The sequence below is a fragment of the Cryptomeria japonica genome, chromosome 9 (assembly GCF_030272615.1).
Source record: "Cryptomeria japonica chromosome 9, Sugi_1.0, whole genome shotgun sequence".
Lineage (NCBI taxonomy): Eukaryota > Viridiplantae > Streptophyta > Pinopsida > Cupressales > Cupressaceae > Cryptomeria > Cryptomeria japonica.
Window position 1 is genome coordinate 331,297,150 of NC_081413.1, and position 144,179 is coordinate 331,441,328.

The 144,179-nt window shown below is 37.5% G+C and overlaps 1 protein-coding gene across 1 annotated transcript; it reads right to left on the reverse strand.

Moving 5' to 3' along the window:
• Nucleotides 1-9,721: 9,721 nt before the first annotated feature.
• On the reverse strand, nucleotides 9,722-63,927 carry LOC131029733 (serine/threonine-protein kinase STN8, chloroplastic). Its single transcript, XM_057960363.2, has 4 exons — nucleotides 63,252-63,927; nucleotides 11,403-11,576; nucleotides 10,806-11,210; nucleotides 9,722-10,703 (listed from the first exon to the last, which is right to left on the reverse strand). The coding sequence occupies exons 1-4, from the start codon at nucleotides 63,741-63,743 to the stop codon at nucleotides 10,356-10,358; spliced, it is 1,419 nt and encodes a 472-aa protein (XP_057816346.1). The 5' UTR covers nucleotides 63,744-63,927; the 3' UTR covers nucleotides 9,722-10,355.
• Between the last annotated feature and the right edge of the window lie 80,252 nt (nucleotides 63,928-144,179).

Sequence of the window (144,179 nt, forward strand, 5' to 3'; positions counted from 1 at the left end):
AGTTACATCATTATAGAGTGCTCTTAGGTAATATAAGGCATGATTGGGATATGGATTCACTAGAGTGGGAATTCTATCCCATGTCTTTTGAAATGTGAATTTAAAATCTCTCATGAATTCATGGGGTGCCCTCCTTATTATCGTCAATTGTTCAACAAGTGATATGTGATCACTTTTGTCTTCAAATTGCTCGCATAACTTCTCCCCAAACTCAGATGAATTGTGAATGGAATTATGTTGCAACCCTTTATACCAATGCAATAATTTTCCTTTCAAGGACGTGGCAAAGAGTCTAACAACAACATCATCCTCAATGACATTATTGAACAAAGTAGATGTTAGCAATATCTTGAATGTGTTCTATGGGAGTGGTGGTTGTCTCATAGGTAAAGTATGGTATAATTTTTAAATGCAGCAACTAGTGTATCATTTATTTGGGCTAAAATAAGAGGGCTACCTCCATTAAAGGGAAAAAAAACGTGATTTCTAGGGACATTCATGTGAAATAATGGTTTATTCAACTAAATAGCGTGAGTCCTAGATTGTGATAGTGTAGAATGGAGAGGTAGAATGAGATCTATGGAATGGAGCAATTACAAATTCAATTACCCTAACTTGTGACAAGAAAATTCTAACTCATATTCCTCTAAAATTTGAAGATGAAAGCTCTGAATATTGAAAATTACCTTTATAAGATGCCCTTGTTTGAATTCTATGCATGAAATCAACAACTACCCTCAAGCAAGACACCAGAGTGTGAGAGACCAGAGTGTGAGTAGAGTTCCTAAGTGTTTGATAGAAAACCTCTTCAAGGATAAAATACTAAGTACAACACCACTTTATTAGCATTATGAGTCGAAAACTTGAGCTAACACCATTTAACTAGCAAATTTGATGAAACAATGTCAATGTAATTCCATTGAGTGTACTAGAAACTATTTTCACATGAAATTCCACCTTGTTGGATTGGATCCAACATTCTAATGGCATAATGGAAAAGATCCTAAAGTGTGGGACCTTACACAAGGGGTTGTAATCTCCAAAGAAGGTTGGCTTCCTTTCTGATCTAGGTGCAAGTGTTAAACCAACCTAACACTTCAAACTTCTACTTTTGAACCTATTCTAATGGCTTTGTGAGAGGAAAAGAGAAAAGGAAAATGCAGAATTGAAAGGAGGTCACACCAAGATGGAAAGATCTATTTTTCCATGCCCCAAAGTAACACAAAGAGCTAATCAAAACACCATGAAAATGTGCAAAGAGAAATTCAATTTCATCCACCCTTGAGAACAAATATGGAGATCGAGGTTTAAGAATGTTGAAAGGGAAGAAGATTTTTCACAAGCAACTCTTAAACATGAATTTCACATTATACAAGAAAGGCAATGAAACATGTACTTAGCATAAAGGTAAGAATACATATACAAAACACACAAGTTGAAGGAAGGCAATAATGATGACTTCAATTCATTCAAAGGCTGAAGACTAAACTTACAATTATAGATATGCAAGGAAACTTTACAACTCTGCAAGAGAAATACATAGCATAGAGAAGAAGGGATAGGGTCAAAAAAATGAGCACAATTGCTTGCCTTCCAAAAGAATCAAAACCTTACAAATGAGACTTAACAACCTATATATAACAATATGGATGCTAAGAGAAGATTGTGTGAAAGGTGAAGAAACCCTAGCTTCCATTCCAAGATCATGTATGCAGAGAAATGTCAATTGGAAGAGACATGAGGGTAGCCGAATTAGATTAAGAATGCATGATAAAAGCCCTCACCATGCCTTGACAATATGAATTTATGAAAAAACATGCATTTGAAAGGAAAGTCACATGAAAATGCACATTTAGGGCATGTAGATCTGACATGGGAGCTATCAAGTAGAAATAAATGAGCATAGTTTTGACCTCCACTTGATAGCCCTTTGCAAAATGCATTGAATGCAACCTTGTATCTCCGTGAATTAAAATGAGCAAGCTAAGATTGTGGAGGATTTAAATCGATGAGTGTTGATCACACTAAAATAAAGCATTGTTGGACATCAAGGATCAAGCATCGGGCTTGAGAAGCTCATTGCTACAAAGTGCTCACAAGGAAAGGGACTCTAAACTTTGAAGATTGAAGGAGTGAAAAAATGGGAAGGAGAGGATTGGTGATCGGGTATCAGGTTTCACCTATAAACCTTCCAAAGTCAGAATGGTTGTAGGGGAAGATCAACCCCTGGCTCTTAAAAGGCTAGGAAAAAGGGTAGAAGAATATTGGACGATGGGCTTCAGAGATGCATGTAAATCTCTTCCAAAGTGGAAGGGTTAACGTGCATCCTTGACCCTCAATGTCCGAAAGGGAAGCTAGGAAAGAAGGTGGGGAATTAAGGTTTAGGGATAGCCTTGACTCTTTCCAAAATGGAAATGGTCGAGGTTACCTATGACCCCTAATGCCTTAAAGGATGGGAAAAGGGAAGCAATGGTGCATCGGACTTCAGGGATCAAGGTTTAAGTTTAAATTTTCTAGGAAAAAGCTAGGAAAAGTTAATCTTAAATCCATATCCTCTATGTCTAATGAAGGATGATAAAAGGAAAAGTGTGTCAAGATTTAAAGGTCGTGGCCTTCAAGTAACATTTTCTTTCTTTAAGTAAAATATTACGAGGAACCCCTGATCCCTAAAGTGCAAAATACTTAGGCAAAAAAGGAAGGAGAGAAAGTAGGGAGTGGGCTTGAGGGCTACGTTGAGAAAAATAAAAGAATGAATGGAGAAGCATGATGTTCGATTCATGACAAAAGAGAGTACTTAGGCAATTTCTTGATTTCTAACTTGGGCATCTAATCAACATGGGCAGAACTAGTGCATGGAGCATATCTTTGATCCATTCTCACTAATGGACCAGGGGTGTCATGAAATGACAATAGATACTATTCAAGAGTTTGATTTTTTGAGGTTCTTTGAATCTTTAGAAGATGAGGACAAGTTTGTTTCAGAGGTTCCTACTTCTCCTTCAACGATAGTTGTTGTAGCTTCACCTTTAGTGATTCCTTATGCAAAGCATTGATTGAGACTTCCATCATTTTTGTTTAGCAGAACCATCATTTTATTTCAAATTTGGAGGACACAATTGAGGGGTTATCTCTACTCTTTTATGACAACCATTGCTCATTTTTTCCAGACCATCATTGTCTTTGGAGATCAACACCAATTTCTTTAGATTCTTCTTTTTACCTTTTTTTAATTAGGCATGTACCTATTTTAATTGTGGCATCATCATCATCTACTATGGACAAGAAGACCCTAAACGGTTTTCAAAGACATCATCATACATCTTCATGCTTCCTCATGTCAATTCCTAATTGAAATGGGAAGCACTCCCACATTTGTACTTGGTTTTATTTCTTTCGAAATGGGAAGCATTCCTGACTTTGTACTTGGTTTTATTTCTTCTGAAAGGGAGAAAATTTATTTGTATACATTGGATCATGTTTTGTGTTCGGACACTTACCATTCTTGCAAGAGATTATTCAATGTGGGGGTGCTACATAGTCTCTCTCTTTCCCTCTTATGTAGTATATCAATTGTATCTTTGTTATCAATGTAATACTTGGGGAACATTTATTATTCCTCCATACATGCCTCATTTCATCATTTGTGCATGCTTGCTTTCTACATTCTCTCTTTTGGAGAAAGATTTCTTTCCAAGTGGGTTTTCTCCATTACTTCGCTTTGAGGGATCTTTTGTACATAGCTCCCTAAAACGGCCTCATAGTTGAGACACATCTTTCTTCATCTTTGCATCCTTGCATCATATGCATTGGTGCCCCTCCCTAAGTTGCATTTAAGTGGGTTGTTAATGTGATAAGGTTATCCACCTAACTATTTCCTTAGTGGGGACCTATTCACATGTTAAGTTAGCTTTGGTCCTAGGTGTCTTTCTAGAAGTATTAGTTGTCAATGGGATAATATCTAATTTACTTCTTATATTCAAGGTCATTTAATATTTTCTTAACTTAGTTGTCTCATGTTATAGGAGTAAGATGCATGTCAACATATTGTTTAATCATATCACTCACTTTCCCTATACAAGTAAGGCCATTGTACACTTTGTAACATATCTCATAGATCTTAATATCAAGAAAGTTCATTTCTTGCATACTCCCTTGTGGAAGGTTCTTTTGTTTTTGTAGGTGATCCTAGAGTCTCAAGCTAATATTTAGCTCCTACAATAACATCAATTGCATGATTGATGTGCTAAGTAGTATCATGTTCCCCTCAATTAATTTTTTCTAAGCTCACATATAATCATGTGAACTAGACATGAAAAGAAATATCGAATAATATTATGAATGATGTTGATAATATCTCAATGATTTGTACTCAATAAATATATTTGTTGTTAATTTGATGAAATTAAGAATCTCTCAAGTTTGTCACATGTAAGTCTATTCATACATATAGTTTGATAATGTTTCTTCATGACAACTAGCAACCCAAATGCTCAAAAGTAAACATCTATTTAAAATTTTAGATGTCTCAAATAACATAAATGCTAAAAAATAAATAGATAGCACATTGTCTACTATGTGAAATTCAAGGTTCTGAAAACAACAAAGAATGTGTGACAATTTATAAGCTTTAATAATACAAAACAACATGAAAGTTGCAAAAAAAATAGATATAAAATTATATATCTACTATGGACAAGAAGACCCTAAATAGATATATATATATATGTATCTACTATGGACAAGAAGACCCTATATATATATATATATATATATATATATATATATATATATATATATATATATATATATATATATATATATATATATATATATATAATTTTATATCTTTTTTTTTTGCAACTTTCATGTTGTTTTGTATTATTAAAGCTTATAAATTGTCACACATTCTTTGTTGTTTTCAGAACCTTGAATTTCACATAGTAGACAATGTATATATATATATATATATATGATCTAATGCATAAATGGCTATGAGTATAAAGATAAAGAATAGGTAATCTACAACCAAAATGATTATATTAAGTAAATATAATCTATACAAAAAGCCACAACTTAGTCTATTGTGCATTTAGATAAAAATATTCCAAGACAAGGTTATAGTTTAACTAGGAATTTGAATCCTATATAAGATATTTAAATTTGTAGAACAAATTCTTGAGAGCAATTTGATGTACATTCAAGAGTTTCAATTTTGAGAACCTTGATTCCTCATGTAGAAAATGATGCTCCACATAGATTTAAAATATTTTAAAGATAGAGAAATAAAATGTAAACACATTTTTGGCACTAGATTTTGCATCCTCTCTTCAATCTTGGTGGACTAGCCTACTCTAGTAAGATTCCCTTCATGGAGATTCTTATGAGAGTTTTGGAGGCATCTTCATTGGTGGCATTATCAAACAAACATCACTTGTGATGCTCAAGGGCATGCTTAGAAACCTCCTTGAAAGGAAGCCTAGAACAATGATATTGGGGTGGATTGTTGTATTACTTTTGAGACTTGCTCCATCTTTGATTTCTCCCTTGGCATTGTAAGTGCTCAATTGTATGGGCCAATAGGGTAATCTAATAATGATAAGGAAGGTTCAACTCACAATCCACATGACATGAAATTCAATTCCTCTTAGCATTTTTTTTAACATAATGACTATTAACTTATCCTTGTTAGCACTATATCCATCTTGTTTAGTCCATAGATTAAGTTCTAATAATTTGTGCACCTTTGGAAACATTTTACCAACCTTCACATATAGGGTCACCTAAGAAATCATTACATCACCCAAAGACTTGGCTTAAGTTATAGAGTCACTTGGATGAATTGCCTTGATAGGGGGTGGCCCTATCATCTTTTGGGGACATGGGATTACTTTAGTTTTGACCTTTTTTCCACCATTTTTTCTTGTGATTAATTCTTCTATACAATGTTGATCGATCCTTTACTCCCCTTGACTCTCACTCATCTCCCTAGTTATCTACCCATCATCTCTCTAGTCTTCTCCCAATCAATTCCCTTGCTTGTGAAGCTTCTTGCATATAAATTTTTACCTTTGGTATTTGGGAATTTTTTCAATTCTACATTATTTGCTTTAGCAACCTTCAAAGCATATTTAAGTTTAGTACAAGATGTAAGTGTCTTTTCCTAGCTTTCTAAAGGGAAGTTTTCCATTTTTGCATTTGTAGCTAGCTCTATGATACAAGCTCTCACTCCATTCCACCTCTTTGGCAATGAGGATTGTGAATCACCTTAGAGGAATACAATATCTCTGCACAACCCTACCAAAAATAATTTCACGCTCATGTAGGATGTTCCTTTCTTTTTCAAAATTTTCTTAGAAACTTCAATGCTTCCTCAACCTTCCAAATAATTTTCAATATTCTTAGATCCAAAGCATTCCTATTCTAACAATCATCAAGTAGTAGCAATCGATTGATGTATTAGAGGATATAAAATTTGGATTCCCTATAGACACAAGCCAACACATGCATCACCAATTTAAGTTTCTTTGGATCTTCATATTTTTATAGGTTCCATTATTTTGAAAAGATTAAGATTAGAATAGTAATTTGCAAATCTCAAATTTCCTAAGGATAGTGATACATTATTTCCATTCATTGGATAGACTATAAATTGCATTGTTTTCTTAGAATAGTGAATTTGTTGTTTCCAGATTAAGTAAAGTAAGACATATTCAACTTTGTTTGTATATTTCGAAAAGCCCTTGATTCCAACAAAAGGTCTTCTAAGCAAGTAAAACCCTATAATATCCCAAATAAAATATTTTTCCAAATTAATTAGAACAAAATGAACCACAACAAATATAAAGAAGAATATGGTGTTCAAACCCTCATGAAATTACTTTCAAACATATCTAGAAATATCCACAAAAATCCAATAAATTCTTCACGGTATTGCACCCTTTTTGACATAGTTTTGCACAAACAAACGTTGGAACTTCTCCAATTGATATAAACTAAGATAAAAACATAAAATATAATGTTATAAAAAAAAAGTAGTAAATAAATATGATACATAAATCTTCAAAAAAAAATCCACATATCAAGCAACTACACAACACTGGCAACAAAGCTTTGCCCCAAACTGAAATATAGCATCTCCAACTCTTGGAGCTAATTTGGAATGAAAAACAAACAAGAAGTTTCTCTACAACAAAAAACAAGCTATGGCACACAACACCAAAATAGCTCAACATCTCACATAAACTTTGCCTATAACTTGTAACAATAAACACAAAAAGAACAGTAGAACTATCTATAATTCCTTGAGCTCCAAATACAATTCTTAAATGAAATTACCTCTAGGAAATTTATGGGTTTTTTCCACAAATTCCAAACTCAAATGGGTTTTTGTTCATTGAAGAAATGAAAATCTTAAAGCTTATACAAAATACTGTGATGTAGAAATAATCAGATGAAAAAATCAAAATATTCACAAACTACATATTCAATCGTAGCCAATTTAGACATTTGAATTCCCAACACCCCTTGGAGGGAAATTTAAAATTAAATTAAATGTTAACTCTTCCACTTCTATAGTTGCCAGCCATAAATAACCAAAAACTCCAAAATGACAACTGATCATAAAATTTACCATACTTTTAGAATGTTTCCAATTTAATTTTTGGAGTTATTTTTTGTCATACTTATTGTAGAATCTTTCCAACTTGATTTTTGGAGTTATTTTGGCATATTCCAAAACCCAGTTTTGGAGTCAATTTAATTTAATTTAATTTTAATTTTAAAACATTTCAATAATACTTTAAAATTATCAAATTTCATTAGATATGTAAATAAATATTAAAATTATTGTACCCTATTAAATGACCTTAATCCAAGAAATACTTGGAATAGATTATTTAATCACCTAAATTAAATTATTTTAAAAGGAGACATGAGAAGTCTTTCCTCCCCCATGCTCCAAAATCTGAGGCCTTTCTCATGTGATATTTTGTTATGCTCCTTTTAAAAACTAATATCAATCATAGCTTCAGATTATCTTGTTATGCTCCTTTTAAAAACTAACATCAATCATAGCTTCAGATTATCTGAAGGAGTAAAAATAATTAAAGAACATGCAAACCAGGTGCATTTTTCAAATATTAAACATGGAAGATATTATGAATTTTACATCTTTGGAGAGTTCTAGTTCATATGAGTTTTAAAGATATTAGAACAACCACCACACCTATTGTTTTGCTCTTCGGAAAAAAATCTTAAGCTATTTATGCAAGGTAAGTGTCCATTGCTCAACTAAAGATAGAAGAAGTTGAGCACTCCACGTTTTGTGCTAGCATATACAACTAATCCTTAATTTTTAGAAAAGAGACCTATCAGAATTATTGCTTTTGATGATGAGTTGATAAAGAAGGGTTTCATGAAGACCATTGTCTATGCAGCACCCAGATTTACCGTTTGATTCTGTTTTTTAAATAATTAAAAATTAAAATACAAAAAGTTTTTTTTTCCAACTAATTATTAAATACAGTCAATGGTAAATTTTGGATGCTGGATAGACATTGCCTTCATGAAGGCCCTTCAAAATATATGCACTAGAGATAAGTCTACAAATAAAGTTGAGTGAACCCATTGACTGGTCCTAGAGGGTATAGTACGACAACTATGGAGGATAGACTTATTCTGACGCAAGATGACCCTAAAGGATGGTAGCAACTACATGAATGAATGAGTGAATGATTTTATTGACATCCACGAGACTGAACAGCCTATGAAACCAAGAAAAACACCAACACCAAACCTCCTGAATATAATTTTCCATGTCTTCCATTCGCCTCCTTTATAAGGTTGTTTCTACGTTGTTGAAGTAAATTGGTCCATACATAGCTATATCCACTCTTATCCACTCTATTACGAGAAGCATGCTTAGATCCTTGAGAGCAGAGAAACTGATTACTGTACATGGTACTTGCCTCATGGATTGCAAATCACTTAAGAGAGGAGAGGCTGGCAATACGATGGGATGTGGAGACTGAGTCAGGGTAGGTTCATAAGGATCACGAGATATAACCACAATTACTTAGCTTCTATTCAATGAACCGCCTCAAACTTGAGAAATGATAGCAAGCTGTATACATCTAATGACCACTGCGATTTTTGAATTTGTTACTCTATACTTTCAGCAAACGCAATTGTCATACCTATCATCAAGTAACTATTTTGGCATGTCTAAATCAATCAAATACAGTTATGTATTTGATTTTTTTTTATTTTAAATTATTGTCGCATGTAACTCAACATTAATGGTTACTTTAACAATCACTAACAATATACGTAGTTAACATTAATAGTTACTTTCACAATCACTAACAATATACCAAACATAATCATATTAATTCAATATTTAATTTCAATGGTTGGTGTTTATTGTTCATTGTTTAGTAAATGCTATGAATATTATTTCAGCTCTTTAGGTTACTTACTGATTGTAAGTGTTTTTTGGATTCAACTGTGTAGAGATTTTTGCATTAACATTTCAGATCATACTCTATGATCCTTCATCATTAAATTCTTGGATTTTTGGTCTGTATGTAAAATTGATTTTCTTGAACTTTAGGCATGTATGTGTTTGTGTATATATGTATAGGTATGCATATCCCAAATTTCAGGAAAAATATTGTTATCCTGCATGCATCCTTGCATCACCCATCACTCCCTTTTCAAAACCTGAAAAAAAATAGCATATACATGCTTAAGCAAACCCAATTATACATGCTCAAGTAATTCAATTGTAAACATTTGGTAATGCTTAGGTTTTCTCGTGTCTTTTCATTGAGAAGAAAATCACATTTCCGTGAAGTACCAATTTTTGCGCCAAAATAGTTGCTGTACTTGATAATCATTTTGTACAATCTTTGTACCTTATATATGCTGTTGCTTTCATTTTGGACTTATCTTCTAATTGAGAACCGCCACTTGGAACAAGATGTTGTAAATTGCAGCAAATATTTCATCTTCTTTCCTGCACCACCCCATAAAGGAAGGTGCTATTTCTTGTTGAATGCATAGAATCTGGATATTTTTTCTTTCAATACTTGATTTATGCTAGTTCTTATGCTCGGGAGAACTCTAGGCCAACATTATCGTTTTGAAACATTTGTAACTGATATAGGCTGTTACAAGAAGAATAGATGGACTGAAGTTGAAGGCACCAACTTAAGGTTAATTTTGGAGTAGTCCTGTGCAAATAGTGTATAAACAATCAATGAGCTGAAACTCATAGGATTTGAATCTGAGTTTCTATACAATGATAGGAATTGGTAGCTTCTTGGAGAATAACTAGAAGAAAAAAGACTGGCATCCTACTGGGGCAAAGTAAATTTGGAAAGCATAGCTGCAGCCTGATCCCCAGCTAATAAAAAATAAGGATGTCTGAGAGCTGCAGCTGCTGATAATCGACCACGTCTCAAGAAGGCTCTCTCAGAAATGAGCTTTGTAGCTAAGTCCCAACCTTTACCACCATCACTGTCAAGTATGGCCAGATCAGGCCTTAACCTAGTGATTTGTCTCCACTTTCTCAAGTCATATTGGGCATCTTTTATTTCTGATTTAAACATCCGTATGCCTGATGGAGTTCTCAGGTTTGAACAGGCCATTTGCAGAAATATCACTCCAGCAGAGTACATGTCAAATAGATCTGGACTGTTAAGCTGCAACCAATGCAAAAAATACAATACTAAGTTTAATCAAATTCAATTCAAATGTGTTTCTGCCTAATCATTAAATTACAAAAGAAATTTGGGAGCCCCTACCTGCCATAAGATTGGTGAGAGAATGGCAGCAATGGGTTCAGGAGGGGGCTTAGGGGTCTCCTCTGGGAGAACGTAAAGCTCAGGGGGGCAATAATCAGGGTCAAGCATTCCACGATCAGGTACATAGTTCTTCCCAACACGGAGATCGGTCGCAGCACCAAAATCTATCAGCTTCACTTTCCCTTTCTTTGTCACAACCAAGTTGGCAGGTTTGATGTCACGATGTACAATGCCTGTGTCATGAATTTTCTTCAATGATGTAATGATCTGTCTCATAATTTGTTTAATGATAAGAGAATTTCTTCCAAGGGAATCTAAGCCTTTCAAGCTTCGCCTGAACATGATCTGCTCTAAATTCACAGGGAAGTTACGATCTTTCATAAAGTCTGCCAGAGTTGAGTCCCCCTACATACATTAAAAGCATCAAGCTTCAATTTAGGTGTTCCTAAGTTCATGGGTTAAGGATGAATTTGGTTTAGAATTACAATTATCAAAGAAAAATCATTTACATCAAACTAGCCTTTCATCCTTAACCACTTTTCTGAGAGCTAGAAATTTGTATTTGTGAACATCAGATATGTCCGGAATTGGGCCAACCTCAAACGTCCACACCAACCACTTGCCACCTTGTGTAAATTGCCCACGAGTTGCATCAGATGTAAAACTTCCAAGAAATTTAGCACAGACATCAGGTGCTGCTCTGGAAAGCCTATAATTAAACCATTCCTCCATGTCTCCACATTCTTCAGCTCCTTCAACGCCAACTTTGACCTACAAATCATAGGCACAGAATAAGGTATCAGGAAGTAATTTTACCAGCTGATATTCCTAAATTGGCTATATTTTCCATTTTTCCCCAAAAAATAACAACTTGAGAACACTGAATATGTCAAAGAAGATACTAGTGGATTCAAAATGTTTCTCACTCCCTCTTCTGCAAACCCTAATGTAGTGAATCTCAATGTCAGTACCCCATGGATCAGTGCAAAAAAGAATGAGTCAGATCTGGGCCTCTCCCTATCTAGGTTTGGGGCACCAGTGGCCCCAGTTACACCTTGTCAGCAGATTGGGGGGAGAATATTCATGAAGATGTCAGGAAAACTGTATGGGGTGGTCATTAGCATTCAAAGGCCAAACAGTTATTGGAAGATGTGATCGGCCCTGAAGGTACTGGGAAAGTGAAGACAGATCTGTTTGATGCAGCATACAGGAATCATCCAGTGTATACGTGAACATCCCATCCTATCACTTGGCAAGGAGGTGCTAAATGGGGAGAAGAAATTCTCAAGCAAAGGTTCAATCTGCAAGTATAGTACTCTACAGCCTAGTCTTGCAGATTTACATTCATGGATTTCTAAATGTTGGAGCTCGAAAATTAAACGTTTGATTGAGATATATCCTATTGCTCAAGGTCATTTTGTACTTCTATGTCACGATAGAAGAATAATTTTTTATTTGAGAAAAAAGGTTCGTGGTATTGGGATAAGAATCTTTTATTGGTCAAGCCATGAATACCTGACAGTAACCTGGTTTTAACCCGATAACAGAGTCATTTTCCATATCTTCCATTGCAGTTCTAGGTGGATGTGTGCTTTCAAGGAATTATGAATTACAGTAGGCAGACTTTTAGCTTTAAATCTGGAAATGGATGGGTTCATTCATTCAACTTCAGTGAGGATGCAAGTGTAGCTAGATACATCAAAGGGTTTACTTGATGAAATTTGATTTTTTTAGTAAAGGATAGAATATAGAAGCAAGTTCTAGATTATGAAAATATTTCTGTTTGTTGCAGAAGATGTTTTAGAGTGGGTCATATTGCATTAGAATGCAAAGCTGGGAAACCCCATTCAGCAAAACAAGAAACATGGTGGAAAGGAGCATGTTTTTCTCATCTATGTAATGTCCCCTTCTCAGCAATAATCAGCTCAGTTGACCGTTAGCCTATTCCGGAGACCCGTAGGCTAGTCGGAAGCAGAAATTAGGGTTTCCTACCTCTAGGAGGATGTTTCAGCATTTTCGAAGGCTTGCATGTTGGAGTTTGTAAGTTTGGGTTCCAGATTCCTTCTGGGTTTTTGGAAAGCTTCGCGATGATGGTACATGCATAGCAAGCAGCGAAGTTTGGCAAACTTACTATTTTTAGTAAGTGGAGGCAAAGGTAGCTTATTTCTTTGGGTTTGTCTGGGTTTTCAGAGAGCTTCGCGATGGTGTAACATGCAAATTATTCTGAAGACTTTTCCTAGACTTGCTATTTTTAGTAAGTTGCAAAGATTGTTCAGAGTGTGGGGAAAATTTCTTTTGACACACTTACTATTTTTAACAGTATGCTATTTTTAGTAAATGCTATTTATAGCAGTGCTATTTTTGGCAGGGATTCTGCAACACAATTCAGTGGCTATTTCTAGCCGTGCTTTTGGCTGGCTTCGGTGTTTGAGTTCAGATATCTATTTTTGCAAGTACAGTTCGGTACCTTGGCTTCAGTTCAAATATGACAATTATAGAGAAGGTATATTTTAATGATTTAGGACGACTTAGAGGAAAATTTTATTTTTATCCTAAGTCTATTTGGCAAATTATTTCACCTTCTTTTTGGACGCCAAAGTGCAAATTCATTAATATTATTTTATAAACTTGAAGTTAGCCCAAAAAGTGTGACTTAAGGGGGTCATGTTTTGGACGCCATATACTAAGGGAGTAAAATGAAATGCAACGCCTAATGAGGATGAAATGAAAGTGCATTTGGTTTGGGCGCCATGTGAGTGGAATTTGAATTTGAATTTGGTCTATAGAGAGGTTATAAATAAAGGCCTTGGGCTCTAATTTGGATCATCCAAGAATATTATAATGACGTGCTGCCAAAATGTTGTTGGAATGCTTCTAGGAATGTTCACCTCCTAGACTGTATGCTTAGCTTCTCGCTTGAAAGATAGCAACTAGTTGAGATTTGGGACTGTTCTTCACTCAGAAGAATGGATGGATTCATTGCAAAGTGTGTGTTCGAGTTTTTTTATTTTGGAGTGTTGTGAGTGTGTTTCAGGTTGCTGGTTTTGGTGTGGCTGTAGCTTGTTTTCATTCATAACTCTCTATCTGGATGTCAGGTCATTTTGGGTAGTGGCTCGTTCTCTTCCTATGTCCTAGGCAATCATTCTTGTAAGTTTGTAGTGCTTAATTTTGTGTATTCATTTTTATAATGCAAATCGTACTTCTGCCCTAGTCATACCATGCTAGGCTTCCTGGGAATGCGTGCAAGAATTCAATTGGGGGTATTTGATGCATTTTGTTGGGTCTAGCTTAATCGCCTGTCTTATATCTTTCATTTGCAACTGTTTTGGGGTCATTCCATTGAGTGTGGGCAAAGTTGTGAGCTTTTTGGTGAGATTTTAGGTTGCTATTGCGTTTTTCCAGCGTGTGGTTTGCATTTCAGAGTTTAAAGTTGTTAGTGTGGAGTGTGTTCTTGGTGTGGATGGTCTGTGTTGGTTTTAGGAGTGTTTATCTTTCATTTGCAGCGATGGACAGGGATCTTCTTAATCTAAAATCTCATGCTCTTATTTGTAAAGTTGATTAGTAGTACTAACAGCTACATCTTTCTGGGTTGTAACATCAAACCCACTGAATAAGTGGAAGAGGTTGGCTTGCCGCCTTTCTTTTATTATTGTAACACTGTCCTCCCGCTGAATAAGCGGTTGAGTAGATTGCAATTTCATTCTAGTCCTCCCATTGGATAAGTTGTTGAGTGATTGTTGCTATTTTCAGCTCCTTGTAATCTTGTAAATGGCTAGTTGCACCGCCAAACTGCTGTGGAAGTTTCTATCACCTGCTGGATAAGCAGAAGGGGCTGGCTTGCCGCACAGCATTGTACTTTGCATTGTAATTTCCAGTTGATCATTGAGCTAACAATCCCCTTATCACCGTATGCTCTCACCTTCCCACATTGGGCTCTTGGTGATCAAAAAGTGGAAGGGTTACTTTCAACAATATTGTTGATTATCATTTTCTAACCCTAACGGGTGCTTGTAGTGCTTGTAACTGGAAAAAATTGGGAAAAAATTACGGGGAATATTTCAATCTATCAGTAAAAAAGTGGCTCCAACCATAGTTGGAACACTCGCAGAGTACTCGGCGAATTTTGAAAACTCGCCAAGTTTTTATGCTCTACGAGTTTTTGTGACTTAAAACAAAAAACTCGGCAAATCTGAGTTAAAAACTCGGCCGCCTGGGCATAAAGAAGAAAAAACGGCAGAATTGAAGTTTATTTGTCATTTTTGGTGTTCTAATTTGTTGAGAGGGGGAAAAAAACTCTTCCAAACACTTGACTACAGATTTCCATCGATTTGAAGCGGATTTGAGGCGGATTTCAAGTGGATTTGAAGTGGTTTTTGAAGAAAAATCAGATTGCCAAGTAGGTTTTTTTTTTTTCTATGCTTTTTTAAAACATTTTATTTATTTTTTGTTGCATCTAGATGAATAGAAAATCATTCATAAGTAGTCAAAAATCTTTTTGAGTCACTGGAACAAGATTTAACACTATTTTTGACAAGTTTTGTTGAATTTTTCACTATTTTTTTGAAGAATCTCTAGTTTTTCAAAAAAAAATCAAACCCTAATTTTTTTATTTTTTTTAAACTTTGAATGATGTCTAAAAATTATTTCAACTAATTTAGATAGTTTGCTAAATTGTTTAACTAAAATATTAACTTTCTTTTTTCACTTTGTATGTGTAGGTTAACTAACCATTAATTATGACAAATTCTAATTGGCCACTAGAACCATGCCCATTTGGATATGTAGGCACCCATCCTAAAGGTGCTAGGGATAGGGCTTGGAGGTATGCCTATGAAGGACCGGATCCTGGGACAGTGATTTGCATAAAATGTGAGAAAATACTTCATGGAGGCATAAACCGCCTCAAATACCACCTTGCAGGCATAGACAAACATGATGCTAGAGAATACATTGGGACCAATGCTGAAATAAAAAGAGAAATGAATGCCCTACTTTCAGCTGGGGAAGAGAAGAAATTGCAAAGGGAGAGGGCAACACTAGCCATGAGATCACCCATAGTTGATTCTCAAGGTGCTTCTATTGACATTGAAGAAGAAGAAGAAGCACTTCAGGGCATAGAGGGCTCTCGTCGTGGCCCACATATCCGCAAACCCAGCACCACCTCGCCCATCGCTTTTGCTTTCTCTAGTAGAGTACCTGGCACTGCTGCATCACCATCAGGGACACAATCCATAGGTAGTTATTTTGTGCCCAGGAACACACCTGGAACACAACCATCATTAGAGGCCACTGGATGGAATAGGGAGGCACATGAGAAAACAAACATTGCATGTGCTGATTTTTGGTACTTCAACAACATCCCATTCAATGTGGCAGACAATCCTTATTGGCTGAATTTGGTGACCGCAATGACAGTTTCAAGAAAGGGGTACAAGGCCCCTTCTCGCAAGATTTGAGTGGGAGGTTAGTAAATAGTCCACTTGATTTCATTTTTAATTGTTTTTTAAATTTCTTGTTTATTAAATAAAAATTGTGTACTAAGACCTAATTTCACTTTGTTCTTGTAGGTTGCTCACAAATGCAGTTGATAGGGCAAAAAAAATGGAGGACCAAAGAAATGAATGGAGAAAATATGGCTGCACCATTCATTCTGATGGGTGGATAGATGGCAAAAATCGCACCATCATTAATTTTTTGGTTGCTTGCAAGGACAATATTGTGTTCTTGAACTCGGTTGATGACTCCAGTAAGGTGAAAAATGCAGAAACATTGGCTGGAATGTTGGAGCACATTGTCATGGAGGTGGGAATAGAGAATGTGGTGCAAATCATCACAGATAATGCAACAGCATATGTGGCAGCAAGTAGAATCTTTTTAAATTATCACCTTTAGCAATATTTTCATTTGTTGTGGCTTTGTTTTTCTTGGTTGTATCTTTCTTAAGAATAACTTCTTCTTTTGCAGGTAGAATCCTCCAAGATAGGCACCCCACTCTTTTTTGGACACATTGTGCAGCACATGTCCTTGACCTTCTTTTGGAGGACATAAGAAAACTTGATTGGGTGACTCTAGTTGTGGAAGATGCAAGGAGGATCACGAAATATATTTACAATCACCCTTGGGTTCTACATTTGATGAGAGAGCACACCCAAGGGAGAGATTTGGTGAGAGCTGGTGTCACAAGGTTTTCAACAATTTTCTTGATGTTGCAAAGCATTCTTGCTGCATTGACTTCTTTGAAACAAATGTTTGTGAGTCAAGCATGGCTAGACTCACCTTATTCAAAAAAGGCTGAAGGAGAGGGTGTCGCATGCATAGTCTTCGACAACCATTTTGCACAAAGGGCTGCAGAGATTGTGAAGGTAACTTCAAAACTTGAATTTTTAATTATTCTTGATTAAAGTCTCTCATTACTAATTTGTAACTTCATTAATTAATCTTTTTGTAATTTGTATTTTTCAATTGTAGGTGTCAAAGCCCTTGGTTAGAGTTCTCCGCTTGGTAGATGGGGATAAAACCCCAATGGGGTATATTTATGAGCCCATGGATAGGGCCAAGGAGTCTATCAAAAATTACTACAAGGGGGATAGACTCAAATTTGATCCCATTTGGGAAATTACTGATAAGAGGTGGAACAATCAGCTCCACCAACCCATTCATGCAGCAGGGTACTTCCTCAACTCTCGTTTTAAGTTTGGGGGTTCTTACTCAGATCCTAATGGAGAGGTCATGGAGGATCTCACTACATGCATTCAGAGGATGGTACCCAAGGTTGAGGTGAGAGACCTCATTGTGGCCGAGCTCCAAAATTATGAGGAAGCAAGGGGTAAGCTATTCTCTTCAGAGCTGGCCATAAGAGGAAGAACCACTCAAACCCCAGGTATAACACTTACCATTTGGATTTTGGGATCTAAAGTGATTGATAAATTGATAAATTATGTTTTCGCTTTTCTCTTTGCTTTCTAGCTTTTCAATTTATTTTTTTTGCAGATACTTGGTGGCAAAGTTGGGGTGGAAATGCCCCAAATCTCAAATAATTTGCCCTCTGAATCTTATGTCAGCCTTGTAGTTCATCCAATTGTGAGCACAATTGGAGCTTGTTTGAAGCCATCCACACAAAGAAGAGCAAGTTAGCGTAGAAACGCCTCAATGACCTTGTCTTTGTGCAATATAATCTTCGATTGCACATAAGGAAGGTAGAGAAAGCAGCAGGTGGTCCAATTGACTTGGATGATATAGATCCTTAGAGTGATTGGACATCACAAGAGCAGCCTCCATTGTTTACAGAGGATGACATCACTGATTTGGAGAGGCAGGCTATGGAGGAGGAGGGGGGTGGATTTGGTTTCATGCTGGATGACATTGAGGAGGATGAGGAGGATGAGCAATCATTGCCAGTGCCAAGAGTAGGTAGAGACATAGCTTCATCCTGGATGGAGGGCGAGCCACAGCCTGAGCCAAACATACCGAGCAAGGAGGCACAGTCACACTCACGAGTCATGCCATGCCCACAGCCACAACAGACTTCTAGGACTAGACCCTCTAGTTCTACGGCTACCTCTCCCCCAATTTATACTAGAGCTGGGAAGAGGAAGATGTAATTGTAATGATGTATTTACTTTTAGTTTTACAAAAACTATTTACTATTTTGCTTCCAGCCATCAGCATTCCTCATGAGGATGCGATTTTGTACCCACTTTGCATTTAAATATATCTAGACTCAGCTTGTTTCTTTTGTGTTCTCATTTATTGACTCATTGGATGCATCTTCTCATTGAATTTTGAAAAAAAAATGCATTTTTTATTAAATTTAAACGTGTTTTTAAGTTGCCGAGTTTTTCTCAAGTTTTTTTTCCAGGCCTTGGCAGGTTTTTGCTAATGGCAAGTAGTTCAACCATGGCTCCAACATCCTCCAAAGATTCGGAGAATTCTTTGACTGAAAATTTTCAAGACCACAATCCAATACATCCCCCAAAAACCAATCAGAAAAAGAGGTAATCTAGTCTACAACTCTCCATTTCTCCTCTTCAATATTTGGATATTGTTCAATCCTCCCTTGATTGGAAACATATAGAAATAGAGGGTAAGGATAAGGGCAAGAAAGGCATGTGCAAGGATAAACAATAAAAGAGTTAAATCTCAGGACTGATAGTACAAAAAAGGAACATCCTATGATAAAGATTCCTACCATGTATAGAACCCTGGATTCCAAATGGCCTTCAAAACTATCATAGGCAGAGGAAAGGGGAATATGTGCTAATACTCCTGATTCAATATTGGATGTGATAAACCAATCTCTTTTAGCTTTGCTTGTCTCATCGGAGTATGAGGAAGAGGAGGAAGCTAAAGGTTGGACAGAAATACAACAAAGCAGAATATAGGTTAAATGGCTCTTAAATCTCTTAGGAAGAAAAGGATTGGCCTGAATATCATTCCAAAGGTGCTTGTATTTACTTGCTATGCCTGATTAAGGTGGAATATGCAGGGATACAGTTAATCTTGCTTGTTTTTTATGTATCTGGTTGGGATGGAACTTCATTTATAAATCCCAATATATTATTGAAAAAAGAACAATTTGAGAACATTCAAAAATTAAAGACCTACCATTATTTTCCTTTGAGATTTCATGAACATTCTACATATAACACATAAAGCCTAAAGGAAACCAAAGAATATTTTTTCATAAATACTATTTTACGAATTAAATATTGAAAAAGATTCACTGGGATTTTCATTCTCATAAGTTACCCCTAGCTTCCTCAGAAATATAAGCTGCCTCCTTTGACTCGCTCATTTTTTAGCAACTTTTACGTTATTGATGCTATCACGAGATTACAAATCAAAAAGTATAACACTATTCCTCACAGCAAAGGAATGAGACCATTACAGCCCCAGTTAGGGACGAACTAATGCAAATATACACATCACAATCATTAATGCCTAAACTGTGACTTGGGAGTAAGTTGTTGACACCTTTAGCACTGCAATTGTAGGTATGGGATGTGTGTACTCAACACGAGGACAAACTTAGGGAATAGATTTCCAATCTTAGTATTAGCTACTATTTTCTTACCAAATCAATTTCAAAGGATTTTGTGATATCCCACATTGTTGACCCTTTTGATTTATTATTGTTTTCATCCATCCCTTGTAATTTGGACATGGATTGGCACTTGTTGATTTAAAATTATATTCATGCAATAGCTATTGCTGCTTTAAAGTTTAAATGAGTGTTTAACTATTACAAATTTAAAATAATTGTATGGCATGATAGGATGTCATTCTATGTGATTGACATTGATTGTTTGAAAAAAATTTAGTGTTAATGGTTATCAAGTGACGTTATTGTATTATTGTTTGATTTAGTTATTTAATATCAGATTGCAAGAATTAAAATGATTATATGGATTATTATTATCCAACAAATACTACTGAGGCATGTCACATTACGATGTTTCAGAAATAGGTAATGGGAAAAGGGGGAACTAGGTTGGGTACACGAATTGTGTAAACATCTATCCCCAGGTTGAGAAACAATACCCTTGTTTAAGTAAATTAAAGAAGATAATAAAAAAAATTCCAACATACAAATTAAATTTAGGTTTTTCAATAAATAAATGAGGGGATCTATTGGGGCCCTCTCCCATAACGTGAAAAGATAAAATCAACCATCATAACTGAAGATATACAAAAATCACCTTCCATTGAGGCCATATACATCTAAATGACAAAAAATTGAAACAAAAACCTGGATAATACTACCCAATGAGACTTCAAAATTGAATATGAGCAGTATCTTAGTTGAATATTCTAAGAAAGACAATGCAACATCAAACCCAGGCAGCAAGCCACCTTCTCCCTTTTCAGAAGGGCCTCCATTTTGCATTGAGAACCATCATCAACTGAATCACAACCTTCAGCAAGCAGTTTTCCTACATCGTTTTTTCTCCCACGACACTTAATGGAGGACCCACTATTGGCCTTAGTCTTCTGAATAATCAATAGGGAGATGGTTAAGACCAAAGTTACAAAACTCACCCAAACTCGTCTAGACTAGGCGAGTCCTGAGGTGAGCCACCCTCTACAAGTTTGGGAGACTCAACAGCCAAGTAATCCTTAGACTCATGGAGTCTAGGTGAGCTCAACCTTGAAATTCGACCGCGGGGGGCACATGAAGTGACAAAAAAACATAAAAACAGCAACTTAAGCTTTTTTCATTTACTTATATTTGCCCAGTACACCCTAAAAACAACAACATTTAATTTTCAAGCCAAAGGAAAAGAAAAAGAAAAAAAAGTGAGTTTTGAGCCAAAATTGGATTGTGTTGTAGGGAAACAAGCAAGGAGATTGGGCAAAAATCGATGGTTGAATCACATTTGGGAAGGATTGTGGCTACTTTTGGTGCATCTAGAGGAGTCTACAAAGGATTGGGAAGAGCTCACTATCAATTTCAAGCAAGATTTAAGAGGTAAATTTGTATTCTGAAAGTTATTTTTGGTTTTTTTAACAAGAATTTCATTTTTTTTTACATTTCTTCTTTTTTTTTTCAATTTTGTTTTAACGGACCAAAGAACAAACCCTAGGTGTTTTTGTAAATAAATATAGTTTTATGGTTGCAAACCTTGGATTTTTTTATATTAGTTTACTTATAAATCATAAATGTTAAATTTTTTTATTTATATGCTATTGCAGCATTCTTGAGATTTATAAATCATCTTTTTCACAATGTTCCAAACTTTGGTTAGAAGGGGCCCTTTTGGAAACATGCTATTATTATCTCTAGGCAAAAGAAAGGAGAAGTAACTTGTTTTCATTGCAAAACAACTTTCCATGGGAAAGGCATTAATAGATTAAAATACCATCTTGCACATATACTAGCTCAAGATGCTAATCCATGCCCACATCTGTCTCTTGAGGTTATCCATAAAGTTAGTTCAATTAGAAACCTTTGAGCAAAACAAAAGAATTAAAAAAGCGGCAAAGAGAGGAGATGGCGCACTAGTGAAGTGGAGAGTCTTCTTCCATTCCTCCATTTTGTCCATCTTTGGGTGTTGGTAGTGCTAGTGTTAGCATTGGGCCTAGAGTTCATACATCTAGGTTAGATTTATATATTTGCCCACGTACTACTCCAGGTTCCCAACTGTCACTTGAGAGCATGGGTTGGAACAATGATAAACATGATGCAACTAAAATGTGCAATTGGAGACTTTTGGTTCTATTCCACCATTCCATTCTATGTAGCCAAGTAATTCTTTTTGTTTGTTTGTTTTAAGATATATAGTTTTCCTTATCTCTTGAATTTTTATATTTAGAGGTATGTCAAATTCAAATTTAAACTCTCCATTTTATGATACATATTTATTTAATTTATTTGTAACATTTGTTAGGTCTCTTTATTGGCAAAACATGGTTGATGCTATAACTGTTTGTAGGTGGGGTTCAAAGCCCCTAATGATGAGGAAATAAAGGGCTCCATTTTGTCACAAAAGGTGGCTAATATGAAACCCACAATAGAGGAGCAATGACTGATATGGAGGAGGAAGGGTTGCACCATCATGACCAATGGTTAGACGAATAGAAGAAATTGAACATTGTTAAATTTTCTTGTTTCTTCTTCAAGTGATTGTACTTTCTAAAATGCATTGATTTAGTGATCAATATTTTTAATTTATGCTTTATTGAATCATTGATTTTGTTTATTTCTCGAGTGGCATAGTATTCGTCAAATCTATTGATGCTTCGAGAAACACCAAAAATGCCAAATTGCTTTGTAAATCTTTGGAGGGAGTGTTAACTAAGGTGGTGCAAGTGGTTACAGATAATGCAACAAATTATGTTGTTGCAAGTACACTATTGATGGATAGGCACCTATCATTGTTTTAGACTCCATGTGTTGCTCATTGTCTTGACATCATATTGGAGGATCTTGGCAAGATTCTATGGATCGAAGCATGTGTGAAGATAGCAAAAAACACTAGTCAATTCATATACAATCACACATGGGTCCTCAACTTAATGAGACAATTCACAGGCAGGAGGACTTGGCTCATCCTGGAATAACCCAATTTGCAACCAATTTCATCACACTACAATCCTTTCTTCAAGCAAAGGGAGCTTTGAGGCGCATGCTAGTTAGTGAGGAGTGGACTTCTTCATTGTATGCTAAGATCAATGTAGAGGTTGATGTGGCAAATTGGATTTTTGATGAGCAATTATTTTGGATACTAACTAGGAGATCGTATAGATAAATCTAATTCTACATTATATTTTTATTCATATTTTTCTTTTAATTGCTTATTTTTGTTCACACTTAAGTTAATGTTTCACAATAATTGCAGTTCATAGAGCCTTTAGTGGTTCTCCTACGAGTCCTTGATGGGAAGAAGCCTACAATGGGCTACATATATGAGGGCATGAATAGGGCCAAGGAGGCCATTAGATTCATTTATACGAGAGTTGAGGATAACTATAACCCTATTTGGAAAATCATTGCTAGACAATGGCACCTCTAGCTTCACAAGCCCCTAGATGCAATTGCTTATTTCCTCAATCAGGCATTCCAATTCCACCTGTTGACGTGTTTTTTATGACTACATCGAACACAGAATAAAGTTGCCTAACAATCACTTCACTCTCTCTTGATCAAAGTGTGATTGTATGCTAAGATTGCAAGAAGTTCAAACAATCCACTCCAAGGTTCCTTCAATGCGTGGACGTGACTCAATTGGCTGATGTGTTTGCTGGTATTCCAAGGGGCCTTACGTTTGCATCATTCTTTCACTTCTTTGTTGTGGCTAGAACTCCATCATCGGATATGAAAATTTTGCGATGTTGTTACTTCGAATGGACTAAAATGAACTGAAAGTAAAAGGGAAAGGGTTTAGAAGGATCTAAATCTACTCCTAAGGGCAATGATAACAATGAATAGTGCTCTGGTGGACAAATTCCAAATAAACCAAGCTCTGCTTCGCCAAGATCAACTACAACTCCACAAGAACCGGTGCAATCTTCTGGGGATGCTAGAGGATTTTCAAATCGAGAAAGTACATTTGAATACCCAAAAACGACGCAATCCAAACGACCATCTACAATCGAGGTTAGCACAAATTTAGGGGATTCAGGCTAACTTTACACTGCAACTTACAATCAGCAAGATGCAAAAAGTATGAACCATGGAAATCCATCAGACACCATTACATTCTCCATTGAAATCAAAGCACTCCACTATTTCTACTCTAAGTGAGGAAGGTGAAACCATGCAAGCTTTAAAAAAATAACTTAAGTGGACACCATCAAAGAACAATGTTTCACTGTTATTATCTCAAAGCTTATCGCAACAATTTCATACAAAGCTCCCTCCTCCCTAATAAGGGGGGTCACCCCTTTATATAGGCTTCAAGCCCTGGCTACATGCAAAACCCTAATTAGGGTTTTTCCTAAAAGATTCCCACACATGATGCAACAAGGTGGGAATCAACAATATATGCCCATATACAATTAATTCAATGTGCCCAAAATGGCATCCATTGTGCATTAAACGCACCATCTCTTTCAAATTCGCCCAATGCGCATTGAGTATTCATCCATGCAAAATTCACCCCATCATGTCATAAATGCACCATCACCTCCACATGTGACAGTCACATGCAAAAGGAATCTGCCATAATGCCATAAATGTGACGGTTGCATGCAAAGAGATGCTTCATTAATTCAGTGTTTGTTGACTCGACTGCCACTTGGTGGAAAAAACCTTGGAGAGAGAAAACTTCAAGACGGAGAATCTCTGACTCTGGAAGTATTTTCTTGAAGTTTTTTGAACTTGCCTTGCTCTGGAAAAGATTTTCAATGATTTTTCAACATCTCCTATTTTTTAGGAATTTTGCACAAATTAGGGTTTCAAGTCCAATAGGAAGAGAATTCTCCTAGGAATCCAAATCTGTAAAACTTTTGAAATTTGGATGTGATTTGATGCCCGAGAATGGATTTTTCAAATTTTTCCCTAGGGGGAAATTTCTTGTTTAGTTCATCCATGATTCCTTCCTTGCCTTAGAAATTTTATCTTCAATTCATCCTTGGGTGTGATTTCTTGTTGTGGAGGAATTCTCCTTTGGAAAGAAATTTGTTCCTTACCCTTTCTTGGAATTTCTTCTTCTTGGGTGCAATTCTTCCCCGATGAAGGAATTCATCTCTTTGTGCACTATTCATTCTGGTGTCCATGTCTTCTTTTCAACATCCCTATTTTTTAGGGATCTTCCTAAAATTTAGGAGTCAGGTTCATTGGATGGGGAATTTCGCCACGATTCCAAATCTATAAAATTTTCCACACTCTGTCGAAATTCGGTGTCTAAAAATAGCAAATTCAAAAATTTGCCCGAGGGGAATTTTTCTTTTTATTCCTCCTTGACTCCTTGGATTCTATGCCTTAGGCGAAATTTCAACTTTTAGCTTGGGCAGAATTTTCTCTATGTGGAGGATTCATGAAATTTATCCATCTATCCTTGCCTAACCCATTTTGGCGCCCAACTGCATCCTTGGGCGGAATTTTCACTCTGCCATGGATTCATGGAATTTGTCCATCTGTCCTTGCCTTCCTCATTTTGGTTTCCCAACTGCATACTTGGGCGCAATTTTCACTCTGCCATGGATTCATGGAATTTTCCATCTGTCCTTGCCTTCCTCATTTTGGTGCCCAACTACATACTTGGGTGCAATTTTCACTCTACCATGGATTCATGGAATTTTCCATCTGTCCTTACCTTCCTCATTTTGGCACCCGACTGCAGACTTGGGCACAATTTTGCTCTGGCCAGGGATTCATAGATTTTTCCCTCTGTCCTTGGCTTCTTCATTTTGGCACCTGACTGCATAGTTGGGCGGAATTTTGCTAGTGTGAAGGATTCATGGATTTTCCTTCTCTCCATGGAAATCCCATTTTGGCGCCCAATTCCACATTTGGGCAGATTTTCGCTTATGCCATGGATGGATTCATGGATTTTCCTTCTCTCCATGGAAATTCCATTTTGGCGCCCAATTCCACATTTGGGCGGATTTTCGCTTATGCCATGGATTCATGGATTTTCCTTCTCTCGATGGAAATTCCATTTGGGCGGATTTTTGCTTTGGCCATGGATTCATGGATTTTTCTTCTGTCCTTGGGAATCCCATTTTGGCGCCCAATTCCAGACTTGGAATATTTTGACCTCTTGAGATTTTGAAGTGTTTTCCCGAGCTTTCCATTTTAGGCATGGATTTCCAGCACTTGACCCATTTCTGGCTTTCTTTGTCTGCTGTCTGACTTTCGAAAATTAGAAATGTCTGCGAACGCCTGATCCTTGTCGCCCTGTCTGACTGACCCTGCCAGTACTGACTTTCCAAAAATAGAAACTTTCTAGGTGTCAGCGTTAGACCCCTAGACAGGGTGCAAGAATGACTTACTATAAATAGAAATTTACTAAAAATAGAAATTACTAAAAATAGTAAGTTTGATTTTTGGCAAAATGACGACATTCCAGGACTTGGAAAAATCCCTAAAAAATAGGGACTTTCTAAAAATAGAAAGTTGCTCCGTTTGGGCTCAATTTTTACTGGGAGGTCCCTTGAAGGGTCTTGATTCCAGTCGTATGTTCAGTTTTCCCAAAACCCTAACAAAAACCCCTAAAATCTAGGATAAAAGGCATAAACCCAAAAACAAGACAAAACAGGCCCTAGGCTTAGCCGAATTTGCTCAAACGAAAGGCAGACTTGACCAATATGACCCCCAAACACTTGCAAAGCAAAGAGACTAACGAGACTGCTGCGAAAAGACCCCAAAAACGCAAGCCAAAAGACCGGGAGGGCCTAAAAAGTAGGGGGTCCCCATTTGCAATGGGGTGATGTGTGAAAACGTCACAACACCACCTTAATTTCAAAACAGATGAGGAGGTTCTAAGTGGTCTCTACACAATTGTGGATGATGCCTGATTTTAGTGTTGACAAATAGTCACCGAGATTGACATCTTTAGACTTGCAAAAGGAGATCTCTTTGCTTGAGATATATGCAAGGCAAATCGTGGCATTGCAACTACTTAAAAATCTGTTAAGGGCATAATTTAAGTTTTAAAATAAACACTTTTCCTCTTTTTATATTATTATTAAATATTGAAACTTAAAGTTGGATAATAAGATTGATTTCTTTTTTTTCTCATCTTAGATGCATGGTGGGAAAGATTTGGTGCTAAGGTACCAAATCTTTAGAGGATTGCAATTCGAGTATTGATCCAACCATGCAATGCTTCAAGTTGTGAATGCAATTGGAGTGTGTTTGAGCACATACACTCGAAGAAGCGCAATTGACTTTCAGTGCAAAGGTTGAATGATTTATTCTATGTTCATTACAACCTTCGCCTTCACAGCTAACAGACTTTGGGCATTGACTTATCCCCCATCACACTAAAGGAGGTTGATCAACAATCTGATTGGATCACTAAGGCTGAGGATCCTATCTTTAGTGATGAGGACCTCAATTGAGTTGACTAGGTAGATAGGGAGGCAAAAGCAGTAGCCATGGCAAAGGAGAAGGATAGAGCATGGGCAGACATCTTAGATGTTGGTGTGGGTGTAACTAAGTCAAAGGCAAATATCATGGTTGCAACATCATCCATGACCTATCATAGCTGCCCACATAGGAGGGCCAAGTGATGCAAGCTCCTCTGAGCCATATACTTCTAGCTTTTGTTTTGACAATTTGCTCGAAACTTTTGATGCCATGTATTTCATATTCCATGAGTTTTGTATACAATTGGCAATAATTATAATTTTATATATCTAAATGTGTTATTTCCTTAAGCTCAAATTTGTGTTTATGCTAACGTGATCAATGTATACTTGTGTATGTAATCAAAATAGGTTCTGTTTGATGAGGTTATTGTGTCTTTAAGGTTTATTTATTAAAGGGTGCATGAAACAAGTTTTAAATCCTTAAAAATTTCTGAATTTTTTGGGTTTTTCAATTTGTTGAGTCTACACCAAGTCTTGGCACAAATCTAAGTCCGAATCCAAAATCAGCTTGCTGAATCCAAGGCAAAGTCTGAGTCTTGTAACACTGATCAAGACTTCATTGGAGGCAAACTGGTCTTTCTCAATCTCAGCTTCAACCATACCTTGAGACTCTTCAATAATCTGCCCTTCTTCAATAGCATCCTCCCCCAAGCAGATTTTGATTGACATTCACACAAGGTGGCTTCAAATGCTAGGCTGAACCACCAAAAATTAAAGGTCTCCAACAATGACAATTAAACAACCATGTTTCTGCCAAATGAAGTCAGCATCTGGAGCACCTAACTTCTTTACCCACTTCTAAAAATGAACAGTGAACCAGAGAGCTGGTGAGATTGATATTCTGAAATACAATTACATCTAAAACACTTGAATGGGAAGCCTTCATAATTAACAAACTGATACCAATATCCATGCTTGAAAACAACTCAAATGGAGTGGGATATGGGTTTGGAAATATACACACCCTTACATTACTGCTGTAAAAGTTGATTTCATCAGATTTAAATTTAACAAAATCTCCAACTATAGCCAACAATTTACTCATTTCTAAGTTTACCAAGCCCAATGGAAGCCTATTAAAGCAAATCTATAGAGGCACCTTAGTAACAACTTCATTCTCTGGGTCAAAAAAGGGTATCCATGGACACATATATAGGCCACTTCTGCCAAAGAGACAAGGACCGTGTGTTCATACAAAATTCAGATCAACAATGAATGAAAACTGCACCAACAAGAAGCCCTCAGATAATAATACAAAAGAAGGCCAGGCTACATTGCTCTAAACAAATCCATCCAAATATAGATTTCAAAGAATGGAGATGAGATCTCTTTCCAATAATTTACAAACCAAAGAGCAGCATTCTTGTTACCTCAAAAGCTGTGCAAAACATCATCTGTCTCCGTAACCTTATCGCTTCTAGGCTTTGCAACTGGGGGAGAAGCAACCAGAGTGGGAGACATGCAGCCAAAAGAATTTCACATTTGAGATTTACAAAAGCCCCCACAGCTGTGAAAAGGATTTCTGACATTTTTGCATTCAAAAAAATTTGTTGCTGCTTAAGGACCTGAGGTGGAATGGCTCCAAAAGGCGAGGAGCTCCGAACACCCACTGTGATCAGATTATGAGACAGGTTTCTTCTCAAGCTAAGGAAGCACATTCCCAGATATAATGAAGCTCTGCACCTCCAAAAGTCAGAGGTTCCTTTATATTACATGAATTTGTCGGCCCAGCTTTGTCTTTCTTCCTGCAAAGGTATGACACTCACCTACCAATCGCTTACCAAGCTCTAAGACACATTTTTGTCATCTTCTCCATCACTTGCTTTGGCTCTCCTCAACGCTCTATTTCACACCAATTTCCCCTTGTTTAACTGTTAACACTTTGTATCATTGAACTTGGTTGTTTAATAATGAGTGTTAATCAAAATTTATTGCTTAGTTATTTTCAAAAGTCAAAATATAGTACTTATAAATTGTGCGAATTTGCTTTATTCATTGTGTAATTTTAATTAGATCTAAGTTGCTGAATCGTGGGGTTTTTCGGGCGATTCCAGGTACAAAACGTATAGTACTTATAAATTGTGCGAATTTGCTTTATTCATTGTGTAATTTTAATTAGATCTAAGTTGCTGAATCGTGGGGTTTTTCGGGCGATTCCAGGTACAAAACGTACCGGAATCAGATTCTGAAATGAATCTCCTGTGGGTACATCCAGGGTTTGCATTTTTAGATGCTGAAATGTTTATTGATTCTAGTTTGATCTTTTTGATATTGAAACCTGAATTTAAAATAATATGTTATGTTTCAAAATTTGAAATTTGTAATGGTTTTGTTTAGCATATGTATTGGTATATGACACTCTAAACTTAATTCTATTTTTTAGCTACATATGTATACATACATACAATAAACATACCGAAAATGTACCCAACCCCCAAAAGGTGAGTAGCTCCGAACACATTCCAAAAGGCGAGGAGCTCTGAACACCCGCTGTAATCAGATTACGAGACAGGTTTCTTCTCAAGCTAAGGAAACACATTCCCAGATATAATGAAGCTCTGCACCTCCAAAAGCCAGAGGCTCCTTTATGTTGCATGAATTTGTTGGCCCAGCTTTGTCTTTCTTCCTGCAAAGGTATGACACTCACATGCCAATCGCTCACCAAGCTCTAAGACACATTTTTGTCATCTTCTCCATCACTTGCTTTGGCTCTCCTGCATGCTCTATTTCACACCAATTTCCCATTGTTTTACACCTCGTATTATTGAACTTGGTTGTTTAATCATAAGTGTTGATTAAAATTTATTGCTTATTTATTTTCAAAAGTAAAAAATATAGTACTTATAAATTGTACGAATTTGCAATGTTAATTAGATCTAAGTTGCTGAATCGTAGGGTTTTCCGGGCGATTCTAGATACAAAACATACCAGAATCGGATTCTGAAATGAATCTCCTGTGGATACATCCAAGGTTTGTGTTTCTAGATGCTGAAATGTTTCTGAAATGTTTCGTGATTCTAGTTTGATCTTTTTGATATTGAAAACTGAATTTAAATTAGTATGTTATGTTTCAAAATTCGAAATTTGTAATGGTTTTGTTTAGCATATGTATTGGTATATGACATTCTAAACTTAATTCTATTTTTTAGCTACATATATATACATACACGCAATAAACGTACCAAAAATGTACCCAACCCCCAAAACAATTTCTGCCGTACCGACATTTCACACCCATGTAACCATACCCGTTCCTGTACCAATTCAGCAACTTAGAGATAAAGTAAAATAATTAAAATGAATTATATTCCTTATTATTAAAATTAAAGAAAGAGTTAGAGCTATATTAGATTTGATTAGAGGATAAATATTTATAATAGAACTAGATATTATTTAAATATTGAAGTGCTTTTGACTAAGGATTGTGCATGGATCAAATCATATTATTTAAATTTACATTTTTAAATAACTGAATAAATTAATTGGATATGATTTAATTGAAGAGAGATAACATAAGATTTATAAACTAGAATAATTACAAAAGCATATAGAACCTTCAGAAAAAATTATAAACAGAGGCTTCAATAATCAGCTTGAGGGAGACTTGAGGGAGATTAGCATATTAGTTGTAAGAATATTGTAGAGAGAGATTGAAAGTTTGACTAATTCAACAAGGATTTCAAGCTTGCATTGAAAGGCTGGATCTTGAAAATGGAATACTAATAGGAATGTTATTAATATTGGAATAGAATGAATTTAGATTGTCTAAGGTCCACCTTTGTTGATTCCTTGTTGCACCATATATCAAGGTATTAATATGTGATGTATATTGATCTATTCTGATGACACTATATATTTACGAGATCATATGATTTTTACATTATATGACAGTTTTTATTGCATGGTTATACTTGTTTCAAGTTCATTATTTTCAAATAATGCTATGTGGTTTTTAGACATGGATATATAATTTTATATGCTAATAATTAATTCATGACTTTTGTTGTACCATATCATCATTATGGATAATTATGAACCTATTTGGATGCATGTGCATCACATGTATTATTTATTGTATAGATTTGAAAATCAGTTTATATGATGTTATCTCTGAGATGAATTTTACCGAGGTTAATTCCACACATATTATAACACAAGAGATGCAGTGTGCATGGCATGTATGAAAATTCTCCTCGTCTTCCATTGAATCATCACTGTTATTTTGACTCATTATTTGATGTGGTTTGATATATGCAATGAGTGTACAAGAAACAAGTATAAGCCAAAATGGGATTTAATTCAAAGGTAGTAATTCCATCATCTTAATTCATAATTGGAATGATTTAGATGTATCTACATGCATACCAGTATAGCTACATACCCAAGTTGTGTATGACCCTGGGTACCCTTTTGAATACCTCATAAATGTTTTCCATTACGTCTGACATTTAAAGTATGATGTCAATAAATGTTCCAAGTATTTAGAAATTATTAAAATTAATCAATGCATTTGTTTGAGTGTTTGCAATTGAAATTAAAAATGCTTGGGTGAATTTGTTTGGAAATGACACTTTTGAGCATTCAAAAAGGAAATTTCAGGTCATTGGCTGAAATTTGGCTATGGGTTTCTCATTAACGGGAATGGCATTGTGATAACCCCTACTGTATCCCCTGATGTACATTTTATTAAACACACCAATAATAATAAATAGCAATTATTAAAAATAATGTTAATAGATTAAATAATGTTAATATATTGCAAAAGGAAATAAATCATTAAATAGTATTAATATATTAAATAAGGTTAATATAAATAAAGGATTAAACCGTGTTAATATATTTAATATATTAAATAATTAAGAAATGTATTATTTAATGAATAATATTAATTAATGAATTAAGATGTTATATGCTGTGAATACACCACGGTTACACCCCTTCCTGCGGAAGGGACCCGTGGAGGGACGCAACCCTTCCCCTCCACGGGGTATAAGGGAGGCAACCGCAGCAAGGGAGTGGGGGGAAAAGGAAGGAGCGCAGGAAGCGGACGGCAAGCTGCGGACTGCGGACCGCAAACAGGTAAGCGTTTAACTTACATGCCACAAGGATGTATATGTGTGTGGACGTGTGTGCCACACACACATATACATTAATGAGGATCCTATCGTATGTGAGATAGTATGCCAATCTCTGGGGCAGATTTATAGTAGTATAATAACATTGTCTCATGGGTATGTAATAAATAAGTATATGTATGTATGCAGCATATTTGTAAATATTTAGGAACAATAATAGTAATTAAGGAATATGTAGATGCAGACATAAAATATCGATGATAATGAAATATAAAATGTTATATGAATAACAATAATTTGGCTATGTGATGGAGGCTATTGGGAGAAAGGTCCCTTAGCCTAATTCAGGGATTATGATAATCCCTGGTAGGCAATATATACTGAGTATTTATACGCATATATGTTAAGGCTTGGGCGTCAAAAGCTCACCCAAGAAGAGACGGATCTGGCCGGTCCTCTTTGGTAGACTTGGATGATAAGATGTATCATCCAAGGCAAGGAATTGATCATATATGATGGTCTTCCTTGGTAGGCTTGGATGTAAGATGTAACATCCAAGACAGGAATCGAATTATCCATCGATTTCCTGTTATGGCTTGGAACCAAGATGGGTTCCAAGAAGGCAAATATTACAACCGCCTAAGGACATGTCCCAGTACTGCACTCGTATCCTTTTTATTAAATAAGAATTGAGATTAGTTTTAATTAAGTAATTGAAGTTTAATTGCAAATTAGATTATATATATATATATATATATATTTGTTGCATTCTAACCGTTTGTTTTGCAGGACAGTGATCTCTAACTAGTAGGGACATTACAGTGGTATCAGAGCATAATCCTGCCAACCTGTGGAAAGGAGTCTTAGTTTATGATCACATATCAGAGAAAGAAAGGCACGAAAGCAATGGCCGATCAATTAGCCAAACAACTTCAGACTTTCATGGAGCAAACCAATGAGAAATTCGAAAGAATGAGCCAATTAATCCTCCAAAGTACAAACAGCAACAACAGAGATATTCCAAACCCTAGAAGAGAGACACACTCTAATCACGCCGATAACGAACGATCTCCTCAAAGTTCTAGACAAACAATTCCCGAATTTCTTCCTGGAGAAGAACATGTGGGGGATGAAGAGGAGCAAGCCACACTTGGGGTGGAAGAAATCGCCCAAATTTATGCTAGATTAGAGCCAGAAGTTCAGAGGGTGGTTTTCTTCAGGGACTTCTGTGAGTCCAAGACTAATGAAGGTAGAAGAAGGAAGCCTATGGGTAAAGACCTCAAAGCTAAAGTTAACAAAATGTCCCTACCATGCTTTGATGGGTCAAGGAAGGATATTGCCCAAGCTTGGGTCCAAAAACTAGATACATACCTTTCATACAGCCCCATGACCGAAGGAGATGCTATAAAATTTGCCATACTCCATTTAACCGGAGCAGCCCATAATTGGTGGTATAACGGTCTTATTACCCTAGGCCACAAAAATATCTCCACCTATAATGAGTTTACCCAAAAACTCATCAGCCGGTTTGACCAGAAAGACTCAAAATGGTACTTCCAAGAGTTAACCCACCTTAAGCAATCAAGAACCATTGAAGACTATATCGACCAATTCGCAAAACCTATCAGTAATGGTCCCCGACCTATCCCAGAGAAGGCTTACTTACATGTTTTTAGAAGGCTTGAAAGATTCTATTAAAAATTTTGTAAAGCCCTTGGAACCACATAATTTAGTAGAGGCTATTAAGAAAACTAGGATGGTCGAATTTAGTGCCCCCAAGAACATCTCAACCAAAACACCGCATAGGAATGAGGGACCCCAGAGGGACCACCGGGAGAGGCCCTGCCGCTTTTGCAAAAAACCTTGGAGTTTGAATCACCGATGTAAGGAGAGACAAGAACTCATGGAGAAAGGGTAATGTTTCAAATGCAAGGCCCCATGGGGGAAGGGCCATGAATGTAAAAGAGGACAGTTAAATAACGTAGAAGAAATACGAGATGAGGAAAGACCCTATAAAAGGGCCAGGTTTGAGAGCAACGAGCTAGGTACCTTGGCAATCATCACTCAAGGAAATGAGAATAGATGCTTCAAACTCAAAGGGATAATCAAAGGACAGAAAGTAATCGCTTTGGTAGACACAGGAGCCTCACGTGATTTCATTAGCAAACATTTAGCAACAAAGAGAACGTTAAAAACGCAAGAGTTTGGAGGATTTGAAGTGATCATGGGCAACGGAGTCATAGACAGGTGCACTAAAATTATACCTCAATTGGAAGTCACCCTGGGGGGACATACAATTAAGAGGAACTTCTTTGTGGTGAACTTAGAGAACGACATCGTTTTGGGGATGCCATGGATAAACTCATTGGGTCGGTTCACCATGGACAGTCCGAATCGAGAGATATGCTTCCAACATGAAGGGAAAGAGATAACATTAAAAGGAATTCCCGATGGCTCTCCAAAGATAGTATCATGTAATAAAATGGAGAAAATCCTTAGGCACAATCAAGGAGAATGGGTTGCCCAATGTATGGTCTTGGATAAATCTCCGACCAAAGGTCAAACCGTTCATAGTGATATACAACCCATCCTTAGGAGACACAAAAAAAAATTCGAAGACATTCCCCCGGGCTTACCCCCAAAAAAGGGATTTGAACACTCCATTGAATTGGAAGGAGCAAAACCCGTCATTACCACTCCTTACCACCACCCCCACAAATTCAAAGAGGAGATTGAAAAAACCATAAAAGAGTTATTAGAAATGGGAACATCCAACCAAGCAACAGCCCCTTTGCGCTTCATCAGTGGTATTGGTCAAGAAGAAAGACGAGACGATGAGAACGTGCATAGATTACAGGGCCCTAAATAAAAAGACTATTAAAAACCGATACCCCATTCCAAGAATTGACGAATTAATGGATGAACTACACGAAGCAAGATATTTCTCTAAAATTGATCTAAGGTCAGGATACCATCAGATTAGAATGAGGGAAGAGGATATTCCCAAAACAGCATTCAGATGTCACTATGGGCATTTCGAGTTTTTGGTCCTACCATTTGGTCTCACGAACGCCCCGGCCACTTTTCAGTCATGCATGAATCATACGTTCAGGCAACAATTGAGGAAATTTCTTCTAATATTCTTTGATGATATACTTATTTATAGCAAGACATGGGAAGAACATCTCCGGCACATTGAGGAGGTATTAAATATTCTTGAGTCTGAATCATTATATGCCAAAGTCTCCAAGTGCGAATTTGGGATGAAAGAAATCATCTACCTAGGACACAAAATTAGTGAAGCCGGAGTAAGTGTTGATGAAGAAAAGATCAGGGTCATCAAGGAATGGCCCACCCCTAGAACCTTAACACAATTAAGGGGATTTGTGGGACTATGCAGCTACTATAGACGTTTTGTAAAAGGGTTCTCTAAGATTGCAGCACCCCTTACTGATCTAACTAAGAAAGGGACTTTCACATGGAATGACCAAGCCCAAAAGGTTTTTGAACAACTTAAAATAACCATGAGCTCATGTCCAGTATTGACCATTCCCGATTTCTCTATACCTTTTGAACTACAATGTGATGCATTAGGGGAGGGAATTGGGGCAGTCCTCATGCAAAAGAAACACCCCCTAGCCTTTGAGAGCCGTAAACTTACCGAAGCAAAAAGACACTACACTATTTATGACAAAGAAATGCTAGCCATAATGCACGCCTTGGCCAAATTTCGCCAATACCTTGTCTGTGCGAAGTTTAGTGTGAAAACCGATCATAACAGCCTACGCTTCTTCTTGAGCCAAAAGGATCTTAATGATAGGCAACAAAAATGGGTGAGCAAAATACAAGCCTACAACTTTGATATAGAATATGTAAAAGGGGTAAATAATGGGGCAGCAGATGCATTATCCTGAAGAGCCCACCTCAATACCCTTACCAGCATTTCAAAGGACTGGAAGGAAGAAATCCTTAATGAATATGACCAAGATCCACAAGCAAAGGAAATTTTGAAGGGAAACCCTCCCAATGAAGATTTTAAAGTTAGGGGAGATCTCATCTTGTACAAGGGAAGGGTATACTTGACCCCTCATACCACATTCAAAAGCAAAATCCTAAAGGAATTCCATGATAACCCCCTGGCAGGACATCAAGGATACTATAAAACTTATAAACACATTAGGAAAAAGTATGCATGGAAAGACCAAAAAAGAGATGTCCAAAAATACGTACAAGAATGCCTAGCCTGTCAACGCAATAAAACCGAACTCATCCACCCAGCTGGTTTGCTTCAACCATTACCTATTCCCAATCAAAAGTGGGAGAGCATTTCTATGGATTTCATAACAGGGTTGCCAAGGACACAAGGAAAGGATAGAATTTTTGTGGTGGTAGACAGACTCACGAAGTATGCCCATTTCCTTGCAGTCTCCACAGAATACAAAGCCTACCAAATAGCCGATCTATTCTTCAGGGAAATTTTCAGACTCCACGGACTCCCTCAAAATATTGTCAGTGACAAAGATAGCAAGTTTATTAGCCAATTCTGGCAGGAACAGTTTTGACCCCTAGTACCAGTTATCATCCTCAAATCGATGGGCAAACTAAAATAGTGAACAAACGGATAGAGGGCTACCTAAGGAATTATGTTACAGGGCAATAGACTGCTTGGGTTAAGTGGCTACACCTAGGAGAACATTGTTACAACACGACACACCACATGTCAATAGGGATGAGTCCTTTCCAAGCCTTGTACGGCTATGAGGCCACAAGCTTTGGAGAGTTAATAACCCAAGAAAGCAAAGTACCAAGAGCACAAGATTTTGTTCAACAGAGTAGGGACATCATGAAGACCTTGAAAGAGAATTTACAACAAGCCCAAAATCAACAAAAGATCTATGCAGACAGGAAGCGTACGGAAAGGACGTTCGAGGCCGGAGATCTGGTGTTTTTAAGGCTACAACCATATAAACAATCTTCCCTCAAGAAGAATGGGGCTGAATAATTGAAACCCCGGTTCTATTGACCCTACAAGGTAATTCGAAGGATTGGGGAAGTAGCTTATGAAATAGAACTCCCCAAAGACAGTAAAATACATAATGTGTTCCATGTCTCCCGACTTAAAAAGGTTCTCGGGTAACACTTGGTTCCATGCAGCGAACTACCTCCCCAAGATGATGAAGGGAAACTCACTTTGTACCTTGAGATCATTCTAGATACATGGAAAAAGGAGTTTAGGAACCGAACCATTACCGAATACCTGATTAAATGGAGGAATCTCCCAAATGAGGATGCTACTTGGGAGAAGGAGGAAGATCTAAATATGCTTGAGGACAAGCAAAATTGAGACGGAGGGACTGTGATAAGTTGATAACCCCTACTGTATCCCCTGATGTACATTTTATTAAACACACCAATAATAATAAATAGCAATTATTAAAAATAATGTTAATATATTGCAAAAGGAAATAAATCATTAAATAGTATTAATATATTAAATAAGGTTCATATAAATAAAGGATTAAACCATGTTAATATATTTAATATATTAAATAATTAAGAAATGTATTATTTAATGAATAATATTAATTAATGAATTAAGATGTTATATGCTGCGAATACACCACGGTTACACCCCTTCCCGCGGAAGGGACCCGTGGAGGGACGCAACCCTTCCCCTCCACGGGGTATAAGGGAGGCAACCGTAGCAAGGGAGTGGGGGGAAAAGGAAGGAGCACGGGAAGACTACGGACGACAAGCTACAGACTGCGGACTGCAAACAGGTAAGCGTTTAACTTACACGCCACAAGGATGTATATGTGTGTGGACGTGTGTGCCACACACACACATATACATTAATGCATTAATGAGGATCCTGTCGTATGTGAGATAGTATGCCAATCTCTGGGGCAGATTTATAGTAGTATAATAACATTGTCTCATGGGTATGTAATAAATAAGTATATGTATGTATGCAGCATATTTGTAAATATTTAGGAACAATAATAGTAATTAGATGTAGACATAAAATATAGATGATAATGAAATATAAAATGTTATATGAATAACGATAATTTGGCTATGTGATGGAGGCTATTGGGTGAAAGGTCCCTTAGCCTAATTCAGGGATTATGATAATCCCTGGTAGGTAGTATATACTGAGTATTTATATGCATATATGTTAAGGCTTGGGTGTCAAAAGCTCACCCAAGAAGAGACGGATCTGGCCGGTCCTCTCTAGTAGACTTGGATGATAAGATGTATCATCCAAGGCAAGGAATTGATCATATATGATGGTCTTCCTTGGTAGGCTTGGATGTAAGATGTTATATCCAAGACAGGAATCGAATTATCCATCGATTTCCTAGTATGGCTTGGAACCAAGATGGGTTCCAAGAAGGCAAGTATTACAACCGCCTAAGGACATGTCCCAGTACTGCACTCGTATCCTTTTTATTAAATAAGAATTGAGATTAGTTTTAATTAAGTAATTGAAGTTTAATTGCAAATTAGATTAGATATATATATATATTTGTTGCATTCTAACAGTTTGTTTTGCAGGACAGTGATCTCTAACTAGTAGGGACATTACGGGTGATCTCTAACTAGTAGGGACATTACGGGCATCTTCTCAAAGCCTCTAGAAAGTCATAGGTGGCATTCTGGACATGTTTAGTCACTTATTTAAATTAAGACTTGGATTGCATTTGTATTCCATGCGAGTTTGACTTTGAGTAAGTTTCAATTGAATTTGAATGTGAGTTTGAAGGAGAAATTTGGAAGTTGATGCTATCTTTAAGTTTATGTTTATCGGAAAAAAAACTTGTCAAGTGCTTTAAGGAGCCTTGGTTCCCTGTGGAATAAATGAGCACGTGTCAACAATTCATTGCACGGGACGTGCAAACTTGAGTTGGGTTTATTCAACCAAAGGAAGAGTAAAGAGGAGGGGTTACCACTCTTATATTTTGTTATTGGATTCATTAAACGAAAATTGATAGGAGCTTAAGAAAGAAGAAAAGAGAAGAGGGTTTTGAGATTGATAAGGATTTAGCAAGCTCGAGACGAGCTCTTGGATTGGAAAGAAAGCTAGGAGTTTGGACAAGCTTGGGAAAACTTGGAAAGTGTAATGTCCCCTTTCTAATCCATAGCATTGAGTTACTTTTATCAGTTAGATAGAACTATAAGCACATTAAATTTTAAAAATGGAATAAGGTGGCTAGCTGAGTGAGCATACTAGTGGCATAGGAATAGCAATAAGATAGGCAACACTATAATTCGTTTCAGTTAATGTTGCTTTTTTAAATAAGGTGACTGTCTCTTGTGTCTTTCAATCAGGCAATAGTTGAGTCTTTCAATATATGTCAATTCTTTCAGCATATTTCAATTAACACCATTGATTGGGGGATGAACAACTTAGTTAGCTGTCACTAATTAAGGTGTGATTGCCTATGATTTAGTATCACATAAAATATGGAACATAAGCACCACTAGATTGAAAGAGAAGGAATTTTTGAATATTAATAATCAAAAAATCAATTCCTTTCCTGAGGAAGTGATGCTGCCTATAGCAGTTTGGCACTTGGAGACAAAAACTTTCAAGCACACTACCTTGATTTCTCAGAGACAAAAACCCTTAGGAAACAATTAGTCATACAGAGCAACAGCAGGATCATGAAGAGTGTCCAGGATATCAAGGTGGTTAGTATACATACTGCAAAGTGTCTAGGAGTATCAAAGAAAGTCATATCCGTATGTTGGAAACATTCAGTGAATTGTATTAGACTAGTTGATTTCCATTTAAATATATGTGTTTACTTAAAGATACTATAAAAGAAAAATATATGTTAGATATTTTTTGGGTTTGCTTTACTACATGCATTTAGTCTGGGCTTTTATAGTGATCTGAGAATTGTGATCTTGTCAGCTTGTGAAGGATCTTTTAACAAAACAAATAAACAAAATCAAATATAAATACCACAAGTTAGTGAGTGACAAAGAAGTTTAAATATCAACTTAGGGAACAAAGTTAGTAGAAAATGGCACACAAGGATAAAGAGAGATATTTCAAGATACTTGATGGACTTAGAGAGCAGAAGAAAATATAGTAGAGCTAATGGCACAAATGTTATATGTTTAAAATAACATACAAAATCTAGATCATATTGAAGCATCTCAATGACGGACGTTCAACTTTGCATGAGCAACTAGCAGTTAGTCAAATGAATCTCCTTCAAAAACCTGCTTAGCCCATGTTTATTCAAAGGAATGAAAGTTCAAACTTTGAGACAACTACTTTATAGAAGTTAGACATCTTTATGGAATATCAAGGGAAATTAAAAGAATTAAATCCCACACTAACTTTTGTCAAGTTCTTGGAGATACTCTAGAAGAAGCATCTGGGTGGTAGAGCCCATGGTAGCATTTAAAATAATGATTGGAGATATTTGCAGCATAAAGCGAATAAACTTAATACCCCACTCTTGATGGCAACAACAAAATATCTGCTCGGGAATGGTTTCAAAAGTTACATACTTTACACTCAGCCATGTGGTCGAAAAGGATGTCATACACTTTGCTTCATTGCATTTGGAGGGTGTTGCCTATGATTGGAGGCAACACAATTTAAGTGCCATGAACACAACCTTGTACAAACATTTGATGGTTTCAGCCAAATATTATTGAAACACTTTGAAAGGAAGGCTGAGGAAGAGATCGATTATGAAACTGGTGAATTAAAACAATAGAAAGCAACAAAGGAGTGAATTGTTGAGCATGAGCCTAAGCAATTTCCACAGGATAATACCAGCGCTAGCAAATGTATGTTGACAGCTCTTTTAGAAGCTCCATGATATCATTCATTCGAGGTTTGCGGAGAAATGGAATACTTAGCTCAATGGCAACGAGCCTACCCACAATTTTATTGATGAGGGCCTTGTGACAATGCTCCTACAACTTTCCTAGCATTAATGAATGAAGTATTTAGCAAGTACCTTGACAAGTTTATCTTTCTTCTCTTTGATGATTCTATGGTTTACAAAAAACAACACCAAAACACTTAGGGCACTTGGATATGTACTTGACAAATTAACTGACGAAAAGGTTCTATGGAGTCCAAATGTGAATATTCTAGGCAATCACAACAATATCTTGGCCTTAGTATTTCCTCAGAAGGTGTCTTGTAATGTCCCCTTTTCTGCTCTAGTTTGTTTTGGGGTCTGTTGGCCAATTCTTAGACCTGTTGGTCAATTAGAAGCAAAATTAGGGTTTCCTATTTTCTAGGAGGATGCTTTGGCAGTTTTGGTGGCTTGCATGTTGGAATTTTATAGTTCCGATTCCGGATTCCTTCTGGATTTTCAGAGAGCTTCGCGATGGTGTGAAATGCAACTGAATCCGTGGACTTTTCCGAACTTACTAATTTTAGTAAGTGGGGGCGAGGACAACTTATTTTTCTGGGTTTTTCTGGGTTTTCAGAGAGTCGCGATGGTGTGACATGCAAATGAATCCGAAGACTTTTTTTGGACTTACTATTTTTAGTAAGTGCGACGACTGCTCAGAATGTGGTTAAAATCACTTTGGAAACACTTACTATTTTTAGCAGTTCTATTTTTAGCAGGATGTCAGCAGGCTTGTTTAGATGGCTATTTCCGGCAGGTCAATTTGAGCAGTTGGTCTTCTAGCATTTTTGGTGATATTCTTGGCAAGGGTTCTTCAACTCAGTTTAGTGACTATTTCTGGCAGGGCAATTCTCCCAATTTGTTTCCCCATATCCTTGGAGCTTGTTTTGGCACGTTCCATATTTGATGAAAAAATGGTGTTTTAAATTAAATTATAATTTAAGGCAAAAGTTGGATGATTTATTTAAAAGGGATTGTTTAAGTTATATTGATATCTAAGTCATTTCCTTAATTATAGGTGGGCGATTTTTGGTTGAGGAAAATATTTTATAAGTGAATTATTGTTAAGGCAAGATAGACACCTGAGGAGGAAAAATAAGACAATTTTATGATATAATTCACTTTATTCTTTAAACGCCATAATACACTTTATCGATGTATTTTTTATAGAGTGTATTTGCCACCAAGTAATGGGCGATTTTGGAGAAGTGAAATGAAATGCAAATTAAGGAAATTGGAATGTGGTTGTTTAATCCCATATTGGAGGGAAAAGAAGTACGACTTCAGGAGGAAGTTATAAACATGTGCCTTGGCCTTCATTTGGGACTATCCAAGAACAGTTTTATAACGAAATGTTGCCGAAAAGCAGAGTGAAAGCTTCGGGGAATGCTTACCTCCTAGCCATAGCTTGATTTCTTGCTTGCAATACATCAACTAGTCGAGTCAGAGACTACTTTTCATTCAGAGAAGTGGATTGAAAATAATGTTGCAGACTTATGTATTAGTTTTCTAATTTTGGAGTGTTGTGTGTGGATTTTCAGTTTGCTAGTTTTGGTGTGGCTGTAGCATTGTTTTAGTTCATAACTCTCAGTTTGTGTGTCAGATCATTCTGGGTACTTGCTCATTCATTTCCTATGCCTTGGGCAATTCATCCTGTAAGTTTTTATAGAATATCTAGGAGTATTGGATTTTATATAAGTCGAACCTTTCAGCTATATGCGTCTTTGCTGGGAGGTGTTTGGGGTTGTGTGTTATCCTGATTCTGATTTGTTGGTGCCATTTTTTCAGTGTGGCCTTAGTCGCTTTAAGCCTAGGGCCTGTGGACTGTGTTTAGAGATAATTTGAGTGTGTGGGGAGTGATTTAGAAGTGTTTGTGAGGATTTTATGTTGCTGGTCTGTATTTCCAACCTGCTGTTCATTCATATCAGATTCAGTTTTTTGGGGTTTAAGTTGGTTTTCAGGTGTGTGAGTTCATTGGTATGGTAAGAAGAGTCTTAGTCATAAGTTGCAGTTGTTGGTTGATTATTGGCATTTGAATATCTATGATGAATCATTTTGTAATGCTGGTTAGTAGTACTAACAGCAATTTCTATTGATTTTTCTTAGTCCCACTGCATAAGTGGAAGAGGCTGGCTTTGCCGCCTAGTTTTGGACAGTGATTCTAGTAATTATGAAATCCATATTGTGCATTGTAAAGCTGATTAGTAGTACTAACAGCTATCTATTTGGATTGTTGCTCTTAGTCCCACTGCATAAGTGGAAGAGGCTGGCTTGTCGCCTTCTTATTTATTGTAACGTTGTCGTCCCGCTAAATAAGGTTGAGTTGATTGTAATTTCATTTTCAGTCCTCCCCTGAATAAGTGGTTGAGTGATTGTTGTTCTTTCAGTTTGGTAATCTTCAAATTGGCTAGTTGCACCGCCATACTGTTGTAGAAGTTCTTCCACCCACTGGATAAGCGGAAGGGGCTGGCTTGCCGCCCAGTACTGTACTTTGCCTTTAATTTCCAGCAGATCATTGAGCTAATGATCCCCTTAGCACCATATGCTCTCACCTTCCCACATTGGGCCCTTGGTGATCAGAAAGTGGAAGGGTTACTTTCAGCAGTGTTTCTGATTTTCATTTACTAATCCTAACAGGTGCTTGTGGTGTTATAACTAGAAAATTTTTAAAAAAATTAAGGGGAATATTACAATGGTATCAGAGCCGGTTTTCCTGCCAGCCTGTGTGTTCAGTTGATCAGAGCACAAGTTCTCCCTGCCATCCTGTTGGGTCGTGGTTTTTTGGTTGCATATCAGAGTTTGGAAGAATGTCTACAACAAATAAGTCTATGTATGAGTTAATGCAAGGATTGATTAATTTGATGAAGGATCCAGATATTAAAATGGGATTCATAAAGGTTCTTGCAAAATCCAAACATAAGGAAGAGTCTGAAAATAATATCTTTAATACAAAGACAAATGATGGAATTGTTGCTTTGACACATAACTTTGAGATGGTGCCTCATGAAGTCTCTTTGGTGATGCATGCAACTACTGATGATGAGGTTGTCATTCAAGAAGAAGAAAAATCAGTAGCTGAGGTTGTGCATGATGAGCTCCTTAATGTTTCTTATGGAGCTAGTGATGGTGTTGAATGCACTCATGTGCTTCCAAAGGAAGAGAAGATGAAGATTAAAGAAGGTACTATAGAACCAGCTATGTTAGATCCGCCACAAGGAGGTGTGAATTCTTTTGGTTCCCCTCTAATTGAGTCTAGCGTTGTTTCATCACCTTCAGCTCATCTTGGCAAGGAGTCAAACCATAGTTTGGGATTTGTTGATTATGATGATGTTCACCAATTAGCTAAAAATGATGATGAGACACCCTTTGAAGAGGAGGTACATGAGACTTGGGGCAACCATGGAATCACTGCTGAAAGGTATGACAAAGATTCTGATTTTGGTATTCATCATAGCAGCAGTTCACTTTCTTTGGAAAATCGGTTTTTGGTTTCCAATGAAAACCCATTGTTTGAGATGGGTATAGAGAAGACATATGACAATCCAGTTTTTGAGTGGGAAGATGGAACATCACTCGGTTCTAGCATTGCTCTTGGTGAGAATAGCAATGTGTGGAAACCAAGAGAAGATTCAAGATCTAAGTTAGGTGATACTTGGAGCTATGGTGAGCACTTTTTAATTAAACCAAGTAATCAGCCTTTTAGCATTTGGGATCCAGGTGTAAAAGAAACTAAGTTTGAAGAGGATCCAACATGGGATGAATTTACATTTGATCCTAATATTGTATTGGTTTTAAAGAACAATGTTTACATGGAAGATGGCATTGATGGTGTTGATGACATGACTGATTTATCAATGCATGTTGCTGATCTTGAGCATAGACATAGTGGCTTCATTGATCTAGATTCACAGTTCATTGTTGAGGGTGATAAAGAAGAGGCACATGTGATTTGTGACAGCCTAGAAGACTTTGATGCCCAATGTGATAGTTGTGATTTTGGTACTCATTATAACAGCAATACATTTGCCTTGCATGATTATGATTGGAAGAATGAATTGTTGGTGTCTACTGAAAATGAAATACACGCTTTATCTAGATTGTGAAACATTAGAAGCCTAGTTGAAAAATTCATCTTCATGAAACCAAGAGACCAATGTGAACAAAATGTTCCCCTTGCTGATTTGCGCATTATCAAGAACACAATGGAAAGAATAAAATTGGTTTTCTTACACATGATGCATGATAGAGATGTTGCTGCCAAGTTTGCAGATGAGACTTTGTCTTTGAATAGGCAATTGAGGGGAGAGGTTAGTGAGCTCACCATTGAACTTGATTCCACGAGGCTTGTTTTCAAAAGTGTCCAAGAGACACTTATTGAAACAAATGATCAGCTCTATGAGGCCAAACATTTAAGAGAGCAAGAGAATAGAGAAATGGCCAAGGAGATCAATCAGGTAATGGAGGAGCTTGATTGCATTCAGGAGGAGTATGATCTTTCTCTTTATCCCCTAAGATCATAAAAGGTGATTTTCGAGCGGAAGAATGTTTGGGTGGAGCATGACTATGATAGTAATTCAGCAGGTTGATAATCCGTTGTTTGATATAGATGCTGATTGGACATTTGTTAATCCATTTTTCAAGTTTGATGTGGGAATTCCTTTTGACTTCAACGATGAGGGTGGATCACATTGCAAAGTTTGGGACCTAGGTGCAATTTGCAACCATGAGATATTGTTTCAAAATTGGAGCATTGATCAAATGCATACTCTTGGGCACCTTCTTTGAAAAGGAATGGATCAGATTTTCAGATTTGGGCTTGCTGATTGGTTGCAGATTAGTTACTTCACTTTATGGTTTTCTCTCATTCATGGGAGTTGGTTCAATTTCTTTGGTCATGCAAGTAATAGTTTTCAATTGGAGATTGCTTGGAGGTGTTTTTCAGTCACCTTTGATTTATTTTTGAGCATTGGAATGCTCAACTTTCATGCTTACACTTGAAAAAATCATTGGTACTACTTTGTCCTCTATGTAGAGCAACTCAATCAGATTGCACTTCATTGATTTCAATCATTTACAGTAGTAGTTATTGTTTATTTCAGACCTTCCAAACTCAAGGAGTTCTCTTTATGAAGGTTTATGCTGTAAACTTTCACAGTTTACCTCCAAAGTTGGTCCAGAACAGTGAACTTTATGCTATGGCTCATATTTTAGAGAGCCTTGGAATTGTGACAATGAACGTTGGCACTACTATCCACAATCTGATCAGCTTACACATGAGTTCAGATTCTGATCAGCAAATGTGTTTGATGGTTCCTTTTGCTCATCAACTAGTGGATTGGGAAGATATTCTGAGCAAAGGATGGTTCAATGTGAAGTTGGAGTTACTAGAGAAGATATTTCCAGCCTTGGACGTGAGCAGATGTATTGTTTTGGATGACGATTTTCTGTGTTACAGCAGTTGTTCATCTTCTGGGATGCTGATTTTCCTAAAATCAGATCTTAAGGCAATCATTTCAGACTTGGTGGGCTGCTGGTGTACTCTTTTTCAGACTTCACATTCTCCTAGTAGGGCAGGTTTATGGTCTCAGATGAGAGGTATGGCGAGTTGGGGCAATCCGTATCCGTGTATGAAAAGTGTTCAAGCTCTAACTAGTGGTTATCCTTATGCCCTCTCTTCTACTTATGATTGGGACAGCAACTCTTTGCTTTCTTTGGTTCTTCATTCTGAGGTTCTTGGAGTGGGAATTGTAAGAGTTTTTAGAAGTCTCCATGGTTTTCTCAGAATAATTCTGGGGAAGCATAGTAGATTCATGTGCAAATATGAGTATGAGTTTGTTGAGCTCTTGCAAAGGAATGCTTTCCTCTTTGCAAGAAGATTTGGAGATGTCACATTGGCAGTCGTGGCTCTATTAGATACCATATGGAGATGTGTTGTGGAGTTTGATCCTGAGTTGAGTAGACTTTATTTTCTATTGCCCAAGCTTGTGATAGACAGTGGCATTTTTTATATTGATTACTTAGAGCTTTATGGGCACGAGATGCTGCATGATATTGATTTCAGTCCTTCAGGATTTTTCAGTTTGAGTATCATGGATGGTAACATTTTGGAGTCACAAGGGAGGATAGTGCAATTTCGGCATGATGTTTTCATTGATGTGATCAAAGTGGCGTAGCATCGGAAAGGTGGGTTGTTCCTAAGACGGTCATGGGACCGTGGGATCGTACTTGCTTGGGTGTGGATCAGTTTAATATTTTCTGGAGTTGTGGTGGCATTGCTCGAGGACAAGCAATTTTGGGAAGGGCGGACTATAATGTCCCCTTTTCCGCTCTAGTTTGTTTTGGGGTTTGTTGGCCAATTCTAAGAACCGTTGGTCGGTCAAAGGCAGAATTAGGGTTTCCTATTTTCTAGGAGGATGCTTTGGCAGTTTTGGTGGCTCGCATGTTGGAATTTTATAGTTCTGGTTCTGGATTCCTTCTGGGTTTTCAGAGAGCTTTGCGATGGTGTGACATGCAACTAAATCCAAGGATTTTTCCGAACTTACTATTTTTAGTAATTGGGGGCGATGACAACTTGTTTTTTTGGGTTTTCTGGATTTTCAGAGAGCCTCGCGATGGTGTGACATGCAAACGAATCCGGATACTTTTTCCGGACTTACTATTTTTAGTAAATGCGACGGCTACTCAGAATGTGGTTAAAATCACTTTGGAAACACTTACTATTTTTAGCAAACTATTTTTAGTAGGATGTCAGTAGGCCTGTTCAGATGGCTATTTCCGATAAGTCAGTTTGAGCAGTTGGTCTTCCAGCATTTTTGGTGCTATTCTTGGCAAGGGTTCTTCAACTTAGTTCAGTGACTATTACTGGCTAGGCAATTCTCTCAGCTTGTTTCCCCATATCCTTGGAGCTTGTTTTGGCAGGTTCGGTATTTGATGAAAAAATGGTATTTTAAATTAAATTATAACTTAAGGCAAAGGTTGGACAATTTATTTAAAAGGGATCGCTTAAGTTATATTGATATCTAAGTCATTTCCTTAATTTTATGTGAGTGATTTTTGGTTGAGGAAAATATTTTATAAGTGAATTATTGTTAAGGCAAGATGGACACCTTAGGAGGAAAAATAAGACAATTTTATGATATAATTCACTTTATTCTTTAAATGCCATAATACACTTTATCAATGTATTTTTTATAAAGTGTATTTGCCACCAAGTAATGGGTGATTTTGGAGAAATGAAATGAAATTCAAATTAAGGAAATTGGAATGTGGTTGTTTAATCCCATATTGGAGGGAAAAGAAGTTCGACTTGAGGAAGAAGTTATAAATATGTGCCTTGGCCTTCATTTGGGACTATCCAAGAACAATTTATAATGAAATGTTGTCGAAATGCAAAGTGAAAGCTTCAAGAAACGCTTGCCTCCTAGTCATAGCTTGATTTCTTGCTTGCAATAGAGCAACTAGTCGAGCCAAAGACTGCTCTTCAATCAGAGGAGTGGATTGACGATAATGTTCAAGATTTATGTATTAGTTTTATGATTCTGGAGTGTTGTGTGTGGATTTTTAGTTTCCTGGTTTTGGTGTGGCTGTAGCAGGTTTTAGTTCATAACTCTCAGTTCATGTGTCAGATCGTTCTGGGTACTTGCTCATTCATTTCCTATGCCTTGGGCAATTCATCCTGTAAGTTTTTATTGAATATCTTGGAGTATTGGATTTTATATAGCAAGTCGAAACTTTCAGCTGTAGGCGTCTTTGCTGGGAGGTGTTTGGGGTTGTGTGTTATGCTGATTCTGATTTGATGGTGCCATTTTCTCAGTGTAGCCTTAGTCACTTTAAGCCTAGGGCCTTTGGAGTGTGTTTAGAGATAATTTGAGTGTGTGGGGAGTGATTTAGAAGTGTTTGTGAGGATTTTATGTTGCTGGTTTGTATTTCCAGCATGTTGTTCATTCATATCAGATTCAGTTTTTTGGGGTTTAAGTTGGTTTTCAGGTGTGTGTGTTCATTGGTATGGTAAGAAGAGTCTTGGTCATAAGTTGCAGTTGTTGGTTGATTATTGGCATTTTGAATATCTATGATGAATCATTTTGTAATGCTGGTTAGTAGTACTAACAGCAATTTCTATTGATTTTTCTTAGTCCCACTGCATAAGTGGAAGAGGCTGGCTTTGCCGCCTAGTTTTGGACAGTGATTCTAGTAATTCTGAAATCCATATTGTGCATTGTAAAGCTGATTAGTAGTACTAACAGCTATCTATTTGGATTGTTGCTCTTAGTCCCACTGCATAAGTGGAAGAGGCTGGCTTGTCGCCTTCTTATTTATTGTAACGTTGTCCTCCCGCTGAATAAGCGGTTGAGTTGATTGTAATTTGATTTTCAGTCCTCCCACTGATTAAGTGGTTGAGTGATTGTTGTTCTTTCAGTTTGGTAATCTTCAAATTGGCTGGTTGCACCGCCATACTGTTGTAGAAGTTCTTACACCCACTGAATAAGCGGAAGGGGTTGGCTTGCCGCTCAGTATTGTACTTTGCCTTTAATTTCCAGCAGATCATTGAGCTAACGATCCCCTTAGCACCGTATGCTCTCACCTTCCCACATTGGCTCTTGGTGATCAGAAAGTGGAAAGGTTACTTTCAGCAGTGTTTCTGATTTTCATTTACTAATCCTAACGGATGCTTCTGGTGTTGTAACTGGAAAAATTTGAAAAAAATTAAGGGGAATATTACATGTCTGCATAAACCTTGCAAAGATCAAAGTGACATGTGATTGGTTTGTACCTAAAACTCTTTAAAAACTTCATGATTTCTTTGGACTGGCATGTTATAGTTGGAAATTTATAAGGAATTTCTCTATAACAACTCACTCTTTGAAAGACCTAAACAAAAGGGAAGCTTTTTATTGGTCCATAAAGCATAGGAGGCCTTTGAAGGTCTCAAACAAATGCTTGGTTCCATGCCACCACTAGCCACCTTTGATTTTTTCATGCATTTTATAACTGAGTTGACATGTTTGGATCATGAATTGATACAATGCGTTTTCAAGACAATCATCTCATTATTTACTAAGAAGGAAGTTAAGTGCTAAGAAAAGACTCGTGGCCAAATACAAAAAAGCAATGTTGGCCATCTTGCACATTGTGGCCAAGTGGTATTAATTCCTTGTGGGATAAGGTTCTTCATTAATGAGGACTTGCCAGTGTAGCTTGAAACATCTTTTGACTTGGACACATAAAAAAGGAGTAATAGAAATGGATTGATCCATTCTAGACCTAAGAAAGGGAAAGAAAATGAAGTTGATGCTCTGTTTTACCAATATGAGCCACTTGTCCTTCATGCAATGGCATTCAAAATAGATTTATCTTCTCCAAGGCTCTCTTCTACTTGAGAATTGACTTCCCACTCATTCAAAAGGCTCTCAGATAGACACAAAAACAAATACCTTCAATTTTGCGGTTGACAAACTGAAGTGCTCCATCATCAAGACTTCTTTCAATCCAATGCCATCCCCAGTCAAAATTGATAAGTGGTGTTCATGGCCTTCATCTAAAGTCTACCATGATCAAAAGGTTAGGATCAAATATTTGTTGTTGTGGATCAATTAAGTATGCTCACTTCATTCCTTGTGATTCAATGCTCGTAAAATTACTGTTATATTTCAAAATATTAAGTTGCATGGGATTTGTGAATGCAAAACTTGTGATAGGGGTCACATATTTCAAATTCTTCTATAGCCAAAAGAATCAATAAAGCTTGCAAAGTTGATATTTAACATTAGTACAACGTACCTCCCTCAAATTGATGGTTAGACTGAATTAGTAACAGATGCCTCCAAATCTCCCTAAGGAGTAGAATGGTTGTATCTAGCATAGTAAAAATGTAAATAGTACATAACAACTATCTAGATGGACCTCTTTTAAGGTATTGTATGGCTATGACCCCCATCACCCATGGATTGATTACTTCAAAAGGGAAAACTTCCAGCACATTCAACACTCTTCATGAGATGCAAAATGTCCTATCCTTTTGAAGAACTCTTTCACTGTGTGTGCAAATTGGACGAAAAAGCATGCAAACAACACAAGTTTGAGAGGAAATTCTAAGTAGGGAATGTGATCTTTGTTCAGCTACAACCATACAAACAACAAAAAGTGACGAAGAAGGAAAAGTTGAAACTTCAACCATGGTATCGTGGTCCATCTAGGTCCAGGCAAAAGTAGGAAAAGCAACATATGCATTGGATATTCCAAACAAAAGAAGTATATACAATGTATAGTACGTGTAATGTCTACAAACATAGAGGTGCACATACTACTTCTTAAAATGGTAGAAATGCTAGAGGTGGAGGAGAAGCTCATGTTAAAGCATAAAGGAATTTTGGCAAAAGAGACAAAAATGTCAAGCCAAGCCATCATGACTCTTCAAGGTGAAGTGGACAAGTCTGTCGGTAGAGGATACAAAGAGAGAAAATGAAGAGTTTATGGGCAAGCATCCAGACCTTTCAATTTTGTGTGGAAATTGTAAGGAAAGCTTAGTGCGGAAAATGCTCTCCTAGCATCAATTCAAAGGGGAATCAAGCAAATGTGTTTTTAAATTCAAATCATAAATCATCAAGATGTGCACTGATGAATAAACAGAATAAACACACAATTATAACAGAGAATGGACACCAGATTTACGTGGGAAAACCCTTACGGTAGAAAAACCCACCAACAAAGAAAGATCACTTTATTCACAGTAAACAAAAGATTACAATAAAGTTTTTGATTCCTCCTTCACAGGTATTCGTTCTCAGTCTTTCAGATCAACCTCACAAGATAGAACATTACAGTCATTCAATCAACAACAACCACTAAGAGCCCTCCTGTATCACTGTACACATTGAGTTCCTATCGATCTCCAACAAGTACAGTTCAACCGTCCAATTTGTTCAACTTTTGGGGAGCCCAACCGTCGACCACTCTGTGTTCATGGGATTACATTATCCCACATTCATCCGAATCACGAATCGTTAGGCATTAAACTACAAGAGCTCAACTCCTTTAACTGTTCACGAGGGAAACTTTTGACCACTGACCCGTTTGAACACCCATGGCCTCCAAACACTCATCGGCACAACTCCCACGAACTTAGACCGACAAGAAATCATTGGCCTGACCTTGTAATATCCCCAACAATTTTTTTTTGAATTTTAACAAGATTACAATCGCACCAACACCCGTTAGGAATTAGAATAAGAAAAGTAAACCAGCTGAAAGGAACCCTACACCTTTTGATCACCGAGAGCCCAAGCTGGGAGGGTGAGAGCATACGGTGGCAAGGGATCATTAGATGCAAACTTCTGAAAATGCTTATTACAATAATAGGCGGCAAGCCAGCCCCTTCCACTTTCCAACGGGTAAAACAAGGAAACTTGGCAGTAAACCAGCCAAGTAAACAAAACACACTCAAGCACAAATCACTTTGCAATATTTCAGTGGGAGGACTGAACACTTACAACAAAGCTCAACTCAACCGCTTATGTAGCGGGAGGACAATTACAAACAAAATATCACTCGATCGCTTATTCAGCGGGAGGACAGAATTACAAAGATCAAATGTAGGTGGCAAGCCAGCCTCTTCCACTTTTCAGTGGGGATTTGCTTTACGATCCAGAAATGGCTATTAGTACTACTATCTAGCCTTACAATAAAGAGATGCAATGCATAGAAAAGAGAGATTATATTGTCCAATACTGATGAATATCTCCAAACTTAACACAATTAGTAAACTCAAACCCATCCATAAAGAAATAACACACCACTGATTACTAAACTGAAAATACAATCTGTTGTTTGCATAACACAGAAAATAGCCACTACCAAATTCACTATTATGCTCATAACTCACCCAAAACAACTCGGAATGACACAAAAACTTAAGCAAATGAAAGCTATGACAAAGGTGATGCAACCAAAATCTCAAACTTGCACAGCGAACACCACCAACAGCCAGCACGCAACCAAAGGCAGCCAAGAAATGGTACGGCCCAGCTGGGAAGTACGATTTGCTGCCAAAAATCAGAATGCACATCAAAACAAACGCCAAGGTAGAAGAATGGTCGCCCTCCCGATAGGCTTCCAATGGGCTAATACCCAAAATGATCGATTGCACAGGCAGGGAGATATGAACCAATCTTTGCTTCAGCCATACCAAAAACCAGCAACACTGAAAACCACACCACATTGAAAAATTTGAAAATGCACACTGAAAACTTCACCAACAATGCAACACCCAGCTAGGTACTATGTCTCAAGTACGAAACTGGCTAAACTAGGGAGCAACAACTCCGAAGCTCAAGTTCACTCACCATTCCAACAGCATAACGATATGATTTCTTCAAGATAACCAAATGAGGAGCCCATCCTTTGTATTTATAGATTTCTCCCTCTGAAATTCAAATGCAAATGGCGCCCAAACTCATTTGAAATTCACTTCATTTAATTTCATGTCCCCCTCAAGACATGGCGTCCCCTTTCCAGCCTCCCTAGTCGAACTTTACCAAGGTGCACAAGTTCAAACTTTGAGAAAATAATATAAAGTGTAGAATGACTTCATTTGGACGCCCACCTAACTTAGGAAATAAAATGGGACTAAGGATAAATAATATAATATTTTCCTTCCTAAGTCATTCCTCCAAAATATAATTAGTGAAATAATTAAATATTAAACTTTAGAATAAAGTAATAATATTTAATTAGCAATTATAAATCAACTTCTGATTGCTGCCAAATCAACCATGTGAATGGAAGTGCAAAAAACACTAATCTGAACTGGATTGGAGCTCTGCTCAAGACTGCCAAAAATAGCAATGCCTGAACTGAAACTTACTAAAAATAGTAAGTCATGAAAACATCTCTGAAAGACATGCTCCTCGAACCCTGTGAGACAGCTCGGAAAACCCAGAAAAACCTCAAAATCCAGTCAACTGCCACCAACTTACTAAAAATAGTAAGTTCAGAAATCACTCAGGAACAGAATGCATGTTAAACCACCATGAATCTCTTAAAAAACCTGGAAGGAATCCTCAGTTCTTTCTACCAAACTCCAACTAGAACATCCCTGAAAACTACGAAGAATCCTCCTAGAAAATGGGAAACCCTAATTCCTCATTCCAATCAGCCTACGAGTCTCCGACATAGGCCAATGGGCCACTGATTACTCCTTACTGAGAAGGGGACATTACAGACCCCTTGCATTAGCATAGCACTCTCCGACAAGCCAAGTCACACCAACATGATCTCCATCGGCCTGACTCCTTGCATCAACATAACACTCTCCGACCAGCCAAGTCACACCGACATGATCTCCATCGGCCTACTCCTTGCATTGGCATAACACTTTCCGACCAGCCAAGTCACACCAACATGATCTCCATCGGCTTGACTGCGGTTAGATTACACCGAAAAGTACAATAGGGAAAACTAGTTTGAAGTTGAACAGATCTAGACCAGAACGAAGTTGATCAAGTCAAGTGAATTCAAGGCACAAAATCCAACAAACTCCCACTTGATGAGGAATTCACTAGACTACCAATCACTTTCAGATGTCACTAAGAAACATGGGTGCCAAGACCCATCGAATCTGCACACCATTTGAACTTAGCTATGCTCACAAGTTTTGTCAACGCATCTGCAACATTTTCTAGAGTGCCTACCTTTTTCAGATTTACCTTTCCATCTTCCACCATGTCATGAACAAAGTGATATTGCACATCAATGTGTTTTGTTCTAGCATGGGAAGTAGGATTTTTTGCCAAACAAATCGCACTCTGACTGTCACAACAAATTATAATTTTACCTGTATTAAATCTGACATCTGAACACAACCGCTTAAGCCAAACGACCTCTTGATAGGCACGAGTTGTTGCCATGTACTTTGCCTTTGTAGTGGACAAAGCGACTACAGCTTGTCACTTGCTCATCCAACTGATAGCACCACCATACAACGTGAATATATACCCACTGGTAGACCTTCTCCTATCAATGTCCCCTGCCTAATCAGAATCCACATACCCACGAATACTGAGAGTCCTTTGTGAATCAACTGATTTACCATGATAACACAAAGCAAAGTCTGAAGTTCCCCTCAGATATCTGAAAACTCTCTTCACAACATCCTAATGCGACCTACCTGGATTTGCCATAAACCTACTAAGTACTCCCACTGCTTGGGCAATGTCTGGTCTAGTACAAACCATTGCGTACATAAGACTGCCAACAGCACTTGCATAAGGTACCTTCTTCATATCATCAATCTCATCTGATGATTTTGGACTGTCATTAATAGATAGTTTCGTTCCCTACACAACTGGAACTACTTGCTCCTTGCAATCAGACATATTAAATCTATCAAGAACATTAGTAATATATTTGCTCTGGCTCAGCCAAAGCTTTCTAGTAGATCTGTCCCTTTTGATTTCCATTCCCAGAATGTATTTTGCTGCCCCCAAATCTTTCATTTCAAACTTCAAAGACAATTGAGATTTTAAATTTGAGATCATACCCTTATCATTGCCAATAAACAACATATCGTCTACATACAAAGCAATAATAAGTATTTGATCACCTTCAGCTTTATAGTAAACACAATGATCAGATTTAGACCTCACAAATCCCAAAGATAAAACATATGTATCATATTTCTAATACCACACTTTGGGAGATTGTTTCAAACCATAAAGAAGCTTTTTAAGTTAACATACTAGATGTTCTTTACCTATCTCCACAAAGTGCTCTGGCTGGGACATATAAATCTCTTCTTCAAGATCACCATGAAGAGAAGTTGTCTTCACATCCATCTGCTCAACTTCAGAATCATATGTTGCTGCAAGTGACAAAAGATATCTAATGGATGTCAGCTTAGCTACAGGAGAGAAGATTCCTCCATAATCAATATCTTCCTTTTGAGAATACCCCTTTGCAACCAGTCTCGCCTTGTACTTTTCAATACTACAATCCGGACCATATTTCTTCTTAAACAACCACTTATAGCCCACAGGCTTTCTACCTTTAGGCAAGGGTACCAGATCCCAGGTCTCATTCTTCTTCAATGATGACATTTCATCATTCATGGCTTCCAACCAAGAATCTGAATCAAACATGTTGATAGCCTCTTTCACAGTCCTAGGCTCATCTCTATCAATATGCAAAGCATAGGCACAATTTACATCCAACATTGAATATCCAAATCTTTCTGGTGAATAACCGTACCTATCAGGTTGTCGCCTTTCCCATGCAGACCTCCTCAATAACTGAGGTGAAGGTTCTTGTTCTCGTTCTTCTTCTAAACTTTTAGAGCTGCTTGAGATCTCCTCCTTTTCAGGCACACATGGAGTTTGTAGTTCCTCTTTTTTTGGAGCTAAAGGAATTTCAACTACTTTTCTATTTTTTGTCTTTCCTAATTGTAGATCTACTGAGATAGGTTTCAACTCATGAAAGATAACACTTCTATTGTACAACACCTCAGTAACTGGATTCCAAAGCTTGTATCCTTTCACACCAATGCCATAGCCAATGAATATACATTTTTCAGCTTTGTTATCCAATTTTGACCTTTTTACTTCAGGCACATGAGTGTATGCTTCACAGCCAAAGACACGAAGATGTCTTAAAGAGGGCTTTTTACCTGATCATGCTTCCTGTAATGTCCCCTTCTCATTGATGCTCTTTCAGTGGTCCATTAGCCTATTCCTGAGACCCGTAGGCTAGGTGGAATGAGTAATCAGGGTCTAGCATCGATGAAACGAGGACTTACTATTTTTAGTAAGTCAAGGAATGACCATTCTGGTGCCACTATCCTACTGAGTCCTCCTTGCTTTGCCTCTGGACGCAATGATCATATTTTTCTGAGCATTAATTCTTGACTTACTATTTTTAGTAAGTGGCTGTGTGGCACAATTCTATTTTTGGCAGTAGACAGGGTTCTGAATTCTGCAGCAGTCTGTGGTCGTTCGGGCTCAGTTTCATCCTAGTGGTGATAATAATCAGTGCGGGAGACAATTGCAACATAATTAAATATTATTTCCTTATCTTAAGGTTAATATTTAATTAATCTATTTATTGGCTACTGGTTTATTAATTTGGGATTAATGCCTATTTAATCCTAAGTTTGGCCAAATTCAGTTGTTTTATGGAATGAGAAATATTTTTAGAAGGATATTATTTCACTTTGCATCGCCATTATGTGCCTAAGTGTTTAACGTGGGTCCTCCCCCTTCTTGGGCGTGAGTTTTGACTTAGGAGAATGGGCGCTACACTTGGGTCTACATGTAAGTGGAATGAAATTCAAATGCAAGCGTGGAATTTGGAGGGATGTCATTTGAATTTGAAGAATGAAGTTATAAATATGAGGCTTGGGTTCCCATTTGCAGCATCTTGAAAATCTGTAATGTTATGCTGCCGGATTGGCGATAGAACTTGAGGCTTCGGAGTGCGTCTCCCTAGTGCTACCCGGTTTCGTACTTGAAATACAGTACCTAGATGTGCCTTGTATTCTTCTACCTTCTCAGAGCTTTGCCATGGACATCTTGGTGTTGAAGTGATTCTGGAATTTGCCGATTTCCCCTGTGGCTGAAGCACATTTTTGCTCACACCTCTCCGCTGGAGCGCCTGACAGTTATGGGTATCATTCCTATCTTCCTTCCCAGCACGGGCAATAAAGTTTGTAAGTTTATAGCACGTTTGTTTGAGTTTTGAATTAATTATGCAAAATCGAAATTCCTAGTCTAGGCGTGGGTTTTTTGCCTTGCATTGGGATGCGTGCAAATTAATTAAGGGTCTTTTTGGGGTGTTGTTTTGATTGGTTACCATTGCACATGTTGTACGGTGGGTTTGGGACTGGTTTGAGCTAATTTGGATGTAAAATGAGGGAGTTATGAGTATTTTGGCATTTCTCTAGGCTACTGGTCTGTGTTTCCAGCCTACAGATTGGTTGTAACAGAAATTTATATCTTTATTATAGAAATCTGCATTACTCTCCTTCTATCATTTCTATTATTGTAAGGTTAGGTAGTACTACTACTAACCAGTTCTATCTTTGTAATTCTCATCCCGCTGAATAAGTGGAAGAGGCTGGCTTGCCGCTTGATATGCATCAATTTGTAATTTTCAGTCCTCCCGCTGAATAAGTGGTCGAGTGATAAGTTCAATGTTTTGGTCCTCCCGCTGAAATATGCGGTAGAGTGATTGTTAATGTAATGTCCTCCCGCTGAAATACGCGGTAGAGTGATTGAACTTCAATTTCTTGTAATCTTTCCCTTGGTCGGTTTACCGCCAAGAAGTTTAGTTTCTATCCTGCTGGATAAGCAGAAGGGGCTGGCTTGCCGCCCATGCATTGTAATTTTCAGTTTGTTTATTGATGCTGACGATCCCCGGAACACCGTATGCTCTCACCCTCCCAGTCTGGGCTCTCGGTGAACAAAAGGTGGAAGGGTTCCCTTTCAGTTGTTTTGCTTATTACTCTAACCTTAACGGGCTATTTGTTGTGGATGAATTGTTATTGGCCTGAAAAAACAAAAAAAAAATTAGTGGGATATTACACTTCCATAGGCGTTTTGTCAACCAATGCTGAAGTAGGAGAATGATTCAATAAGTAACACGCTGTAGCAACTGCCTCAGCCCAAAATTTTTGTTCTAGACCAGCACTACTCCATCAAAGACCGCTTCAAGCTTTCAGCAACTCCATTTTGTTGAGGAGTATAAGGCGTAGTCTTATGCCTCTTAATTCCATGGTCTACACAATATTTGTCAAAATCTGCATTGCAATACTCACCACCATTGTCTGTTCTTAAACATTTTATTTTTCTCCCAATCTGATTTTCAACAAGATTTTTAAACTCTTTAAATCGAATGAACACTTCTGATTTACTTTTCAAAAAATAAACAAATGCCCTTCTTGAGTAATCATCAATAAAAGATACATAATACCTTGACTTAGACAAAGAGGGAACATCCACAAGACCAAAAACATCAAAGTGGACATAGTCCAATACACCAGAAGATTTTTGAGAACTCGAATAAAACGAGACATGGTTATGTTTTCCATATACGCAATGTTCGTAGAAATCAAATTCAAGAGTACAATCTATCAGTCCATCTACCAGGTTTTTATTCTTCAAGGTTTTTAAACCTTTCTCACCAATATGGCCAAGCCTGTAATGCCAAAGCATTGTTTTCTTTGCTGGAAGTTTAACTTCCATAGAGTTTACATCATGTGTTAACACAATAGTTTTTCCAAACTTTACAGAGACAGTATTACAGCATACGGGTTTGGCATCTAACTTATATAGAGTCCCAATGCGTTCACCCTTAGCTAATACAATAGACCCTCTAGTCATCTTACAACCACCAGACACAAAAGTTACCTGAACTCCAACATCATTCAATTTACTAACAAAGAGTAAATTTCTAGCTAGACTTGGTATATGAATAACTTCATCAATTCCCTTTATTCTGCCATCTGGGAACTGGATTCTGACTCTTCCTCTCCCTATGATTTCCAGTGTTGAATCACTCGCCAGGAACATACGGTTCATACTTTGAGAACCACTCTTTGTGAGATGTCATATGGAATGATGCCCCTGAATCAACTAGCGATACATCATCAAATGCAGACACTGCCAAAGCTACTACAAAGGTGTCTGCATCGCTCTGAGAAGACTCAGAATCAGAAGTATTCTTCTTCTTCTCCTCCTCTTTGAAATCCTTTCGGATATGGCCTTTCTACCCACAGTTCCAGCATTTCACCTTGCACTTCTTTCCCAGAGACATTGACCTTTCTTGTGACTTGGATTTGGACTTCTTGTCTTTCTTTTTGTCTTTTTCCTTTGATCTGCCTCAAACAGCGAGAGCCTCTTTAGCCATCTCAGAAGACTTCCTTCGCATCTCTTCTGACAAAAGTGAAGCAACCACCTCATCCATTTTAAACTGGGTAGTAGTACTCTCAATGGCCATTACCAAGTGGTCCCATGTGTCAGGCAAGGAACACGACAACAGCATACAATGTTCTTCTTCACTAACGGTTACACCGACAAATGTCAGTTGTGCAACAACCATATTGAATGCATTCAAATGATCTGCTACAGACGTTCCTCCATCCGTCTTCAAAGAGTATAACTTTTTCCTCAAGAAAATTTTTTTCACCAAGGATTTGCCCTGATAAATATGTCCCAATTTCTTCCACAGAGAATGTGCAGTCTTCTCCTCATGAACGTTCAATAGAACAGAATCTACAAGGCTTAATCTTATCAGTCCTTTGGCCTTTCGGTTTGCTAAGTCTCGATCTTCTTGCTTCATGCCTGAAGGTTTATTTATAGACACAGAAAACCAAAGATCTCGGTCAACCAGCAAATCTTCAACTTTAAGTTTCCACAACTCAAAGTTTGAGCCATTGAATTTTTCAAAGTCTATTCTCCCAGAAGTGCTTGCCATCTCAATCTGCAATCAAGACAAATAAACTCTCTACAAGACTCCCACTAAACCAAATTGACACAAAAAACCAACCCTACCCAACAAGGATAACACAACTGGCCAGGCTCTGATACCACTTGTAAGGAAAGCTTAGTGCGTAAAACGCTCTCCTAACGTCAATTCAGATGGGAAATAAGCAAATGTGTCTTTAAATTCAAATCATAAATCATCAAGATGTGCACTAATGAATAAACACACAATTATAATAGAGAATGGACACCAGTTTTACTTAGGAAAACCCTTACGGGAGAAAAACCCACCACCAAAGAAAGATCACTTTATTCATAGTAAACATAAGATTACAATAAAGTTTTTGATTCCTCCTTCACAGGTATTCGTTCTTAGTCTTTCATATCAACCTCACAAGACAAAACATTATAGTCATTCAATCAACAACAACCGCTAAGAGCCCTCCTGTATCACTGTGCACATTGAGTTCCTATCGATCTCCAACAAGTACAGTTCAACCGTCCAGTTTGTTCAACCGTCGGGGAGCCCAACTGTCGACCACTCTGTGTTCATGGGATTACATTGTCCCACATTCGTCCGGATCACGAATCGTTGCGCATTAAACTACAAGAGCTCAACTCCTTTAACTGTTCACGAGGGAAACTTTTGACCGCTGACCCATGTGAACACCCATGGCCTCCAAACACTCATCGGCACAACTCCCACGAACTTAGATCGACAGGAAAACATTGGCCTAACCCCTTGCATCGACATAGCACTCTCCGACAAGCCAAGTCACACCGACATGATCTCCATCGGCCTGACTCCTTGCATCAGCATAACACTCTCCGACCGGCCAAGTCACACCGACATGATCTCCATCGGCCTGACTCCTTGCATCAGCATAACACTTTCCGACCAACCAAGTCACACCAACATGATCTCCATCGGCCTGACGACCAGCCAAGTCACACCGACATGATCTCCATCGGCCTGACTGCGATTAGATTACACCAAAAAATACAACAAGGAAAACCAATTTGAACAGATCTAGACCAAAACAAAGCTGATCATGTCAAGTGAATTCGAGGCACAAATCCAACAGAAATTGAAACATAAACTGTAAAGCGGCTTGAGGGGTACCAAAAAAGGTCCCTCCTTTGTATTAAATTTATAGCTCAAATATTTGTTCTGTCAAGCCATTCCCAAGAAGCCATCTGTCCTAACGCTACTCTAGGTTGGGCATGCTTACCATGAGAATTCCTGCTAGTTTTGAAAGTAAAGTTCATCGAGGTGGAGAACATATCATGTACGTAACCACAACATAGCATTACAAGTTTTTTATGGCCTAATTTGTCCTTAGCCTAGGGACTAGCTATGAGTTAGTTGGGATGATACCATGTTACGTTATATATTAAGCTTAAGAACTAAGCATGAGTTAGGCGAGGGTCACATGGAGGGGGGCTTCCTAAAAAATAGAGCAGGGGTTGCAGAGATTTTTCAAAAAAAAATTTAAGCGGGTGGTCCCATGAAATTTGTAATGCAATTCTACTTAAAATTTAAACTCGTTAGCAACAATGAAAAATGAAATAAATTTCTTTTTCTATTTTCTCTCAAAAAAATTTGGCGGGACTCATCTCAGCTTTTTTCTATTTTTGAAGGGAATAAAACTAGATGATTGCCAAGTGGCAAATAAAATTCCTAAGTTGGTGGGGCAATTTCTAGCCCCACCCCATTTTCATCCGCTCAAAAATGAAAATCTAAAAAGTAGGAGCTTCTAGTTTTTAGGAGAAGATTCCAAATAATCCTGTAGCCAAAAAAAAAAAAAAAAAAAAATCTGCATGGAACCGCCTCTTCCTTAAAAATAGAACCTAAGCCCCGTATGGGACCCCAGCCTTAGTCAAAATAATATCACGTTATTATGTTATATTTAGATTATAAAGGGTTGTATCATAAAGTAACTAAAGTGTCCTTTCTTATTGAATACAAAGTAAGTTAAGTCTTGTATCATTTCCATTCTGAATTCAATGTAATAAATAGAGGCATCTCTGAACCTCTTGTGCGTTTCAGGGCTAGATTCACAAACGAAAATCTATCTTGTGCGTGCAGGTGCCTGACTTTACAATTTTAAATCAGTTTATAATTTGGCAAATAGATCTTCTTGTTTTGTTTTTCAAATGTTGCATACGTTTAGCGTGCATGAGGGTAGTGTAACTCTCAAATAAAAACTTCAATTTGAGGAATTCGTAGGGCATTTTAATAGGTAAGCAAGAGAAGATAAACATACTATGGACCAATGGAGCTTAATTAGTTGGTGCACTATGCTTGGGAATGGAGCTCCAGAGATTTGTTACCTTGGTATATGTTTGTTATCTTAGATTTCGAATTCTTCCATATATGAGATGAATTAGCCCAAGTATAGCTCAATCCCACTATGTGAAGTGCTCGAATTTTGTCTCCATGGCTTATTTAGAAATGAAGAAGGGGATAGTCGATACCTTCTTCAAAATGACCTTATTGAAATTTTGATAGCCCTGGTACTCGTTAATGCGCTTGGAGCGAGAGCCCAGCTGCTGGTCATCCTTGACATCGGAAGGGAGCATGGCGCCTGCGAACACAATTCCGAAGGAACCTTCCCCCAATCGCTCCCCGAGGGCGAAATCCGTCCTCTTCAAATTGCGACGCTGTAAAAGAGTATCAAAGAGCAATTGCAAGGGAGCGAAGACGTAAGCATCCACCGCTCCGTTGAGCACGCCGGGTCGAGCAGTCCCGTATAGCCACCCCACACACAAGCTCCCCGCCACCACCCACCGTTGCTCCTCCGCCATCTCTGCCCATCTCTGCTGCAATTGTCCCACTATCTCCATCTCCCCACTGCATTTCACCATCATCATCTTCTTCTTCCTCCCCGATGGATTCCTTACCTTCCATTGTCCCCTCTCAATGCAGCTTCCCCTGTGAGTAATGCCCGTGTTAAGAATTGATGCCATTCTCTGTCTCCCCTTTGCGTCATCTAATCCATTATTTCCTTTGCCTCCTCTAATCCATTCCACAAAATAAACAACCAACGAGAGGTGGAGCCTTGTCCACCCACAGCAAAATCATCAAATTCTTCTCACCGCAGACTTAATTTTGTTGGCTCCGTCCTAATAATGGACAGTGACAGCCTCCTCAGTAATTGGGGATGAAGAGTGCAAAGTTACTCTTATTACAATTATGAATACTATTTTGGATATATAAGATATTTAAAATAAATATAGATTATGATTTTAAAATTTTGATGTTGTAATAATGAAAATTATAAATTTATATTGTTTATCGTGTTTTGGGATCATTTTGATTGATAAATTTTTTAGTTGAATAATTAGTTTACAAGTGAGACATTTTTGTTTAAATTTGATTCATGACATCACATATCATAAGCATCTTTATCATTGATCTCCAAGTTTGCATCTACGATCTTTAAACCTTTTTATATAACTTTAGATGAGTTTGTGGGTAAATACTTGTCATAGGACATTTCTACAATCACAATCCTAAATCTCAAATTTTAAAATTAATCTTTTGTAAAATGGGTCTACATTTTCCTTCGTTACTAGCCATTGTGAGACAACCTAATGTACATTTCTATCAATTTGTTTGTTATGTTATTGTATTTAAGAACTTTCATTAGTCCATTTTGAAAATATCATGGAGATGTCAAGGAACATGTTAGGGTTTATCAATACAACATTTATGATAGGATTCTTTAGCTTTACTAGAGAATTATATTAGACACACCATCCTAAGTTCATTATACACTTGTTTATTTTCTTCAAATCTTTCATTTAGAATCATAAAGTCTATCACATAAGGGCATGACTCTAGAGAAAATAAACCTTGAAATTTTCTAGATTGCTCAAAAGTATTTTCAAACATCATGTCCTTACAACAAGCAAACAAAAAAAATTGAAGTGAGTCACCTCATCAGATTTCACATTCTACCAAATCAAATTTATGAGCATTAATCAAGGTCCGCACACAAGGCAATCAAGTCCAAATGTGCAAATCTAAATCCAAAAAGAGTATAGTTGGATTTGCATATTAACAAATAAAGAACAAGATTATAAAAACATTTACAAATGCATTTCTAACACTTAGACAAATACGACTGTGAAAAAAAGAAAGTTAAGTATCCATGCCTATAATTTATTCAAATTTGTATTTATTGTGGTGTTAATTCCATGCAATTTTCTAAGATTGATCTCAACTTTATTATTTAGGTTGATTATTGCTTGGTTACATGTTATTTTAATTAGCCTTGACGTTTACATAAAGTGATATTATTTTCTTTACATTTTGGTAAACCTGACTTATCGAACACCCTGAGGATTTGGCACTAGGATTTTTAGATTTAAGTTTTCTCATTGCATTATCAAATCTTTATATCTCATTAGAATTTGAATCATCTTTTTACTTATTCTTTAGAGCTATATATTTCTTTAGAGTTTATGATTCATTTTATTATCTTAATAAGCCTTATTTTTTCCTTTAGGGCTTTATTTTCAAATATAGTATTTTAATTGCATTATTTTTATATCATATTTTATTAGAGTTTGGTATCATCCTTATTATGTCTCATTTACTTATCTTTATTGGGATTTAAATTTGTATTGCTCGAGCTCTCTTTTATCCCATCCAACCACCCTTGGTGTGTGCTTCATCAATACATCCTATGTAATGGACTCTCGTAATCCATTATCCTCTATCTATGTCAACGCCTATATTATTCTTCCATCCTTAATGCTCTCATGTCTTCTTATCTTATAGATGGAGATATATTTCCATGAAGATTTTTGTGATGTCCTCATTTTTACGCCATGTTGTTTTGTGAGCGTTGACCAGTTTTTAGGGTTTTTTGTAGGTTTCTAGATGCTTCAAGAGGGCTCCAATGTTCTTGATGAGATCAATTCTTAATTTCAGTGGGTTTCAACAACAATTGCTATTTGTAGTAAGTGCTTGCATGGCATCTATCTTTTTGGGCTTTTCAGGTTTGTTTGATTTGGTCTTCAAAGCACTATTTGTAGTAAGTTCTTGTTGAATACGCCCCAAGACTGAGAGCGGAGGTGAATCAGCCTTGAACAAAACAATTTTTTTATCATAATTCAAATTTCAAAACCTTAATCTAATCAGTAGCAATGAAAGATAAAACAATGGACACCAATGCAAACCATGGTGAGAGATTTCTCACAATATATGAACAAGATTAAAAATTTGTTTTAAGGCTCACTACCTAAGGAAGCACACTACTCCCAAAATTGACTTTCTGCTAAAGTTCAATACCTCAAGGCAAGAAACAAATAAGGACCTTTTGAAGAGATTCACTATCTCAAAGCAAGATACATGAATATTTGAAATACAATGAATAAGCCTTCAATATCCTAGCCTGGAATTTAGGTTCTCTTGACCTGTTGCCTCAAGAAATCATTGAAAATTTTAGCTCCAAAAATTTTAAATACGCTTTTACTACCTCAACTTTGCATCTTCCACAATCCACACACCATCCACTACTAGGCAACTGATTTGCTATATGTACCATCCACAACATCTCAAAACTCCAATTAGGTAAACTAGAACAGAGGACAAGAAATGATCCCATCAAGTCGACCACAAATACAAATTGTGGTGAAAGCGGTCTCATCCTAGAGATAGAGTGGACCAAAAACAACCTATTGCATCTTCTAATGCATCCAAAAACAACACACATCCTCCCAAGTCAGTAACTGATATTGTGTAGCACATAACCAATCAACCCAAAACACATCTTCCAAATGAATTAACTCAATTCAAATCACCACAAGACATAGTAGGACTCAAATACAACTCATCATATCCTCCAATTCTAGCGTAGACCTAAAAATGCATAGTGCAAGCAAGAGAGTAGGCTTAGTTGACCAAATGACCACAAATTAACCTAAAAAACCAACTCCAAATAATATACAACATCAAAAAGATAAACCATTATCATGTGGACCACATAGAGATATTCCACGAACCCTCAACATCATCTTCATACACTTCTTTCACACTATCATGCCAAAACATGCTAACACAACCAAATTGATACAAAGTTCATTCCTAGAAGCCCAAACAACACAAACACGAGCTAAATTAATGTCAAACCAATTTGTGGATCATTTTATTACTTGAAATATAAATTGAGACACTACACAAACAATATAAGCATGCCCACCAAGTTGTGGGAGCAGAAACATCAATGCAAAGAAATGTGGAGCATTTTCTGGACCAATCTTGACAACCAACCAAATTGCCAACATAATGCATTCACTAGAAACCATCTACAACAACATTAGGGACCTGAAAAGGTAGGAGTGCAACATCCATAACACATACACGATAAATCCAAAACTACACGATCATATTTTCAAGCATGGAGGAATGTGGAGCATTCTCTCAATAGTCTTCAACATACCTTCTTGAATTTTCACACTTCATCAATTTGTAAAGACCAAAACATCATTGTAGCACCATTTGCTTACTCAATAATAACAACAAAGATATAACAATAACTTATGACATGCAGAAGACATTAGCACCATCATCTAAATACTTATAATCCTCAACTTAATGCTTCTAATCCTCATTTTAATATAATATCATCATGATAACAATTCTACTGACAATAAATAAGGCATGGCATCCAGTCATGAACTCCATTGCCATCACTATTCTTCAACATTTAATCACATCATTAACAACATTATACTAAGTATAGACATCAACGTCATGATGGTGGACATCCAACCATGAACAAGAATAACCATCAACCATCTGCATTATCTCCTTAGCACTCATTTGCAATCTACTTCATTGAAAATAAACTCTAACAATCTCCACAACATTGAGGGTTGACATCAATGACAACACTACAGTCTCTAATAGTTCTTGCATCCGACACCAATAGTTTTGGGTTTTTTTGGGTTTGTTCCCTTTGGTCCTCAAAGAACACTGCTACTTATAGTAAATACTTGCATGACACTTCCCTTTTTCAGATTTTTTGGGCTTGTTCTCTTTGATTCTCAGAGAATATTTATATTTATAGTATGTGCTTGTGTCAGCATCAGTTATCATCTTTTAGCTTTATTTGGTTCTAGCATGTTCGATTCTCCATTTTCAATGTCTTGGCAAATTCTTATAAGGTGATTGAAATTTTTGTATATTTTCACTTAAGTGTTTTAAAAGTAATACTCATATTTAACTTAAGTGTTAAATATCTCAAAAAGTGCGTCTCCAAGTTAGATGCCTAGGCTAAGGAGGATATATGTTGTATTTACAAAGTTATATTGGTTTGTTTTTTGAGGGAGTATAATATTCAAATAATAAAAATGTCCTATCTTTTTCTCCAAGCTCTATATATTGGGGTTTGGGCTTTCATTTTGTATTATGAATTTGCACACATATGGAGATGTCGTCGAAATTAACTTTGGAGTTATTCTTGTGATTATTGAGGATGAATAATGTTCAAATTTTATTTGGTTTTGGTGGTGAAAGACCCACCCTGTTTGTGTTATTGTTTCAATTAGAGAGTATACAAGTTTGCTTAAGATTTTGGTGATATGGGTTTGCTAAAATGAATATTTATGAAGTCTCATGAGTTGGTTTTCAACATTTGTGTGATTAGATGTTCTTTGGAGTGTTGTTCATATTTTGAGTGTTTTGGCAACTTTGAATGAGATTTCTATTTTTGGTCCTACCATTCTATCTATACAAGGAATCATTTTTTTGCCCATAACTCATGAAGGGTCTATTTCCTTTTTTGTGGGTATTGATTTTAATGGTTTATAGTAGTTGTGCGATGCATTTTCATATGTCTTAAGTAACATAAAATATTGTGCATTATTTAGATCATCTCAAAATACAATATCTCATGTTGTGACCTTCCCTTCTGTACTAACATATTGCCAATATGACACTTGCATAGATGTGCATCATAAAATAAAACTTCATACACATGTATGCAAGTATCAACTCTAAAAACTTCACATCATTCAATATAAATTATTAATGTTTGTACCTCATAATAACATTATGTAATCCATGGCCTTAGACCATCTTAAAAGTCCATGTGCTAGGTTCTAAAATAGTTATGTCGACTCCTACACAACCCTATATGTTATGTTTAGAATTGTACATGGGTACACATGTGTATGTACAAATAAAATTAATTTGATACCATATGTATCTAACACATGGGCACACTTATGACATATAACTAGAACCATATGGGTATAATACATAGCACAATCATATCTACATAGGAATCACATGATATGAAACTTGTCAAAATTATATCAAAGGATTAATTGACTTTCACTTTTATAAATATAGCTCAATGAGAAATTTGTAGACTAGTATAGTTATCTAGGAATAGTATTCTAGTTAGACTAGCCAACCTAGTATGGATATACTCTATTCTCCATGAAAAATAAGGTATATATGTTCCCTACTTGATCATAAGAACCCACTTTCCTAGCCATATTCTCTATAGATATGTATCTTATATACCTTCAATGAATAAAAGATAGTTAGACTAGCCAACCTAGTATGGATGTACTCTACTCTCCATGAAAAATAAGGTATATATGTTCCCTACTTGATCATAAGAACCCACTTTCCTAGCCACATTCTCTATAGATATGTATCTTATATACCTTCAATGAATAAAAAATAACCTTCATCATAGTTTTGCCATTTGTTTACTTCACCTTGACCATGTAATTATAAAAGTAATTGAAATGTATATGTTTATCAGTAGAAACTAATATATCTCCTTTGTAATAGATCCATAATGTTTCCTACATGTGAATTTATCTTCCAATTCCAAAGAGGAATCCGATCAATAGTATTAGAGACTAAGATCTTTCCCCTAAGCCACATGGCATTAGCTACAACTAACCATGTTCATAAAATATTATTACTTCCAATTTCTTTGTGCTAAGCCATAACGAAAAAATATAAAGCCAACATCAACTAGAAAAATTATTTGTCAACCTCTGACATGCATATGTCCAAGGAGATCTAACTTATTTTTTACCACAACTATAAGCAACTTCCACATGCTCTTTTTTCATAAGATGCAAAATTTTAGGTCATCCTCAAATGGATCATAAAATGCATCACTTACTCTCCAAATCATTAAAATCGTCCTAAGATGTTTGACTAATTTCATACAATTCCATAGCACTTTCATTCTAAAATGAATAACCTCTTAATTTAATAACATTGGACATTGGGAAATGTTAGTCACTCAAGGACTGAAGCTCCTAGGATCACCTACAAAACCAAAATATCCTTATAGAAGAGAGAAAAGAAAGACTATATAAATTTGACTTGATAATGGATGCAAGCATATTAGATCAAACATGATCAATGAACATGTCAAAATGTACATATGAGATATATCTTATACAAAAAACATACAAGAAAAATAAAACCATCTAAATAATCAAACTTATCAACAACTTCAAACCAATCCAAACAATCAAACTTATCAAAAGTATCAAACCAATCCAAATAATCAAACCTATCAATCACATCAACCCAAATTTATCATACCATCAACACAATATCTTGATACTCAATTTGATCAAGAGTTTCAAGCCACAAAAGTCATAGTATTGCAAGTGAGAAATAAAAAACAAAACAAGGGATACAAGTTTACAAAGTTATTACTTAGTCCTTTAATTGATCAATGTCAGAAATACATTTTCCCTCAATATTGAAATACCAAAATTTGATAAGTACAAGGGAAAGGTAGGTCTACGCAATCTTGTGAGAGGGTTTTATATGACAACTCAAGAGGTTGCCGAAGGTGACATATATCTAACTAGGATCTTTCCTATTAGCCTAAGGGGGGAAATTGCTCGAATGGTTCTTAACTTACTCAAAGGTTCTATCACAATTTTTATTGAATCAGTGGAAGTATTTATGAAGAATCATTCATAAAATATTGAGCATGAATAAACCATGATGGATATGTGCAATACAAAAGAAAAAATAACATGGAGAGCTTATCTTATTTTCTTCGGTAATGGAGAAGCCTAGAAAGTAGATTTTCATGGTCTATTCCTAAAAAAAAGTTAACATATTCATCAATAATCTAAATCAAGAGATAACCACTCACTTAAAAATTACATCACAATTTTTTATGCATTTATTGAGGATTGCCAATTAAAAGAACCCTAATAATGAAAGGGTTCACAAATATATTTTGTAGAGACTAAAACCATTCAACTAAACTTTAATAACAATAAAAATTAGTGGTGATGGAGTTAAGAGCTCAAAAACAATTTAAGTAATGCAAAATCCATCCAATATAGTTTCCAACTAGACAACTAAAGCAAGAGACAAAATGAAGGCAATACACATCCCAACACAATATACATCCCAAGGAGAGCCATTGGAAATAGTGTTTCATAATTTGGCTAAAGCAAACATGACACATTTTACATACGAAACCTTTTGATAAAAGAAAGCTCAAATCTACATGGTATATAGAACATGACTATTATAAATATTACAAGATCTAGGCTCACTCCACTAATACATGTGTATGTGTAATGTAGCGGAAATGTGGTTCACTAATCTAAAGATGAAAACTAGAAATCGAACCCAATCCCATCAACTACAAACCCTTGGGAGGGTTGGGCAAAATGATTATTTGTTCTTTTCTGATTTGATTGATTAGAAATTGAATATGTAAGAACTAGGTCTAAAGATGCAAAATTGACAATAAACAACATAAATAAACAAATGTAAACCTAGACATGAACTAAGATGTACAAATTTAGAAAGGGGATGCAAAGAGGAACCTATGTCTAAAATTTGAGTTGGAACTAGGCGAACACTATGGCTAGGCATCGTCCTGACAGCTCTTCAGCTGCAGAATAGGAATCCAATTAAACTTAGGAGCTCCCAAATTGTCTTTTGGTCTACTTTCAGGTCAAAATACCTAGACTATGGTGCTACATTCCCTAGTACTCCTTTTTTATGAACTTTCTCTAGTTGCCTTTCTCTATATTTGTATTATGATCTTGTATCCTCAGTCTAAACTTGAAACCTATTTTTGAGCCTAGATCTACATAAAAAGAGATAAAAATGGTGTTGGGATGTATAGGGGATTTTCTTAGTCGAGCCTCACCTTGGGCTCAACCCTACAAAATGATGATCGATACAGAAATATAAATTTGAAGTAAACTACTGAAATAAAATAATATTACCTCAAGATTAATGATATTGATGAGGCAATGCCCTTAGAATAAGTCATCCATATGTTGATGAAAGAACATAATAAATCATCATAAAATCCATCGTGAAAACTTAAATTGAACATGCCTTGTCATAATTTGATGCTCCTTCAACTTTGATTTTCTCTTGAATTGGAGTGATAGCTCTTGGATTGTAAGAATGAATGAGATAAGATGATGAAATGAATTAGGGAGCGATGTCTTATATATGATTCTCAAGGTAAATTCACTTTTTGGTCGACTTAAAATAATTATTTTCCAACTTTGAGGATAGATTTGGAAATGCCAAGGCCAACACTTTATCTTCCTAAAATTTAAGCCAAAAAGTATTGAAATATGTGGCTAAGCCACATAGTCTTGACAAAATTGGCCTAAATTTATAGATATGTGAGATAATAGGGTCCTGATATTGGATCTATAATTTATATAAAAAATTATGATATTTAAGTGGGAGAAAAAGTGCTTTGAACTTTAAAAGAGATGGGACCAATATAAGCTTAAAATAAAACAAGATAAAGAGGACACTTAAAATAAGGGCCCAAATAGAAATGTTTTGAAGATTTAAAATAAAATAGGACTCATGTTCTTGAGTTTAGGTTTAATTCAAGGTAACAATGTAAGGAAATTAAGTAGCAGAACAACTTCCTACACTAACCTTGAGAGGAGGATCTAATACAAAAACTATTACATACTGTTACAACAATTACAGAAACTTAACAGAAATAGACACAGTAACATGCATACCAATTTATGTGGGGAAAACCCTCTCGCTATAAAAACCCCACACTCCAAAAGCAACTCAATAAATTATTCAGCAAACAATAACATATTACAATGTACTTGCAGAGCATGCTCTTCGCAAGAGTACCACTAATCAGAGATTCAGAGGTACCTCAATCGCAATAAGACTCTTACACACAACCTATATCTAACGCACCTCCTATATAGGAGATACAATACAAGAAATTGTCAAATGGTATTACAAAGCCATGGGTGAAAACCACCCAATAATATGTAGCCGACCTTATCTCCCTTCTAGATACTCTATGACATGTTGAAACACACATCAACACGTGTCTCTCCCTTTTACAACTCATTTATGTGTGCGGTGTATTTTATATTTCCTATTTCAGGAGTACAAACTTCCGGAGGCCATAACTTGAGAACTGTGTGTCCTATTGACGAACCATTTGAAGCATCAGAAAGCTCGAGAAGTTCTTTATTGCCTTATAAGACACTATGCCACTTATGCCCACTTTTCAAGGCATTTTGGGGACTCTAAAGTCATAAAAACAAAATTTAAACCTTTCATTGCACCCCTTCAAAACAAAACAAAAAATTAATATCTTCAAAACTAGTTGTGATCTTAGAACATAACTTTACCGGAGTGCTTATCTAGACAACTAGAAGCTTTAGGGATAATTTCGCACCATTTCATGCTCAAATGAAAACTTACTATAAATAGTAACCTCATGTAAATGCAAGGTTGAGACACCATTTTTTCCAACATTCTCCCACTTGTCAAACAACTTGCAAGAGAAAAAGGGAGTATCAACACAATAAATTAATATCTACGAGCCATGAGGCCCATAGATCACGAACACCATCTGAACTTGTTTGTGCTCACAGCCTTAGTTAAAACATATACAACATTCATCAAAGTTTCTACCTTAACCAGCTTCACCCTACCATCTTCGACTGTATCTCTGATAAAATGATACTTAACATCAATAAGTTTGGTTCGGGCATGAAATATCGGGTTCTTAGCTAGGAAAATCCCACTCTGATTGTCACAATAAAATGTCATTGTACCTTGTTTTATTCCAATATATGGATTGTGTACAAGCATAAACTTAGTTTTAATATACTTTGCTTTAGTAGTGGACAAAGCAACCACAGCCTGTCGCTTACTCATCCAAATAAAGTAAACACATAAGCACTGGTGGATCTTCTACTATCAATATCACCTGCCCAGTCTGAATCCACATAACCATGTATATCAAGGGAAGTAATGTCTCCAACCAAATTACCATGATAACATAAAGAATTCTCTGAGGTGCCCTTCAAATATCTGAAGACTCTTTTGATTGCATCCCAATGAACTCTCCTAGGATTAGACATATATCTACAAAGAACTCCCACTGCTTGGGCAATGTCTAGTATGGTACAGACCATAACATACATCAAACTTCCAAGTGCACTCTGGTAAGGTACTTTTCTCACGTCTTCCATCTTTGATGGGGATGTAAGACAATCTGAAGCAGATAATTTCATTCCAATTGCAAAAGGAACACATAATGGTCTACAATCTTGCATGTTTAACCTTTGCAATATTGAATTCACATACTTACTCTAGCCTACCATAACTTTCTATTCACTCTATCTCTTCTAATTTCCATCCCAATAATGTGTTGCGTTGCACCAAGATCTTTCATTTCAAATTTAGCAATGAGTTGAGACTTTAGTTCTGAAATCATACCTTTCCCTTTACCAATGAATAACATATCATCAACATACAATGCAATGTACAGGAAATGATCACCATCATATTTATAATAAACACAGTGATCTAATTTAGAACGTTCAATCCCAAACTCAACACATATGTATCAAATTTTTGGTACCACATCCTAGGACTATGTTTGAGGCCATACAAAGATTTCTTTAATTTATAAACCAAACTACTTTTACCTTTCACCACAAAGTGTTTTGGTTGTGTCAGATAAATATCCTCCTCCAAATCACCATGAAGGAAAGTAGTTTTCACATCCATTTGCTCAACCTCTAAATTATAAGTAGTAGCAATAGAAAGCAAAAATCTAATGGATGTCATTTTTGCAACAAGAGAAAATATCTCACCATAATCAACACCCTCAACCTGAGAGTAGCCTTTTGCAACCAACCTTTCTTTATACTTCTCAATGCTTCCATTTGAACCAATCTTTTTTTTTGAACACCCATTTGCAACAAATAGGCTTTCATCCTTCAGACAATGGTACAAGAACCCATGTATTATTCTTTTTCAAAGCTATCATTTTCTCCTCCATATCAATCTTCCAAGATTTTGCATTATTCATACCTAATGCCTCTTCTATAGATCTAGGTTCATCCATATTAGTATTCAAAGAAAAAATACATCTCCAATCATCAAGTGAATATGTTTCAGGTGGTTGTCTATGTCTTGTAGACCTTTGAACAAGATGAGTTGGAGGTTCTTCCTCCTCTTTTGAATATTCAAAGCTAGATGATCTCTCCTCAACTTCTTGCCTCTCAAGTGGTCTCAATTCAACTCTTTCAGGCGTAGAAGGGAATTGAATCACATCTTTTTGTTTAGTCTATTCTAGTTGCAATGTAATAGAAGGAGACTCAATTTCTCTAAAAATAACATTTCTGCTATGAATTACCTTTTGTGCAAGAGGGTCCCAAAGCTTGTATCATTTCACACCATGATTGTAACCGGTGAAGATACATTTCACAGCCTTTCTCTCCAACATTGTTCGCTTCTCCTTTGGCACATGTGCATATGCCTTGCAACCAAAAACTCTAAGATGTCTCAATGAAGGCTCTCGACCTGACCATGCTTCCATAGGCATTTTATCAACAAGAGCTGATGTAGGAGACCTGTTAATCAAGTAGCAAGCAGTAGCAACAACTTCAGCCCAAAACTTTTGTTCTAGACCAGCACCACTCAGCATACTCATACCCTTCTCCATCAGTGTCATGTTCATTCTTTCTACAACTCCATTTTGTTGTGGAGAATACAGAGTTGTCTTTTGTCTGTTAATACCACAGTCTTTACAAAATCTATCAATTAGAGTAAAATTCACCACCATTATCAGTCCTCAAACATTTTATTTTCTTTCCAGATTGCAATTCAACCATTTCTTTAAATTCTTTAAATCGAGTGAAAACTTTAGATTTACTCTTTAGAAAGTATACCCATGTCCTACTAAAATCATCAATAAATGAAACATAATATGTGGATTTTCTGAGGGAAGGAACATCTACAAAACCAAACACATCGGAATGAATGAGATCCAAAACACCACAAGATTTATGAGAACTCCAGTAAAACTGAATGCGGTTTTGTTTTTCATAAATGCAATGCTCACAGAAATCAAAGTCAACATTACAATCATTCAAACCTTCAACAAGGTTTTTATTATTCAAGGTCCTTAGAACCTTTTCTCTAATGTGGCCAAGTCTTTGGCCATGCCATAACATAGTCTTCTTTGCAGGTATTTTTTCTTCATAAGAAAGAGCACCCTTAGGTACCCAAAATCCATGTCCATCCGCTGAGGGCGAAACACTCAGATCTTTCGATGAAGTATCCATAGATTTACTTTTTACAAAAGTGTTATTACACTCAACAGTGTATGCTTCTAGCTTATACAAAGTGTTAAAACTGACACATGTAGAAATCGCCATAGCACCCTTGATCATCTTACATACTGCATCAGAAAAGACTACCTGCACACTTGCATCTATCAGTTTTCTCACAGATAATTTTTTTTATTTTAATCCAGGGATATGCAACACACCGCTAATCCATTTTATTATACCATCAAGAAACCCAATCCTAACTTTACCTCGACCAACAATATCTAAATGTGAATCATCACCCAAGTACACTTTAGCTCCATTAAATTCTTCATATTCAGAAAACCATTCTTTATTGGAAGTCATATGAAAAGATGCACCTGAGTCAATTAACCATGCATCATTACATGCATGAGTAGCCAAAGTTGCAATGAATGCATCACCATCTTCCTTCTCAGACTCAGAATCATAATCAAACTTCTTTTTTCTTTTTTTTTTCTTCTTTGCAGTCTTTTGAATGTGACCCCGTTTACCGCAATTCCAGCATATGACTTTGGACTTTCCAGGTGATTTGGATCTCCCTTTGGATTTGGACTTCTTGCGTTTCTCATTCTTCTTGCCTTTTTCCTAAGGTCTTCCACAAAAAATTAGGGCTTCCTTTGAACTGATGGATACCTTCATTTGCATCTATTTACCAAGTAGGGCACCCACCACATCTTCAGACATCAAAAAAATAGAAGTACTACCGATAGCCATAACAAGAAGATCCCACGAATCAGGCAAAGTGATGCTTTGCAAAATGGAAGGATTTGTTAGGATAACCAAACACAAACAAAAAATAAGAAAACCAATTGTTAGTGTTAGAAATCACAAGCAAAACATTTTCCTATGTAAGCATATCAAGAAAGACACTACAAAATAGATAGAAAGCTCAATAAATCTAAGAAATGCTACTAAACACCTCCAAATTCTCTCTACCATGTTGGTAGCTTCTCCTTCCTTGTTCCTCTCCTCTCCAAGTTCCCAATAAGTGTAGCTCTCAGTAGCTTTTTGCACTATGGATGCCTTATGGAGGTTCAAGATTGAATATGATTAATCTATGCTATGCAGGTGTAAGCAAACTAGTTATGATATGCTATGAAATGAACTAAGATTTCTTTTAATCCAAAATGACAATATATTAGTGATTTATGCTAAATGCTCTTCTCTAAAATTGGCTATAAGTTAAATGCATACAAGTTTTCAGGATCTAGATTATGAAGAAATGGGCTCTATTTATAGGAAAAATGGAGCAATGGATGGTTGAGATTGAGTAATCTCAACAAGGGTCAGGATTGAATGGTTTAAGATCCATGTGAGGATTTTCAACCCAATCTCAGGATGACAAGTGTCAACATGAGATGGGTTGAGAGGAGAGGGGAGAAGCATTAAATACTTGACATGACCTGAGGGTTAACTTGGGAGGTAAGGTTGAGGTTGAGTTGAATGGATAAATTCATTATTCAAAGAATAATGCTTTTATCCAATGGATAAAATCTTGTGCAAGAGTTAGTGAGGATAACCATGGTCAAAACAATAAATGCTTGAGGAGACACATGGGTTACATGAGGGTTGAGTTAGGGGTCAAGGTCCCTAACCATGTGGGTGAGTTAAGTTAACCATTAATGGTCATGTAAGAGCCATAAGTGGTTTGGAAGACTTTAGAGGTTAGCTTGTTGGACACATAAAGCATTAAATGTTTTTCAAAGACTTTGGAGTCTTTGAGAAGTGACTCCAAGTTGCTTAGGAATGTGACAATGATTAGGGGATGGATTAGGCTAATTAGGAAGCGGTTAGAAGAATCTAGAAGGGGATTAGGATTTGCAAGTGGGTTTGGTGGGTGAGGGAAAATAGGATTTTTATTAAAATAAAATTCATTTATTTCAACAAATAGGTGCAAGTTGCATTTTTAGGAGAATGCAAGTGGGTTTGGGATTTAATGATTTAAATAAATGTTTTATTTAATTTATTTAAAAGAGGAAAGGGGATTTAAATGAAATAAATAAGATTTATTCATTTAATTGATTGTGAATTTAGTTTAATGAATTAATTAAAATAAATTGGATAATTTATTTAATTAATAGGAGAATGTTTGAAGATGAATTAATTAAATATTAATTTAATTAACTGATGGCTAGTGGATTTTTAATCAAATAAATAACAAATATTCATTTAATTAAATTGGACAGATTTATGTGACTACATTTGCCCCTCTTTGAGACGGTGTGGTTTATTGTGTTGTTTCAAAGAAAGAAAAAAATAGGTGTGAAGAAATATGCCCCATAAAATGTTAATTTAATGGATGGTATGCCCCCTTGAGAGATGGGTCGGAAATTTCAAAAAATCGGGCGATCTCTCGAAAAAGAATGAAAATTGGCAGGGTGGTAGAAGAGAAGAATTTAGCAATACTGGTGAAAAAATAGAAGAAATCGGAGATAAAATGGAGAAATGGGAGGCTCGGGAAGTTCACGGGGACCACAGCGGTGAGCGGGGTAAAATTAGGGTTACGGCGAAGGGTATATATGAGGGGAAAGGGGTGAAAACAGGTTCATTTGCATTCATCTCCATAGTGATTTATGAGCTCTGATAGTGACCTTTTTGAAAGAGCAAGCAACAGTCAAGATGTCGGTACCGATAGCAGATCATTAGCTAGAGTGAGTTCGTCGATTCCAACGGCCAGATGACTATGGACCAGCAGTATGTAAATTGGAAATTTTAATTTTCATGCATTTTTTATATGTTTTTTAGCTTGCCCAAGTTGAGTCAAAACAATAGCGCTAAAACTGTGTTTTGGCGTTGTTGTCAGTTTAATCAACGCTTTTGTGCCACTATAGCACTTTTGCATAGTGGTTTTAGCGCGTTTGAAAAGTGTAGCACTATTGCATATTTGATCTAGCGCATTTGTAGGTTTAGCACTATTGAGCACTGTGTGTAGTGCAATTGTTTTGATATAGCACTTTTGCATAGTTGTTGTAGCGTTATTGTTTGTTTAGCGCGATTGTCAGCATATTAGTGCTATTGCTTGCAGAGTAGCGATATTGTTAGGAAAATAGATGCTCCAGTGTTTTGAAAAGTATCTCCTGATGCCAATGATGGATGGATGGAGAGGTGAGTTGTTATGAACCATAGCAGCCCTGTTGAGACTTAGGCCATTAGGATAAATGCCTGTTGTAGTCTAGGTGTGCCATGATTGCTTACATGATGAGACCCGAAGATACTTGATCAAAGTATTTGTTGATAGTCTAGGTCTAAACTTAAGAAAGTTTAAAACAAAACAACTGATGATGATGGTCGATGCATGTGTGTAGGAGGAGCTTCATGTCTTACAGATGCGGGAGAGGCATCCAGCCACACACGTGTTGTGTGATCGATTGATAGAGGCTGAGGTTGATTGCATTGCAACGACAGGCATGTACGATGTTATGTATATGCCTGTGATTTAGACGAATCACGGTTTGATTACAACATTGGCAGAGCAGTGGCACAGTGAGACGTGTACATTTCACTTAGCACAGGGGGAGATGACAGTTACACTAGAGGATGTGTGGTGTATCCTTCACATTCCTATTCAAGGAGAGTTGGTGTCATATGATCGAGCTTTGGGGACAACAGCAGTGCAAAGATTTTTTGATGAGGATGTATTTATTCACGATGGCTCCATAGCATGGGAGGATATAGTTATTTTGTATGAGCTACTATTGGTTGTTTTATCAGGTATTGTTGGGGGACTGCTATGCCCAGATCGACGATCGCATGGACTGGCCGTTGGTTGGGGCCAAGTTATAGAGTAGATGATGACTGAGGGGACCCGCTTTGCATGGGGGTTGTGCATTCTGTCACACTTATATCGGGAGCTGCATGAGGTAGTATACCGAGAGGTGAGCTCACTGGGAGTGGGGATCACTCTTCTTCATATCTAGGCATGGGAGCACTTACTCGTGACCCGACCAGTGAGTCAGAGATTTAGGGCAGTGGACCAGCCCTATGTATATATGTATGGCGGTATGATGAGTCAGCCCCACCTGGGGAAGTTAGAGTGGTGGTAGCGGGCACTTGACGATTTAGATTCAGTGATCTGGAGGCTGTATATTGAGTGTGAGCCCTGGGAGGATGATGCAGAGGCCTTGTCGTATGTGTTTATGACACGATACCTCATTGGTAGGACAACCTACAATATGGAGAGACAGGTACCTGGGAGAGTGCTGAGACAGTTTGGACTGAGGCAGGGGTTGCCGAGTGGGTCAGGAGAGTATGCACGAGTGGTACGAGAGAGGTTCTTGTGGGGGCCAGTATTACCCTATGATCAGGCTTTGGTAGAGTTTCAGACTCTACAAGGGAGACCATGGAAGATGAGGTCGGGGATGGTAGATGCAGGGGTTACTGATGAGTATACACAGTATATTACGACACATCTGATTCCACGAATATCATATCCAACAAAGCCTATTCCATCCTTTGAGGAGGAGAGGAGATAGAGACAAAGGAGGAGAGGAGGTCATGGAGTGGTAGTTAGTGGACAAGGGAGAGGGGATGGAGGTGGTGGCAATGGAGGAGGAGGTGATGGAGGAGGTGGAGGAGGGGGTGGTGGATTCGAAGGTGGAGGTGGGGGTGGTGGACGGTTACAGCGGAGAGGGAGAGGTGGTCAACCATTGCGGCTATCACAGAGACCTTTGATGCAGGGAGGCATGAGATTAGGTGGCAGGGATGCGGGGGAGGGAGAGGCACCTATGGATACAGGGGAGGGAGCCACTGGAGTGAGGGAGCACTTCTGTACGGTTTGTGGGCACAACAAGCTCATCTCTTCCTGGATGTTCCATCTTAACCCATTCAAATACCTTGCCACTTTGATACTCTCATCCTCTACTACTCTGGATCTCATGCACAGTTTATGAAACTCTTCAATGTAGCTACTGACATCTAGGTCTTTTTGTCTCAAGTTTTGTCTTTTCTTGTGAAGTTGTATCTCATAGTCTTCAAGTAGGTAGGTCTCTTTGATTTTGGCTACCATTGCTTTCCAGGTGGCTAGTGGTTTCTTACCTTCTTTCACCCTTTCCTCTTGGATGAATTTCCACCATGTTAAGGCTGCCCCTCTCAGCCTAGATTTTTCCACCTTGACCTTTTGTGCTTCAGTCACTCCATCACACTCAAAATGGTTTTCTAACCCTTCAATCCACTCTATGAGAGCATCTGGATCCATCTTCCCACTGAAAAGAGCCACTCCTTCTAAGGTCTTACCACTCATAGCTCTCAAGGCTTTCAAGAATGGTTCTTGCTCAATGACAGGGTCGGGCATGGGGACTTCATCCTCTATTGCCATCATTTTACCCTGATCTCCAACCTTATCCTGGACTTCTTCAGTTTTGACTACTACTTCAGCTAGTTTCATTGCTAGTTGGTCTAATCTCTCTCCGAGTGCCCTATTTTCCTCTTCTTGGTCCTCAACCTTCTTAGCCAATTCTGCATTGGTCACCATGTCTGCCTAATGTGTCTTTCTCCTGAATCTTTTGTTGGCTCTGATACCACTAGGGAGCTTGATAGGTAAACACTCACACAACTAGTTTGCTCAATAGGATCAATTTATTGACCAAAGACTTGTAGAGTCTGTTGTGTATGACTACTCGATCTGTCTTGTTGTTGCAATGCCAAGTACTCCATGGTTTGCTTGCCTAACGAACTCCCTTTTTGGTGATGACTCTTGCCCATGCACAAATCTACTCAAACTACTTAATCCTTCCAACTACACTTTCTCATGCTTCAGTCTTGGGGCCTTCAACCTTAGGTTTCAGAGTGTACTAGCGGTCTTCCACATGTAAAAGTAGGGGCAATGAGGTACTACTCACCTTTGGATGCTCATAAACTTGTTTTGAGGTCTATAACCCTTAACTTGCTCAAATTCCTTAACAAGGCTCACCTACCCCCAAATGAGGCTGCACACTGTCTAGGAGTCCCAAGTACACTTGTTGGAATGTTTGGAATTTTTTCATTATGGTTCATAAGCCCCAAGTTTCATTTTCCCATCGGGTTCATGCATTCTACAAAAAACTGTCATTTTTTTGTGTGTTATGCAGTAGGGCTACTAGCCCGTGGAGGCCTAATTGGCTCCTTTTTCCTCACCTAGCCCAATGATGGGAATTTAAACAAAGAAACTTGTTTTGGATGGTGTTTATGAGGTCTACGCTTGAATATTTTCAAGGATTAACCCACGGTTTTTGCAGATTTAGGATTGTCCACCTTTTGTGGCATATTTGGAGGGTTTGGAGTAAGTAATTTGGAAAGTCACTCTAACACTACTCTTCAAGCCTCCTCAATGGCTTAGGACCTCTTCCCCATCCAAGGAACCTTCCTTTGTTTATTCCCTACAATCAAAATGTCAAACACTTGGCAAGCAAGTGGGAAAACAGTAAATTGCCCTGTCACTGTCCTTTTTCTGCCTTTTACCAGTCAGCAACATTTGGTCTTTGGAACCTACAAGAATGAGGAGTTTGGAAAATGGAAAGGTACCTCAATGAGGTCTTAAAACATATACACTCCACCTATTACATTTCCTTCAAGATACAAGGCAGGGATAACGCTTTTAGAAGCATCCCAATGAGCATTTTACAAATTACCATTCACAAAACAGTGAGCATACTGTTTGTTTACAAAATAGGAATGTTTGACAAAAAAAGCTTAATACAACAAACCAAGGTGATGATAAACACTTTGGACCATACTTCCATAACACTACCTCATTGATTAGTTCATTCCAAATTGCTTTTGGATGACAATCTTAAGTTTTAACCATGAACTAGCCTAGTTTCTCCAACTTGCCTAGTTCACACTCAAATGCATCTTCAAACCACTTTTCTGGCACAAAAAGAAAGGAATGTACATTATATACACATGGATCAACTTGGAAGAATCCATTGGAGGGATCGCAGACCTGGATCAACCAAGTTGACACATTTTACAACTCCAAACCCCTGGCAGGGCAGTAGATTCCCAGTTTACAATTATTTTTGTATTACCACCTTGAAAATGAAAAACCAATGAAACAATTAAATGAGAAGCCTTATTAAATCAACATCTCAACTTCCAAGAAGGTACAGTATGGATTTGTACAACTACAGTACAGACTGCCCTTCAAAAGGAAAGAAAAATAGTCATAAAAGCCAAAAAAAACTTTATTTCTATTAAGTTTCACTTGTAAGTACAATCACCAACCCTTTCCAAGGCAAATGGATTCCTTATATAGTTTCTCCAATTGGTTTTCATGCCCTTGTATGGACATGAGGCTTCAATAACTTCATTTTTCAAGAAAATGACAATTTTGACAACTTTCTTAAGCCAAATGATAACTTTTCTTGCTCACAAAGACATTTTTGACAACCTAGCCTTATAAACTTGCCTAAACAACTTAGACATTCTTAAAAACACTAAACAAACATTTTTCAATGCTCTTGAAGACATTAAGAGACCTTTTTGGCAATTTTTCACATTTTTGCCAAAAATTGTCAACTCAAGGCCTAAAAGGCAAAACTTGATCTCTAGAGCCCAAAATGAGATCAAAACCACTAAACATGACCCAAAACAACCTAAAACAACATAATAAACCTAACACAAGACTTTACAAACATAAAAGCATAAAATACCCAAAAATGGGAGTTTTACTCAACTAGGTGCTCTTGCACCATACTCCCCCAAAAACAAAGAAGTCATGTGACTCCTTGAGGAAGAAAAGAAGAAGAGATGCCAACTTTATGAAAGTCAGATTCAGGTATCCAAGTGGCCTCTGAGATAGGCTGATCCTTCCATTTGATGAGATGATCCATGTAGGTGTGATTCCTTGTCTTTTTGAGAACTCTGGAGTCTAGAACCTATTCAGCTTGGGGAAAAGAAAGAGAAGGGAGAGATAGATCAGAAAGGGATTGAGAAACATTTGAAACTCTTTGAACCTCCTCAGGTGGCTGCCCTTTGAAAGCAATCAGATCTGCAACATTAAAAATGGGGGACAAAGAAATATTAGTAGGCAAATAAACTTTATAAGCATTAAACGCATACTTAGCCAAGATCTTGCAAGGGCCTATCCTCCTCATCTGAAGCTTGCTTGGAACTCCCTTTTGTAGCCTTGCCTTATTCAAATAAACCATCACATAATAACCTATGGCAAACTAAACATCTCTCTTTGTAGCATCCACTCTTGCCTTGACTTTTTGAGAGGTGTCTTGGAGAGCTTGTCTCACTTGCTCATGAACCTCCTTCATGGAGTGAGCCATGTCATCTGATGTCCCACTCTTATGCTGCAACTTAGTGATATCCCTCAACTTTATTATACCCCTTGGATGCATACCATAAACAACTTCAAATGGACTTTTACCTATAGACCGGTTAATACTATCATTGTAGGCATACTCTGCTTGATGAATGAGTTGATCCCAACTCTGCCCATAGTCCTTTGTCAAGCACCTAAGCATGTTTCCAAGAGACCTGTTCACAACTTCGGTTTTGCCATCAGTTTGTGGATGATAAGCTAAACCAAAAGAGAGATTAGTACCCAATCTCTTCCACAATGTTTTCCAGAAATGACCAAGAAACTTAACATCCCTATCTAAAACAATTCTAGTAGGCAAACCATGAATTCTAACAACTTCTTTGAAAAACAAATAGGCAATATGACTTGCATCATGTGTTGTTTTGCAAGGAATGAAGTGAGCCATCTTGTTGAATCTATCAACTACTACAAAGATGCTATCAAATCCTGCTTGAGTTCTAGGTAATCCTACTACAAAATCCATGTAAATGCAATCCCAAGGCCTATGTGGAATGGGAAGAGGCTGATACAAACCAGCATTAGAGGAATTACCTTTTGCTTTCTAGCATACCAAGCATTGCTCAACATACCTCCTGATGTCTCTCTGCATCTTAGGCCAATAATAGAACCTTTGAACCAACTCTAAGGTCTTATTGAGACCGAAATGTCCACTTAAGTACCCATTGTGCTTCTCTTGAATGAGGTTCTCTCTCATAGAACCCTTTGGTACACACAACTGTCCACCCCTGAATAACAAACCATCCTGTAAAGTGAAATCAGCATATGCACCATGGAAGTTATTCTCAAAATCTTTACAAACTTTATAAGCTTCAGCAAAATCATTATCAGTAGGATACATGTCTTTGAAACTATCAATACCAATGCTCTAAACTTGAATCTCATGAATAGTTAACAACCTTCTACTCAAAGCATTTGCTACTTTATTCAACTGACCCTTCTTATGCTTAAGAGTAAAAGTGTAAGCTTGTAAGTGTTCTACCCATTTAACATGCCTATGATTCAGTTTATCCTATGAGTTCAAGAAACTGAGTGCCTGATTATCTGTGTATACAACAAACTCTTTAGGAAGAAGATAGTGTCTCCATTTCCTAAGTGCTTGTACTAATTCATAAAGTTCTAAATCATAGGATGAGTAATTTTTCTTTGCATCATTCAATTTCTCACTAAAGAATGCAACCGGTCTATTTTCTTGACTTAAAACAGCTCCTATTGCAATATTACTATCATCACATTGAATAGTAAAAAGCTTATCAAAACTAGGTAAAATGAGCACTAGTTGAGTAGCTACTTTACTTTTTAGTAATTCAAACCCCTTATTGGCTGCACTTGTCCATTGAAACTTTACCTTCACACCCCCTTTTATGGTGTCCAACATTGGAGCACAAATCTCACTGAAACCCCTGATGAATTTCCTGTAAAACTGTGCCAAACCATAGAAGCTTCTGACATCACTGGTTGTCTTAGGAGTTGGCCAACTGGTTATTGCTGCAACTTTTGAGTGATCCATTTTCATATTGCCTCCTGATACAACAAAACCAAGATAGACCAGTTCTTGCTTCATAAAATCATATTTCTCAAGATTAATGGTTAGCTGTTCATCAGATAATTGCTTCAAAACATTAGCTAAATGTTGTAAGTGCTCTTCCTTAGTCTTGCTAAAAATAAGAATATCATCTAAATAAACTACAACAAATTTGCCAATGAAATCATGTAAAACTTCATTCATGAGCCTCATGAATGTGCTGGGAGCATTAGAGAGTCTAAAAGGCATGACTAGCCACTCATAGAGTCCCTCATTTGTTTTGAAAGTTGTCTTCCACTCATCCCCCTCTTTGATTCTTATCTGATGGTAGCCACTCTTCAAATCAATCTTACTGAAATATTGTGCACCCCCCAAACAATACATCAAATCCTCTATCCTGGGTATGGGAAATATGTATCCGATGGTGATCTTGTTTATGGCTCTAGAATCCGTACAAAGCCTCCATGTTCCACCCTTCTTAGGTGCCAACACTGTAGGTACTGCACAAGGACTAATGCTTTTCCTAATCAGCCCTTGGTCTAAGAGTTCTTGTATTTGTCTTGCTAACTCTTTATTTTGGTCAGGGGTCATCTTGTAGGCTACCTTATTGGGCAAAGAGGCTCCAGGTATGAATTCAATTTGATGGCTAATGGCTCTAGGAGGTGGTAAGGTTGCAGGTGTGCCAACACTGATTATTTGTTTGAAGTTATCAAGGATTTGCTGCACCTCATATGGTATCTCAACTTTCTTTTCTACCTTTTCTTCCTTAGGCTTCACTATGAGTGCAAATCCTATTCCTTCACCCTCTTCTAGTGTTTTTATGAACTCTTTCTCATTCACTAACAAGATGTTAGGTACTTTGTTGCTGCTCTCTCCTTCTTCAATGAGAGATTGAATCTGATAGTTTACTCCATCTTTCTGAAAAAAATAGGAGTTTCTTTCCCCATCATGCTGTGATTTTTGGTCAAACTGCCATGGTCTACCCAACAGCAGGTGGCAAGCATCCATAGGAAGGATGTCACATAGGATTCTATCTACGTATCCCCCAATGTGGAAATCTACCCAGGCTTGCTCATTTACCAACACATGTTGTCCCATTTTAACCAGGTGACTTTGTATGGCTCCTTGTGTTGTATCCTAGGTAGTTTCAATTTGCTTATTGCTTCTTCTGATATGATGTTATCTGTGGATCATGAATCTATGATCACCTTACACACCTTTCCCATGATTTTACACTTAATCCTGAACAATGCTCTTCTCTGTGATGCCTCTATACTATGTGGCTTCTTCATTAACACTCTCTTGATCATCAAACTCTCACCATCTTCTGAAGCTAGGTGGTTCAATGCTAAAGTTCTGGTACTACATCCATCTTCCTTAACATAATTTACCCTCTTTTCACCTCCATAGGATGAACTAGGCTTCTCTAGGCATCTATAGGCAGGGTGGCTTAACTTTTGGCAATTCTATCATTTCATGGTTGAGAAGTAGGACCCTCTCCTTGGTCCATTAGATCTACCTCTACTCGGGTTGCTTGATCCCCTACCCCTATAGTTGGGTTTGCTCTGAGAATCCCCACTTTGCTCAATAAGCTTAGACTCTCCCTGAGACCGTTGATCTATCTTTCTTCCCCCAAAACTGCCTCTATGGCCTCTACCATCTCTTCCCCTACCTCTTCCTCTATTGTTTTGTTCCTGTTTTCTCCTACCTTTCTCTTCCACCTTAAGTGCCAATTGATAGCACGTGTGTACGGTTTGTGGGCACAACAAGCTCATCTCTTCCTGGATGTTCCATCTTAACCCATTCAAATACCTTGCCACTTTGATACTCTCATCCTCTACTACTCTAGATCTCATGCATAGTTTTTGAAACTCTTCAGTGTAGCTACTGACATCTAGGTCTTTTTGTCTCAAGTTTTGTCTTTTCTTGTGAAGTTGTATCTCATAGTCTTTAGGCAAGTAGGTCTCTTTGATTTTGGCTACCATTGCTTTCCAGGTGGCTAGTGGTTGCTTACCTTATTTCACCCTTTCCTCTTGGATGAATTTCCACCATGTTAAGGCTGCCCCTCTTAGCCTAGATTTTGCCACCTTGACCATTTGTGCTTCAGTCACTACATCACACTCAAAATGGTTTTCTAACCCTTCAATCCACTCTATTAGAGCATCTGGATCCATCTTCCCACTGAAAAGAGCCACTCCTTCTAAGGTCTTACCACTCATAGCTCTCAAGGCTTTCAAGAATGGTTCTTGCTCAATGACAGGGTCGGGCATGGGGACTTCATCCTCTATTGCCATCATTTTACCCTGATCTCCAACCTTATCCTGGACTTCTTCAGTTTTGACTACTACTTCAGCTAGTTTCATTGCTAGTTGGTCTAATCTCTCTCTGAGTGCCCTATTTTCCTCTTCTTGGTCCTCAACCTTCTTAGCCAATTCTACATTGGTCACCATGTCTGCCTAATGTGTCTCTCTCCTGAATCTTTTGTTGGCTCTAATATCACTAGGGAGCTTGATAGGTAAACACTCACACAGCTAGTTTGCTCAATAGTATCAATTTATTGACCAAATACTTGTAGAGTCTATTATGTATGACTACTCGATCTATCTTGTTGTTGTAATGCCAAGTACTCCAAGGTTTGCTTGCCTAACGAACTCCCTTTTTGGTGATGACTCTTGCCCATGCACAGATCTACTCAAAATACTTAATCCTTCCAACTGCACTTTCTCATGCTTCAGTCTTGGGGCCTTCAACCTTAGGTTTTAGAGTGTACTAGGGGTCTTCCACATGTAAAAATAGGGGCAGTGAGGTACTACTCACCTTTGGATGCTCATAAACTTGTTTTGAGGTCTATAACCCTTAACTTGCTCAAATTCCTTAACAAGGCTCACCTACCCCTAAATGAGGTTGCACACTATCTAGGAGTCCCAAGTACACTTGTTGGACTATTTGGAATGTTTTTATTATGTTTCATAAGCCCCAAGTTTCATTTTCCCATCGGGTTCATGCATTCTACTAAACTGTCATTTTTTTGTGTGTTATGCAGCAGGGCTACTAGCCCGTGGAGGCCTAATTGGCTCATTTTTCCTCACCTAGCCCAATGATGGGAATTTGAACCAAGAAAATTGTTTTGGATGGTGTTTATGAGGACTAAGATTGAATATTTTCAAGGATTAACCCACTGTTTTTGCAGGTTTAGGACTGTCCACCTTTTGTGACATATTTGGAGGGTTTGGAGCAAGTAATTTGGAAAGTCACTCTAACACTACTCTTCAAGCCTTGTCAATGGCTTAGGAACTCTGCCCCATCACAAGGAACCTTCCTCTATTTATTCCCTGCAATCAAAATGTCAAACACTTGGCAAGCAAGTGGGAAAATAGTAAACTGCCCTGTCACTGTCCTTTTTCTGCCTTTTACCAGTCAACAACATTTGGTCTTTGGAACCTGCAAGAATGAGGAGTTGTGAAAATGGGAAGGTAACTCAATGAGGTCTTAAAACATATACACTCCACCTATTACATTTTCTTCAAGATACAAGGCATGGATAATACTTTTAGAAGCATCCCAATGAGCATTTTACAAATTACCATTCACAAAATAGTGAGCATACTGTTTGTTTACAAAATAGGAATGTTTAACAAAACAAGCTTAATCCAACAAACCAAGGTGATGATAAACACTCTGGACCATACTTCCATAACACTGCCTCATTGATTAGTTCATTCCAAATTGCTTTTGGATGACAATCTTAAGTTTTAACCATGAACTAGCCTAGTTGCTCCAATTTGCCTAGTTCACACTCAAATGCATCTTCAAACCACTTTTCTGGCACAAAAAGAAAGGAATGTACATTATATACACATGGATCAACTTGGAAGAATCCATTGGAGGGATCGCAGACCTGGATCAACCAAGTTGACACATTTTACAACTCCAAACCCCTGGCAGGGCAGTAGATTCCCAGTTTACAATTATTTTTGTATTAACACCTTGAAAATGAAAAACCAATGAAACATTTACATGAGAAGCCTTATTACATCAACATATCAACTTCCAAGAAGGTACAGTATGGATTTGTACAGCTACAGTACGGATTGCCCTTCAAAAGGAAAGAAAAACAGTCATAAAAGCCAAAAAAAACTTGATTTCTATTAAGTTTCACTTGTAAGTACAATCACCAACCCATTTCAAGGGAAAGGGAGGCCTTATATAGTTTCTCTAGTTGGTTTTTACACCCTTGTATGGACATGAGACTTCAATAACTTCATTTTTCAAGAAAATGACAATTTTGACAACTTTCTTAAGCCAAATGACAACTTTTCTTGCTCACAAAGGCATTTTTTACAACCTAGCCTTATTAACTTGCCTAAACAACTTAGACGTGCTTAAAAACACTAAACAAACATTTTTCAATACTCTTGAAGACATTAAGAGACCTTTTTGGCAATTTTTCACATTTTTGCCAAAAATTGTCAACTCAAGGCCTAAAAGGCAAAACTTGATCTCCGCAGCCCAAAATGAGATCAAAACCACTAAACATGACCCAAAACAACCTAAAACAACATAATCAACCTAACACAAAACTTTTCAAACATAAAAGCATAAAATACCCAAAAATGGGAGTTTTACTCAACTAGGTGATCCTGCACCAGAAGGCATATATAAAATGTATAAACCAATGTTGAGACAAATGGTTTTGTTTGTTATGATCTAAATGTTTGATAAAATATGATTTGATTGAAATGTTAATGTAATGATAATGCAACTCATGGGTAATAAATAACTACACCTTAATGCAATTAAAAGGATAATGAATGCCTTTTAATGAATCCTAAATGAAATTTGTTGTAAGATGAAATGAATGAGTATTAGAATATATGAGATGGATAAATGAATGCACTTAACTCGTGGATAGATAAATAAATGCATGCAACTACATAAATCTAAACAAATTTATGGTAAACAAGTTTAAATGATGATAAATGATGAGTGTAAATGATACTAAATGAATGCACAGTAGTGGCTAATAATGGTAATAAATGCAATGATGAGAATTTTTCATATAAATGAAGCTAAATGTCATGAGTTTGCAATGATGAAATGATGTAATGATACTAATGTAAGTACATGATAATGAACTATATGTATTGAAAATGCGACCAAATGATATGAAATGCACTCTAATGAATGGCTAAAAATAAAGTTAATAAACCTATATGCAAGCATATGATAATGAACTAGGTTTATGTAAATTCAACTAAATGTAATAAAATGATGATGTGGTCATGATAGATGAATGCAAGGTTGTTGAGACTTTTCATGATGCACTGATGATGTATCAGAGAACTCTGTCGTGATTGTATCCAAGACCAATTCATTCTTCAAATAACTTCTCATTATTAATCTTGTTCACACTGGCATACAAAAATCATGCATATGAATGATGAATGATTAAATGGATGGGTGATATGCAACGAAATGAAATATAAACAGATGAGATGGAATGATGATCCATAGTGCTTTATTTTCATCATTGAGCATGGGAGTATCAATCTTGGACGAGGCAGTAGGAACCAAGGATGGAGCATTGTACCTGCAAACAAACAACATAAATAAAGAATAAAGAATATGGACCCTCCATAATGGTTCATGCTCATATGGTCGAGGTATACGATGTATTCAGCAAGCCATAGTGATCCATGACTGTATTTTGCATATGATCACGTAGTTTAGTGAACTTCCCACGTAGACACCATTAGTACATGCCCCAAAACTTCATTGGAATAATTCGCAGAAGATACACAAACAAAATGATACTTAGGAACCATCTTGGCTACTCTAATCACTTGTGGATATCCCAGAGTAGTGTAGGAACCTGATATAAATGAATAAATAACCTACAAACCAACCAAGTACTTGATAGCTTTAAACAAAATTTTCTTGTCGAAGAAAAAATGGTATCATGTCTTTGTTTTGGTAAGGAAGGATGCATCCTTGTTAAGACAATGCGTGTCGATGTTGATTGTTTGGTTGATGTGATAAGTGGTCATCGTTTGAGTATTTCAAAATGTGTGTTTAGTATCTTCTTGGATGCGCATGTACAAAGGTGGTTTCCATGTTTTTGATTGATTTTTATTTTTTTTATTTTTTTATCATGTTTTTGGATTTTGTGAGTGTTTTTGATAGTTTTCCGAATGAAGAACCCAATGAATCACAAGTAATGCAGAATCCACCTCCATCAATAGGTTAAGGGCATTGCCCCCAGTTTTAGACATGACTATGAAAAAGCGGGATGCAAGACACATGAAGTACTATATTTGATTGCAGATCAATAACAAGCCATGGTTTTGACTGATGGATGTGTGGATGCAATGAATGTGATCGCTACAAGTCTGAAAGATAATGGAGCCATAGCCTTTACGAGTGGCGCCTGTTTGCCAGGTTTTCACCATCACACTTACCCAAGGTTCCACCGGAGTGGTTGTTCACCATTTGGATGCATGATTTTTTCTTTACTTATTTTTTATTTTTTATATTTTCTTCAGGATAGTTATCTGAATGTTTTTGGTGTTTTTCTAGTATGTATGGGAGCCTGATGCTCTGTACAACTTATGTATAAAACCATTTGAGGTGCATTTTGTTGATCGGATCTGCTAGTGGTTCTCCTTCTGAAGTAGCCAACTGATATGCCCCAGACCCAAATATAGCAGTGATAACATATGGACCCAGCCAGTTTGATTCAAACTTTCCATGATGTTCTTTGTTGGGTTGGTTATGAGGATTCTCTCGAAGAACAAGATCACCTACCTCAAATGTGCGAGGTCTAACTCGATGATTATAGCTTCTGCTCGTGCGCTGTTGATAGGCTTTGAGGTGATTGTATGTAGCTTGTCATTTCTCATCAAGTAGCTCTAAGTCTTGGAGACATGAGACTCTGTATGTGTCATCATCTATGAGATTATGCAAGGAAACCCGTAGGTATGGTATCTCAACCTCAATAGGTAAGATAACTTCTGCACCATAGACCAGTGAGTAGGGAGTTGCGCTTGTAGGGGTTTGAATGCTAGTTTGATATTCCCATAGTGTTGGATTTAATTGAACATGCCAATCACGGTCGACATCATTGACTGTCTTCTTGAGGATTCTCAATATGTTTTTGTTTGATGCTTCAGCCTGACCATTTCCTTGTGGGTAATAGGGAGTGTAAAAGTGGTGTTGAATGTGAAACTTCTCACAAAGTTCACAGACATTCTGATTTTTGAAAGGAAGCTCGTTATTTGTGATGATGGACATGGGTACACCATATCGACAGATGATGTAATTAAGGATGAATGAAGCGATCTCCTTGCCGGTGACTTGGGTAAGTGAAACAACTTCAATCCACTTTGTGAAATATTTAGTAGCGGTAATGATGAACTTATGGTCGTTGGATGAAGATGGATGGATTTTACCCATAAGGTCAAGTCCCCATTGACAAAAAGGCCATGGTGTTGTGATTGGTTGCAATTCCTATGCTGGTGCATGTATCAGGTCTCCATGAACTTGGCATTTCTTTCATTTTCTGACAAAATAATAGGAGTCATTTTCCATGGACGGCCAATAGTATCCAACACATATGATCTTCTTAGCTAGTGAAGGACCGCTTGAGTGAGTCCCACAAATTCCTTCATGTACCTCTTCCAAGGCCTTTGTTATCTCATCCCATTCCAGACATCGAAGGAGAGTACCATGAAGACTGCATCGGTATAGGGTTTTAGCAATAATGGTATATCAAGCGGTTTGGATAATGAAGGTTTTACGTTGGTTATTCGATTGGTTAGGAGGAAGTGTGTGATCACAGAGGTAGGTGTAGAACTCACCGTACCATGGGGATTCAGAACCGACAAGGCAACATATCATCTCAGATTTGGGGATATCATAAGCAAGAATCCAAAGTTGTTCTACCAAGAAATCATAGCATGTTGAATTCTGAGGAAGATCTAGGAGAGATGCAATGGTAGCCATAGCGTCAGCAGCTTGATTTTTATCTCTGGGTATCTGCTCAAAGGTGATAGTAGTAAATGATGCCTTTAATTTGTCCACCATTTGCTTGTACAACATGAGTTTATCATCCTTGGTCTGATATTCATTGGTTACTTGTCAGATGACCAGTTGGGAGTCACCATATATATGTAGCTCTTTCAATTTCCATTGTATGGCTAGTCGGAGTCCTGTGATCAAGGCCTCATACTCTGCTATATTGTTTGTGCATGGAAATGTGAGCCTGTAAGACTTCAGGATGTTGTCACCTTGAGGTATGATAAAGAGAATGCCTACCCCCGAGCAATGCCTAGTGTATGAACCATCAAAGTACAGTTTCCATGGTTGTGTTGTTGTGATCATGAAGATCTCTTCATCTGGAAAATTAGAAATGAGAGGATGATCGCCTATGAGAGGTACATCGGACAACTGATCTGCAATAACTTGACCCTTGATAGCCTTATGGTCCACATACTCGATGTCAAACTCACTTAGAATCATCACCCATTTGGCCAAGCGACCAGTCAATGTTGCTTTGCTGAGTAAGTACTTTAGTGGATTGATCTTGGCAATGAGTTGTACTTTATGTGTTAATAGATAGTGCCTTAGTTTAGTGGCTGCCAAGATTACTGCTAGGCAAGCTCGCTCAATAGGGGTCTAATTGAGTTCATAGTCGACCAGTGTGCGAGAGATGTAGTAAACAACACACTCTTTCCCTTCTGCATTGTGTTGAGCCAGTAGTATTCCTAATGTTGTATTTGTTGCTGAAATATAGAGCAGTAGAGGTCTACTTGGATCTGGTGGGATCAACAATGGTGTATTTATGAGATAGTCTTTAAGCATCTGGAATGCTTGCTGGCATTTGGTATCCCATCAAAAGCAGATGTTCTTGTGTAATAAGTGTGTAAAGGGGTGACATTTATCGGCCAGTTGTGCTATGAATCTTTAGATGGATTGTAGCCGCCCTTGTAATATCCTTAGCTGACTGATGTTCTGTGGAGGTGGCATGTCCATGATTGCCTTGACCTTTGCTGGGTCGACCTCAATGTCATTGCTTGAGACAATGTATCCTAGAAGCTTCCCTGAGGTTACTCCAAAGACACATTTCTTTGGGTTGAGTCAAACATGATATTGTTCCATTTTGTCAAAGATTTTCTCTAATATTTCTAGATGACCATCTCTTGTGAGTGATTTTGCCAGTAAGTCATCAACATAATCTTCCATTATGGTATGCATCATATCATGAAAGATGTTTGTCATTGCTCTTTGATAGGTTGCTTCTGCATTCTTTAGACCGAAAGGCATTACATTCCAACAGTATGTTCCCCATGGACATGTAAAGTTTGTCTTATGTTGATCCTCTGGTGCGATCTTTATCTGGTTGTACCCTGAAAAGCCATCCATGAGAGAAAGCATGGCATGTCCTGCTGTTAGGGTCTACGATTATGTCGATGTTTGGTAGGGGGAAATCATCTTTAGGACATGTCTTGTTTAGATCTCTGAAGTCAGTACAAATATGGATGCCCCTATTTGGTTGGCCGATAGGCACAATGTTGGATATCCAATCTACATAATCAATTGGTCTAATAAAACCAACATCTAGGAGTTTCTTAAGTTCTGCTTTGACTAGTACTGCAATCTGGGGATGCATCTTGCGAAGTTTTTGCTTGACAGGCTTGTCTCCTTCTGGGACGGTGAGGTGATGCATGACTAAATCTGGATCAAGACCAGGCATGTCTGCATATGACTATGTGAAGTTGATCTGATGCTTCTGGAAGAATTCAAAAAACTTAGGCTATTCCTCTGGAGTTAAAAGAGATGCTAGATGTATGTGGTGAGGAGTTTCAGGAGTCCCCATGTTGACTTCTTTTGTTTCTTCAATAAGGATTGTTGATCATTCTTGTTGTGTACTAGAAGGGAGGATGTCCTTTGAGTTAAACACTGCAGGTGTGATCGGTTGATGTACCCTTGTAGATGAAATGATTGGTGCTGCAGGAAGGATTATGGGGATTAGTGAATCTGATACAGGTAGTATCGACATTGTTGAATTTGTTGCTTCTGCTGGAATTGTCGGTGTTGTCAATACTGATGGGGGTTCTGATACTGATAATGGTGTTGTTGATGCGATTGTTGCTGTTGATGGAGTTGTTGGTTTGATTGGTGGGATGATTGGTGTTGTGGATGTTATTATTGGGATGTTCAACCATATTGGAGTGATTGGTGTGGTTCTTGATGTTGCTGTTATAATCAAAGGTGACCTCTTTAGAGTTTAGGCTAATATAGAGGTTTGTAAGGTTTCCCTTTGAATCTGAGCTTAGGAAGAACCTCCTTTTGAAATCCTAATCCCGTGTTATCTTTAGGCGTTAATTCCGGCTGCAGTGGCTCATGTTGTCCTTGCTTGCAAGGTCCCAAAGCACTCTGACCATCATAACCCATTTTTTGCATAATGAGAAGGCCTTTTCCATATTGATCTGTGGGAAGCTTAGCTTGTGGGATGTCCGTGGTGCGAGGATCTTTATAGATCCATTCTGCTAAGTCCTCATCTCTGGTCTCTTCTTCTTGACTCTTTCCAAGGATAAAAGGCACCAAAGTGCATGCTAGCTTGACCAATGGTGCTTGAAGTAACCTTTGAGGCTTACCATGAGTTCTAGGGGAAGTTGGTAGTTGCCCAACACAAAAGAGTTGGCTTAGATTGTACTCCCCAGGACCTTCCTCTGCCATTTTCATTTTTAGCTTCTCTTGCTTGGGTATAGTGGTGTTTGAATTGGAAAGAGAGGTTGGACTTACATATGATGTGGATGGGATGGCTTCTCTTTTGTTAGGAATGGTAATCTCTAGTTGATGGTTGATATTGTTACAATATGGAAATGGATTTGCATCACCCAGGATTGTAATTTCTACACTATTATGAGGAAACTTGATACACTGGTGGTAGGTGGATGGAACGGCTTGCAGGGCGTGTATCCAAGGTCTTCCTAACAACAAATTATATGGCAAAGGAAGGTCCAGAACTTGACATATGATGTGCTTCACCACTAGGCCCACTCAGATTGGTAACACAACTACTCCTTTGGATGAACGCTCTGCATCATCATAAGCTTGTATGGTTATCTTTTTGTGGGGATCCATTGATTCAATTGCATACCCCAATGTTGTGACCAATTGTAGTGTACAAATATTGAGGCCTGCTCCATTTTCGATCAAGACTCGCTTGATCCTATGTTGGTTGACAAATCCTTCAATATGGAGTGAGGCATTATGAGGTTGCTGGAAGGACGTATTGTCACTTTTTGAGAAAGTGAGACATGGTGATGACCTTAGATTTTCAACCATAGTTTGGAACTGACCTATATTTAGATTTGCAAGGACTGACGCCTCTTGGAGAGCTTGATCCAAGATTGTTTTATGAGATGGGGATAGGTGCAAAATCTCTAAGATGGATATAAGTGCGGGCATCTTATCTAACTATTCCACAAGGTTATACTGCTTTGGGATGGAAGTTGTGCCTTGTGGAGCTTCTTTAATGGTGATCTTGCTGCGACGCGTAACAACATTGCAGGTAGAGATTGGATTTTTGATGGTAATGGTTGCAACTTGTTCATTGGCATCATATAGGTGATTCACAGTGTAATTATAGGCGGCTCGCATATAATCGATTGTATCTATGTTTCGCCCTGAAGTGGAAGGACCCCTTTGATCTTGTGATGGAAGTTGATTCTTAAACATAAGATGATCATTATTTGTAGTTTTTGGGTCATGTCCTTCAATTTCAATCTTGCCTCGATCAATGAGATCCTGACTAAGATTTTGTCAATTTGTGACAATTGCTTGTTTATGCCCTTTCCCTTTATGAAATTCGCAATGTTCATTTTCCCTCCACCATGAACGTTTAACCTGAGGTTCATAATTAGACGTCTTTGGTAGGGTCACCAGATTTGAAGAGACCAACTGACATAACACTATTTCAATAGGTTCCCCTAAGGGAGTGTACGTTCATTTTTGTTTATAATTTTGTTGGCGTTGTCTTGGTTCTTATTGCGATACATTGCGTCCTTGATTTAGTGGGGGAGGAACCGTGTTGGTCTTAGGAGGGGGGTTTTGCCTTGCAAAGCGAACCACAAGTTGTGCACTTTTGATAGTTTTTTATTCCAGAAGTTAGGTTTATCGCTGTTGAATCGAGGGCGGGGGGCATCTTTGGGTTCGTTGTATATTTTGATAAGTCCCTTTTTGATGAGGGCTCATTCACATTTTAAACCCTGGGTGATCATTTCATTAAAGGACTCTGTGCCTTTCATGTCCAAATGAAATTCCATTTCTTCATTCAAGTTGGAAATAAATATTTCCACTAGCTCTCTTTTAGGTAGTTGAAAGGAACGTTTGCTAGACATTTGTCACCATCATTGCAGGAAAGTTGAAAATAGATCCCTTGGTTTTTGCTTAGTGTTACATAGATCGGCCATGGTGATATCGTGTTCAATGTTGTGTGAGTAATGTGCAAGGAATTTCTGGACCAGTTCTTTGAATGTCCTAATACCACCTGCTAGTCGGGAAAACCATGATGTAGTTGTCCCTCCCAAACTTTGGGGAAATAGTCGCATTAGGTATGTGTCCTTATATGCCACTTATAGGCATGCTAAATGAAATTCCCTAACATGATTGTGAGGGTCTCCTTTTCCTTGATACTTTTCAAACTTAGGTGTTTCAAACCCTCGTGGAAAAGGTGGCATATGTAGATTCCTATCAAAGGGATAGGGACAAATATCATTAAGTGAAAACTGGTTTGTTTTCAAACCACTATGGAGTTGTTGGGCTAAATTATCGACTTGTTGCCACAACATGTCTATGTCATTTAGAGGGGGAAGAGGTGGGGGATTTCCTTGATGAAGGTTGTATCTAATGTGATCTTGACCTCTTTCATCCTCATTATGACTTTGGTGTTCTGACACTTCCCTTAGTTGTGCAATATCAAAATCAGAGGGTAGTTTGGCTCCCTCTTGGGCAAGTCTTAAAAAGTGAGCATCAGCGTTTCTCCTGAGTATTTCATCAAAAAGTCGATTAAAGAGAGGGTTGTGTTGTACCCTTTCTATTGCTGCAGGAGTAGGAGTACTTGGATTTTCATCATTTGCGTTTCCTGCAAGAGCTTCTTGGAATTCATTGAGATTTTCCTCCTCTTCCTCTTCAATTTCTAGTTGTCTAGACCTCGATCTAGTTTGAGCCATTTTGTTTACAAGTTTTTGTTGAAGTTTGGTGAAAATGATGATGAGTTGGTGATGGAATTAAAGATTAACGTTTGGTGAAGTGTTTTGCATATGGATCTCTAACACTAAAGGTAGATGTTACCAAAGTCCTTTCCTTGAATTGCTTGTTGTGTTTGGGTGACAATGTTTGATATGATAAGGTTTAGAGAGATCAGAGATGCGTTACAAACCCAACTACCTAGTAATGAGAGGATTCACTCATAGACTAGTTTTAACTTGTGTAGAAATGCCTCTTAGGATGAGTTTATCCTAGATGTAAAGACACTCTAAAAAGTGATGTATTATGTTTGATTCAAGCAATATCGAAGTAGAACTCAGGACAAAAACCTCTTGATGTTTTGAGAGTTGGAATGGATTTGATGAGGTGTGAATGTGATAATGGATGAAATGTTAACTTCAATAAAAACTTTATGTTACAAAAGGAACAAACTCTTCCTCTTCTCTTTTAGGGGTTGGTGGTTCTTCACTAGCTGATTTATATGTGATACAAAAGTTTGGAAAGAAAGCAAGATTGATTTTGCCTCCCTTGTTTTTATGATAACTCAAAGCTCTATATTGAGTAAAAGCTCTGCGGTTTAATGACTCTTGATCAAACTCGTTTGTTTTTCCTTGAAGATATAGCCGCATGTGACGTAAGAAGGTTCTATGTGAGACAAAGATTTGTCTATTAAGATAGAAGAATTTCCTTCTTTTGATGAAAGCCTTTGAGCTCAATGGTCTTTTCTTCAAGTTGATATGTTGATGAGGATTCTTCTTTCTCAAAATGTGAAAATGGTCATATAGTTTGATACTTTGTTTTTGATCTTTGGTTTTTAAAAATGTTTGTGCTAGATGAATACTTGTTTTTGGAACTGATTTTTTATTTTTCTTTGACAAGAAAACATAGCAAGCACACAAACACAAGAATGTTTCCTCAAAAGGCATAAGTAAGTATGGGTCTAGATCAACCCAATCTTTGGAATTTTTATGACCCTTTCTTTCCAAAATGTTTTTGAGTATGTTTTCACAAAAAGCCTGAAGTTGGCTCAGTTTATCACTGGTCTTAACACAAAATGAAGACACTTCAAACACACTTTATCCCTAAGGTCAAATGGCCAGTTGTGATAATTTCAGCCCACATCTTGATATTTCTTCAACTTTGGTACTACATACCTTATGAATCCCACCGTGGTAGGTAAGGATGTGATATACTAATTCTTGCATGAGCATAACAAATAGATGATCCCTATGATGGGGGAGTCACCACTTTTATCAGGCTACAAGTAACCTTTAAAAAAGCTATGTTTCTACTCAAGGAAATATGTATGGTGAGTATCTTGGGAGCAAAACCTTCTATGCTCTTGCACTGAATTTATCACAAATATTCTCAATCAATAGAACGGGTGGGCTACTACATAAAGGTGTTTAGTAATTTTTGATGTCTTTGGACATAAATTCATTCTGCGATGACTCACTTAAGAGCCTTGTAACTTGTGGTGGGGCCCATTTGTCCTTTCGGAAAGTTACACTGTAGGAACAACTATATCCAAGGCTACAACTTTCGCTCACACCTGATTTCTATAGCGGCTCGAAGGATTTACCGCGCGCTCGGTCATTCCCAAGAGTGATGTGTCTCTTGGCAGGCCTCTCTTAAAAAGATAAACTTTGAGTGTTACTAACACTTTTCTCTTGCACCTAGGACCACGAAAGTCAAGGGAGAGGATAGTGTGTGTTAGAAGTAGGACCACTCAACAAACTTTTTGCACAAGTGTGCCAAACACAAAAGACACTTGTTCTTTTTAACTCATCATTGCAATGTTATCTAACTATTTGGAGATGTTGCTCCAACAGTCATGGTATTCTTTTTATCCTTCAAAGGCAATATGTTGAGTAAACTAGGAAATTGAAATCCTTGTCAACTAAATGAAAAGCACGTTTGCTTGAAGTAAATCGCTTTGAGCTTGAAAGAAAAGTGGCTTGTTCTTTTTATTTTGCCCAAAAAAAAAGTGTGGATTGTGAATTTTAGTTTGAGTTGATGCAATAAAATCAAAATTTGTTTTTGTTGAGTTTTAAACACCAAAATAAAGTTTGACTTCCCTAGCTTGCAAGAAAATCAAAGTTTGTTGTGAGTTTTAAAGCACCAAAATGAAATTTTTGAGGTTTGATTTTTAAGCACCAAAATGAAGTGTTCAAGTTGATTTTAACTTGCAATAAAAGGAAGTGAATTTCTAAAATCCTAAGAAAATGGGGTTAGTTCAAACCTGCACAAAAAGCAAAAATTTAGTAAAATCTGCATACATGGTGGGCCTCTACAAGCCTAAAAAAAATTGATTTTTCGGTTACAAGGCATTTTTTACAACGCTTTGTTACAATAGTGCTACTCTGTGTGAGAACAGAAGTGCTATTTAACATAAAAGCACAATAGTAAGTACAAAAGCGCTAAAATAAATTATTACACAGAGAGCCAACAACACTAATAATGGAACAATAGCGCTATACTATAAACAAAAGCGCTACTTTTGGGATAATAGCACTATTGGGGGAACAATGGCACTAAAAGACCAGATTGCGATAGCGCTAAAGCGTGAACAAAAGCGTCGAAGCGTGACCTGTGTGTCAAGTAAAACAATCAAAAAAGTTAGTATTAAAAAAATAGTTGTTGATTCACGTCGGGTTCACAAAATGATGCTCTGCAAAATGGAAGGATTTGATAGGATAACCAAACACAAACAACAAACAAGAAAACCAATTGTTAGTGTTAGATATCACAAGCAAAACACTTTCCTATCTAAGCATATCAAGAAAGACACTACAAAATAGATAGAAAGCTTAATAAATCTAAGAAATGCTACTAAACACCTCCAAATGCTCATTACCATGTTGGTAGCTTCTCCTTCCTTGTTCCTCTCCTCTCCAAGTTCCAAATAAGTATAGCTCTCAGTAGCTTTTTGCACTATGGATATCTTATGGAGGTTCAAGATTGAATATGATTAATCTATGCTATGCAAGTGTAAACAAACTAGTTATGATATGCTATGAAATGAACTAAGATTTCTTTTAATCCAAAATGACAATATATTAGTGATTTATGCTAAATACTCTTTAAAATTGGCTATAAGTTAAGTGCATACAAGTTTTCAGGATCTGGATTATGTAGAAATGGGCTTTATTTATAGGAAAAATGGAGCAATGGATGGTTGAGATTGAGTAATCTCAACAAAGGTTAGGATTGAATGGTTTAAGATCCATGTGAGGACTTTCAACCCAATATCAGGATGACAAGTGTCAACATGAGATGGGTTGAGAGGAGAGGGAAGAAGCATTAAATGCTTGACATGACCTGAGGGTTAACTTGGGAGGTAAGGTTGAGGTTGAGTTGAATGGATAAAATCATTATTCAAAGAATAATGCTTTTATCCAATGGATAAACTCTTGTGCAAGAGTTAGTGAGGATAACCATGGTCAAAGCAATAAATGCTTGAGGAGACACATGGGTTACATGAGGGTTGAGTTAGGGGTCAAAGTCCCTAACCATTTGGGTGAGTTGAGTTAATCATTCATGGTCATGTAAGAGCCATAAGTGGTTTGGAAGACTTTAGAGGTTAGCTTGTTCGATACATAAAGCATTAAATGCTTTTCAAAGACTTTGGAGTCTTTGAGAAGTGACTCCAAGTTGCTTAGGAATGTGACAATAATTAGGGGATGGATTAGGCTAATTAGGAAGGGGTTAGAAGAATCTAGAAGGGGATTAGGATTTGCAAGTGGGTTTGGTGGGTGAGGGAAAATAGGATTTTTATTAAAATAAAATTCATTTATTTCAACAAATAGGTGCAAGTTGCATTTTTAGGAGAATGCAAGTGGGTTTGGGATTTAATGATTTAAATAAATATTTTATTTAATTTATTTGAAAGAGGAAAGGGGATTTAAATGAAATAAATAAGATTTATTCATTTAATTGATTGTGAATTTAGTTTAATGAATTAAAAAAATAAATTAAATAATTTATTTAATTAATAGGAGAATGTTTGAAGATGAATTAATTAAATATTAATTTAATTAACTGATGGCTAGTGGATTTTTTATCAAATAAATAACAAATATTCATTTAATTAAACTGGACAGATTTATGTGACTACACAAAGAACAAAGCAAGATCTGGAATTTCTCCTCTTCATCCATCTTAACACCAATAGATACCAATTGAGCCACCAACATATTAAATGTTTCCAGGTGATCTGCAATTCATCCACCCTCTTCCATCTTCAAGGAATATAATTTCTTCCTCGAGAAAATTTGATTTAATAAAGATTTGGCTTGATACAACTTGTAGACACCTAAAATTGTCCAGTTTAATTAAATAAATATCTTTATTTATTTAATTATCTAAGCCTAATTCTTCTATTAATTAAATAAATCTTTATTTATTTAATTAATTCATTTATCCTCTTCTAGCCTTATTTCTCATTTAAATAAATACATTTATTTATTTAAATTATCCTTTTTCCTAAATTAAATAAATATTTTATTTATTTAATTGATCTCACTTCCTCTATTAATTAATTAAATATTTATTTATTTAATTAATTCATTATCCTTTTCTACATATGACACATGTCATTCATCTCTTTATTCCTACACTACCTACCCTCTCATTATTTTCTTATTTTCTCTACCTACCCTTTAATCATAGCCGACCATTTATCTTTTACACCTCTCAATCTTATCCCTTCATTTCTTATAATGTCTTTTATATAAGGAGATGCTTCCTTCATTATCAAGCCTCAATGATTACCCGACTACACTACGCTTTTGAACTTTCATATGCAATCCTACTTGCAACCACATTTCCATTCTTTGTTGAGCTCTTGTGCACACATTTATTTCTGAGAGCAAATATATCAAGCAAGATCAATGGAGATAGGAAGAAACTCTATTGGACATGTGATGGTATAATCTTTGTGATTTCATTTGATTTGCATTGTCTTAGGTAATCTTCATATGTTATGGTGGATCTTTGTTGTTGTTAGGCTAGGGTTTTATGGTTGAATTCATTTAGTCTTTCAACATTGTTGTTATCCATTTTCACCGTATATATTTTGGCACGCCCGGTGGGACTCTTGTCCCTTTTGCATTTAACATCTTTTGTTGCAGATTTTGTGTTTTGAAGTTGCAGATCTGATATTTCCGACAACATTTTGATATTTTCGCGTCTGCGACATCTAGAATCCAGTCTGTGTCCTTGACAGTATTTTATTTTTCTGCAGATTCTGAAAGTCGCGTCTATGTGCCTTAGTTGCATCTGTGGAGTTTTCAGGCGCGTCTGTGTCCAGGAGCCACGTCTGTGTTCTGGAATCGCGTCTGTGTCGGCTTTAGGCACGTCTGCAAAATTATATGATGTTTGTGTTTCTAATAACCGCGTCTGTGTGAATTTGTTACATTTTGGGGTTTTCTTTGATTCGGTTTTGTGTCATTCAGATTTCAAATTTGGTTTATTTTGAGCTAACATCTTCAGATCTAGCTAACGAAATTGGTGCATCTTGTCTTGAAAGCAAAATCATTTTGTTGAAGGCCCCTATTTTCACAAAGTCTTTTGGATCTAAAATTTACCTAACTTGTGTGCTTGCAGGAAGGGGTGATTATTTCAAACAATCCAAAGTACTAATAGATCTTTGTTGCAGGACCTTGGCAAGGGTTTTTAATCTTTCATTGTGTGCCTTGTTTTCATAGATTAGCAAACACTTCAATTGGTGCACTAAAATTGAACCATTGTCTTTTGTGTCTTGAGCAATAGGCTCTTTTTGTTTAATCTTTAAAGGGCCTATCTCCCCGCGTGGTCATTAGGACTACTAGTGAGGAGAGAACAACCCAAGTGGTAGCAAAAGAAAAACCATCTTCTTCCAAACCACTATAAATAACTGTATTCATGGTGAAAACTATGGATAACATGTGTTGATTAGTTCATACCGACACTATGTCTCCCCATAAACCCGTTTGATCAAATTTATTTGATCATTTGTAGGACATAACCCATACCAGCTGGGAGTCTTCTGTATTTACAAAGCTGAAAGTGTCGCATGTATGGCCACACGAGTGGATGCCCTTACTAGAACCTTTTTGTTTTAGAAGCCAAAATCCTTCTAGTTGTTGGGGCAGGAGGTCGGACCTCTGGTAATGGCCCACACACATACAGTTCTTAGTAGAGATACAAAGATCGCCACGAGGAGTTTTCGTGGGGACTGATGCTTGGCTGCCCCGAGAAGTGAGTGCCGAGGGTGGAGCCAGTGGGGTCAAGCATCTAAGTATCCGCTCTGAATAGCGTAGCCTCGGGGGAAACTCCATGTGGGATCAACAACTATTGTCTTGGCCAGCCATAAGAATTGTGCTTGACTTATTTTGAACAATCAAACATTCAAGACCAAAGACCAAAAAATTGTGTCTTTTGTGTCTTCAAGTGTATGCAAAATAATTTTACATCAAACAACACACTTTTCTTTGAGTCATTTTGAGTTTAAACACTTGCAAACATTGAGTCCTCATCAACACTGTGTTCTCTTGTCATGAAAAACAATCAAACATTCAGATTTGGTCACAACAAAACAACTTCAGATATTGGAAAAATTGCACAAAGTTTGTAGAAACGCGTATGTGTCTGATAGACCCATGTCTGTGTCATCTAAACGCGTCTGTGAAGGGTAGAAACGTGTCTATGTCTTTTGAGCAACATTGCAACATCTCAGAAACACATATGTGTCTGACATAATAGCGTCTGTGTCCTTTAAGTGCATCTGTGAAGTATACAGGCACGTCTGTGCTCAGGATTGAAAACTTTCATAATTCAGCAAACAAGAACAATCAGTTTCAGATTTATTGAGCTTCCTAGGTTATCTCTTTGGGGTTTTCATCTAGCATTCAACCTATCTTTGGGTCTCACAAAGTCCATCATTTCTTTACACCTTACATTACATTCACATTTGTCTAAACTTGAGTCAAAAGGTCACTTGCTTGTCCTCATCTTATTTTGTCAACATACTACATACAACAACATTTTGCTAAGTGGTCCCTCATCAAGGTCTATCACCTTTGGGTCTCATTTGGTCTTACTTGGAGTCAAGGTCAATTTACCTCATCAAGAGAAACTATCATCTCTTTGGAAGCCACACCTACTCTACTACATACATACTTGGTCTTACACTTTGGACATTGCAAGTACACCATAGATTCATTTACATTCCATCCAAACTCTTGGTCTTTCATACTCTTTCCATTTTCATCTAGTCTCACACATCTTGGTCAATACCTAGTTCATGGTTGAAACCTGTTCCCAAAAATCTAGGAGAGAAACTAAAGAGGCTCAAGAGTCCACAAACATGAGTTCCTATGAGTTTGACAATGATATCTTTTTCAATTCTGATGATACTACATTACCTGACATGGATTCCTATAGAAACATTCCAAATGTTGAGAACATGGACACTACAAACAACAATGATACACACAATGACAATATAGACAACTTTTCCATACATTCAGCAGGAGTGGAAGATACCATTATGAATCCTCATTTCAATCGATTAGTTGAGGAAATAATGAGGAGAGATAGACAATACTTTCTACAAGTGATGGTACAAAGTGGAGCCAAGATACCTCATGATTTTGACATGTCTCAAATAATGGAAAATCGACCTTTGCAACAAACTCACTCCAACATGGATCAAAGGAGGCCTAATAGTGGAGGCAATAAAGGACCACATATGGTGCCTGAATCACCATCATCTTTGTTTCAAAAACTAGAGGTCCCATACACACATGGTCAAGCATATGATACTCACCTTCGCAAACCATTATGGAAGTCTTATGCAGAAAAATATGCTCAATCACATACCAATGCTAAAGATCAACCACCAAAGCAATTGGATATTCAAAGGCATGCTCAAAATTTGGACACAAGGAAACCCTGCGTCAAATTTGGGGCCAACACACTAGAACAAACTCATGACATTCCTATAGAGTATGGTATACATGGACAAAGCAGATATTCCATTCCTCACCATGACTCTATACCGAGTGGTCCATATACGCAGCATCACTATAGACCTCCTCCATATGAACATGTGTATGATCAATATCATCCATATATGCAACATGCTCCTCCTCCACCCAGTGGTTCAGGCATGGGGTTTGGTCCAAGAAGACGGTCTCCACCTAAGAACAATTTGGAGCGACAAATCAGGGACTTACAAAAGAAAATGGAGGACATAAATACACCAAAGCCAACCTACACAATGAGAGACATACGTCCTTATCCATTCGGCAAGAGCATTCCAATGCCTCCATTTCCTACACACTTTGTGACACCTAAGTTTGATAAGTATAGAGGAAAAGGGGATCCTAAGGCACACATAAGACAATTTTTCATAGCTTGCATTGAGGTAGCAGTAGAAGAGACATATTTGATGAGATTATTCCCACAAAGCTTAGGTGATCAAGCTATGGAATGGTTCTCCCAACTTCCACCTGGAATTAAGTCTTGGGGTGATCTAGCAGAGGCATTTATCCAACATTTCTCCTACAACATAGAGACAGACATATCAGTCACTACTTTATGCAACACCAAGCAAAAAGATGGAGAGTCTTTTTCATCATTTTTACAAAGATGGAGGAATCTAGCCAGCATATGCTCTTGTGAAATTCCACAAAAACAAATGGTAGAGATGTTCACCCAGAATGTCAACAAAGACATTGGTTATGACCTAAGGAAATCTTGTTTGTCCACCTTCAAGGACGTCATTGAAAAAGGCTTAGCAATAGAGAAGGTCCTAATTGAACAAGGAGACATTAAGATATTCAAGGAAAACAAAGATGACTTTAAAGGAAAAGATAAGCCAGGATTTTGGAACAAAAAAAAGAACACAGTCAATGATGGTGTTGTTGATGCCAATACAATACGACCCAAAATCATTTTTTCAGAATCAAGCTCTACAAACAATCAAGTGAATACTCAAACAAATTTAAAGTCACGAAGGAAGTACACCCCATTGGGAGAACCACTGGAGTCAGTTTTCAAAAAGCTAGTGGCAAACAAGGTAATCACAGTTCCAGATTTGCCTCCATATGAACCAATGGTCAAACCAAACTGGTGGAATGATGATGAATATTGTGAATTTCATAAGAGCAAAGGTCATAAGACAGGAAATTGTCATCGACTGAAGAACATCATACAAGATCTCATTGATAGAGGTGACATTGAGATTGAAGGACACTCATCCAACCAAGAACATGAGATGTTTAAGGAACCATTCCCAAAACATGACAAGGGAATGTCTAAAGCCACAGATGACCAAACCAACCATACCAGAGCATCCTATAACTATGATTCAACTATCAATAACATTTTGATGGATAATTATGTCTCTACCATTATCATCAAGGACAAAACGTCGGAAAGTTCTACCCAAAGACCTAAGATTGTCCTAAAAGGCATTGGATCTTCTTCCAAACTTACCTCTGAATGTAATGTTACAACTCGTCGAGGTAAATTTACTTTGCAAGGTGCTCCAACCAAAAACACAGCTTCCTCATCAACCAAGCCTGAGTATGACCTTGTAGAATAGTTAGGGAAGACACCCACGCTCATCTCCATCCTTGAGCTCTTACGCATATCCCTTGCACATAAAGCCATTCTTGACAAAATCTTGAGAGACACTTCTGTCCCTACTGATTTGAACGTGGAGCAATTTCAATCCATGGTGGGATACCTTTCCATTCCACACTCCCTTACATTCATAGAAGCCGATCACGCCTCTATAAGTCAACCACATAATGCACCTTTACACATTGAAGCCTTCATACACAAACATCAAATAAAACGAGTCCTGATAGATGGAGGAGCAGGTCTAAACATTTGTACATTGAGCACTATTAAACAATTGGGATATTCTGATAAAGCTGTGAATTCTACAAATAAAATTACCATCAAGGCATATGATGACGAAGAGCATCCATCCAAGGGCACAGTCACCTTACCTCTCAGAGTTGGGCCAGTTACGAAGGATTTGGTTTGTCAAGTCCTAGACCTAGATCTCACATACAATATATTACTAGGACGTCCTTGGATTCATGAGATGAGGGCAGTCCCATCTACATACCACCAATGCATTAAGTTTCCTCATAATGGAGTTGAAATAACAGTTAATGGAGATCCTAATCCATTCATATACTGCAATAACTTGAGACCGAAAACTGAAATGATCATTCCAAGTAATAGGGAAGCTGTTCCTTCTTCTGCATACATTGATCCTGAATCATTTAAACCTTCGACCTCAAAACAAGGTGAGCTTAAAGGCAAATTCCAGGACAAGGGCATGGGTGAATACACTTTGAATCAAACCATGTACTTACAACAAGTCATGAGTTAACCAAAAGAATATGGAAGACCACATCCTAATAAGCAGGTATCTATCATTATACTCAAATGGGACCCTACTATCTTTCAAAGATGGGGTGAACTGGAAGAGGAAGACTTATACAAAATGCTTTACAAAGACCCTGAAAATGATACACAAGATCACATCAGCATACCATGTGAAAAGTATGGCAAAGGGTTCAAGATCCTACAAAAATTTGGGTATGATGGCAAAATCCCTCTTGGCTTAAGAAAGGAAGGCATCATTGAACCTTTACAACCTGAATTGACATTAAAAAAGGAACACTCGAAGGGACTTGGTTTTGTGACTTCCAAGGTCCACACTCAAAAGACAGAAGAAGCATTACAAATCAAAGCTGCCAAAATTCAACAAGAAAATCTCTATTCTACAGACTCCAATGAATGGGAATGGGGTTCAGACAAATCCACCAGTGACTATGAGCTCGCCGAGACATTTAGAGAACCAGGTGAACCCATAGAAGAAAAGGAATTTTATAGAAAATTCAAAGTTGATCAAGAAACAATCTCAGAGGATCCCAAACAGTCCTTGCCTCTAGGTTCCAGGTCGAAATCACATAGAATGAGAACACCTGTCCCAGAATGCACTACTAGTAATGATAATTTGGATTCGTTCACGATCAAGACAGATGAGGAGAGTGCCAACGATGACCTTGATAACTACCTCAACATACCTGAATATAACTGCATCTTCACTCTTAGCCCCGCTAACTTTGAAGACATCAAAGGCCTTCCCCTTGTTCACCACCAACTTATTGACTGGGATCATGAAGGACCTGCACAGTTTGACACATTCCAAAATGATGAAGCTTTTATTGACTATCTTGGCATACGAGATGATCTTCCCCCCGGGGACCATAAAGTGGGATACACTATAGAACTCAATAGCGTGGCATATTTTGGTGAGGGTGTCGGGGCTTCTAGTCGCAAAAATATAAAAATAAAAACAAACCTAGGGTCTTATAGCAAAAATCACATTGTGGCGCTGTCTGACCCCAAAAAAGTAAAAAGAAAGGACATATCTGAGGGTGAAAAACTCTCTGAGGCACTCAAAGATGGAAGGCTCGACATTCTCCCAGCATCATATGAGGAAAAGTCATCCATGTTGGTAGAGGAGACTATCAAAACAAACATTGGCACAGAAGAAGTTCCACACAACATATTCCTGGCTCAATCTTTGACAGAGTCAGAAAGGTCAAAATTCATAAGTTTCTTCACAGAATGATAAATCAACTTTGCATGGTCATACGCTGATATGCCTGGATTGGATCCGGATTTGGTAATGCATCATTTGATAGTTAAACCAAGGGCAAAACCAATGAAACAAAAATTAATAAAGATGCATCCACAAGTTGCATTATTAGTCAAAGCAGAGCTTGAGAAATTATTGGATGTCGGATTCATATGCCCAATTGATTATCCCGAATGGATCTCCAACTTAGTGCGTGTCAGTAAACCAGATCATAGTATCAGATTATGTACAAATTTCAGAGACATCAACAAAGCTTGTCCTAAGGATGATTTTCTATTACCAAATATTGACTTGATTGTCGATCTCACAGCAGGTCATGCGATGTTATCTTTGATGGATGGATTCTCTGGTTACAATCAAATAAAAATCGCATCCAAGGACCAGCACAAAACAACATTCACTTGTCCTTGGGGAACTTTCTGCTAGAATGTTATGCCCTTTGGGCTAAAAAATGCAAGCGCTACATATCAAAGAGCCATGACTACTATCTTTCATGATCTCATGCATGTGACTGTGGAAGATTATGTTGACGGCCTCTTGGGTAAATCAATAGACAGAGATACACATTTGGACATACTTTCAATCATCTTTAATTGGTTGAAAAAGTATAAAGTAAGATTAAACCCCAAGAAATGTAACCTCCGGGAAGCTCCTAGGATTCATTGTATCAAAAAGAGGAATCGAAGCCGATCTAGCAAAAGTCAAGGCCAACCTAGAGATGCAACCACCAAGAAATATTAGTCAACTTCGATCTTTGCAAGGGAGACTCCAATACATACAAAGATTCATAGCACAACTTGCAGATAAGTGTAATCCTTTTCAGCACTTGCTACATTAAAACATCAAAGTCAAATGGGATGATAATTGTCAACAAGATTTCCAGGCACTTAAAGATTATCTTCTGAATCCACCAGTTTTGATGCCACTAGGTCTGGACCAACCTCTATTACTATACATATCAGCTACTTCAACATCACTGGGGGCACTCTTAGCACAACAAGTTGCCGAGGGCAAAGAAAAGGCAGTATACTATATCAATCGCACATTGGTGGGATATGAGCTAAACTACACACCAATTGAGTGTGCATGTCTCGCTATGGTCTTTGCTTCATAGAAATTATGACATTACATGCTAACTCATAAGACTAAGTTGGTTGCAAGGATCGATCCATTGAAATACATTCTCAATAAAGCAACACTTACTGGGTGACTAGCCAAATGGGTGATGCTCCTGAGTGAATTTGACATTGAATATGTGGATAGAAAAGCAATAAAAGGACAAGCTATCATAAATTAGTTAGTAGATGCTCCCATGTTAGATGATGTTCCTCTAATCTCAGAATTTCTAGATGAATCCATTTTAACAGTGTCACATGCAAAGCCTTGGCAACTATACTTTGACGGCTCATACACACAACATGAGGCAGGAGCTGGCATCCTCTTCATAACTCCTCAAGGGGATTCTATACCAAAATCATATCGATTATCATTTCCCTGCACTAATAACATAATAGAATATGAGGCATTAACAACTGGATCATGGATTGCAGTTCAGTGGAAGATCCAGGAACTTCATGTTTTTGGGGACTCTCAACTTGTAATTCATCAAGCAACTAATGATTACCAAACACAGGATGAGAAATTAATGCCCTATAAAAGAATGGTGGATGACTTGAAACAACAGTTCATGAAGATAGACTTTGAGCAGATACCAAGAGAGTAGAATAGAGCCGTGGATGCCATGGCTACAATTGCCTCACTAATTGATCTACAACAGGATGAGACCCGTTATGAGTTCTTGGTGGATAACCTTTTGGTTCCCTCATATGAAATCACTCCTACCGAGATGATATGTATTGTTGGTCCTGAGTCCCAGTTATATGGTGCCATTTTCACATACCTTCGTGACAATATCCTACCTCCTGACCTATCCAATAACCAACGTCGTACTTTCATTCGCCAATCTTCTTGATACATCATTTTAGCCGATATCCTATACTGTCGAGGTCTAGATGGCACTCTTCTTAGATGTTTAGAAAGCGACAAAGCTCAGATTGCGTTACATGAAGTACATGAAGGGATATGTGGTCCACATTCTAGTGGTCCTACCTTAGCCAAGAAACTCATCAGGACTAGATATTACTGGCCCAATATGGAAAAAGATTCATATTAGTTTGTCAAGAAATGTAAGCAGTGTCAACTTCATGGAGACCTCATCCATGCGCCAACGCAAGAATTTCAACCAATTGCGACTCCTTGGCCCTTTTGTTAGTGGGGACTCGATCTCATAGGCAAGATTCACCCTCCATCTTCCAACGGTCATAAATTCATCATCACTGCCACAGAGTATTTCAAAAAATGGATCAAAGTCGTGCCTCTCACACAAGTCACTAGAAAACAAATTGCTAAATTCATTCTCAACTATATCATTTGTCGATATGATATTCCTATTTCCATCATCACTGATAAAGGGCGTCCCTTCAAAAATTAGGATGTTCGTGAACTCTATGCCCGCTTCAATATTACCCATCATTTTTCCACACTTTATTATCCCCAAGGTAATGGTCAAGTTGAGGCGTCTAATAAAACAATCCTTAAAATCTTGAAAAAGACAGTCAACGACGCTGGCCGTAATTGGCATATCCAACTTAATCCTGCACTTTGGGCTTACCGCACACTATAGGATCTACACCCTATTCACGTGTCTACGGCACTGAAGCTATCTTTCCTATTGAGGTCGAGTTACCCTCTTTACGAGTCTCTTTGCAAAACATTATCAGTAATGAAGACTACAGGGTCTCTCGCTTACAAGAACTTGAACTATTGGATGAACGAAGACAAACTGCTTTTAATAATCTCAAGGCTTATCAATAATGAATGAGTCACAACTACAATCATAAATTCAAGCCTCACACATTTGAGGTAGGTGACTTGGTTCTCAGAGAAATTCCTAAAAATCAGCAAGACAAAGAGAAGGGCAAGTTCGAACCGAACTGGCTTGGTCCCTACATTATCACAGTAGCCTATGGACCTGGTGCATATTAGCTCTCAACCACAGAGGGTGAACCTTTGGAGGATCCTATCAACAACATACATCTTCGCAGGTTTTACACATAGCTCTTCAGAGTATCCTAATTCAAAAATCAAAAAAATCAAAAAAATTCAAAAATACAAAAAAATCATAAAACATAAAAAATTGTTACTTGGTGAAAACCTGGCAAACAGGTGCCTTGTGACACAAAAAATAAAAATGAAAAAATATTGAAAAACAAAAAACATTTCATCCAACAGTGAAAACCACTTTGGTGGCACCCTGGGCAAGTACCATGGTGAAAACCGGATCACCAGCGCCATGCGTAGAGACATTGCTCCTCCCTCCTTTAGGATTCTCTTTCATCATTTCACTTTGCACACACTCACAACCTATTCATTCATAATAAACCTCCCTTTTCATCCATAATAAATCAGCTCCTATCTGTGGCTAAGGCAAATCCTACGTCTAGTGATGGGTGTGGAACTGAGAGCATCACATGTTATGAGGAGTACAGTTTCTTCCAGTTTTCTTCAATCTATCCGCGCACAATCCGCAATAAAGCAGCATTTGCATCGCCAATCCGCAATAAAGTTCCATCTTCTCCGCAATAAAGTATCAGCTGCATGGATTCAGTCAGTTTCAGATGAGACACAACATCGATGGGCTTCAACAAATCAAATCTTTCAGCAGACTTAGACAACATATGGTTCAATGCTATCTATCTTTTTTGTGAGAGTAAACATTGTGACCACAATCAAATAAGACTTATACAAGTGACAAGAGACACTAAACTTGAGGACTACAGTGAATGTTGGTGTCGAGTCGTGGTTTTCTTTTGATTTTTATCTTTTGGTGACATGTCTTTTAGCTTTTCCGAGATGTCTTTGACTAGAGATTCTATCTCCAGGATGTCTTTGACTAGAAAGGCGAGGATGGGGTATCATCACCTATTTTTCTTTTGCTATCTGTGGATTGTCTCTTAGTAATGCTATGACTTGTCCAAGGATATGAGGACACTGAGAGTCTAGTGTGAACTAGGGCATTCCTTGTTTGTGACTGTCTTATCTCCATGCAAATGGGTACAATGACTTTCTGGGTCGAACATATGCCTCGATTGTCATAACCTATTTTGCCATAATAAAGCTCAATGATGATAACGCACAAGAAGCTCTTTCACTTTCATATCTTCTATCTTCCATCCCCCTTTCTTGATTGGCTTCCATTGTCCTTCTTGAGTCTGTGTAGCCTGCTATCACACGACTGAGTATAGTGACACGCCAAAAACATTTGCATCTCATGTAGTTGCACCTGCATTACCACATATTAAGCATTTCATACATACATATAGCTATCACAATTGCATCACATCCTGCACACAATACATGTTAGCAATTTTACATTCTCATCATGTAAATAGTCATTTGCATTCTCATGTTCATTTGCATTTCATACATTCACATTTGCATTGGCATAACATATTAAAAACATAAAAGAACAAAAATATTGCATTTCATCATGTACATATTTGCATCCATATCATAAGCATCACATAAGAACATCTCATCACATAGAAACATACATCATAGGAACATCTCATCACACAGGTACACATGCATATAGCTACCACAAAGAATCATCTCATATATATATAATCAAAAGTGTCATGATACAATGATGTCAAAATCATATGGCTACAATCACTCGAAGGTGTCTACATCATAATACAAAATGGTACAAAACTGATACATAGGGAACCATCTATGGCTATGATGAACTCCCTCCCTCGGAGCCGCCTGACCTCGACAAAGTCTGAGCCCTAGAAGGACCCACCATAGGATCATCTCTCCTGCCCCCTCTATCTGGTGGTGGTGGCGAGCCCATAATCCCACCGCTAGATGCCTGTCTCCTCTGACTCCCTCCAGTAGTCGTCGCTATCCTCGATGGTCCGCGAAAGCTCCTCGCCTGCTGCTCTGGTGGCACTGCCCTGTAGTATAGGTCTCGCCAATAACCTATCTCCTCCCCTTCCCACAAAACATAGGCGTATCCAGCCCATGTGGCCTCTATCACCTGCCTCCCAGCCCTCAGTGCTGTCTCAACCTTAGTATAGCGCTAGATAGCCTGATCTCGCTCCCGCTCAGTATCCCTTAGCTATCTCCCTCTCCAGATCCTAGATCTCATCTGCCTGTCCTTGGCAGATCTCCCTCAGCTCAAATAGCTCATCCTCCTCCTCCTCCTCCCCCTGTGCATGTGGCTCCCCCTGTACTGGTTCCTATGCCTGTGCCTGTTCCTGTGCCTATGCCTGTGCCTGTACCTGTACCTGCCTCTATCCCTGTCCCTGTACCTATCTAGGACCCTATGCTACTGGCACCTGTAGTGGCAATCCACCGTGACCCCTCACCACTCGAGCCTGTCTCTCCTCCCCACCCTCTCTCCATGGAGCCACTCTCCTCTCTCCAACTGCACCCCACCTCCTCTGTTGGCCTCTCCCACACCATCTCCGTCATCATCCTCATCTCCTCTGCCATCCCCATCTATCTGCTCACTTGGATCTGTCAGGCGTGGAAATGAATGCTCTGCCCAATATGCAATATACTCTGCATCCATACCTGCATCCTCAATCTCAGGCCACATATCCCATTGCATGGGTACCATCTCTACCAGCTGCATCACGGCTTGATCATATGATAACAGTGGCCCAAAGTGTGCCTGGTTTCGCACTGTCCGCGCATACATACCAGAACCCTGTGGCATCCGTTGGATCCTGCCAAACTACCTACATACCCTGTCCACTAACTGCCTCTCCAGTACATAGGGCATCCACCCAATCAAATATCTGCTCTTGAAGGTATAGGGTAGCTCCACTGCATAATCCTCCCACTGCTTGCACTCGCGGTATGACCTCCATATCATGGTGTCAATCTCATCGATCACTCGATGCTAGTGCTCCAACCTACCAATCCGTGGTTGTGAGGTAATCATATCATATAAATGAACAAAACTGCGTCCATGACCCCGACCTCTGAAATGTATCAGCCGTGTGACTCACATATGCTCATATGCCCAAACTTGCAACAATGTAACTCCATAGCCCAATCCTACGGATCCATGATAAACAAATTGATGAAGCTCATAGTATAAGTGTGCCAGCACACATGGTCTCGAGGTATATCTGGTATGCTATGTAACTAGTGTCTCCAAGGTGCTCCCCCAGCTCACAGCCAACCCCCGTGTCGCCCTGTCTGGACATAGGAACCCACTAATCACTCCTCCTAGCACTGCTGGTAGTGCCACTCATGTCGTTGTCATCGTGTCCCATGCCACTGTCATCGTGTCCCATGCCACATGTCCAGATCTCCAGTCCTGGATCTGGAACACTCGTCTCAGGGCCTCCCTGTCTCCGTCTCGATCATAGGGTATCAGCTCCACGTCGATCGATATCCTCAATATCCTTTACACATCCTCTAAGGTGACTGTCATCTCACCCATCGACAAATGAAAAGTGTATGTCTCAGAATGCCACCTCTCAACAAGCCCAGTTAGCAAACCCATGTTCGCCTGAAACTCAGGCACATACAAAATGTATCTCAGACCCATAACCTCAATGGCAGCTCTATCCTCAAATGTCAACTCTGGTCGTAACCTCTGAGTCGAAGGGGATCTCTCTTGTGACTCCAGCATAGGCAAGTACTCCTATAGTCAAGCAAAACAATCATGTCAGTCAAAGTGACACTCACTATTCATCACAAAGTGTTGCTTCTATCCTAGTGACACTCACTGTTCATCACAAAGTGTTGCTATCTATCCTAGTGACACTCACTGTTCATCACAAAGTGTTGCTTCTATCCTAGTGGTACTCCCTATTCATTACAATGTACTACGTGTTTTGCACTCCCTGTTCATCACAAAGTGCTGCTCATATTTGCACTCCCTATTTATCACAAAGTGTTGCTCATATTGGTACTCCCTATTCATCACAAAGTACTATGTCTTGGTACTCACTGTTCATCACAAAGTGCCTCGATCTATCCTAGTCTTCCCTAGAGGACCTGCTCGAGTGTATCCTCTCAGCAGCTTATCCAATTGACATCGTATGTTCATCACAGAACTGTCGATTTGACCTTGAAGACATAAACACACCTTCATGACATTAACGCGCCTGAAATACACAGACGTGTCTATGCTCTGCATAGATGCGCCTATCCTGCACAGATGTGCCCACATTTCATAAACACGTCTGCCCAATGCAGAAGCGCTCGCATCTAGCACAAACGCTTTTCCCAGCATAGACGTGCCTGGCACAAACGCATATGCACCTAGCCAACCTGGACGTGCCTGCCACCAACGCAGACGCGCCTACACATTTTTGACATTTTTTTGACATTATCCTAAACCGCATTTATTGCACTACCTAAGATGCAATAATGACAACATTTATTGCGACAAAGTACAAGGAGGTCTTGAGGTACTCACTGGCTCTCCTGCATCTGTTGGCCTCTGAAATCGGTGAACGCAATCGAATCTATGAACCAATGCCATCGCTGTTGACTGCTGCTTCTCTATTCTCTCTCTGCACTTTGTTCTCTTGGATGTGTGGATGACAATAAGGATGTATTCCCCTCGTGGTTTATTTTATTGACTGCCCTAGCCCTCGTTTCCCGAGTCAGTCTTCTTTATCCCGTGACTCTATCACTCTATCCGGTCAGTCCTTTCTAGCCATTCTTTCTTATTGAGAGATTGTCTATGATCTTTTTCGACATTTTCATCTAATCTCTCGAGGGGGCATATCATTCCTATCTTGGGGCAACTTTGTATCAGTTCATCTTATCTTCTTTGAAATAACGCGACAAGTTGCATTGTCTCAAAGAGGGGCAACATGTAGACACCTAAAATTGTCCAGTTTAATTAAATAAATATCTTTATTTATTTAATTATCTAAGCCTAATTCTTCTATTAATTAAATAAATCTTTATTTATTTAATTAATTCATTTATCCTCTTCTAGCCTTATTTCTCATTTAAATAAATACATTTATTTATTTAAATTATCCTTTTTCCTAAATTAAATAAATATTTTATTTATTTAATTGATCTCACTTCCTCTGTTAATTAAATAAATATTTATTTATTTAATTAATTCATTATCCTTTTCTACCTATGACACATGTCATTCATCTCTTTATTCCTACACTACCTACCCTCTCATTATTTTCTTATTTTCTCTACCTACCCTTTAATCATAGCCGACCATTTATCTTTTACACCTCTTAATCTTATCCCTCCATTTCTTATAGTGTCTTTTATATAAGGAGATGCTTCCTTCATTATCAAGCCCCGATGATTACCCGACTACACTACGCTTTTGAACTTTCATATGTGATCCTACTTGCAACCACATTTCCATTCTTTGTTGAGATCTTGTGCACACATAAAATCTAAGAGCAAATATATCAAGCAAGATCAATGGAGATAGGAGGAATGGAGATCAAAACCCTATTGGACATGTGATGGTATAATCTTTGTGATTTCATTTGATTTGCATTGTCTTAGGTAATCTTCATATGTTATGGTGGATCTTTGTTGTTGTTAGGCTAGGGTTTTGTGGTTGAATTCATTTAGTCTTTCAACATTGTTGTTATCCATTTTCACCGTATACACAACTCACCAAGCTTAGTCCATAACTTCTTTGCATTGTTTTCTTCGTGGACATTGATTAGAACAGAGTCTATCAGGCACAATCTGATTAGACCCTTGGATTTTTGGTCCATGACATCATATTGAGTAACCATGATAGGATATGCAGGTCTTGAGACATTTGTATCAACAACATCCTATAGATCTTGATCTATTAGCAGATCTTCCATCTTTAGCTTCCAAATCTAAAAATTACTACCATTAAATTTCTCCACCTTTATTCACCCTGACAAACTTGCCATCTAAAAATTCCTGCAACAAGATCAAAAAGTGCCTGCTACACAAGCTCCCACTCAAATCTTGATTAGTTCAAAAAACCCAACAACCCACAATTGAGACCAAAGGTGATCGAGCTCTAATACCACTTGTAAGTAAGTTAAATAGCAAAACAACTTCCTGCACTAACCTTGAGAGGAGGATAATGCAAAACATTTTACAAATCATTACAACAGTTACTGAAACTTAACAAAAATAGACACAATAACATGCATACCAATTTACGTGGGGAAAACCCTTTCGGGAGAAAAACCCCACACTCCAAAAGTAGCTCAATATATTATTCAACAATCAATAACATATTACATTATACTTGCAGAGCAAGCTCTTCGCAAGAGTACCACTAATCAAAGATTCAGAGGTAACTCAATCACTCTTGGCCTCCTTTAATGGTTCAATAACTAAGCTCTTAAAGGTATAACTCAAAGATTACACATCTATACTAGGTATCTATTAGACTCATTATGAAGGTTCATTTAACTTATCAACCCAGGAACATGAACTTGAAATGGGTCAACACTATATGTGCACTAAGACTCTGTTATGGCCATCATAACTTAAGCAAAGAACAATGCTGGAAGTGAAATGTTGTAAATAACTAATGAAGAAAACTAAACTTATATTAACAACTAATATGAACATGCAAATCTTAAACTAACACAAGATACAAGAATGAAATTCCAAACAAACACACATGAAACTACTCTGCCTGCTTTGGCTACAGGAACAGACGCATAACAAAGTTTTGTGGTTGTAGGAATAGTCAACTACCAGAATGGTACTAACTAATAAATAAAGAATAACTACTAAGCTAACGAAACAAATTTCTCACCAAGTGGGACCCCTTGAATGAGACTTCTGCACTTAACACAAGTGTTGAAAACTCAAAATATCATTCTATTCATCAAAGCAGAAGTACACAAGATATGACAACAAGCTCTTAAACTGTATTCCAAAGTTGAAAGTAAACTTACGACATCAAATTATTCAACCTCCTCAAGAGATCATTTGAACATTATTTATAGAAAGAAAAACTACCAACTAATCCTAACTAACTGGGTGACCAGCTCCACAACATAAGGAGGGCACCATTTATTAAAAGCATGAAAAGAGGAAAGGAAAGCTCATGCATTCACTTAGCCAAGTTAGATAGGACTTCCTCAATAGAGATATAGCACAACATGCCCCTAAATAGACTCAACTAATTGTACATAATTATTTAAAAAGGTAGTTGCAACATTAAGTAGAGAAAGCTCCTCTATGTCGGTTACTCCTTGACTTCTTCAACAACCGACCAGCTGGTAAGAGTCATGCTCCTTATTGCAAGCTTCATCATAACACCACTTTCTTAGTACAGACCTGCAAAACATGTTAGCACATACAAACAACCATATTTCCCAAATCATCTTGAAATAATTTTTTTTTCAACACATGCACATTTAATAGATAATTACATAGCATATACATTAGTATCATGAATTGTTTCAACGTTAAACTTAAGCCCAAAAGGTAATTATTTCTAAGGAAATAGAATAGTAAATAGTGACATCACAGTATCAAAGTCTAAAGTATCTCATGAATAACATAATGAATCATTAGAAAATAGGACTATAAACTTGTCACATCATTTCTCCCCAATCTAAGGTCTTGTTGGTCCTCTGGCAACATTATTCCTTAATTAGGTCAGGGTTCTCATATCACCAACTGCTAACTGTCCTACAACATGGCCCACATCCTCTGAATTAGGATCCCAATAAAATCCATGCCTATGTTCCAACCTATTCCACCTTGACCTTTCTTCTTCTATATCATACCGATAGTATCTGTAGTCTGGCACTGGCCATAACATGATGGGTGGCTAGAATATTAATGGGAACCAGTAATGTTTCTATGTTCTGCCAAGCTATTTATATCTAGTACATGTTTTCTTTGTTGCAACATAATTCTATAGTGGATGTGGCTCGGCTTGCCTTAGTTGATCAGTCAAGCTATCCCATCTTTGTGAAAGGTACCGTGCTACTGTTCTTCCTATAGTATCCTCCACTTGTTCATATTCTTCATAGGCTTCTTCCTATAGAGACAACACTTTGTTCTTAATATATCGCCTATATATAACTTGGTGCCATTCATAAAACATTGTTGCAAGATCATGAGATTCAACCCTAAAAGGCAAGGGTTCTGGTAATTCCTTCTCTCTATAAGCTCTGAACTGCACACCCCAACTATTTTCATTCTAAATCCCGGACATAAATGCCCTCAAATGGATATCTCCAATATACATCAGTGGGTTCCATTAATGGTCATCTGGGATAGCATAATTATGTAGGTACAATTCACAAAGTAAATTCTTAATCTCTGTTGGATATTCTTGGTAGGTTGAAAGAATTCCTCAAGGGTTTTGATGGAAGGATTTAATCCTAAAATCACCCTATAAAATTGGAAAGAACGATACCTCTCCTTTAAATTCAATGTGTAAACCCTTAGAGGGATCCTACATTACATTAATTGTGGCACTAATTCTACCATATCATCCACTTGTTTCTTCAATTTAACAATCTCCTCCTCTTTCTCCCTAATTTCATTATCCTTTTTCTCAATTTTTTTTTGCAATCTAAGGTTTTCTTCTTCCCTCTTTTCGATATCATCCAACAATTTCAACACTACACTATTCCACGAAAATGTAGGGGGTCTATGAATACCTACCAAAATTTTCTTGGCAACATGCTCCAATGGCAGTACTAGTGGTTGCTTGAATTCCTAGTGAAAGGGTTCATCCTTCTCTAAGTGTGGTACTTCCTCTTCTCCTGTTTTCTCTGCAATGGCAGCAAGCCGATCTAACCCCATTTTTGCATGTTCCTCAAATACATGCTCTTCAAATGTGCTCTCCTCTTCATCATGTATCTCTTTCTCAGAGGCTACTAGCACTTTTCCAACTGCTTTATTAAGCCTAGTGTTTTTTTCTTGGCGTCTTACCAGCATCTAGTGCAGCTGGCTTTGTCTTCTTTGCAGGGGTTTTCTTGTTTTTTTGTTTTTGTAGGAGGAACAATGTCTCCAATTTTCTATTTGCCAAAGCTAGGGCTAGGTTTTTTTGTTTCAAGAGTCTCAACCCTAACCTTTTATTTCCCTTTTTCTACTTTCTTTTGTTGTTTCTCTACTTTTCTAGTAGTTTCCCTAGTTCAACGTGGGGTTTGGAGCAGACATGGCTTCAAGAAGGAGTTCCTTCTTCCTTTTATTTAGAGGAATCAACTATTATAGCCGCACTGGCTGTAGGAGGGCTTGCTCTATGTCTTACACCAGAGGTAGACACCTCAAGAGTGGTTGTAGTAATCTTCCTCCTTTTGCTAGACCTACGAGAGTGACTCCTTTGTTCCACATTTTCTGGTCGAAACTGATCCACATTCTCAAATTCCTCCCATGTCATACCATAAACTTCTCGTAAAGATTTTTCCCCTAGCAATTTTATCAAACAGTGATGAGACATAGAGTTGGACCTACCTTTTTGAGTTTTAACTGCCATGATCTCCAACAATTTATAGAGCACATTAGGCATCTTCATTCTCCTCCCATGCCTTAGGTGGTTTGAAAGCTTGAAATGAATGGAGTACAGACAAGACTGGCAACACTCACATGTAATATATTTGCAAATGTGCACAACTGCATGCATCCACTTGTTTGGTAGTGATGTTCTCCTTGTTCCCTATTTATCCACAACAAGTTGTGGGTCACTAGGTTCAGTGAACCCTACCCTTGTTGTTCTTGCATCTTGAGATGCAGGGTATGGTTCCCCATCAGTGGGAAACCTTGTGACCTCTGCAATTCTCTCCTCTGTGACTACTACTTCCAATCCTTTTACCATTGCTTTACCATTTGAAAAAGTCTGTGCAAATTTTGTAGCAATGTCTTCATTAAAACTTTGCAACTTGAAGAAGTAGTCTATCCAACCATAATTTTGAATTTCTGCTAGACAAACAACATCTTGTCGAATTACATCATGAACAGTGGGTTCAATCCTAATTAGCTGCCCACCATCTTTCCTATAGCCACTCTCTAAAACATTCCCTCATGTTCTATCTTCACTGAAAGAGTCAATTTTGCTTATTCTCCGCAAATTTGGTCTTTTTATAATTTTTTTGACCCCACAACTTACCTCTTTTTTGAAATTTGTCTATTAAGACAGGGGAAAATCATTAATGAAGATTTTGGAAAGGCTTTCAAGAAAAATGATGATGCTTGTTACTTCTCAAATGTCACATCATTGGTTCAAATCAACTAAAGGACAACTAATGGGCATATGCTTCCTCCCCTCAATCTAAATTAAGGCATGTGTCCTCACAAGATGGAGTTTATTTGAAAAATATGCTATGCAAATATCAAAATTAATACTATTTAAGATAATAATGGGAGAAGTAATCATTCGCACATACCTGATGAAGTGGATTTGCATGTCCAAGATATATGGCGTGTACAATACCTCACAATTAATCAGTTAAGTGATAAATGAAGTATGAGATGGAGCGTAATGATGGAGAGAATGCTGGAAGAGAGAGAATTATAAAGTGAAGATGGATGTACATAATGATCAAAGAATTGGATTTTCATTCAATTGGAAATCTTTATTATGATTTGATGCACATGTGTATTAGGCAGAAGGATGGACACTTGGTCTGCTTCCTTCAGTTGCAGGAAAGTTGGCGAATTGTTGAATGAATTCTCCTTTTTAAGTTGGTTTGTGACATAAATGCAAGAGATGACCATTGACTAGCAATTTTAATCTAACAGGGTCAACTATGGTCAGTTGAACAACTCCATTGAAAATACTTGTACTACCTCATATGGCCCTAGCCATCTAGTTAGTAGCTTGCCTACACCTTCCTGATACCAAGAATCATAAAGAAGAGCCCAGTCACCTGGTTGGAATTGCTTCTCTTTAATCTATTTATCATGTCACTTGATCCCCTGAGCTTGCACAACTTTTGTGCGATGAAGTGATGTCTTCCTCATTTCATCTAAGTTATTGAGTTGCATGATCCTTTAATTTTGTGCTTGTAATATGTTTATCTCCAGATTCAACGTTGTTCTTAGATTTTTATATACAAACTCAATTGGAATCATGACTGTCTTTCCATACAACAATTCAAATGGTGTGAAACCAGTTGTTGTTTTCCATGTGGTTCAGTATGCCCAAACAGGTTCTAGTAATCTGTTGGCCCAATATTTCCTATGAATGGCCACTGTTTTATTCAGAATTGCTTCAATTTCCCAATTGGTTACCTCAACTTGCCCATTTTCTTGAGCATGATAAGGGGTATATTTTTGATGCCTAACATTGTACTCATTTACTAGTGCTATAACAAGGGTTGATGTAAATTGAGCTCCTTGATCTATCACTATCTCCCTTGGAACTCCATATCTTGTGAAGATCTTATCATAAATAAATTCTGCAACCTTATTATCCCTTGCATGTGTCATTGCCTTAGCTTCAACCTATTTAGTGATAGAATCAGTACATACTAGAATATAGGACTTACCATTGGATGATGGATCAATTGGACCCAAAAAAATCCAAGCCCCATTTGTCAAATGTTGTGATAACAACTTGAGGGTAGAGAGGCATCTCATCTGATTTTATTGGTCGTCCCATCCTCTATCATCTATCACACTTCCTTGTGTACTTGCTTGCATCTTTATGAAGTGTGGGTCAATAATAACCTGTGTTGATAAGTTTCATTGTTGTCCTTTTGGCAGAAAAATGTCCTCCACATGGTTCATCATAACATGTATTCAAAATGTTATAGGTTTCATCTTCTCTAACACATATCCTCATCACATGATCTGGTCCAGTGTAGAACAAACATCCTTCAATCCTTGAGAAAGGGAAAGTTTTCTCAATGAGAATTCTCCTCTCTTTTGGACAGAAGTGAGGTGGCACCTTCCCTGCGACCAAATAGTTTTTTTATGTCTGCATACCAAGGTGTATGCACGTTGATTAAAAACAAGTGCTCATCAGGGAAAGCATCATCAATTACCTGAGTATCTTTTGATGTAGTCAATCTAGATAAGAAATATGCTACAACATTTTCTTTACCAGGCTTGTCAATTATGGTGATATCAAATTCCTGCATCAACAGTAACCATCTTGCCAATCTTCTTATGATCAATGGCTTATTCATAAGATATTTGATTGTTGCATGATCAATATGGATAAAGATCTGATATCCTATGATATAATGCCTGATTTTTTTGAGGGCATATATGACTACCAACATTTCTTTCTATGTGACTATGTAGTTAAACTCAACCCCTTGCAGGTTCTTGCTGACAAAATAGATTGCATGTTAAAATGATGCCTCTTTCTGGCCCAAAACAACTCCTATTGCATAATCAGATGCATATGTATGAATGTGGAATGGAAGTTCCCAATTAGGACGCGTGGGCATAGGTGCTTGTGTTAATGATCCTTTTAGATTAGATAATTCTTTGTCACAATCCTTTGTCCAATGAAATTTTGAATCTTTAGTCAAAAGGCTATAAAGTGGTTCTAACTTTTTTGCTGAAATCTTTTATGAAGCGCCTATAATACCGTACATGTACTAGAAAAATCCTGACATCCTTTTGCTTTGCAGGTGTAGGAAGACTAGAAATGACCACAATCTTGGTTGGATCTACTTGTATCCCTTTTTGAGAGATGTAGTGGCCAAGGACCACTCCTTGTTGCGTCGTCATTAAACAATTTTCACTATTTACAGACAAATTATGATCTTCACATCTTTGCAACACTATTTCTATTCTTTGTAATGCTTCAACAAAATTAGTGCCATAAGTAGTGAAGTCATCCATTTAATTTTTCATACATTCATGTGAAATGTCTTAAAATATACTTATCACTACTCTTTGAAAGGTTGCAAGTGTATTGCAGAGACCAAATGGAAGCACTGAATAGGCGTAGGTTCCCCATGGATAGGTGAAAGTTTTCTTCTCTTGATCTTCTAGTGCAATTTGTATCTGAGTATAGCCACTAAAACCATCTAGGAAGCAGAAGTATTGTTTTCCTACTAGTGAATCCAATACTTTATCTATGAAATGAAGTGGAAAATGATCCTTCTTAGTTGCAGCGTTGAGTTCCCTATAATCAATAAAAACTCTCCATTGACCTCGCTTTTTAGGCACAATTACCAAAGGAGATACCCATTGGTTGTTTGAGATTGGGTAGATAAATCTTGCATCTAGGAGCTTTTGCAACTCTTCCTTCACAATCTCCCTTCATGCAGGGTTAATTCTTCTTTGTGGCTGCCTCAGTGGTGCACAATCATCTTTGATATAGATCCTATGAGTGCAAAATTTAGGATCAAGACCCTTCATGTCATGGTAACTCCAAGCAAATGCCTTCTGATGCTTCTTTAAAAATTTTGTCAAAGATAACTGTTTCTCTTGGCTAAGATGACTATTAATGTTCAAATATTTTCCTTCTGCAACCGATACTTATGTAGTCAATTCTATCATGGTTGTCTCACTAACACTTGGAATTTTCAATTCTCTAGGTAACAATTTGGGCATAATATTTGTTGTTATAGTAGGAGCAATGGAGAGAAGCATTGGTAAAGGGTTTTTTGAACTAGATGCATGATTGGATGATTCTGCATGAGCCTCATAATGATTTTGGATTATCTGGGACAAAATTTCATCTTCATCATACTATTGCAAGAAAGGGCTTTTATCTATCATCATGAGCTTAGCCATTGAATTAATGTCTTCAACTTCCTCTCCAACATTTGGCCAAATAGGATTGTCTATGTGTTGGGCTAATTGAGTAGGTGGATAGAGAAGCAACTTTTTAGTATTCCTACCATCAGAGATGGTCATATCTCCTGAACGAAATCCAATATAAGCATTTGTTGTGGCCAACCATGGCCTTCCCAAGATAATAGGATATCCTCCTAGTGTGGATTTAGGGGAAAGGGTCGTGAAATTTGTTGGATGCTCGCATGAATCAAGAGTAACCATTATATCCTCCACTATACCATACGGTTTGACAGTATAACTATCAACAAGCTACATGACGGTAGCAGTGGGTCTTGGATTGACAATATTTAGTTGTTGCGGTATCTCCTTAGTCGTCACATTAATTTTTGCACCTAAGTCTATTAAAGAGTTCTTTATTTGCATACCATTGATGATGACTACTGTAGACGTATAAAAATGACCATATTTCTAAATGAATATTTTATGTTCATTTCTCTATTTAATTAAATCCAATTTAATTAAAATACCCGCATTCCTCTATTTAATTAAGTAAATTACTCAATTTATTTAAATTAAATTCACTATACCCATTTAATGAATAAATCATTTTATTCAATTAAATTCCCCCTATCCACTTTTAATTAAATACAAATTTAATTAAATAGTTATCCTAAATTGAATAAATCTAATTTATTTAATTTTCCCAAATTGCAACCAGATTGAATGAAATTCTTTATTTCAATTAAATCCTATTATCCCTCCATCCACTTGCATTTTCCTACATCTCCCACTTGCCTTCCTAAACCCATTTCTAATCCCTTCTAGACTTTTCTAATCGCTTCTAATTAGCCTAACCCATCTTCTAAACTTTGTCACATCCCTAAGCAAGGGGAGGTCACTTCTCAAACCCTCAAAGTCTTTGATAACCATTAAAGGCTTCCAAGCTTCAACCACTTAATTCCTCAAAGTCTTTGATAACCATTAAAGGCTTCAAGCCTTCAACCACTTAAATCCCCAAAGTCTTCATAACCATTAATGGTTAACTCAAACCCTCCTACATGGTTAAATTATTTCTTTTAACTCAACCTTTATCCAACCCAAGGGTCTCATCAAGCATTTAATGCTTTGACCATGATTATCTCTTAATCATTTGCACAAAGGTTTATCCTTGGATTAACTCTTAATCCAATGGGTAATCTTAATTTAGACTTGACCCTTACCTTCTAGATAACCTTAAGGTCTTCTCAGGCATTTAATGTCTCCAACCCCTTCTCTCAACCCAACCCTATGTTGACACTTGTCACCATTTCATTGGTGCAAATTGTAAACATGGATCCCCAACTTTCAAACTCAACCCTTGATTAAGCCTTTCAATCCTGACCATCCATTGCCCTGTTTTTGCTATAAATAGAGCTCTCATTCCTCCATTTTAAAAACATCCTCCAAATTTGTAGTATCATACTTATGCTCAAATACATTCAAGCTTTCATATCTCATTTTATGCTCATCATTTTAGCCTCTTTTAAATCAGGAACTAGTCTAAATATGCATGTTTAGAATAATTTTTTTATCATTTAGCTCAATCATAGACTAATATATCATGTTAGGATAGTATTTATACTAACCTTGTCATCTTATAATCTAGTTTATTGCATTTCTAGAACCATGCATAGCTTAGGATGCATCTCATACTAAAATCTATCAAAGCATCCCTCATTCTTGCATTTGCCATCCCTAAACCATTTTGCTCAGTGATCTGAGAGCAAAAACATTGGTTTGAGGGACATTGTAAGATAGAGAACCATGGGACCAACCTTGGGAAGCTAAGTAATACTTCATTACTCCATAGCTTGCACCAAGAAGTCCTGTGTGTGTGTGTGGACAGGTATTTTGGAACATTTTTCACATATTAAGTTCTATCGACCCGCTTTTCCCGCATACAACTACAACTATAGGGATACCTGGATCAACATACTTGGGGACAGTTACTTTCCCATGGTGTCTACTAATTGGCCTACCACATGAATAGTAGTGGGATATTTCGCCTTTCTTCCTGGATTTTTGAGGCATGCCTCTTTTATTGAATTGCCATAAATTGGGACATCCTAAATGGCCTTAAACAAAGGTATCTTGACACATATGTGTTTCAATTGAATCGAAATGTCAAAGGTGGTCTCTTCCTTTTGCTTGACAATTTCCAACCTTTGAGGAAATGGTGGTTCTGGATTAGATAGGTGGGATGGTTCAGGATCCTAGAATTGTTCTGGCTGAGAAGGTGCCTCAACTAGATTTGGATGCTCCTATTCTTCTTCAGGGAGCTCAGTTATGAGAGGAGTGGAAGGAGTAGGAATGGTAGTTCCTAAATGTAGGTGAATATCACCTAAACTTACAGCATATGCAGGGTACAGATTTGGATCAATAGAATAAGCATGTTGTTATTGTGGTTTATTATTTGGATTAGGTGTGGGTTGAGATGGAAACTGAGTAGGTCTAGGTGTACTAGCATTAGGATTAGGAGGGAGCATGATAGCTTTTTGTTGAGGCTGTGAAGGGGATGCATGTAACCAGTTGCCTGGTTTGGCCATTGTTGTCCACCACTCCACTGGGATGTTTGTTTCCAATTTCCTTTAGGGCTGCTACCAATTCCCCTAAGAAGGTTGCCATTGAGGTGGATCATTTTGGTAATTAGGCCAAGTATTCTGAGGGTTATTCCAAGACTATGGTGGATACCCCCCAAAATTGGATGGATATTGGTGTTGCCACTAGTTATTAGATCCATTAAAATTCATGTAAGGTCCACTAAAAGATAATGGATCAGGTGGCATACCTTGTCTTGGAGCCCATGGTCTTCTTTGTGCAACATAGAAGACTTGTTCTTCATCTCCCTCAATTAGCTTGAACTCGGGTGGAATTTGCTTTCTATAAATATTGGCTACCATTTTACATTTGTAGTCCTTCTTATACCTGCAATGAGGGCAGTATTCTGCCAACATTGCTTCTAGCTCCTCTTATTTCTTCTTTTATTTTAGGGTATCCAGTTGACTGACCATATCATTTATGATATCTTCCTTAAAATTTTGAAAGCAAATTAGTGATCTCCACCCTTGAGACCCCATTAGCAAATGATTTTCCCATTTGGCAACCTCTTCCTTTCTTGACAGCTGCTCGGGAGTAGTTCTGACATATCTTCTTAATGTTGTCCCAAGGAATTTGAGTAATGTCTCCTCCTCCTATTAGATCTAGGGTGTTAGTACAACTATCACTGATTCCCTTGAGGAAAAGCTACTTTTGAGATTCTTGGCCAAGAGTATGGTCTGAGGATTTCTTCAGGTAGAACAAGAACCTTGAAATGTAGTCCTCCAAATTTTCATCTTCCCTTTGTTGCATCCCGAAGATGTCATCTCCCCTCATATTACCACTTCTATAGTATTTTTTGCACTTCTCAAAAAAATTTGTTTGCATGGCAACCCAACTGTTGACAACATCTCTCCCCAAGCTCATAAAGCATCTTAAGGTTGGTTCCTTCAAAGTATCAGAGAATAACTTAAGCCTATTAACATCAATGGTTTAATCATAGCTTCTACAGAGGATGTCAAATTCAAACAGAAAGGTATCTAGGTCCTTTGTTACAAGCCCATAAAACTTAGGGAGGACCAAAGCAGAAATGTTCTTGAGATTATTATTATCATGCTGGTTAGTGATGGGGAATTCAAAAGTGGTTTGGTTAGGCTGATTTTGTGCAGCAGCAGCAGCAGCCATTCTTTCTTGATAAAGTATCAAGGCAAATGGGTTAATAACAGGCTATTGGTTAGCTGGATCTTCTGGATTATAAAAGTTGGCAAATATGTCAGCCAAATGATTTATCTCTTGGTCTTCTTCTTCAGGCTGATTGTAGGCTTCCTCAAAATGAATGTCAAGATAGGGGTCATTAGGAAGAAATCTCCCTAATGCATCTCTTCTTCTATACATACAATATCAAATCAGTATTAGCCAAGTCCACATAGAGAATTTGTGAAAGAATAATGGGCATAACTTATTCAAATGAGAGAATATTCTAAGAGCAACTTGCATAAGTATTTAAACAATAATAAACTAAAAATTACCCTAAAAAACTTCTTAGTTTGACACCATCCCCGACAATGATGCCAAAAATATTGGCCTCCTTTAATGGTTCAATAACTAAGCCCTTAAAGATGTAACTCAAAGATTACTCATCTATACTAAGTATCTATCAAACTCGTTATGAAGTTTCATTTAACTTATCAACCCAGGGACGCAAACTTGAAATGGGTCAACATTGTATGTGCACTAAGACTTTGTTATAGCCATCATAACTTAAACAAATAACAATGTTGGAATTGAAATGTTGTAAATAACTAATGAAGAAAATTGAACTTAGATTAACAAATAATATGAACATGAATAATCCAAGGTTGGATGTTAAATGGGTAGTCCCAAAACCAGGGTGGCATAAGATTAACTTTGATGGTGCCTCTGCAAGGAATCCAAGGCAAAGTGGAATTGGTTGTATTATTAGAGATTCTAAAGGCATCTGTATTAAGGAAATTTCCGAAGACATTGGTTTGGCCACTAACAATGAGGCTGAATTCCGAGCGGCATTAAGAGGTTTGCAATTAGGGTCTGAGTTGGGGTTAAAAAGAATCTATTTGGAGGGTGATTCATTAAATGTTGTCAATGTTGTTTGTAGTAACCATACCCTAGTTGGCATCTCAACTTATGGCTTCAACCTATAGTAGGGCTGCTTGAGTCCTTTGAAAGTTTTTGGATTAGCCATATCTATAGAGAAGGCAACAAGGATGCAGACAGACTATTTAAGATGGCAATTGCAAATGGAGGCCTTGATCCAGGTATTCAACTAAGGCATAGATAAATTTTGATTATAGTGATTATTATGGTTTAATGATGCAAGCCTTGGCAGATGAATGACCTGCTTTGGTTCCCTGATGTCTTGGTTTCTACCGGTCGATAGTTCAAACCGAGTGATGAACTCTTATCGGTGATTCTGGTATTCTGGCTCCTATCGGTAGGGGTATCCATCCCGACTGCTTGGTCTCTTCCGGTTGGTGTTACTATCATTTACATAGGTCTCTTGCACTTTTCCCCAACTGATATTTACTATGTTCCGGTATAGTTTCTCATCAGGGTTACTACAGTCCCGGTGCAGTTGCTGCTAGAACGATAATCTAGCAAAATTTCTAATAAGCGATTGCAATCGTTCCTCTCCTCAGATACCCTATTCGGATTGAGGCACAACTTCATTTGATTATGGTGATTAATATGGCTTGATTGATGCAACTGACCTTGTTCTAAGCATGAAATGTTTGTCTCCCTAATGTATTGGCCCCTACCGGTTGGTAGTACTTATCGGGAGACATACTGGTATTCTTTATGGTTTCGGTAATATGATCTTACCGGGGTCACTAACTCCAACTCTGGTCTAGTTGTTGTCAGAAGATAATCTAATTTAATCATTACTATTAGATATGATAAAGTTGGATGGCGTCTGACATCAAAGAGGCAATTAATTATGATTAAAGATGACATGCTTAAGATGTGCCTTGTTTGTGCAAAGTAATTTGGCTTGATTAGCTATGTCCTCATGCTCCTCAACATTTATGAGCTATTGAGATAAATAAAGGAAGACCTGCATACCTGCATACTTTTAACATATCAAACTCTTCCTCTTTCTTTCTCTATTTTTTCATAATGGAAACACCAATTTTGCTGGAGGCAACTTGCCATCAGATGGCATTCCTAGCCAAAATCTCTGATAAGCGCTGCAATGAGTTCTTTCCTCAAACCACCCTTTGATTCTGCATTGTGTTAAAAGAATTTTGAGGAATAAATTCCTTAAAACATACCACAAATACAGAGCCAATGCAGACATTCTATCTTTCTTCCTAAGTATGTCGCTCTATATGAGGATTAGCAAACAAAAGGCGAAGCTTCTCACCCAAATGGTGTTTGAGCACCGCTTTCTTGGGGAAATTGATGCAGTTTTGGACAATGTCGACAACAATCTCAGATTGCCCTTCCCCAAAAATTATTATATGAATTTGGGAAATGGTGTGGAGGTACGAAAAAAGGTGATTGTAAACTCTCTTGACTTCAATGCCTTGGAGGTCGCCTGGCCTGTTATTAACAAAAATATTGAGCTCCTCTGCAAGATTGTCGGTATACTACCAGGCTTCACGGCTATCGGGAGAAGCACCTTTATCCAAGAGGAAGGACTTTCGGGTAGAGAAGACATTGGCATTATGGCCAACGGTGACATAGTTGATGGCAACTCTTGGGGTCTTAGTCGCGACGAAGAGTGGATTCTAGATGATGTCCACCACCCTCAGGAAAAAGAGGAAGCATTGGCTCATGTTGCTTGCCAGAATGATTGCCCAGTAATTTTGGATGCAGCCGCTGCTCCTGCTCTCGGTGACAAGAACCTAGCCTCAAGTGATGAAGAATCCTGAATGTATTGACCTCCTCGGCCCTGTGCTATGATCCTCTTTGGTTTTCCATATCTCATTTTCTTGCATTGTTTAGATAATTGTAGGCTTTTGGTTTCAACCAGTATTTTGTTCTCCTCTGGTTGTTTCTTTTCTAGCTTTAGGATCTTTGCCAGCTTGGATGGCCTTTTTTGTTCATTGTTGGAGCAATGGTAGGGGGTTTTCTTCCTGGTTCTTTCCCTCTACAACTCTTCCTAAACCAGGTATGTATTTCTTAATTTTGATTAATACAAGGGTGTTTCCCCTCTGCAGCTATTAATCTATTAAAAAAAATATTTGGACATGAAAATCTTAAATGAACACAAGCTACAAGAATGAAATTCCAAACAAATAGACTAGAAACTACTCTGCCCACTTTGGCTGTAGGAATAGATACAAAACAAAGTTTTGTGGCTGCAGTAACAATCAACTGCTAGAACGGTACTAACTACTGAATGAATAATAACTAATAAGCTAACTGAACAAAGTTCTCACCAAGTGGGCCCCCTTGAGTGAGACTTCCAAAATTAACACAAGTGTTGAAAACTCAGAATATCATTTTATTCATCAAAACAGAAGTACACAAGATATGAGAACATTCTCTTAAACCGTATTTCAAAGCTGAAAAAAAACTTACAACATCAGAATATTCAACCTCCTCAAGAGATCATCTGAACATTATTTATAGAAAAAAAAATTACCAACAAATCCTAACTAACTAGGCAACCATCTCCACAACATAAGGAGGGTGCCATTTATTGAAAGCATGAAAAGAGGAAAGGAAAGCTCATGCATGTGCTTAGCCAAGTCAGATAGGACTTCCTCAATAGAGATATAGCACAACATGCCCCATAAATAGACTCAACTGATTGTACATGACTAGTTACAAAGGTAGTTGCAACATTAAGTAGAGAAAGCTCCTCTGCGTTGGTTACTCCTTGAATTCTTCAACAATCGATCAGCTGGTAAGAGTCCTAGTCCTTGTTGCAAGCTTCATCATAACACCAATTCTTAGTATAGACCTGCAAAACATGTTAGCAAATACAAACAACCACATTTCCCAAATCATCTTGAAACAACAGTCTTTTCAACACATGCACATTTAATAGATAATTACATAGCATATGCATTAGTATCATGAATTGTTTCAAGGTTAAACTTAAGCCCAAAAGGTAATAGTTTCTAAGGAAATTGCATAGTAAATAGTGACATCATAGTATCAAAGTCTAAAGTATCATCATGAGTAGCATAATAAATCCTTAGAAAATAAGACTATAAACTTGTCTCATCAATCGCCATAAGAATATTACATACAACCTCTATCTCACGCACCTCATATATAGGAGATACAATACAAGAAACCATCAAACGATATTACAAAGCCATGGGCTAAAACCACCCAATAAGATGTAGCTGACCTTATCTCCCTTCTAGATGCCCTATGATGTGTTAAAACACACATCAACATGTGTCCCTCCCTTTTACAACTCATTTATGTGTCTGATGTATTTTATATTTCCTATTTCAAGAGTACAAACTTCCGAAGGCCATAACTTGAGAACCCTGTGTCCTATTGACGAACCATTTAAAGCATCGGAAAGATTGTGAAGTGCTCTATTACCTCGTAAGTTGCTATTCCGCTTACGCCCACTTTTTAAGGCATTTCGGGGCCTCTGAAGTCCTCAAAATTAAATTTAAGCCTTTCATTGCCTTTAAAGAATGTGCGCTAGGAGAGTGTGAAATTGGACTCACTAATTAAAGGAGCACAATTTATGACACTATATTTAGCTCTCGCTTTAGTGGCAATATGAACTTATGCTCATATTCATGGTAAAGTATAAAATAAGAGAAAGAGAATATGAGATCTAGACAACCTAGGAATAGGATGACATGTAATGCCCCGCCAGGAAACCCCGAAGGGATTAAGCCATAACACAAGAATAGAGTGCAATAATTTTTTATTTTTTTTAAAGGTACATAACATTAAGATACATCAAGATATCAAAGATTCAGATTACATAGCGGAAGACATCAACTAAAACCTAAAGAGTTTCCCAACGTTTAGGGGTGAACTCCGAGATCATTATGGTGTTATGTGATGTTATTCTCTTATGTTTCCCTTATTCAACTTTATCATGTATGAATAGTTTTTGTTAGAATGTATAAGTGGATAAGATGGAATTAACTTTAAATGCTTATATGCAGTCCTTTCTTGAATGCAATAAATAGGAATATGAAAGAATGTAGCTTAGGATAATGGATTATATTCAATCATTATTAAGGAAATTAAGTATGCTTGAAAAGACCTCATAAGTTTATGATGAGATTGTTGTGTGTTAGAATATTAGATGTATGGCTTATATTTTAATGAAAAGATTGAATGTAAAGTATGAATGAATCATAATGGATAAACATTAACATGTGATTTATATTTTCATCTTCTAAAAGAAATTATCCTTGTTTAAGAATTATCTCATTTTTAAGATAATCAGCTTATTGGATTAATTGTGTGAGTTAAGTTAAAAGTGTAATTAAGTAATCACATTGGGAAACTCTTTAGGTTTTAGTTGATGTCTTTCGCTATGTAATATGAATCTTTGATATCTTGATGTATCTTAATGTTGTGTACCTTTAAAAAAAAAAAAAATTATTGCACTCTATTCTTGTGTTATGGCTTAATCCCTTCAGGGTTTCCTGGCGGGGCATTAGATGACACTAAGTTTGAGAGATGATCAAGCCCTCAAGCATAGAATCTTATCAATCCATGAAAAAAAACCTTCAAATATACACAAAGCCAACATCGTTAATACTAAAACAAAAGGTTCCATGTTAACTTGTTGAAGAGACATTGATATTGAAATGTCTCGACCACTAATATCATTCTCAATATGTTATTGCAAGAGCACAAGTAGACTTATAGAAAGAACATGGACATACATCAATTGATGAGACAAGAAACCATGATCCAAAAACTAGCAACGTATGTTATGCTATGGGTTCATGGGGAGAGAGACGGGGGGTGGAGGGAATTAATTCCACTAGCCAACAAGGTGTGTTATGTTGGGTGATTCATGCTAAGGAAGATTACAGAGAAAAACCTCCTATTTGCTAAGTAATCTTAAAAATTGACTGTAAAATGGGTGTTGCAATGTTCACCAACATGAAATTAACAAACAAAACCCTTTGTTTGTAAGGAAATCCAAAAAAATCAATTACAAAATTGGTGTTGCAGTGACAAAAATCACAAGGATTACCAAATAAAACCCTCTATTTTCAAGGCAGACCATAAAATCTACTGCAAAATCGGTGTTGTAGTGTGCACACACAAAGTTTATAAAATAAATCCTCAGCTTCCAAAGTAATTTGAAAATTTGTCTGCAAAATGGGTAATGTATTGACACTGAGCAAAAACAACAAGGATGCCACACATATTCCACCCCTTGAGAAGTCAATATAGATACATGCTAATATCTTAAGGTAGAAAGAGAAAAACGCCAAGGATAAACACCTTCACCACCAAGGATATATCCTTAAAAAATATTCATGTGTTCCATGATAGGAAGAAAGATCCTTGTAAAGGATGAGTTTCTTTAACAAAGGAAGAGATAGTTGTAAAAAGAGATATCTTTCAACAAGTGTAAAGGTTTCCTTATCAAGGACTCATGACTATCAAAGAGGGAGAAAGAGATCTTTACCTAAATATATATACCTCCCAAAAGAGAGGATATCTTTAATAAAGATGACATTTTCAATTATAAGAGAAAGGAGATTAAGAATATGCACCTTCCCTATTGCTAGGAAAGGGGACTCTTGTTGAAGAATTGCACACTTTAAACACCAAGGAGAGATTATTTATAAAAGACATACACTTTCAAGCAAGATAGAGGTCCTAATCAAGGAACGCACACATCAAACCAAGGAGATAATGCACATGAAGGGAAACCAATTCTATGCAAGAAAGGATATCAAGATATAAAAGATGCAACTTAACAAGGGGAAAGTGGCTCTTTCATAAAAAGGAATGTTTGAAAACCATTCTTTCCTTGTAGTGTAGAGACAAGAAGAAATACGATATTATGTTGTTATAGTCACATAAATCTGTCCACTTAATAAAATGAATATTTAGTATTTATTTGATTATTTAACCATCAATCAATAATTAATTAAATTAATATTTAATTAATTCATCTTAACCCTATTCTCCTATTAATTAAATAAATTATTCAATTTATTTGATTTAATTCACTTAACCAAATTCAGACCATTAATTAAATAAATAAATCATATTTGTTTAATTTGTTTAAATCCCCCAAAATCCCATCTCTCACATTTAAATAAATTAACATTTATTTAAATCACCTTTATCCTCCACCCACTTGCATTTTCCTACAAATGCAAGTTGCACAACTATTTTAAATAAATAAATTATTTATTTAAAATCCTATTTATCCTCACCCACTTGAAACCTTTAATGGTTTCCCTTAAAGTCTTCAAACTTAATGGCTTCCTTCTAGAGTCTTCTTAAGCCTTTAATGGTTTCCCTTAAAGTCTTCAAACTTAATGGCTTCCTTCTAGAGTCTTCTCAAGCCTTTAATGGTTTCCCTCAAAGTCTTCAAGCATTTAATGCTTTATCTTCCTATTTCTCATGTAAATAAATTAAGATTTATTTAAATAAAATCCAAAATTCACATTCACATTTAAATAAATAATGGATATGGTGAAAGTGGAAATAACAATATTGAAAGACTAAATGAATTCAACCACAAAACCCTAGCCTAACAACAACAAAGATCCACCATAACATATGAAAATTACCTAAGACAATACAGATCAAATGAAATCACAAAGATTATACCATCACATGTCCAATAGGGTTTGGATCTCCATTCTTCCTATCTCCATTGATCTTGCTTGATATATTTGCTCTTAGATTTTATATGCACAAGAGCTCAACAAAGAATGAAAATGTGGTTGCAAGTAGGATCGCATATGAAAGTTCGAAAGCATAGTGTAGTCGAATAATCATCGGGGGGTTTGATAATGAAGGAAGCATCTCCTTATATAGAAGACACTATAAGAAATGGAGGGATAAGATTCAGAGGTATAAAAGATAAATGGTCGGCTATGATTAGAGGGTAGGTAGAGAAAATAAGAAAATAATGAGAGGGTAGGTAGTGAATGAATTAAGAGACGAATGACATGTGTCATAGGTAGAAAAGGCTAATGAATTAATTAAATAAATAAAGGTTTATTTAATTAATAAAAGAAGTGGGATCAATTAAATAAATAAGATATTTATTTAATTTAGGAAAAGGATAATTTAAATAAATAAATGTATTTATTTAAATGAGAAATAAGGCTAGAAGAAGATAAATGAATTAATTAAATAAATAAAGATTTATTCAATTAATAGAAGAATTAAGCTCAAATAATTAAATAAATAAAGATATTTATTTAATTAGACATAAAAAATTTAGGTGTCTACATTTTGCCCCTCTTTGAGACAATGCAGCTTGTCACGTTGTTTCAAAGAAGATAAGATGAACTGATACAAAGTTGCCCCAAGATGGGAATGATATGCCCCCTCGAGAGATTGGATGAAAATGTCTGAAAAGATCACAAACAATCTCTCGATAAGAAAGAAAGGCTAGAATGGACTAACCAGATAGGTTAGAGTGACAAAGTCACGGGATAATGAAGACTGACTCGGGAAACGAGGGCTAGGGCTAGGGATAGGGAAGTCTATAAGATAGACCACAAAGGAAAACATCCTCATTATCATCCACACATCCAAGAGATCAGAGTGCAGAGAGAGACTAGAGTAGAAACAGTCAACAACGATGGCATTGGTGCACAGATTCAATCGCGTTCACCGATTTCAGAGGCCAGCAGATGCAGGAGAGCCGATAAGTACCACCAAACCTCCTTGTACTTTATCGCAATAAATGTTATCATAAATGCATGTCAGGTAGGGTAATAAATATGCATTAGGTATGTCTAGAAAAATGTCAAGTGGGAGGAAAAACATTAAGGTACGTCTGTGTCATGAATGCGCGTTTGTGTCAAAAATGTGTGTTTGTGTCTTCTAGGCCAAATCGACAGTTCTGTGATGAACATACGTTGTCGATTGGATAAGCTACCGAGAGGATACACTCAAGCGAGTCCTCTAGGGAAGACTAGAATAGCAGATAGGGCAAGGATTAACAATTATGTGATAGAACATACGTTGCCAATCAAGAAGCTACTCAAGAGGATACACTCAAGCAGAGGCCCTAGGATAAGATAGATTGAGGCACTTTGTGATGAACAGGGAGTACCAAAATGAGCAGCACTTTGTGATGAACAGGGAATGCAAAACACGTAGTACTTTGTGATGAACAGAGAGTACCATTAGGATAAATAACAACACTTTGTGATGAACAGGGAGTGCCACTAGGATAAACAACAACACTTTGTGATGAACAGGGAGTGTCACTAGGATAGAGTACCATAAGCACTAGGATAAAAAGCAGCATTTTGTGATGAATAGGGAATGCCACTTTGACTGACACAACTGATTTGTTTGACTGCAGGAGTACCTACCTATGTTGGAGTCATGGGAGAGATTCCCCTCGACTCAGAGTTTATGACCGGAGTTGACTTTCAAGGATAGAGCAGCCATTGAGGTTATGGGTTTGCGATTCATTTTGTATGTGCTTGAGTTTCGAGCTAACATGGGGTTGTTGACTGCGCTAGCTGAGAGATGGCACTCAGAGACTTGCACTTTTCATTTGCTGATGGGTGAGATGACAATCACCTTGGAGGATGTATATAGGATACTGAGGATACCGATCAATGGGGAGTTGATTCCCTATGATCAAGATGGAGATAGGGATGCCCTAAGACGAGTGTTTCAGGATCCAGGACTGGAGATGAGGGCAAGACACGTGGCATGCCATACGATGACACAGACAGGATTGGCACTACCATCAGTACTGGCAGGAGTGATCAGTGGGTTCCTCTGTCCAGATAGGGTGACACGAGGGTTGGCTGTGGGCTAGGGGAGCACATTGGAGACACTGGTGACACAACATACCAGATATGCCTGGGGACCGTGCGTGTTGAGGCATTTATATTATGAGCTCCATCAATTTGTATACCATGGATCCGTAGGATTAGGCTGCAAAGTGACATTATTATAGGTATGGGCTTATGAGCATCTGTCGGTTACCCAACCGATTCATTTTAGAGGCAGGGGCCATGGGCACAGTTTTGTTCACTTATATGACATGATTACCTCGTAGTCGCAGATCGGGAGACTGGAACACTGGCACAGGGTCATCGATGAGATTGGCACTGTGGTATGGAGGCCATACTGAGAGTGCGAGGAGTGGGAGGATGATGCAGTGGAGCTGCCATACATATTTAGGAGAAGGTATCTGATTGGGTGGATGCCCTATGTACTGGAGAGGCAGTTGGTTGACCAGGTTTGCAGGCAGCTTGACAGGATTCAACGGATGCCATGGGGTTCCAAGATGTATGCTCGGACAGTGAGGGATCAAGCACACTTCGAGCCGTTATTGTCATATGATCAGGCAGTGATGCAGTTGGTAGAGATGATTCCCTTGCCTTGGGATATGTGGCTAGAGATAGAGGATGCAGGGATGGATGCAGAGTATACTACATATTGGGCTCAGCATCCATTTCCTTGACTGACAGATCCAAGTGAGCAGATAGATGGAGATGGCGGGGGGATGAGGATGATGATGGAGATGGTGGGGGTAGAGGTTGACGGAGGAGGTGGGGGTTGATAGGAGAGAGGAGAGTGGATCCATAGAGAGAGGGTGGGGAGGAGAGAGAGGCTCGCGTGGTGAGAGGTAGAGGTGGATTGTCTTTACAGATGCCAGTAGCATAGGGTCCTAGATAGGTACATGGACGAGGATAGGGGCAGGAGTAGCCACAGGAGAAGCCACATGTACAGGGGCATGAGCATCCACAGGGGCAGGAGCAGCCAAAGGTACAGGGGGGAGAGGAGGAGGATGAGCTACTGGAGTTGAGGAGGATCTACTAGGGATAGGCAGATGAGACCCAGGATCTAGAGAGGGAGACAACCAGACTCAAGAGACAGCTGAGGGACATGGAGCGAGAGAGAGATCAGGCTATCCAGTGTTATACAGAGGCTGAGACAACACTGAGGGCAAGGAGGCAGGCGACAAAGGACACAAGAGTTGGTTATGCTTATGTTCTGCGAACTAGGGAGGAGATAGGCTACTAGAGAGACGTATACTATGGAGCTGTGCCACCAGAGCAGCAGGCTAGGAGCTTCTGTAGACCATCACGGACAACGACGACCACTGGAGGGAGGGACAAGAGACAAGCATCCAATGGTGGCGTTATGGGTCCTCCACCACCACTAGACAGAGGGGATAGGAGAGATGATATAGGGGCAGGTCCTTCTAGGGCTCAGACTTCATTGAGGCCAGGCGGCTCTGAGGGAGGGAGTTCATCATAGCCTAGAGGGCTCCCTTTGTATCAGTTTTTGTACCATTTTGTATGATGATGTAGACACCTTCAGGTGATTGTAGCCATATGATTTTGACATCATTGTATCATGACACTTATGATTTTATATATATATATATATGAGATGATTCATGTTTGCGGCAACTATATGCATATGTACCTATGTGATGAAATGCTTCTATGTCTTATGATGCAATGGATATGGATGCAAATATGTACATGATGAAATGCAATATTTTTGTTCTTTTATGTTTTTAAATGTTATGCAAATGTGAATGTATGAAATGCATATGAATATGATAGTGCAAATAACTATTTACATGATGAAAATGTAAAATGTGTTAACATGTGTTGTGTGCAGGATGTGGTGCAATTGTGATATCTATATGTATGTATGAAATGCTTATATGTGGTAATGCAGGTGCAAACTACATGAAATGAAAACGTTTTTGGTGTGTCATTCTACTCTATCGTGTGATAGCAGGCTACATGGATTCAAGAAGGACGATGGAAGTCAATCAAGAAAGGGGGATGGAAGATAGAAGATATGAAAGTGAAAGAGCTTCTTGTGCATTATCATCATTGAGCTTTATTATGGAAAAATAGGTTATGACAATCGAGGCATATGTTTGTCCCAGAAAGTCATTGTACCCGTTTGCATGGAGATAAGACAGTTGCAAAAAAAGAATGCCCCAGTTCATACTAAACTCTTAGTGTCCTCATATCATTGGACAAGTCATAGCATTACTAAGAGACAATCTACAAACAACAAAGAAAAATAGGTGACGATACCCCATCCTCGCCTTTCTAGTCAAAGACATCCTGGAGATAGAATCTCTAGTCAGAGACATCCTGGAAAAGCTAAAAGACATGTCACCAAAAAATTAAAATCAAAAGAAAACCAAGACTCGACACCAACATCCACTGTAGTCCTCAATTTTAGTGTCTCTTGTCACTTGTATAAGTCTATTTGATTGTGGTCACAATGTTTACTTTCACAAAAGGATAGATAGCACTAAACCATAATGTTGTCCGAGTCTGTTGAAAGATTTGATCTGTTGAAGCCCATTGTTGTTGCTGTGTCTCATCTGAAACTGACTGAATCCATGAAACTGATACTTTATTGTGGAGAAGATGAAACTTTATTGCGGATTGGCGATGCAAGTGTTGCTTTATTGTGGATTGTGCGCGGATAGACTGAAGAAAATAGGAAGAAACTGTACTCCTTGAAACATGTGAT

Bases quoted from the DNA above. Each gene is read 5' to 3' on its own strand.
- LOC131029733 (XM_057960363.2), bottom strand. From the start codon at position 63,743: ATGGCATCAATTCTTAACACGGGCATTACTCACAGGGGAAGCTGCATT. The intron at 11,211-11,402 runs GTTGGCCCAATT...TAATGTATGTAG, and splicing joins GGTTGGTGTGGACGTTTGAG to GGGGACTCAACTCTGGCAGA. The intron at 10,704-10,805 runs GTAGGGGCTCCC...CATTGGTTGCAG, and splicing joins TCTCACCAATCTTATGGCAG to CTTAACAGTCCAGATCTATT.